The sequence below is a fragment of the Natator depressus genome, chromosome 3 (assembly GCF_965152275.1).
Source record: "Natator depressus isolate rNatDep1 chromosome 3, rNatDep2.hap1, whole genome shotgun sequence".
In the NCBI taxonomy this organism is placed as follows: domain Eukaryota; kingdom Metazoa; phylum Chordata; order Testudines; family Cheloniidae; genus Natator; species Natator depressus.
In genome coordinates, this window is record NC_134236.1 from 101,099,711 (window position 1) to 101,243,889 (window position 144,179).

Below are 144,179 nucleotides of genomic sequence, written 5' to 3' on the forward strand. Positions count from 1 at the left end.
TCCCGCGTCTATTTGGAGCCACGTTATCTCACCCCCAGCAGGCGCGACGCGTTTAGCCATTTGGGACGGGGGCTAGGGGTCGGAAGGGCGCGGGGAGAGGCGAGCAGAAAGCGGGGCCGCGTAAAGAGGCGCGGAGGGAAGCGCCGCCTCATACCACCACCCACAATGCAGGACAGCCGCGGGCCAGGAAGCTGCACTGGCTTCTCCCCGCGCTCCAGCTCCAGCCCTGAGCCGCCGAGGAAGGCGCCAGGCGTGTGCCTGGCCAGCAGGGAGGCGGGGCCGCCGGGCCCGGGGCTGCTCTGTCACCCTATTAATAGCGGCGGCCGGGGACAGCGCCGCAGGCTAGAGGCGCGGGGACCATGGAGGGAGACGGGAACGTCACGGGGAGCCTGCCCGGGCAGCGCAGCCTCAGCCATGGAGCGGAGCAGGCGGCGGCGGCGCCCATGATCCCAGCCATGGAGCTCGCCCAGGAGCCGGAGAAAGCAGCGCCTAGAGGCAAAAGCAAGAACCCCAACACCTATACAGTGCTCTCCCTGGTAAGAGGCGAGCGAGGTGCTAGGGGCTCAGGGCCAGGTGCCTCTAGGGCCGGGTCCAGCTGCTCTGCAGAGGGGGCCATGAATAGCCGCCGGTAGGACCTTAGTCCCCAGCAGTGTTCCCTCTAATTTGTGACGGGCCCTGGGCGCAAAAAATGTCTTCTGTGCAAAATTTTGACAGGCCGCGTGGGCAAAAAAATTTCTTCTGTGCAAATTGTTGTGGTTGTGTGCACATTTTTGTGCGGGCGGTGTTCCACCCTGCGCGCGGGGTTTCGGATCTGTGTGCGCGCACACAGGTGCTCAGCTTAGAGGGAACAGTGGTCCCCAGCTCCCTGGGGCTGCCCTGCTCCGCTGGCCGTAAGGAGCAGGGCAGCCCCGTTGACTGGTTCCAAAGGCACCCGGGTGAGTGCTGAAATGCTGCAGAGGAATGAAAAAGCCTGCTGCGGAGCAACCTCCGCTCCTCTGTCTTTGGCTCTGCACTTTTTTTTCCCCTTAAGAGGGAGTGTGAGGAACTAGCAATTGTACCATAACATTAAATAAAGCCTAACGAGGTGGCGCTTTAATGTGCATGGCTGATGTAGCCGGTGTGGGTACGTGAGATATACCCAGGCAGAAATGCCAAGTGCCTCACTTTATCTTGCATTAATTTAACTCTGGATTTAAAAACATCCTGTGCGAAGGGCTTTGCCATGTGCTTCAACAGGGCATTTAAAAAAATACCTTCTGTGACACGTTGAGATCCTTGTAGTCGGAGAACAGGAGAGTGAGCCATGCACTGGCGTTCCACTCATTACTCTGCGCATTGCCTGGCTGTAGGCGAGCCAGTCACAGCTCTCCAGGTCCAACCAGGAAATTGACCCATTTTTTACCATGGCAGGTTTCAGAGTAGCAGCAGTGTTAGTCTGTATTCGCAAAAAAAAAAAGGAAAAAAAAAAGGAGTACTTGTGGCACCTTAGAGACTAACCAATTTATTTGAGCATAAGCTTTCATCGGATGAAGTGAGCCGTAGCTCGTGAAAGCTTATGCTCAAATAAATTGGTTAGTCTCTAAGGTGCCACTAGTACTCCATTTTTTTACCATGGTTGTCTGCGGTGGGTCATCCTGTTAGGGAGGCACAGAACAGTTTTTAGCACTACCGACTCTTGAAGAATTCTCTGAGTGGTAGTGCTGAAAACACTTTCATCCTGCCTCGATTAGCAGCTCAGAGAGAGTGCTCCACAGTTCTGTCAGAAAGTATTTTATCTTCTACGTTTATAAGTAATATCCTATCTGAAAAAGATTAGAGGAGCGGGGATTCTTTTTTTCACCATCTAGTTTACTTTCTGCATTTAATAGCACTCATTTTCACTGCTTCCTCTCTTTGAAATCAATGGTTGTTTTTTCCCTGTTGTGGGTATTTGGCACTGCAACCTGGGAGAAGAAAATAGACAAAAATGTGACTGAAAAATTTGTAGTGGACCAGAAGGACAGGTGCAGTACCAGAAACTACTTTACATTAATTTTTAAAGTTATGTCAATTAGAAGTTTATGGTGTCCCTTGAAACCATTTTCAGTCCTGTTTCAGGGAGACCCATTGCTGACAGTGGTTGTTAGTAATGGGTCAGTTTCCTAGTACAGCTGCATCTCCTCTGTTCTCATTGTTGCCATCTGTACAATGAAGATAATAATGTTCATATCTCACAGGGATTTATGAGCCTAAAATGATTAATGTATATAAAGAGCTTTGGCATTCTTGGGAAGAAGACACTATAGAAATACAAAATATTGCTTTTGCTTGTGTGTGCATAAGCAGTAATTTTTAAGTACAGTATAGTAAAGCCTACAGCTTTGAGGTACCTTTTCAAATATATATATGAACTTGCAACCTGTTTGATAATTAGGGCTAACACACAAACACTGCTTACACTTTCAAATGAACTGTGCACCACCTCACAATTGCCTTTAAAAATCTTTAGCTGTTAGCTGTAAGTGTGAACTGTACATAATCACTTGTGAGTCTCTTTTAGTCTTGTTGTAGGTAGTGTAATTATATTACATGCTAAATTCACCCCAGAGTTTTTGGCAGATTTTTCTGCTGTAGAACTGACCGGCAGCCCCACTGGTGAAAAGCCTTCTGTGTATGTGTGATGGAGGGGGGAAGGAGGTGTGGTGTTGGAAGGTGGTTACAGCCATACTCTATATGTTATACTTAGCTATAGAACAGGGGTGGGCAAACTTTTTGGCCCAAGGGTCACATCTGAGTATGGAAATTATATGGCGGGCCATGAATGCTCATGAAATTGGGGTTTGCGGTGTGGGAGGGGGTGAAGGCTCCACCTGGGGGTGTGGTGGGGTGGGGCCAGAAATGAGGAGTTCTGGGTGCGGGAGGGGGCTCCGGGCTGGGGCATGGGGTTGGGGTGCAGAGTGAGGGCTCCTGCTGGGGGTGCGGGCTCTGGGGTGGAGCTGAGGATGAGGGGTTGGAGGTGCAGGAGGGTGCTCTGGGCTGGGACCGAGGGGTTTGGCGGGTGGGAGGGGGATCAGGGGTGGGGCAGGGGGTCAGGGTGCAGGCTTTCGGGGGGGTGCTTACCTCAAGTAGCTCCCAGAAACAGCAGCAGCATGTCCCAGCAATGGGAACTGTGGGGGCGGCGCTTGGTGCGGGGGTAGCATGCAGAGTCCACTGACTACCCCTATGCGTAGGAGCTGGAGGGGGGACATGCTGCTGCTTCTGGGAGCCGCGCAGCGTGGGGCAAGCCCCCGACTCCACTCCCTGGTGGGAGCTCGAGGACCCGATTAAAACATCTGGAGAGCCGGCTTTGGCCCCCGGGCCGTAGTTTGCCCACCCCTGCTATATAGGGTCAGCACAGCCCCAAAATTGCTTGGTGCTTGCTGGAAAGGGCTGATGGTGAAAACTTGGCTCACTTTTTCAAGGCACCTGATTTGAAGCAGGGACTTGAACCTAGCTCTCCCACATCCAACGTGCACATGCTAACCACCAGCCTGTCACATATGTTGAGAGGTGTGGGTGTCCTCTCACTCTGTCCTGACTCCTGTTCAATCTATTCCACTTTGCATTAATAATTAAATGAGAACGAGACACTGATTGTGTACTCCAGTGGTTATGACATTCACCTAGGATATGGGAGACCAAGACAAAGACCCTGCTGTCAATCAGGTATCTAACTTGTGTGATACTGGCTATTGTATTATCTATTTTTGTTTTTTTCATAGAAACATTTCATAATGTTTCTGTTCTGTCCTAATGCTGAAGGGAACATTTTTGATATCTCAAAATTTTTCATGGAATGGGAAAACTTTCCCTCCCAGTTCTATGCTTAAGAGCTTTGCTGAACAAGGATGAACCTAAACTTGCTTGAAGGTAACGGTGTGCTTAAGTGGTCTGCTAAATCAGAGCCCTATTTGCTCAACCAGTGTTCTCCCTCAGACTTGTCACAGTATTCGTCCCTCACTGAGGATTACATACACAGAGAGTCTGAAATTTTAAATGAAGCAATTTTTGAGTAATCCAAGCACAAATACAAGTGGTTTTTTTTAAATCTCTTTAAACATATGACTTGCCCTTCACTTTTGCTGTTGTTGCTGACACTCCGATAATTCAGAATGGTCACACAGAATTTACAAAACTTTCCAGAAAATTGCGGTGATGGTAGACTGAGAAAAAGCATGAGTATGTGTAGCCAAAGGGCCCTTAAAAGTGGGGTTAGAAATGAAAGTCTCTCCCTTAAACATGGCTATAATGGAGAGATTGTATCTCTCCAGTGCTTCTAGAGAGAATATTTCTAGTTGTAGATGTAACAATATGTGCAATGGTTTCATACCCAGCTGTGCTAGGATTTTTATAAATACTGAACAATGCATTTGATTCAGGGCTGATGATCAGAGAGCACTTGCATTAAGGTTTTCGCTTCTTCAGAAAGCAACAGGGCTCATTTACATTCTCCTCTCTCTAGCTACAGGTTAGTCCCACAGATGTCAATGGAAGTTGTGCATATATAGGGCATTATGTGGCTTGCCCTCAGTAACAAGGGTGCAAGACCCAAATTACAGAAGAACTTCATAGCTTCTGTGTGAAGGGGAACAGAGTATGGGGGCTCTACCTGTGGGGGTGGGGTTAGGGTGGTGGTTTCACAAGCCCTTATAAGCTGCAGAACAGTATTTAGCAAAGGCACTCCGCACAGGAACGTATAGTGGCTGATGGAGGTTTGTGGGCAGAACAAAAAGTGGTGTGGAGTTACACCTCCTTGCACTGGGACTGTATTTGGTTCATTGAGTATAAATGTGGGGAGTTCTGTGCTTTGGATGAAAAATATCTCACATGGACCATCCATATGAACCTGAGTCAGAAATGGTCTTTAGCATAAACAGAGGGCCAGATCCTTGGCTGGTGTGAATTGATATGTTCTATTGACTTCCATGGATGTATGTCAGTTTTCTCTAGTTGAAGATCTGGCCCAAAGAGTGAAAAAGTTGTTGACTGGTGGCCAGATCATTCTCCCCACTAATGGACTCAGAGGACTCGGATCAGGGTGGAGGGGGAAAAAATGGGGAGAGACACACTTCTGTGGCATTGTTCCCCTTCCCACCCATTGGTAGGAATCAAGTCTCCACGCTGGTTATTGATCTGTCACCTGCATTTGATACCGTTGATCATGAGTTGTTGTTGACTTGCCTGCACACCCTGATAGGGGCTTCTCTTCAGTGGCTTCATTGTTTTCTTTCAGAGAGATCTCCATAAGTAATTGTGGGCAATTGCTCCTCTTCCCAAAAAACTCTCAAGTGTAGTGTGCTACAGGGTACCATTCTGCTGCCCTTCTTCCTGAATCCTGTACAACATGTATATGGGGCCATTAATAAGGTGTGACAGAGTCAGGCCAGATGGCTGCAGGAGAGAGTTAGAAGGCAGATATATTAGTCCCAGATTAAGCAGGTCCATTTTCCCTGGGTAAGGTAACAGGCAGTTCCAGAACAAGAAGGAACTTGCTGGAACAAATTCAGGCAGGCAGGCTAATTAGGACACCTGGAGCTAATTAAGAAGCTGCTAGAATCAGTTAGGGCAGGCAGGCTAATCAGGGCACCTGAGTTTAAAAAGGACCTCACTTCAGTTTGTGGTGCGTGTGTGAGGCGCTTGGGAGCAAGAGGCACTAGGAGCTGAGAGTGAGAACACGGACTGTTGGAGGACTGAGGTGTAGAAGCATTATCAGACACCAGGAGGAAGGTCCTATGGTGAGGATAAAGAAGGTGTTGGGAGGAGGCCATGGGGAAGTAGCCCAGGGAGTTGTAGCTGTCGCACAGCTGTTCCAGGAGGCACTGTAGACACGTGCATTCCACAGGGCCCTGGGCTGGAACCCGGAATAGAGGGCGGGCCCGGGTTCCTCCCAACTCCTGATCAGACACAGGAGGAGTTGACCTGGACTGTGGGTTCCACCAGAGGGGAAGGTCTCCGGGCTGTTCCCCGACCCTCACGGTGGATCAGCAGAGATGGTGGGGATTGTTCTTCTTCCTTTTTCCCATGCTGGCCAGTGATGAGGTTAGCTGAGTGAACGGCAAGCTTGATCCACTAGCAAAAGTGGCCAAACTGAGGGCTGCTGTGAAGCTCCGAGGCGAGCAAATCCGCCAATAAGTGCAGGACCCACCAAGGCAGAGGAGGAACTTTGTCATAAAGGTTAATAAGAAGACATGAGGTTTGTGTCTTCAGTTTGCTGATGACACCCAACTGTATGTCTCAGTCTCCACCAACTCAGATGATGTGCCTCAATCAGTGTCTACCAGAGATCGGTGCATGGATGAGCGTGAGCTGGCTGAGGCTCAATCCTGACAAGAATTAAGTGATAATGGTGCTTTGAGGGAAACCGATTGAAGAGATGGCAGAAATAATAACAGCCTCTTTGAGGGAGTTCATCTGCCACTAGTGTGCAGGGTTGGAAACTTAGTGGACTCTAGACCACTCGCAACTATTGGATGATCATACTGCAGCAGTAACCCAGCCAGCTTTTTGCCACCTTGGTCTGGGTAGGCAGCTGCAGGCTTTCTTTTAGGGTGCCGACCTTGCCATTGTTACCTCAGAATTAAACTCTTGCAATAAAATATTGCTTTACATGGGGCTGTATCTTAAAACCATTTGGCAATTGAAGCTAGTACAGACTCTGGTGGCTTGCTTACTAAGGGCGTCTTGCTGGGAGTACATGGCATCAACTCTCCAAGATCTTTACTAGCTGCCTGTTGATCTCCGTGTCCTAAAACCTGCCAGCCTAAAGGGTTGCCTCTCTTCCAATACCATACTACCACAGCTCCGGTCAGCATAGATGATAAAGTTGGATCTCTCTCATTAAAACAGAGTAGGTGGCAGCATGCTCTCTGTGAAGGATCTGGTACTCAGGAACTTGCTCCCTCCCCCCATGGTCCAAAGTAGCTCAAATCTGGTGACCTTCTGGGCATGCTACAAAACACACCTGTTTGCTGGGGAATTTGGAGAGGGCCAAGGGTGTGCTTCCCAGGACGATGAAGGGTGGAAAGGAAGGGTAGGGTGTGTGTGTGTTGCTGTTGGGGTTTTGTTGGAATACCAAATGTGTTAGGTTGCTTAGAATCTTGTATAGGCATCTTTTTATTATTATTTAAATCAAATTAAATAAACATCACACAGAAGACCCTCCATGAGAGCCCTATGGGGAAGGGAAGGAGTTGGGGATTGCTAGGTCTTCCTTTAGAAACCCATGAAAAAACATATATAACCCAGTATTAAGATTATGTTGTCAGGTTGATTATTTTCTTTCCCCCACTGCAATTGGGGATCCACTGGGAGTCACAACCAATGGAGGTGTACATGGGAGGTTCCTGGGACTGTTTGGGCCAGGAAGCAGTGCAGAGGCACAGGGGCTCCAAAGAAATGTCCCTGGCCTCCCACAGAGCACCTGAGATTAGGTAGATTTTTGGACTGAGTTCTAGTTCTGTGGGGAAGCAACGCTGACCTTGCCTCTCTAAGGAGGATGATCACACGGAAACCGAAGTCCAAACTATGGATTTTCCAGTCCTGCACCTAAACCGACCCATACAATGTGTCTTGGTACTTAAAAATTTAGAAGTAAGAAAAAACACGATTGCGAGGATGTGATGTTCCCCTCTGGTGTTATCTGGACCAGTGATCTGCTAGGTCACTCCAATCCTTGACTCTGGGAGCCAGCTGTACCCTGCTCTGCTCTGAGAACCCCCCACTCCTGGGCTGTTCACACACAGCCTCTGGCATGTAAGCTGCTCCCAGCTACTTGCAACCGCATGATACTAGCCAGTATCTCCGGTCCCAGACACAACCCTAGGAACCTCCGTCTTGCAGTGTCCAGTTATGCCCACTGGATGCTGCAAGCATATATGAGTTCATCAATTTAACAAAGAAATCGATATGTACCAGGCTTGTTCTCCCAAGGGGAGCCTCTGACATGCTTCAAACCAAACGCATTGCTTCAGGTAGAATAAACAAACTTATTAACTATAAAGATATAATCACTTAGATTCTAAGTCAAAGCATAACAAGTCAGATTTGGTCAAATGAAATAAAAGCAAAATGCATTCTAAGCTGATTTTAACACTTTCAATGTCCTTACAAACTTAGATGCTTCTCACCACAGGAAGAAAAGGAGTACTTGTGGCACCTTAGAGACTGACCAATTTATTTGAGCATAAGCTTTCGTGAGCTACAGCTCACTTCATGGATGCTTATGAAAGCTTATGCTCAAATAAATTGGTTAGTCTCTAAGGTGCCACAAGTACTCCTTTTCTTTTCACGAATACAGACTAACGCGGCTGCTACTCTGAAACCTCTCACCACAGGCTGGCTGCTCTTCAGCCAGTTCTCCCCTTTGATCAGTGCTTCAGTCGTGTGGTGGTGGTGGTGTCTGTAGATGTAGGTGGAAGAGAGAGAGAGCATGGCAAATGTCTCTCCCTTTTATCATGTCCTTTCTTCCCTCTTGGCTTTGTTCCCCCTCCCCCCCCACTTCAGAGTCAGGTGAGCATTACTGAGTCTCTCCAAGCAAGGTTGAGCAATTCCCCTAGTGTGGCCTCATACAGGTGAGTCATTGCATTGTAGCTCCTTTGCTGGACAATGGCTGTTGATGGTTGTTTGAGACCCCGCCCTGGCATTGGTTACTTTCCTTGCTGTTGCCTCTGGGGAGCTAATTTCTGGCTGATTCCCCCAATTTACAGAATGTTTTAGTGACAACAATACTACACAATGCTCATAATGCATTAATGATATATACATATATGGATAGAGAAATGACTTTCAGCAGATCATAACCTTTCCCCTGATACCTTAAGCATGCTTTATATGTAAGAGCACGATGATATGACAATGAGGAATATGGGGGTTACAGCATGCTCCCCCAAGGTATAGAATATCACAGAGGAGTCACATTGGGTTTGAGCCAAAAGTTTACTGAAATCATTGGGAATACTGCCATTGATTTCAGTGGGCTTTGAATTATGTCCATGTGGTATAATTATCAATTCTGCTCCAGTAGCTCTGATTAGAAGATTCAACAAAAGCAATCCAGAGGCAGTGTGATACAATGTTTAGAGGACAGGGCTGGGACTCAGAAGACCTGGATTCTATTCTTGGCTCTGCCACTGATGACCTGTGTGATCTGAGGAATGGAAAACCTACCTTATGAAAGGAGACTCGCATTACTTGGCTTGTTTAGCCTAACAAAAAGAAGACTGAGGGGAGATACAATTGCTCTATAAATACATCAGAGGGATAAATACCAGGGAGGGAGAGGAGTTATTTAAGTTCAATATGGACACAAGAATAAATGGATATAAACTGGCCATCAACAAGTTTAGGCTCCAGAGTAACAGCCGTGTTAGTCTGTATTTGCAAAAAGAAAAGGAGTACTTGTGGCATCTTAGAGACTACTCAATTTATTTGAGCATAAGCTTTCGTGAGCTACAGCTCACTTAATCGGATGCATTCTGTATAAAGTACAGAAGACGTTTTTATACACACAAACCATGAAAAAATGGGTGATTATCACTACAAAAGGTTTTCTCTACCCCCACCCCACTCTCCTGCAGGTAATAGCTTATGTAAAGTGATGACTCTCCTTACGATGTGTATGATAATCCAGGTGGGCCATTTCCAGCACAAATCCAGGGTTTAACAAGAACGTCTGGGGGGGGTGGGTAGGAAAAAACAAGGGGAAATAGGTTACCTTGCATAATGACTTAGCCACTCCCAGTCTCTATTCAAGCCTAAGTTAATTGTATCCAATTTGCAAATGAATTCCAATTCAGCGGTCTCCCGCTGGAGTCTGGATTGGAAGTTTTTCTGTTGTAATATCGCAACTTTCATGTCTGTAATCGCGTGACCAGAGAGATTGAAGTGTTCTCCGACTGGTTTATGAATGTTATAATTCTTGACATTTGATTTGTGTCCATTTATTCTTTTACGTAGAGACTGTCCAGTTTGACCATGTACATGGCAGAGGGGCATTGCTGGCACATGATGGCATATATCACATTGGTAGATGTGCAGGTGAACAAGCCTCTGATAGTGTAGCTGATTTGATTAGGCCCTATGATGGTGTCCCCTGAATAGATATGTGGGCACAGTTGGCAACGGGCTTTGTTGCAAGGATAGGTTCCTGGGTTAGTGGTTCTGTTGTGTGGTATGTGGTTGCTGGTGAGTATTCGCTTCAGGTTGGGGGGCTGTCTGTAGGCAAGGACTGGCCTGTCTCCCAAGATTTGTGAGAGTGTTGGGTCATCCTTCAGGATAGGTTGTAGATCCTTGATAATGCGTTGGAGGGGTTTTAGTTGGGGGCTGAAGGTGACGGCTAGTGGCGTTCTGTTATTTTCTTTGTTAGGCCTGTCCTGTAGTTGGTGACTTCTGGGAACTCTTCTGGCTCTATTAATCTGTTTCTTCACTTCAGCAGGTGGGTATTGTAGTTGTAAGAATGCTTGATAGAGATCTTGTAGGTGTTTGTCTCTGTCTGAGGGGTTGGAGCAAATGCAGAGCTTGGCTGTAGACAATGGATCGTGTGGTGTGATCAGGGTGAAAGCTGGAGGCACGAAATTAGATGAAGGTTTCTAACCATCAGAGGAGTGAAGTTCTGGAACAGCCTTCCAAGGGGAGCAGTGTGGGCAAAAAACCTAATGGGCTTTAAGACTGAGCGTAATAAGTTTATGGAGGTGATGGTACGATGGGACTGCCTACGATGGCATGTGGCCCATCAGCGACTGCCAAGAGCAAAAATTCCCAATTGCTGGAGACTGGATACTAGATGGGGAGAGCTCTGAGTTACTACAGAGAATTCTTTCCCAGGTATATACCTGATGGGTCTTGCCCACATGCTTAGAATCTAACTGATTGCCCTATTTGGTGTTGAGAAGGAATTTTCCCCAAGGTCAGATTGGCTGAAACCCTGGGGATTTTTTGCCTTCTTCTACAGCAAGAGTCACGGGTCACTTGCAAATTTAAACTAATGTAAATAGTGAATTCTAACTTGAAGTCTTTAAACCATGATTTGAAGACTTCAGTAACTCAGACACCTAATCTCTGGCTATTACAGGAGTGGATGAAGTTCTGTGGCCTGCAGTGTACAGGAGGTCACAATGATCCCTTCTGACTTTAAAGTCTATGAATCTTAGGCAAGTCACTTCCCCTCTGAGAATCTGTTTCCACTCCTGTCCTTTGTCTGTCTTGTCGTTTTTTTTTTTTTTTTTTACTATAAGTTCTTTGGGGCAAGGACACTCATACTATGGGTTTGTACAGTGCTTAGCACAATGGACCCTTGCTTTCCGGTGGGGCTTTCAGCTGCTACCTCAATACAATACATAATAATAATAATTAATAATAGTAATGTGGTTGATCGCCACAAAATTTCTAATGGATGCCCCTGAAAAGTAATAAGTAGGCAAAACAAAAGATCAGAGTAACTAATGCTGGGATACCAAATGGAGGTTTAATGGGTAGTCTGAAATAGCAATTTTAAACTCCATGATATGCTGAATTTTGAAATTCTATGTGCTCTTATTGGGGGGTCTCGGTTTAAAAAATATTGCTGGTCTTCCTGAAGTATTCTTTTATTTTGCAAGTAAGGTGAATAGCAATATGGGGGAACAAGGACATTATGTAATATTTTTTTTTGTCTTTGTTTTTGCAACATTACAACTTTCCTGCTTCATCAGTTTCATGTTTGAGTTTTAAAGGTGTTCATTTTAATTGTTAAATAAATAAAAAGGACTAGTTTCAAATTGAATGGGTCCTCCGATTCCTTTTTTTTTTTTTCTTATATTCCCCCAACATGTCTACATACAGTGTTACCCACTCTATTTCATGAAAATGAGATAATCTTAACTTTTAGGAGTTTTAAGAACACAGTCACTTTTGATTTTGTTTTTCTGGTAATCTCATATTCCAAAGATGGCTTTGAATGTAACACAGCCTATAGAATTTGTTTTATCTCCTCATTAAGCTTATAGAAATCATGTGTGTGGTGTACAATTTCTATACCTTTGGATAAGAAGAAGGTGTGTGTGTGTGTGTGGTTGGAGACACAAGAAGTTAAAAAGGAATAATCTTTCTCCTTCAGAGCAGGGAAAATCTAGGAAAGCTAATTGTTCCTCTAAGTTATGACCCTTTTGTAGCGCTCTGTTTTTCAGTTTTTACTTGCTCAAATGAAATAGCTATCCCGCATATCTGATGGTAGAGGGCAAGTGCTGATGCAAAGTTGAAACTTTATTTGAAGGAATACTGCTTGGAGCTGAGGCTTTGTTTATATTCAGAAAGTTGACTGGTTCATTGGATAGGGTATTAGTCTGGGTTCAGTTTCTTGCTCTGCCACAGCCTTCATGTATGACTCTGGGAAAATTATGTCTTCACTGCAATAAAAGATTCATGGCACAGCGATGGCTGGCCCAGGTCAGCTGACCCAGGCTCATAGGGCTTTAAAATTGCAGTGTAGACATTCAGGCTTGGGCTGGAGCCCGGGCTCTGACACCCTGTGAGGTAGGAGGGTCTCAGACGCCAGGCTCCAGCCCAAGCCTGAACGTTTACACTGTTTTGCCTATTTTTGGCCCTGCAGCTGGAGCCCTGTGAGCCCAAGTCAGCTGACCTGGGCTCTGAGACTTGGTGCCACTGTTTTTTTTTTTTTGACTCGGTATAGACCTATCCACTGTGTCTCAGTTCCTTATCTGTAAAATGGGGGCAATAGACATTTTCTACCTCAAAGGGGTGTTGTGAGGCTCTCAGATAACCAGAGTAATGGGGTCCATATAACTATTTTGTTTTTGCTATACCTGCATTAGGGGTTATAATTAGATATAGATGAGGTCTGAAAGAGATAAATATCTAGTTCATGCAAGGCTTACTTCTGATTTATTGCTGAGTCAAATTCTTCCTTGGAGTAACTCTACTGACATCCATGGAAACACACAAGGGGTGAATTGTTCCAGTTTCTTTTACCATGGAAGCTGGATATCTGCTGAATTAGGTAAAAATTACAGAGAATGACAATATAGTTGTGGGAGCAGACTCAAAATTCTTCCAGGTTTTTCAAAACTTTACTGTTGACTGGCTACTAGCCATCAGTATGTGCTCCAAATAAACAATATGGGTGAATTAAATGGGAGTATTAGCATTAACTTCAGTGGGGCTAGGACTTCTCTCCATATTTTTACAGAGGCTTTCCTAGCTAGATATAATGAATTAGGACATGAGGCTAATTCTAAGTTAGTGTGTTTAACATTTTGAACATATAAAGCACTACATACGCATTATTATTATGGTTCCAAATAGGCTGGGTGAATCTTACAAAGTAACTTTTGTGAACATTAGTTCAAATAAAGAATGCAAAATTCAATGGCATTTCCAATCTCTCTGTGAACATTCAGATGAGCTGCCAGATAAAATGTCACAAATATTAATGCAAATACATATTTACAGTAACTCCTCGCTTAATATTGTAGTTACGTTCCTGAAAAATGCTACTTTAAGTGAAACAATGTTCAGCAAATCCAATTTCCCCACAAGAATTAACATAAATAGGCAGGGGTTAGGTTCCAGGGAAACTTTTTTTTCACCAGACAAAAGACTATATTTTATATGTACACAGTATACGTTTTAAACAAACAATTTAATACTTTTTACATAGCAATGATGATTGTGAAGCTTGGTTGAGGTAGTGAATGAAGGGGGTGGGATATTTCCCAGGGAATGCCTTGCTGCTAGATGATGAACTAGCATTCGGCTGAGCCCTCAAGGGTTAACACGTTGTCAATGTAGCCTCACACTCTACAAGGCAGCACCAATGGGGGGAGGGGAGACAGCATGGCAGAGAGAAACAGAGAGAGACACACACACACAACCTGTGTGTGTGAGAGATGTGCATTACCCTTTTAAGTACGCTGACCCCACTCTAAGTACATTGCCTTTTTAAGTAGATCAGCAAGTTGAGATAGCAGCTGCTGCCAGCAAACTCCCTCCGTCCTGAGCCCTGTCCTGTCTTCCTCCTCCCCGGCCCCCCACTCTGTGGAGATCGGGTAAAGGAGCGGGGGGGAGGGCAGGAGGGGAGGGGGACACCCTGACATTAGCACCATTCTTCCCTCCCTGCCCCCCCCACCCTCCCAGCAAGCAGGAGGCTCCCAGGAGCAGCTCCAAGGCAGAGGATAGGAGCAGCACATGGCAGTGGGGGGAAGGACACCTGAACTGCCTGGCAATTGATAGCCTGCTGGGTGGCTGCCTCACAGGGAACTTAAGGGAGTGAGGCACTGATAGGGGGGCTGCCAGCCCACCCTGGTTCCAAACCCCCACCAGCTAGCTCCAACGGGCTGCTCTTTCTGCAAGCAGTGGACAAAGCAGGCGGCTGCCAAATGACATTATAAGGGAGCATTACGCAGCTTTTAAATGAGCATGTTCCCTAATTGATCAGCAACGAAACAACGTTAACCTGGGTGATGTTAAGTGCGGAGTTACTGTAGATAATTTTATGCTGGAAATTCATGTAGCAGTCTTAGAAACTGCTGGTGGATTTGAGTCATCCATTTAAGAAGCATAAGCAATAGTTTTAGATGACCAGTCACACAGCATGAAAAGCTAACTATGTGTAGCGAATACTTGAAATAATAGTCACAGTTAGTTGTTGTTGAACAATCCAGAAGTGGAAGTGTGTTCTCATGCACCATTTGTCTAGATGACAGTGATAAAATCTCCTGTGTGTTGTCCATATTAAAACTCTTTTAATTCTTACTGACAGTGGAGCTGCACTGGTGTTAGAAATGGTGGGAAATTTTAGGAAAAAATGGCTAATGTAGAGAAGACTGTTTTGCCATAGAGCACTGTTCTACCATCTGAGTCATTGGCCTAACTATAAACTCTTTGAGAGAGGCAAAATAGGTGAAGTAAAATTTTTCTTGGACCAGCTTCTGTTGGTGGAAAGTTCGAGCTTTTGAGATACACAGAGCTCTTATTCAGGTCTGGGGAAAGAAGCTGAGTATCTGAGCTAAAAACAAGTTGGGACAGATTCAGGGTGGATTTGATTTAAATCACAAATCAGGAAAACTCGCTTTAATCATGGATTTCTACATAAAAGTGCATTCTTGTTGGTTGTTATAACCTTAATACATCACAACTCAGAGATAGATGTAGGTTTCATTTTTAGAAGGTACACACTATACATTTTTTTAAAGTGATTTATTTTGAATACTTTTCAGATTAGTTTTACAGCTATATCAGAAAATGAATGATTGTTTGGTTATTTCATTTACCAAAGGTAAATGAAGCAGACAGGTTTGCCTCCCAGTGACTTCATAAATAGCTCCAATTCAACAGGTTAATCATTAATATTTGGAGGATTTTCTTGCCATGCTGCATTAGGAGGAGAACATCACCAGACAGACATTTAAATTGTTTTATTTAACTAAAACAACAACGTTATGTATTCTGGATTTCTTTCTTCAACAGCAAACATATAATATTTTAACAAAACAAGCTATGAATTTTTGAATTTAAACATTCAAGTTTTTTAAAATCAGGTTTGTTTTTGTTAAAATTGTTAAATAGTTAAATGAAATACTAAAAAAATTAAATCAACTGTCAGCCAGGTCAACATGAGAAACTTAAAATATTGGCTTCTGCAGCTAACTGTCATCTTCACCTTCATTTTCCTGTTTGTTCATAATCTGGAAAAGAAAAACAAGCTTTCCTGCTTTTTCAGGTCCCAAACGATTTCTTAATTTGGAATGAATTAGTCCAAAAGGAAGAATATTTTCTTTCTACACTGGCAGAAGAAGCTCCTGCTGTTAAAAATGAGATTATCACTTCAACAGTCTCTGAGTCCAAGTAATTAAGTGACTTCCACCAGTTCACTGGTGTGACTTTCTTTAAAACATCATCCGCAAACATAAATTTCTTGAATGGTTCACCCTTAGCTCTGAAGTTTATTGTAGTTGGCATTATGGAGGGATGACTGCTCGATGTCCATGTCATAGCCAACTCCTCTTCTTCAGCAGTTAAGGTTTGACTCTGGTACCGAGTATTGAGAATATTTGCGAGAAAATAAGCTGGAGATAGTGCTTGTCCCATTTGTTTTTTTTTAATGCTTGTAATTTAACTCTGTCATCGCATATTTCTCTTTTTAAGATCTCGCTCGGTTCCTTCCAGATTTCAACAGTGTCAGCAATAAAACAGTTATTTCCCTGCATTTTGTTCACGGCTACAGAAATTGGCTTCAGGGTACTCCTCATGTGTTCAACATTTCTCTTAAGCCCCATGTTGAGAACTTTGGCTGTGACAGTGCCATCTATTTTTTCACAATTTTGTTCACAAACTGTCATCAGATTAGGCCAGTTCTTGATATAGTGCTCAAAACAGTCCACTATTGAGTTCCATCGCACGTCTTGTGGGAGAGTTAGCTTGGTTCCTCCCACTTTTTTCAGAGCAGCTTCTGCAAAGTGGTTGTTATGGAAGTATTTTGCAATTTCAACAACATTAGCCTTTATTTCTGGAACACTGAAGTCTTTGGCTGCATCGTTTGAGCACTGCAACCGTATGTTATTAGCTTGGGACTCTCTTCACTCTCTTCTAAATAATTTCTTCTCGTCTTGGATACATTTGCAGCATTGTCTGTGACCAAGCTGCATACTAGACATTTGAATTTTTTTTCACAGTTTATTATAGCTTTTACTGCTACTTCTTATAAGTATTCTGCTGTGTGTGCATTTCTTGATGTATAAATTGTTTCTGTAAGGAAGACATTCCCTTCTTCTGTTAAAAGAAAAGGAGTACTTGTGGCACCTTAGAGACTAACCAATTTATTTGAGCATAAGCTTTCGTGAGCTACAGCTCACTTCATCGGATGCATACTGTGGAAAGTGTAGAAGATCTTATTATATACACACAAAGCATGAAAAAACACCTCCTCCCGGTAATTACCGGCAGGAGAGTGGGGTGGGAGGAGGTATTTTTTCATGCTTTGTGTGTATATAATAAGATCTTCTACACTTTCCACAGTATGCATCCGATGAAGTGAGCTGTAGCTCACGAAAGCTTATGCTCAAATAAATTGGTTAGTCTCTAAGGTGCCACAAGTACTCCTTTTCTTTTTGCGAATACAGACTAACACGGCTGTTACTTTGAAACCTTCTTCTGTTGTCACACAAGCGCATACAACAGGATCATTGTGGACATTGCTCCACCCATTGAGACTCAGGTTAACAATTTTACCCTCTAGACCAGGGTTTCCCAAACTTGGTTAGCGGTTTGTTCAGGGTAAACCCCTGGCAGGCCGTGAGATGCTTTGTTTACCTAAGCGTCTGCCGGTACTGCCGCTCGCAGCTCCCAGTGGCCATGGTTTGCCGTTGCTGGCCAATGGGAGCTGCGGGAAGCGGTGCGGGCCTCTTTTAGTAATCTGCTGGTTCTTATCACAAACTTATCTATGGTTGTTTCTGGATGATTTTTTTTTCTTTTTCTTTTTGCTACATATACTGTGGCTAGGTGACATATGATGTGACTGAAACACTGTCGTTGGCAGATAATTCTGAAACTATAGAAAATGATGGTGATCTTGAAGGTGGATAGTCTTCAGAATCCTGTATGTTGACTCCTGTATGGAGTCTCCTAAACGAAATAAGTCAATTCAGTTATTTAATTATTATTACCATACTGCTCATTTAGTATTACTCATTGCATTCCCTGACACTCAGTACTACTTTAAAGGTGAAATTGTAAAAGGAAGATCTGCCTATTTCAGCATTTTTTTTATCACAACTGCATCTAAAATGATAGTACCACAGAGTAACAGCTATATTTTTTTTGCTCCAACACGAGGATTCAAGAATAGTCCAGAAGGAAGACAGGCAGTCCTTAAAGAGCATGAAATAAAAAAGTTTACCAACCTGAAGATCCTGCATGTTTAGACATGTTCCCTTCATCATTTTCAACGCAGCTGCCTTCTCATGAAGTTGTATCATTAGGGCAACCAGGCCTTGCATTTCTTTGTTGCACTGTTTGCATTTTGCGTGCATGCATGCCTGTCTTACCCACAGGTAGAGGAACTTCATTCAAATATTCCCAAACGGGGTATCTTTTTACGGCCTGCTGCCATTATAGGTTTTCCCTTCTAGTGAGAGAATGGTATGGTAGATAAGATCTTGGAGAAAACACCCTCCTGAGCCATATAAGTTTTGCCAGCATATGTGGTAAGTGTGCAGAGCGCTATGTCAGCGAGAGAGCTTCTCCCACCAACATAGCACTGCCTGTAGGGGTCTGTTTAATTATGTTGACAGGAGAGCCCTCTCCCATTGGCATAGAGCAGCTACCCAAGAGATCTTCCAGTGACGCAGCTGCATCAGTTCAGCTGTGCTGCTGTAAGGTCTCTAGTGTAGATATAGCCTTAATCAGAGAAATAGCAGGCAGGGGAAATGAGGGGTGGACAAGGTGGGTGAGGTAATACCTTTTATTGGACCAACAATAGAGCTTCAGAGCTCTTCTTCAGCTCTTTAGGGGTACTAGTTTCATGATGTAATCATAAACAAGAGAAAAGCACAATAGTAGCATTTTAGAATACCTCATACATAGGGTTGCCAACAGTCCCTTATTACAAGGGACGTCCCCTATTTTTTCTTCTCTGTGCAACAAGATCAGGAGTTCCTGAGTGCTGCAAAAAGCAGCAAGAAACACCCCTTGTGAGTGTAGGTGAGTACTGCTTATTAGTTATTATTAATAAATATAATTAATTATAATATTGGGAGGAGGGGTGGGGCAGGAGTGCTAAGAGACTAGTCCCATGTTTTTGAAATAGTGTTGGAAAGACTACTTATACATAAGACTATATTTCTAGAACATTTTATTGATGTGCAGTGTAATATATAGGATCAAAATCACTTATATATGCAAAACATGGCAAGGTTCCTCCTTAGTTTGAACATGGTGGGCAGATCTTAGGCCCTGCTCTGGCTGTTTTGCAGTGCTCTGGCAGTGCAAAGTGGCCAACCCCTCCCGCCCCCACCTCAAGGATTCTACCTTTGGCCTCAGTGGGTATAGAGCAGTTGTAGTGGCACCTATGCCATGCTTTTGGCCTCTGGGCAGGGGGCATGGCCAAAGGAATTCCTATGGTTTGCTGATGCCCTGCTACTAGAATGACCCCTGGGGATTATGGGCAGCTGGGTGTACTATAAATCAGAACATCTCCAGGCTTATGCTGGAGGCTGGTTTTAGGACAGGAAGGGAGTAACAGTGGCTTAGGGCCGCATTTCCCATTACTTCCGCCTCCATTCATGCACAGAATGCAGCTTGGCTGGACTAGAGGTGTAAGCTCAGCGTAGGATTGGCAGTACATGAACACATGCTGCTATATATTATGTTATAACCGTTGAAAACAGGTGGTATGCAATGCTCTTTGTTTATTCTTTGGTTATGATTCACTGTTGGTGGGATTTAGGGTGACCAGCTGTGTCCGGTTTTCAATCGGAACACCCGGTCGAAAAGGGACCCTGGCGACTCTGGTCAGCACCACTGATTGGGCCATTAAAAGTTCAGTCGTTGGTACTGCGGAGCTAAGGCAGGCTAGTCCCTAGCTGTCCTGGCTATGTGCTGTACCCCAGAAGCGGCCAGCAGGTCTGGGTCCTAGGTGGGAGGGCCACGGGGCTCGGCACTGCCCCTGCCCAGAGCACCCGCTCTGCACTCCCATTGGCCAGGAATCACAGCCAATGGGAGCTGTGGGAGTGGTGCCTGCAGGCCAGAGCAGCGCGCAGAGCTACCTGCACACCTCCGCCTAGGAGCTGGACTTGCCAGCTGGCAGGAAGCCTGCCTTAGCACCGCCCTCCCCCCGCCACACTGAGCTGCTGACCAGGAGCCGACGGAGGTAAGCCCACGCCCCAACCCCCTGTCCCAGCCCAGAAACCCCTCCCACACCCTGAACCCTTCTGCCGCAGCCTGGAGCCCCCTCCTGTACCTCAAACCCCTCATCCCCAGCCCCAACCCATAGCCTCCACCCCTAGCTGGAGCCCTCACCCTCTACTGTACCCCAATCCCCTGCCCCAGCCTGGAGCCCCCTTCTGTATCATAAACTCCTCATTTCTGGCCCCATTCCAGAGCCCACACCCCCAGTTAGAGACCTCACTCCCTCCCACACCCGAACCCCGTGCCCCAGCCCAGTGAAAGTGAGACAGTGGGGGAGAGCGAGCCACTGAGGGAGGGGGAATGGAGTGAGTTGGGGGCAGAGCCAGGGGGAAGGAGCAGGACAGGGCCTTGGAGAAAGGGGCAGGGTTAGGGTGCTCGGTTTTGTGTGGTTAGAAAGTTGTCAACCCTGCTGGGATTAAGAATAGTCTTTGAAAAGGTCTATTGACCTTTTCTAACACACAAAGATCACTTTTCAGCTCTGTTTTCATTGAAGTTTCAACAGAACTTCCCTCATGATTAAACAACAGCACCATTTGCTTCCTTTCCTTTTAAAAATTAGACAGGAAGTAAATCCTTTACTTTTCTGAATTTCCTCTCCATTTGCTAACAGTCTATATTTTATATTGGCAAGAAGTGAATGGGGAAAAAACCCCAGCAGCTGTAATGGTACTGCAGGATATTATGATCTATGTGGCAAACATTTTAAATCCTAAGTATTTAATCCTTCATTTTACCTTTTTTGTTTCTTTTTCTGCTGAAATCAGTTTGTCATCTCTCTGGCTGCCAAAGCAGTCTGTGATGTATTTGTGTTTAAGTATTTAGAAAGCTTTGTATGTCAGTGTCTCCCACAGGTAAATGTAAAGAAATGCCCCATCATATGAAAAAAGAAAAGGAGGACTTATGGCACCTTAGAGATTAACCAATTTATTTGAGCATAAGCTTTCGTGAGCTACAGCTCACGAAATTTTCCACAGTATGCATCCGATGAAGTGAGCTGTAGCTCACGAAAGCTTATGCTCAAATGAATTGGTTAGTCTCTAAGGTGCCACAAGTCCTCCTTTTCTTTTTGTGAATACAGACTAACACGGCTGTTACTCTGAAACCTATCATATGAAAAGTTATCACTCCGTGGTAAACTCCCCAAAAGGCTGTTCATAATGGCTGACAATGACTTCAGCTACTTTTAAGGGTTCTTCCCCCTTGAATAACCTTAGGTGGAAATAGTGTGCAATAATAGTCTTGGAATGTTCAGTTTAGATGCTATCATAAATATAAGGAAAGGGTAAACCCCTTTAAAATCCCTCCTGGCCAGAGAAAAAATCCTGTCACCTGCAAAGGGTTAAGAAGCTAGGATAACCTTGCTGGCACCTGACCAAAATGACCAATGAGGAGACAAGATACTTTCAAAAGCTGGGGGGAGGAAAAAAACAAAGGGTCTGTCTGTGTGATGCTTTTGCCTGGGACAGAACAGGAATGGAGTCTTAGAACTTAGTAAGTGATCTAGCTAGAGATGCGTTAGATTATGATTTCTTTAAATGGCTGAGAAATTAAGTTGTGCTGAATAGAATGAATATTCCTGTCTGTGTGTCTTTTTGTAACTTAAAGTTTTGCCTAGAGGGATTCTCTATGTTTTGAATCTAATTACCCTGTAAGGTATTTACCATCCTGATTTTACAGAGGTGATTCTTTTTACTGTTTCTTCTATTAAAATGTTTCTTTTCAAGAACTGAATGCTTTTTTCATTGTTCTCAGATCCAAGGGTTTGGGTCTGTGGTCACCTATGCAAATTGGTGAGGATTTTTACCAAACCTTCCCCAGGAAGTGGGGTGCAAGGGTTGGGAGGATTTTGGGGGGAAAGATGTTTCCAAACAACGTTTTCCCAATAAGCCCAGATAAACATTTGGTGATGGCAGTGGAAGTCCAAGGGCAAAGGGTAAAATAATTTGTACCTTGGGGAAGTTTTAACCTAAGCTGGTAAAAGTAAGCTTAGGAGGTTTTCATGCAGGTCCCCACATCTGAACGCTAGAGTTCAGAGTGGGGAAGGAACCCTGACAGATGCTAATAATAGTTTTGGGAGTGTTTTAGTTTAGATGCCACGACTAGTCCTTCTCCATGTTTCTTTTTGAAGCAGAACTAACAACTATGTACATCTGTTAAAAATAACCCTCCCTTTTCAGTTCAAAGGAGGTTGCAGACATGCAAACTTCAGCTTGCGCCTGATATTTTTGCATATAGCTGTAAGGATAATCCAGACACCTCAAATGCATTGCTTTAGGGTAACCAGGATCGCCAGATGTGCAGCTCCCACACTTCAGATTTGCAAGCGCTGTCTTGTGGTCAGACAGAATCAATGTGTTGACTTTAACACTTGACCTCCAACCTCACACTCTCTCCGTTCCCGAGATGATAGATTACAAGTAGACATTTAATATGGGCCAAGAGTGTGAAGTCAGGGAATTTGTCTGAAGATGCATAAGAAAAATACTTAGAAACCTGAAATAAGTATAAAATATTACATTTACATCTGTTTGATACATTAATCCAGGGTTTCTCAAACTTCATTGTACCGCGACCCCCTTCTGACAACAAAAATTATTACAAGACCCCAGGAAAGGGGACCAAAGCCTGAGCCCCTCCTCCCCTGCGCCTTGGGAAGCGCTGAAGCTTGAGGGCTTCAGCCCTGGGCGGTGGGGCTTGGGCTTTGGCTTCAGCCCTGGTTTAACAACAGCCCTGGCAACCCCATTCAAATGGGGTCATGACCCACTTTGGGGTTCCAATCCACAGTTTATCTAAAGACTGGGTATTCAGTGAACTACCCAGCTCTGACACAATATGGGACTGCCCCTCCCTACACATCTCTGTGGCCATGTGCCTTTTCACTTAACTTCAGTTCAAGAAATTTGATTGGTATGATACAGATGTTGCCAAAGGAGAATACAGAACTATCAAGTATCTTCCTGTTTGCGATATAAAACTATTGAGCCATACATCACTGTAACTTCCAAAAAGAGATTGAATGGAAGACAGACAGACTTTGCTCTGTGTTAAACAGGTAACTCCCCAGCTTCCTCTATACAACATGATCATTAAAGGCTACCTCTCTTCTATGGCAGGTTGCAGAACAGGTTTTCCTCTTTGACATGACTTATTTCTTATTCTTATTTGTTTCTTATTCATAATTTCTATTGTGCTATGTTTGTATTTACATTTTACTGAAAAATAAGACATGCTACGTTCCCCCAAAGATCTTACAATATTAAGTTCCACCTGATGTGTGCTACTAGTGGATCTTCCTTTCTCAGGATTTCACAGGTGTTGGGGAATTCTCTAGGTGGTGTAGAGCTGGCATAGGAGAAAGAGTGAGACCCTCAGGACTAGCCCATACATAGAGATGGCATGACATCTGGAGACAGTAAACCATGGAAAACAAGGATTAAATAAATAAAACCATGAGGCTTTAAGGCTTTGTTAACTACGCAGGTGTCTTGGTTGGCATTTTTTTCCAAAATTTACTTAAGAAGTCTTGGGGTTGAACTGGGGAGAGGTTGAGTTTTGCTGGGGACAAAAACACTGTGAAAGAGGAAAGACTAGGGTAGAGAGTGAGAGAAGGACCACTAGGTGCACGGTAGGTACAGGAAGTAAGGAAGGACAATAGAGGGAGAGTGGGGAGTTGGAAGGGGAGGGAAGGAGACATTTATTTCAAAATGATTCTAATTAACTATGATTTTATCAGATTTCTTGGGATTGAAATCGGGATGGGGAATACTAGAGAGCTGTCAGTGCAAAAGAAGGGGTAGACAAGAAAAGTGGAGAGAGAGGAGGAAGGATGGAGGGGTAGCGCTAGGACAGGGCAAGAGAGTGAGATTCTGGATGAACAGGGAAGCAAAGGAAGCATAGCAGGGGGCAAGCAGTGGTGAGAAACTTCTCTGTAAATCACCCAGTAGGACACTGTCTGGAATCGGGACTTGCAGCTGAACCTGAGACCAGCTAGCTGACCTACAGCCAGACTCCCTGAGAGGCATCACCAAGTCTGCTCTTAAGCCCAGCAGCCCAGCCCATAGCTGCAATCACCTCTGTGCCTGCCTTGTTCCTAGCGATACTCCTGCCCTGCCCCAGTCCACTCTAGCCCTGCTTGTTTCCTGACTCTGGCTCTGACCCTCAGCTCTGACTCCTGGTTCCTGACTCTGGCTTTCATCATTAGGCATGAGCACCCACAGCTTGGCCCATGATAGTGGTTCTCTGGTTTGGTATGGCTTAGCTCCTTGGAATTCCAGGGTGTCATAGCTGCAATATTTACATTATCCCTATCTTAGTCTCTGTTCCTGCTTCTTTGGAGTCAATGGTGAAACGCCCATTGACTTCAATTCCACAGGATCAGGTCCTTAGTGAGTGACCTATGCAAACCTGCTGCCTAACCTTGGTGTCACTATGCCATCAGTCAAACTCAAAATAAGGATCTTTCCAAATGTCTTCTGGATTACAGCTTTTGCATCTTTCCAATCATCTGTTGACAACACCCATCATGTTTATAGGCTAAGGTTTTTCCTGTGTCCTCCCACATAGAGGAAGCAGTGAGATGACAGAGATTCATCCTTAGAGGAAATAGTGTCTTGTTTTGTTCCAAAATAAACACACACAAATGTCTTTGTAAGAAAAACAGCATAGTTTTCAAAACAAAACGACAGAAAAATTTCTCAAATACTGTTTATCATAGCAACTCTCTCTGGCATTTCAGCTAAATTATATCTGGAAATTACAGGACATGACAAGGTCAAGGGGCACTTCTACTGATGCCAAGCTCTGTTTTTTTTTTAACTTTATTTACCTTCTGCTTTTGGACTAGATTCATATGATGCTTCTCCCCAACAACCAAGCACCCCCAGCTTTTTTTTTCTTTTTTTAATTTTTCTTTATATTTTTGGCATGTTTACTTCTCATGAAAGGTGCTAATTTGACAACTTCTATACACTGTTTATCCAGAGACCAGGCACAGGGAGCCATAGTGTCCTGGCAGTGAGCTTCAACCCTTGTCTGGAGGCAGCATCTTGATGAGTAAGATGGCTGTTCAGGGGCCTTGCCTATCGGGTCCTTGGCCTCTCTGCTGAGATTGCCCTAATGATGGCAGTTTTATGGGTGTTATGAAACCTTTTCCTTAGGCCATGCAGTGGGGACTAAAACTTGGCCATAAGTGGTATACTGAGTAGCAATTTTAAATGTTGTGGAAATGGGGGCCTGATCCAAACCCCACTGAAGGGAAAGGCTCCTATTGACTTCATAGAATCATAGAATATCAGGGTTGGAAGGGACCTCTGGAGGTCATCTAGTCCAACCCCCTGCTCAAAGCAGGACCAATCCCCAATCAAATCATCCCAGCCAGGGCTTTGTCAAGCCTGACCTTAAAAACTTCCAAGGAAGGAGATTCTACCACCTCCCTAGGTAACGCATTCCAGTGTTTCACCACCCTCCTAGTGAAAAAGTTTTTCCTAATATCCAACCTAAACCTCCCCCACTGCAACTTGAGACCATTACTCCTTGTCCTGTCCTCTTCTACCACTGAGAATAGTCTAGAACCATCCTCTCTGGAACCACCTCTCAGGTAGTTGAAAGCAGCTATCAAATCCCCCCTCATTCTTCTCTTCCGTAGACTAAACATTCCCAGTTCCCTCAGCCTCTCCTCATAAGTCATGTGCTCCAGACCCCTAATCATTTTTGTTGCCCTTCGCTGGACTCTCTCCAATTTATCCACATACTTCTTGTAGTGTGGGGCCCAAAAGTGGACACAGTACTCCAGATGAGGCCTCACCAATGTCGAATAGAGGGGAACGATCACGTCCCTCGATCTGCTCTCTATGCCCCTACTTATACATCCCAAAATGCCATTGGCCTTCTTGGCAACAAGGGCACACTGCTGACTCATATCCAGCTTCTCATCCACTGTAACCCCTAGGTCCTTTTCCGCAGAACTGCTGCCTAGCCATTCGGTCCCTAGTCTGTAGCGGTGCATTGGGTTCTTCCGTCCTAAGTGCAGGACCCTGCACTTATCCTTATTGAACCTCATCATGTTTCTTTTGGCCCAATCCTCCAATTTGTCTAGGTTCCTCTGTATCCTATCCCTGCCCTCCAGCGTATCTACCACTCCTCCTAGTTTAGTATCATCCGCAAATTTGTTGAGAGTGCAATCCACACCATCCTCCAGATCATTTATGAAGATATTGAACAAAACCGGCCCCAGGACCGACCCCTGGGGCACTCCACTTGACACCGGCTGCCAACTAGACATGGAGCCATTGATCACTACCCGTTGAGCCCGACAATCTAGCCAACTTTCTACCCACCTTATAGTGCATTCATCCAGCCCATACTTCTTTAACTTGCTGACAAGAATACTGTGGGAGACCGTGTCAAAAGCTTTGCTAAAGTCAAGAAACAATACATCCACTGCTTTCCCTTCATCCACAGAATCAGTAATCTCATCATAGAAGGCGATTAGATTAGTCAGGCATGACCTTCCCTTGGTGAATCCATGCTGACTATTCCTGATCACTTTCCTCTCGTGTAAGTGCTTCAGGATTGATTCCTTGAGGACCTGCTCCATGATTTTTCCGGGGACTGAGGTGAGGCTGACTGGCCTGTAGTTCCCAGGATCCTCCTTCTTCCCTTTTTTAAAGATTGGCACTACATTAGCCTTTTTCCAGTCATCCGGGACTTCCCCCGTTCGCCACGAGTTTTCAAAGATAATGGCCAATGGCTCTGCAATCACATCCGCCAATTCCTTTAGCACTCTCGGATGCAACTCGTCCGGCCCCATGGACTTGTGCACGTCCAGCTTTTCTAAATAGTCCCTAACCACCTCTTTCTCCACTGAGGGCTGGCCATCTACTCCCCATGTCGTGACGCCCAGCGCAGCAGTCTGGGAGCTGACCTTGTTCGTGAAGACAGAGGCAAAAAAAGCATTGAGTACATTAGCTTTTTCCACATCCTCTGTCACTAGGTTGCCTCCCTCATTCAGTAAGGGGCCCACGCTTTCCTTGGCTTTCTTCTTGTTGCCAACATACCTGAAGAAACCCTTCTTGTTACTCTTGACATCTCTTGCTAGCTGCAGCTCCAGGTGCGATTTGGCCCTCCTGATTTCATTCCTACATGCCCGAGCAATATTTTTATACTCATCCCTGGTCATATGTCTAACCTTCCACTTCTTGTAAGCTTCTTTTTTATGTTTAAGATCCGCTAGGATTTCACCGTTAAGCCAAGCTGGTCGCCTGCCATATTTACTATTCTTTCGACTCATCGGGATGGTTTGTCCCTGTAACCTCAACAGGGATTCCTTGAAATACAGCCAGCTCTCCTGGACTCCTTTCCCCTTCATGTTAGTCCCCCAGGGGATCCTACCCATCAGTTCCCTGAGGGAGTCGAAGTCTGCTTTCCTGAAGTCCAGGGTCCGTATCCTGGTGCGAACCTTTCTTCCCTGCGTCAGGATCCTGAACTCGACCAACTCATGGTCACTGCCCCCCAGATTCCCATCCACTTTTGCTTCCCCCACTAATTCTTCCCGGTTTGTGAGCAGCAGATCAAGAAAAGCTCCCCCCCAGTTGGCTCCTCTAGCACTTGCACCAGGCTCCTATTGACTTCAGTAGGTGCTGGGTCAGACCCTTAATTCAGATCCACATAAATTACTAAATGTTAGGCGGTAACAATTTTCTTTTGCTGTGTTGGAGTTGGTTGGCAGTTTGTGGGTGAAATGTCCCTTTACCAAGCTACTGAGACATCCATCCCTCTTCAGCAAGCCTTACTTTTAAGCTACAGAAATAAAATATGGTAGCCTTCAGATTCTGTAATAGAAACGATTGCTATACAACATCGCAGGAATGAAAAAGTGCTTTTTTTATGATGGTGTAACTTAAAAAGATAATGAGACTAATTAAAAAAAGCCCAGTAAATGAGTATCCAAGATAATGGGTGAATGCAAGTATGCAGATCCTCAGTTAGTATAAATCAGCATAGTTCACCAGCTGAGGATCTGTCCCAAGTTTTTTTTCCATGCTGTGTATTTACTGTGAGTTTCTGGCTTGTCTTAAACAGAAGACTATTTTTGTAATGTGTTTGTGGTTTGTGGTGCTGTGAAGCTGGCATTCATGAGGACCCCAGAATTTGGCATTTGGCATTCATGAGGACCCCAGAACATGAATCAGTGCAACTCAACAGTAACATTACTATTTGAACCATTAAATCATCTAGTCTGACCTTTTGTATATAGAATATCAGGGTTGGAAGGGACCTCAGGAGGTCATCTAGTCCAACCAGCTGCTCAAAGCAGGGCCAATCCCCAATTTTTGCCCCAGATCCCTAAATGACCCCCTCAAGGATTGAACTCACAACACTGGGTTTAGCAGGCCAATGCTCAAACCAGACTTCCTGACCACAGTGAAGGATTCATTTACTCTGGTGACCAGGATCATATTGTGGGTACTGCTTGTTAAGATGAGTTATAGTCCTATTATTTGGAGGTACAAGATGGAGTGGTTAGCTGCCAAAATAACACCAATGATTTATGGATGGTGTTGTGGTAGTTATGTCTCATCTAGGTTTTATCTAAACATCTTCAGGTTGTTTGTTTATGCATTGTAATATTACCACTTTAGAGCTGGTGGTACTGCATTTACATTTGTTTTGTTGTATGGCTTTGATGCCATAGTTAAATGGATTGTTTCTAAATGTTTCTTTTAATTGAATATGAACTTGTATTGTCTGTTAAGTGTCATTAGTCAGGGGCTGTGTAATTCTGACGTGTACTGTACCACATCCACGTATTCTTTTTAATGTTTCTTAATAGATTGGAGATCATAAATCCAGAGTGATCTCTGAATTTTTGTAAAGGGAAATCATGCCTCACCATTAACCTAGAATTCTTTGAGGGGGGTCAACAAGTATGTGGGCCAAGGGGATCCAGTGGATATAGTGTACTTAGATTTTCAGAAATCCTTTGCAAGGTCCCTCACTAAAGGCTCTTTAAGCAAAGTAAGCTGTCAGGAGATAAAAGAGAAAGTCCTCTCATGGATCAGTAACTCGTTAAAAGGTAGGAAACAAAGGGTAGGAATATATGATCAGTTTTCAGAATGGAGAGAGGTAAATAGGGTGTCCCCCCAAGGGTCTATACTGGGGCCAGTACTGTTCAAATATCCATAAATGATTTGGAAAAAGGGGTAAACAGTGAGGTGGCAAAATTTGCAGATGATACAAAACTACTTAAGATAGTTAAGTCCAAAGCAGACTGTGAAGAGCTACAAAGGCATCTCAAAAAACTGGGTGACTGGGCAACAAAATGGCAGATGAAATTCAGGGCTGCTAAATGCAAAGTAATGCACATTGGAAAACAATCCCAACTATACATATAAAATGATGGGGTCTAAATTAGCTGTTACCACTCAAGAAAGAGATCTTGGAGTCATTGTGGATAGTTCTCTTAAAACATCCACTCACTGTGCAGCGGCAGTCAAAAAAGTTAACAGAATGTTGGGAATCATTAGGAAAGGGAATGATAATAAGACAGAAAATATCATATTGCCTCTATTTAAATCCATGGTACACCCACATCTTGAATAGTGCATGCAGATCTGTTCGCCCCATCTCAAAAAAGATATATTGGAATTGGAAAAGGTACAGAAAATGGCAACAAAAATGATTAGGGGTATGGTACAGCTTCTATATGAGGAGAGATTAATAAGACTGGGACTTTTCAGCTTGGAAAAGAGGGGGATATGATAGAGGTCTATATGACTAAGGGGGGATATGATAGAGGTCTATAAAATCATGACTGCTGTGGAGAAAATAAAGAAGTGTTATTTACTCCTCATAACACAAACACTAAGGATCACCAACTGAAATTAATAGGTAGCATGTTTAAAACAAACAAAAGGAAACATTTCTTCACAAAATGCACAGTCAGCCTGTGGAACTTTGTCAGAGGATGTTGTTAAGGTGCAGACTATAACAGGGTTCAAAAAAGAACTAGATAAGTTCATGAAGGCTAGGTCCATCAATGACTATTAGCCAGGATGGGCAGCAATGGTGTCCCTTGCGTCTGTTTACCAGAAGCTGGGAATGGGCGACAGGGGATGGATCACTTGATGGTTACCTGTTCTGTTCATTCCTTCTGGGGCACCTGGCATTGGCCACTGTTGGAAGACAGGATACTGGGCTAGATGGACCTTTGGTGTGACACAGTATGGCCGTTCTTATGCTACAAATTCAAGGGGTTGCCTTCATACTGTCTGTTACCTGTTTTGTGAACTCGAATATCTGTAGCTAACTATAAAAATCTTTTTTCTTTAAAGAGCTCATAGTTAACTGAGCCATGAGCTCGTAAAGTATTGAAAATATTTTCACCACAGCATAATACATAATTAATCCATAACATTACAGTCAAAGGACTAATTCTGCAACTTGTTTCCTTGACGACTCCTCCCTTCCCCCAGAGCACAGTTTCATCAAGTAGATAAAGGCTAGTCTTTCCAGGAAATATTTACCTGAAATCTGAAACTTTGTTTCCTAAAACCGTTTTTCCCCTTCTGTTTTCCACCTGCTCTTGCCACCCCAAAGGGGTGCGGGATGAGGGACATGCTAGCCACTGCTTCCCACAGCTCCCATTGGCCGGGAAAAGTGAACCATGGCCAGTGGGAGCTGCAGGGCTCCATGCCTGCAGTGGCTCCAGATAAACAAACTGGCCCGGCCCACCAGTGGCTTTACCCTGAGTGGCCGGGTGCCAAAGGTTGTGACCCCTGCTCTAACTTGTTTACTTGTATTGATAAGAATCAGAGTAGATACTAAGTGTATTTTTCTGAGGTTACCTACTTCCTTTTAGCATCAACAAGCTAATTTAATTTCTTCTAAATCCCTTTCCTGTCTTAATTGCCTTTATATTATGCATGTGACTGTGTCCAGTTAATCTGAAGATCAAAGATGTGAGACACTGCAGGAAACTCATAATATTACCTATAGTGTCTTCAGTTTATCTATCCCTGTTATAATGAATGGCAGGCAGTTCCCATCTATAAATCAGTGTAACCAGATTACCTGTGTATGCACAGGAACTGGAATGTTAACTTCAAAGGATGGGTCAGTGTGTGCTGACAAAATAGGAGCTGTGGTCACATGCTGTGCTCAAAACACTTGACAGCTTGTTTCAGCTACAAAAGAGAAATCTCTGGCCTGATTCTGCATCTCCAGTATGCTGACCTTTAAAGAGGTAAAGCTTAAGATGTGGGACTAAGATTTTCCAAGAAGTTACTTGGAATACCCTGCAAAATCCATGGAATGACTCTAACAGACTCTACATATAAGCTGCCTTTGGATTCTGACCTGTTGAAAAGATTCCAGAGAGACTGTTGTGCAAACCAGAATATTCACCATCAATGCTACAATTCCGATCTGAGGATTTAGCAATCTCTTGTAACGTATATGATTCTTTAACCATTCAGATTTAGCAATCTCTTGTAACGTATATGATTCTTTAACCATTCAGTAACTTTTTTCTTTTATTAATACATCTTTAGTTAGTTACTAAGGATTGGCTGACAACAGGGGTGAAAGAAAAATTGAACTCTTACCGGTACGGGGGCCAGCTCTGGCCCCACCAGAACAGGGGGAGCCTCAGGTGGAAGGAGTAGGGTGGGGGGTGAGCATCCCCCAGCCAGCCCATCCGTGCTGCCTGGCCCATGCTGCCCGGGGCTCCAGCGGTGATTTAAAGGGCTCAGGGCTCCTGCCGATGCTGCAGCTCTAGGCCCTTTTAAATCGCTGGCCCTGGGGCGGTGGCCCAGGGTATGTGTGTGAAAGGGGCACCGACGTTGAAGTGCTGTTGCGGCTACAGGCTGGTACTGGCGGCCGCTTTTTACTGGTGTGTGGTTCTACAGAACCTCTTTTGTTATTGGCTTGGTGAATCTAATTATAGAATAAATCACCAGTTTTTGGTGTGTTTCTGCCCTGTTTCTTGCAGTCTGTCCTGAGCGTGGCATTCTCGGTGTAGGCCGTTCTAGGCACCAGTCACAGAAGCATTGAAAATCAACTTTTTCATTTTGGGGAAGGAAAAGCGTTGTAAGCAATTGACATAGGACAGTATCTGGTGCTAATATTTTTGTAAGGAATGTGAAAGAAGTAAAGGCCCAGTCCTACAGTCTTGATTTATGTGAATGGTCTCATTGAAATCAACAGGATTACTTGCACAAGTAAAGACTACTTGTGTGATTGGCTATGGGATTGGTCTCCTAATCTGTAAATTTATGCATGGCTTCATATAGACTGGATAACTAGATTTTCATTACCTAAAAGTGGGGTTTCAAAATGATCCTACAGTGACATTTAACTCAGTTTTTATTTTCTTTCCCATATTACAGGTACTGTCTGCCTGTGTGCTAACCATAATCCTAGGATGTATATTTGGACTGAAGCCTAGCTGTTCAAGAGATGGTAATTAATGCAATTCTCCAATATAAATAGTCTGAGCAATTCCTTTTTAAAATTCATCATGAAGTTATCAGAGTACCATCCTTATGTTGCAGGGAAAGACAGTTGTGTGCCTTACCTGAAGTAGTTTCAATTGCTAGCACATTCATCCGAGGACTTGCCTGTGGGAGGTTGTATTCTAGGAACTGGAATAAATGAGGAAACAATTTGACTAGTGAAATGAGTAAATCCTCCATCAAAGAAATCCAAGAGGGAGTGGATTGTGACAGATTCTGACCAGACTCAGAACACAGAAATGCTATTGAGTTGAGTGTAAGGCCTTTTCAAGCTCAGCCAATAATCCTGTGATGGTATTTACCCTGATACTCCAATTACTGTTAAATCCCCACTGGAATCCATTTGGTATTCTACCATTTTACTCAGGCTTTGCAGAGAGAACCAAGATTTTTTCGTGACCGATGAACTGATCAGCAGCAGGAGATGAGGTGGACTCTTGATTCAGTAGTTGACTTCCATCCTCTATTTGTTTTTCTCTTTTAGTAACTGTGAAATGCTTATATCAGACCTTGTAGATGGGGGCTAGTACATGTGATTTTATTTATCAGGAAATAAACCAGCTGCCTAATATATATTTAATATGCCAATCACCATGATATCTAACTTTAGGCAACCACAGGATATTAGAAAACTAGAATAAACACATCTGTCTAAATAGTGGTACAATATAGCTGTATCATTCCCTACAATGATCTTATTGATGTTCTAGGCATATTGACCAATTCAGTATTAATGTTTAGCCATTGACCTCTAAATTCTCACCTCGTATTCCCCAACAGCATCCTAATAGCTACACACTGCTCGTTTGAAAGAAACAATAGAAAAGACATGAAGCAATGTTAATCATAATACTTTTAGTCTTTAATCATACCTCTAGCTGGAATAATTATAATGATACAAAGTCTGTGTCTAGAGCGGGTGCTAGTTTTCTGTCCTTTGCAGATATTTAGATCTTGTTACCACTGTTGTTTGAGTTCTGCCCTACTTTTTGCTAATAGCTGCTAAATTCCTAATACTGAGATTACTGAAAGTAATGACACTGTCCAATATTTCAGTCAAAACTTGCAAAGGCCGTTGCTTTGAAAGGACATTTGGAAACTGCCGTTGTGATAGAGATTGCGTCAAACTTGGAAATTGCTGCTTAGATTTCCAGGAAGCATGTATACAGCCAGGTAAGGGTGAAAACATTGGGGAGACAAAGGGAAACAGTTACATCATCTACCTTATAAGTTAGCACCACCGGCGGGAGTGCTAGTGAAGACAGGTCATCAGCAGCTACTGACGGTTTAAACACCGTGTTGCTTAGACCTGCTTTAAGAACATTGTGGTTAAAATGCCATTGATCTGTCTATGCTAGTGATTCCACTATTGCTTTAATTGATGAAGCTACAGTGGTTACTGTTATTAAGTCTAGATCAAATAGACTTGATTTGTTCCATTTTAGGCAATATGTATCACTGTTGCATTGTATTAATCCATAGTCAATGACTTAGCATAAACACAAAAGGAGACAGGATGCACCCCTGCCTTACACCTGTCTTAATCCTGAATGGCTTACTCAATCCATTTTAATGCAGCATTTTGAGTTGGCATAGAATGCCTTCATAATGTTAATTAATTTTTGTTGGAATTCCACATTGTTCCACAATTTCCACAGTTTCTGTTTACACTATCAAATGCCTTTTGAGAGTCCACAAAATTGATGGCAAGACTACCTTGGGAATTCAATTGTGTTCTCAATAGTCCATCTCAGGGTGAAATTAGCATCTGTGCACAATCTCCCTTGTCTAAATCCAGATTGTTCATATTGGATGGTTCCGGTCCCAAGCCCGGATCAAAAAGGAGGAGGGTTGGTCGATAGGGCGGCTTTCTGTCAACATTAAAAAAAAAAAAAAAAATTCTAGCTACAGAAACTACTCATATAAATCTGCATGTAGACAAGAACTAAAAATTGTACTTTTTGCATTTGATTTTTGATTGTAGCTCATATATGGACCTGCAATAAGTTCCGGTGTGGAGAGAAGAGGCGGCCAGAGAATCGTTGCTCCTGTTCAGACGATTGTGTGGAAAACAAAGATTGTTGTGTCAATTATTATATAGTTTGCCAAGGTAAATTCCCATTTTACCTTTCCAACCTCACCCTGCTTGTTTGAAAGGAACAATAGAAAAGTTACGAAGCAGGAATAATGATAACAGTACAAAACTTGTGTCTAGAGCATGCCCTAGTTTTCTCACTTTTTCAAATCTTTAGATCTTGTTACCATTGTTGTTTGATTTCTGGCCAACTTTTTGCTAATGGCTGCCAAGTTCTCACTATTAAGATTACTACAAGTAATGATGCTACCTGAGAACTCCTGGCCTTGCTTCCTAACGGTGTGAAAACTGAAAGAAAAGTTTTATGCCCTTTTTTGTTTTGTTTTTGTCTTTTTGTTTTGAGATATTGTGATGGACATTTAGCAGATCAGTTTTATTTAATTTAATATGAGAACTGTACAATATTTCTTAATGTGACTATACCTATTTTAGGAGCGAAAAGTTGGATTGAAGAAAAATGTGAGGACATAAATGAACCCCAGTGCCCAGCTGGGTAAGGATAGTCTCTCTTTATTTGGAAGTTTGCATTTAGAACAATATTTTTAAGAGTAATGTTCTCTCAGTTTACAATCAAATAAACCACTCCTCAGCTCAGCAGTCTCTGAATAGTAATTATATTCCATTATTCTTTATAGTGTATCAGTAACATTACAAATATAGGTGTTCTTATCCTGGTAAAAGGTTCAATATACAAGCACCATTTTACAACAATCTCCAATAAATGTCCAATCCTGCAAGGTGCTGGGTGCTCACTTCTTCCATCTCAGAATCATGCAGCATTGGGTCTTTTAAGGTAACAAATTTTTGCTGTGGTATAAATGGTAGATATTCCAGACTTATGAACTAAAAATAATTGTGCTCTGTGCAACCAGCTAGAGAGGCGTGGGAGTCAACTGAAGTATTATTCAGGGCTATGAAGTGTCATGCATCTTGCATGCCTTGTCATCCCTACCTGCAGCTCAGCCCAAATCTTACCTCTGGCTGACCTGTAAGCTGGAGCAGCAGTGGGCCCTTTTGGTTGCTAGAGGCCACTGTGAAGCATGGGGACAAGAAGCCACGTGGCCCATAGGACTCTCCTGTGGCTGCTTCCCCAGTGGGAGTTGAGCATGGAAGAGTCCAGCAGCAGTGAGAGGAAATTAAGGGGTTGCAGCAGCAGCTAGTATCCCACTGGCAGGGCCAGAAGTTAAGGGGGCTCAGTACTGACCCCAGCCAGACACAGCTGCCCTCCCAGTCAGCACAACATTCAACTCCTTCAACTCCTACTACACACCTACCCCAGTGCCCCCTGAGCAGTACTCAGGCAACTTCCCAACTACCCTATACATGCTCCAGCCCCAGCACCCTAGAATCCACCCACCTAATCCAGCAACCCCAGATGACGTCCTGATAAGCATTAGGTTTTGGGCAGCTCCATGGCCTACGTACCACCACTGCTAGGTGGAAGGTGTATTGACCGTACATGGAATTTTATGATCATATGCAAATTATCTACAGTATGCAAATTAGTTCCTTAAAAATGTGTATAAAATGTCACCTATGGAACTGCCAAGATTTGTGTAGCTCCTATAGTTAGTCTACTTTGTAGATTAAATCAGTTCCAGCTCTCGGAATTTTTGTTTGTTTTTTTTGGTTTGGTTTTTATCTTGGAGGACCAAGCCTCATCTAGCAATTTAGTAAAACTGGCTTTGAAACATAAGGATAGTTACACTAGCCAACAGAAAATTATTTACTTGAGGTTTGGGGAATTTTGCCATTCAAGCCTTGTTTGGGATTCAGTCTGGGCTGTGAGCACTGGCTTCTGAAACCAAAATAGCTGTGTTATATTTACTATGGATATGTCACATGCATGGGTGTTTGGGACCACTGTGCAGATGTCTTCACAGTCCCTACTTAACTCCAAATGAAATAATTTTAAAAATATTTTTTGCCCATCTCTTCCTAATTTGTTCCCATTATGTGGATCAGTTGGGTTATTACATATGAAATACTTAAATGAGCTAATAGAATTGCTCTCGGGTCTCTACAACAACTGGACTTTTTTGTATTTTGAGTGTATGTCAAAGTGTTTCCTAATGTAGCCTTACTTAAGAAACAACAATTGGTGTTTCCTTGTCATACTTGCATATATTGTGCTTTTAAATCACTCTTAATTCTTTGTTTTGGGTTGCATTGGGTGGGTTCTGATGATCCAGAGTAGAATAAGGCTGTGATCCTATAAATACTTACGCTTAATTGTGCTTAACTTTATTCACCTGAGTAATCCCACAGACTTCAATGGGAATGTCACATGCTTGCACGGAAGTCTCTGCAGGATCAGGATCTACACAATTTATGCAAAGGGATAAATTTATTTTCTTTTGAAAAGAAAAATCCTTGTCTTTTCCTGTGGTGGTGGAGAAAGAATGTGTCAGACATCCTTAAGTTTCAGGGTAGGCTTGCTCAAGGGGGCAAGATATGTAGATTCCAATCATTTCTCTGGCTGATTCAGTGGAGGACTTTGAATCCACATCTCTTACCTCCAAGGTGAGTGCCTTAATCACCAGGCTATCGAGTTATTCTTGCTATTTGGCTCAATTGACTTTTAAGCATTTATACAAAGTTGACCAGCTCCAACAGGAGTGAGAATGATCAATTAACTGTAGAACGACCTATAGCCTGGCTGTTAGAGTGCTGGTCTGGAAGAGGGAAGATCTGAGTTCAAGTCTCTGCCCCAGAGTGGAGCTTCAAACCCCATCTCTCATGGCCCAGGCAAGTATGTTACCCATTGGGCTAAACCTTATAAAAGGGCTGAAAGACAAACTTTGCTGACCTTGAAAAACTTTTCTCCAGCAGAAACTATCAGGTCAAATTTATGAATAGTTTCTGGTTGACTGAAACTGCATTTTTCAGCAAACAAACTTTGAAAAATTTCTGCCCGGCTCTAATTGTGAACATTAATGAGCATCTGTTTAGTTCTTTACACTGAAAAAACACTGTACAGATATTAAATTCCATGGTTTTTTTTTTAACTCTCATTTCTAATTGCTCAGGTTTACGAAACCCCCAGTTTTGTTGTTTTCTTTGGATGGCTTCAGAGCAGAGTATTTGCACACATGGGGTGAACTTCTTCCTGTTGTTAGCAAATTACGTGAGTAAATTCTCTGTCTAGACAATAACATGACGCTTAATTAGAAAAATCTAAGCTGTCCATTGTTTTAAGAGTACAAGGAGAACTCTTTTAAACACTTCACCAGGAGCTGGCCAAGTATTCTTTGGGCTCTCAGTGAGAGACTGAAAATGGTTGAGCAGCCCTTTCTGTGGTTAAGCAGTGCTAATTTTGCAATGAATTTACATTGTTGTGAAAAATAAACTAGTTAATGTGATGTTTTGACTCCATACCAATTCTAAAGTATGATTCAGCCTGCAGAGTGACTTGTATTTTGGTGCGGAGGTGACAAAATAATGGAAAGAGGGGTAGAAAGCATTTCAATATTTTGAAAAGGAAATCGAGGTGGAGAAAATATGAGAAATGAGTACTAAAATGTAAGACCTGATGCATGGAGTAGGAAAGTGATAACATTTGAGGGAGGAGTTTCATTTTGTTAAATGAATGAGTGACCAGAACCGGCTGTAGTCTTAGTGCATTTTTCCACAGGTTTTGGGGTGTTTTACAGAATATGAACTTTGTTGTTTTCTTTTTTAAAAAAAGCCCAAAGTTTTTATCCCTTATAACTATAAGGATAGTTTAAACATAAGGCATACAACCAAACTCTTGGCCGCTTGTAAAAATCCCATGGTACTTCTTGCCTGAGTAGCAATGTCAGGCTTGCTGTGCTGTCCAAATTACAATCTGGAGGGACTACATTCTGTTTACCTAAAAATAACAATGAAAACATTCTCTCCTTATATATTAAAAATGTGTACACTTGGATTGAGATGGAAATAGGAGACAGACTTGTTGAAAGTCTCTGGGTAAGGATAAAAGGGGTAAAAAGCAAGGGTGATGTCACGCTAGGAGTCTATTACAGGCCACCTAACCAGGAAGAAGAAGTGGATGAGGCTTTTTTAACCAGCTAACAAAATCATCTAAAGCACAGGAGTTGGTGGTGATGGGGGACTTCAGCTACCCAGACTTCTGTTGGGGAAAATAACACAGCAGGGCACAGATTATCCAATAAATTCTTGGAATGTTTTGGAGACAATTTTTTATTTCAGAAGGTGGAGACAGCTACCAGGGGAGAGGCTGTTCTAGATTTGATTTTTGACAAATAGGGAGGAACTGGGAGAGAATTTGAAAGTGGAAAGCAGCTTGGGTGAAAGTGATCATGAAATGATAGAGTTCATGATTCTAAGGAATGGTAGGAGGGAGAACATCAAAATAAAGACAATGGATTTCAAGAAGGCAGACTTTAGCAAACTCAGGGAGTTGGTAGGTAAGGTCCCATGGGAAGCAAGTCTAAGGGGGGAAAAACAATAGAAGACAGTTGACAGTTTTTCAAAGAGACATTATTAAGGGCACAAGAGCAAACTATCCCACTGCGTAGGAAAGATAGGAAGTATGGCAAGAAACACCCTGTCTTAAGCAGGAGTTAGATCTTCAATGATCTAAAAATCAAAAAAGAGTCCTACAAAAAGTGAAAACTACTATGTCAAATTACAAAGGATGAATATAAACAAATAACACAAGTATGTACAGACAAAATTAGAAAGGCCAAGGCATGAAACGAGATCAAACTAGCTAGAGACATAAAGGGTAACAAGAAAACATTGTACAAATACATTAGAAGCAAGAGGAAGACCAAAGACAGTGTAGGCCCATTACTCAATGAAGGGGGACAAATAATAACAGGAAATGTGGAAGGTGCTTCATGACTTCTTTGTTTTGGTTTTCACCAAGAAGGTTGGTGGTGATTGGACGTCTAACGTAGTGAATGCCAGTGAAAATGAGGTAGGATCAGAAGAGGCTAAAATAGGAAAAGAACAAGTTAAAAGTTACTTGGACAAATTAGGTGTCTTCAAGTCACAAGGGCCTGATTAAATGCATCCTAGAATACTCAAGAAGCTGACTGAGGCGATATCTGAGCCATTAGCGATTGTCTTTGAGAAGTCCTGGAAGATGGAAGAGATTCCAGAAGACTGGAAAAGGGTAAATATAGTGCCCATCTATAAAAAGGGAAATAAGAACAACCCAGGGAATTACAGACCAGTCAGCTTAACTTCAGTACCCGGAAAGATAATGGAGCAAATAATTAAGCAATCAGTTTGCAAACATCTAGAAGATAATAATGTGATAAGTAACCATCAACATGGATTTGTCAAAAACAAGTCATGTCAAACCAACCTGATACCTTTCTTTGACAGGGTGACAAGCCTTGTGGATGTTGGGGGGGAGGAAGCGATAGATGTGGAATATCTTGATTTTAGTAAAGCTTTTGATACTGTCCCGCATGACCTTTTCATAAATAAACAAGGGAAATTGAACTGAGATGGAGCTACTAGAAGGTGGGTGCAAAACTGGTTGGAAAACCGTTCCCGGAGCATAGTTATCAGTGGTTCACAGTCAGGCTGGAAGGCTATAATGAGTGGGGTCTCACAGGGATCAGTTCTGGGTCCAGTTCTGTTCAATATCTTCGTCAATGATTTAGATAACGGCATACAGAGTACACTTATAATGTTTGCAGACAATATCAAGCTGGGAGGGGTTGCAAGAGCTTTGGAGGATAGGATTAAAATTCAAAATGATCTGGACAAACTGGAGAAATGGTCTGAAGTACATAGGATGAAATTCAATAAGGACAAATGCAAAGTACTCCACTTAGGAAGGAACAATCAGTTGCACACATACAAAATGGGAGATGACTGCCTAGGAAGGAGTACTGCGGAAAGGGATCTGGGGGTCATAGTGGATCACAAGCTAAATATGAGTCAACAGTGTAACGCTGTTGCGAAAAAGGCGAACATCATTCTGAGATGTATTAGCAGGAGTGTTGTAAGCAAGACACGAGAAGTAATTCTTCTGCTCTACTCCATGCTGATTAGGCCTCAACTGGAGTATTGTGTCCAGTTCTGGGCATCACATTTCAGAAAGGATGTGGACAAATTGGAGAGAGTCCAGAGAAGAGCAACAAAAATGATCAAAGGTCTAGAAAACATGACCTATGAGGGAAGATTGGAAAAAATAGGGTTTGTTTAGTCTGGAAAAGAGAAGACTGAGAGAAGAGTTTTCAAATATGTAAAAGGTTGTTACAAGGAGGAGGAAGAAAAATAGTTTCTTAACTTCTGAGGATAGGACAAAAAGCAATGGGCTTAAATTGCAGAAAGGGAGGTTTATTTAATTAATTATTTTTTAAAATTATTATTTAAATAATTAATTATTTATTAGGAAAAACTTCCTAACTGTCAGGGTGGTTAAGCACTGGAATAAATTGCCTAGGGAGGTTGTGGAATCTTCATCATTTGGAGATTTTTTTTTAAGAGCAGGTTAGAGAAACACCTGTCAGGAATGGTCTAGATAATTAGTCCTGTCATGAGTGCAGGGGACTGGACTAGATGACCTCTCAAGGTGCCTTCCAGTTCTATGATATTCATCACAACTAGAGCTGACCAGAGGATGACAATTCCATATCACAGCAACTTTCAAGGTTTTGAAATTTTGTTTTCATTTTGTACTGAACCAAATCAAAATTTTTCAAACACTTTAAGGAAATAGAATTATGTCAAAAAGTCCATTTTTGATTGAAAGCTGAGCTTTTTCTAAGGTCCAGAGCTTTTTTTAAGGCACTCCTGATGAGAGAGACTAACTTTCACATTCTCTAGTCAGGTGACATGGGTACTGGCCTGAGATGTGGGTGACCCAGGTTTGAACCTGCTCTACCTGACTCGGAGCAGTGCTTTTCATCCCAGATCACTCTGAATCACACAGAGCAGGCTTGAAGTTGGATCTCCCACATCCCAGGCCAGTGCTGTGCCATGCCATCAAGCTAGAGAGTGCAAGAGTTAGTCTCTCTCTGGTCACTTTGAACCAGAGAGCCCTGGACCTAAGAAGCCTTACCAATGAAAACTTAAAACTGATAACAATTTGGCTTTGATGAAACTTCCTTGTGTTAGAAATGTTGTGACCAGCTGAAGTCACATCCTATTATGTAAAATGGTGGGGATATTGTTCAGCGTTTGACACCTTTTACCTTATTGGTGCCTGCATTTCATTTGCAGGTTAAATGATTTATGGTATGTACATGCGAGTATGTGGAATATAGCTCAGTTTTGGCTGTCAATGCATGGGAGCATAAGGAGGGTAGGATATGACGCAAGGAGCCTTAGCCTCTCCTTCGTGCCTTGTGCAGGGGACTGCCACAGTATGGATAGGGGGTGCAAGCCCTGTGCTAGCCTGGAGCCAGCAATAGCACTATCTTACCCAAAGTGAGGTTGGGGTACACAGGCCTCACCTCTGCACTGACCAGCAGAGCTGGGCCAGCATGAGAGAGGAAATACATGATGGACCCTTTCAAAGTTTGGAGCTCCTGATGTAGTGTACACAACCGTGGGCCTTTGGAGGAATTCTGGCAGAGAGTCTTCAGCTACTGCTGTTACAGCACAATGCCGCCGCCTCCTCCTCCCCATGATTTTGTCAAAGGTTTGAAGCCTGATGAAAGCCATTGATGTCAATGGAAAAAATCCTACTGATTTAAGTGGTCTTTGATTTTGGCCTTTAGTTTGTAATGAAACATGCTGGAATGGTAGGTGCTGTATGTAAGTTATTGTCATTTAATATTGTAAATCAATGTGTTGCTAACTTATTTTCATAGCACACTGAATAAATTAATAGTACCACATAGCCTCTGACCTGGCAAATAGTTACACACAGGAGTAACTATGCAGGTCAATAGTACTATTGGAACTACTCATGCATATGTATTTGCAGGACCGGGGCCCAGGGATATAAACTTTCCGTTCATTCCACTTAACGGTTAGGATTTAAGAAGCCAAACTGAGGCAGGCTCCAGGGACAATTTAAAGGGCCTGGAGCGGTAGTGGCGGCCGGAGCCCCGTCCCCAGAGTCCTGCTGCTGGAGCCCTGGGGAAGCGGCGGCGGGGCTCCGGGGACGATATAAAGGGCCCAGGGCCCCGGCCGCTGCTACCACACAGGGCCCCGGCCGCTGCTACCACACAGGGCCCTTTAAACCGCTGCCAGAGCCCCCAGCTGCCGCTGTTACCTCGGGGAGGGGGAAGGAGGCACTTGCCAGTACAGGGTGGCCAGGGCTGGCTCTGACCTCTCCCAGCCCCACCCCTTCCACCCAAGGCCCCACCCCTTCCAGGGGCCAGAGCCGGCCCCGGCCCCGGCCCAGCCCGTACCGGTAAGTCCCTAGACCTACTTTCACCCCTGAACTATACTATACTGAACACAAAACTTTTGGTCTGTGTGTGATATATTTTTTTTTTTTTGTACTTTAGTGAGGGTTATTGTCCTAATTTTCAGAAGAGGAGAACACCTATTTAGGTGCTTGTGTATAGATTTAGGCACCTTGCTTTAGGAAGCCAAATTTGACAATTTTGGCCTAACATGAATGATTTTTCATTCTAATATATATTGGCAGTGATAATTATTTTTTTTTAAGAGACCTGCAATTCTATGGCAAGAACATAAGTTTGAGCTTATGCCTAGAGAACATGATGATATACACATCCCATAAAAAGGAGTGTTTATAAACTGAAAGCAAAGTAAATAGCAATTTGTCAGATGACAGTTCAGAGAACTGGGGCAAGACAGCATTTATAGCCCTCAGTCAAAAGCTACTTTGCTTCTGGGAACTCCCAGACTGAAATCATTACTAGTGCTCACCCTGCACAGCACTCTCACTAGCTGCCGGGTCTGTGTTCTAACTGGAACAGCGTGACTTCTTTGATCATTCCTACATACATCTGCACCAGGTATTGTTTGTTTAAAAGGCTTGATTCTGTGACCACTGACTTCAGTGGTCAAAGATTGGCCCCATAAGGAGTATCTAGAATGTGTTTCTACCACTAGCTATTAAGTCAAATGTGACATGTTCATTTCTGACATAAGTATGAATTCTAGAATGTTATAGAGTGCAACTCGACAGGGGTGTGATTTTTGAAACTGAATGTATACATAGTTGAGTCTTGTGAAATTTTTTTTACTTTTGTAACTTTACATTTTTCCTCCCTAGAAAAATGTGGAACATACACTCCCAACATGAGACCAGTGTATCCAACAAAAACGTTCCCCAATCACTACACCATTGTCACAGTAAGAACTTCTGTGTTTTTCTCTCTAGAAGATACATTGTTCTGAATTTAATCAATTCCAGGGGAAACGGGATTTGTGGATTATTAAATCCAACAAGAACAATACTTAAGATTTCCCACAGGACCATGAAAATGTAGATTCCACACTTTTCTTCTTTTCTTTTCCTGCTAAGATCTGGCTTAATGTGTGACAATCACTATATAAAGACTACTTATGCCTGGTTAGATTAACTTGATCCAGATAATTCATAAAAACTATCCAATACCAGGTGTAGGAATTCCTGTGGCATTATAAATTGGTATCCTTCTTCACTTTGTGCATTGGTATGAATCTGGCATAATTTGCTGAATCACAGTTTTGGCCAGTGGAGTAGAAGCAAGCTAGGTTCTTCTCATTCCTTTTCTTTGGGAAGATATGTGCCTTATGCCCTGCCCATGGAACAGAAAGTGGTGACATTATATAGGTATAGATGAGGGCTGAAATGGAACCAGCAATCTGAATATCTCATGAGTTTTGAAGGTGTGAGGAGATCTAAGGCTGGCTGAGATTCAAATCTGGTTTAGAGGCAGCCCAAGGGTGGAAGGTGTCACAAACAACTGATCTCTAAGGTTTCTCCCATCTTGAATATATACAGGAGAAAATAAACCAATTTAAAAAAAAAAAAGCTTCCAAAACTGGATTGTGTCTTACTGCCTTCTAGGGTATATCAGCTTGAGCTTGATGGTCAAAGAGTTTAGAACTCAAATTAAGACTGATGGAATCACAGCCTCACTGCCCTCTGCTCCTGACTCATCAGTGCTGTTGCCTCTTTGGGTGGCGTGGCAGTGGATGCTGTTATGTGCACAGTCTCTGGATCTCTACTTATTTTTTTTTTTAAAGTTGTTTAATGCCCCCCTCCCCTCAAGACACACACTCCCAAATTTGAAGAGTTGGCCTGGTAGAGAGAGTTTTGCTCTGCCACCATGTAATGGGGTTTCCCCTAACCTGGCATCAGACCCTCCTCTGCCTCAGTTCTCCCACTCTTATGAAAGTTGGGGGACTAACTGTCCAGATAGTGTAAATAAAGCTCCCCACGGTCACTATTCCATTCCTTTTTCTGAGGCATATGTTTATTCAATCACAAACACAGTTCAACATCAATCAAAATAGGTAAACCAGGCACACAGCAGGTATCCCCAGCCTGGCCTTTCACCTAGCTGGAGTAGTAAGCACCCTTCTGGCTCCTTTCCCTGTCACGTGGTCTCCTGAGGAGCCTCCCTACTCTTGCCACTCCCCACTCCCCACCAGTGAGCTATTTGTTGGTCTGTTATCTTACGGAGGCATCTAGTCACAGGTGGGGATCCGCCCAACTGCTTCAAGAAGGCCATCCCGTTCTGTGACAAACCAGCTGTGCTACCCTTAAGATGTCAGAAAGGCTAAAGTTATTCCATCCATTTAGGCTCTGTTTTGCCTAAATGTCTCTAAAAGAGCATAAGCGAAAACTATAGCAAGTAGGCTGTAAACTCAGCCTGAAGAGGTCAAGCCAAATTCAGACTTTGTAAGTCAATAGACTTGCATCCACTTACACACAGTCTGAAAAATGCTGCGTTACTTTTGAGAAGCATCAATATGTATTTGATCTTTGTAGCAGTGAAATGTGACACTGTTGTGACATGTACATAAGGATTTATATAAAAAAGGATTTTCTTTTTTATACAATGGCACAATCTTCATTGTAGGGGCTGTATCCAGAATCCCATGGTATAATTGATAACAAGATCTACGACCCCCATAGAAATGCTTCCTTCTCACTTAAAAATGCAGAGAAGTTTAATCCACAGTGGTACCAAGGACAGCCGGTAAGTATTAATAACTAATATACTGCTATGAGTCACACAAGAGAGAGTGGTTATGTTGTTTAGTTATTTCTCAGGAAAATGGTGATACTGAGAAACAATGTTACAGAGAGCATTTCCAAGGCAGCCAAGAAGCTGTCACTCAGCATAACTACATGATTACATTGTTGCAGCTGTAAAATAGATTTTGAAATAGCTTACATGTAAACTGCAATAATGAAAAAATTAGGTGGCAGGATTTGTTAATGATCTTATTTATATTACCCCCGTTTGGAACATTTTCATTATTCATTTTCAGCCTCCTCTCCAGCCCCACTCCAAAAAGTATAATTCTGTAGAATGGTTCTAGTCCAAGGTCCCTGCAGATGCTAATTGGGAAAGGCATCTTGGTACAGTCCCAACTCCTTGGATACCCAGAGCTCAAAGTCATCTAACTCTCTCCATGCTCCAGCTGCAGTGACCCAAAGATTCCCAGCCTTCCGCCTCCTCTCTTTTCTGCCTGGAAATAATGCCTTAGAAAGAACTAAAACTAAAAGTTTGTGTGTGTTTTTTGCCTTTCTTTTTTCCATTTCTCTGGCTTTTAGGTCTCTCACTCCCCATCCTCTGTCTCTTGCCATTTCTTCCTCCCCTCCAGCCTATGCTACTCATCTTCCCTTCACTAGGTCTCCCACTTATCCTCTCCCAACTTGCCATATTATTGCCAACCTGACCATTCAAAAATCATGTTAGGCCTCAAAAAATCATGATCTTGGCTAAAAATCATGAGATTTTTTCAAAAAATACATTTTTGGTTCTTATTTGCCTTTTGGGTTTTGAACCTTTAGGCTATTCTCAAGTCACCTTTTCAAGCTTTTCTCCACAAACATGAATGCTAGAACTTGTTTTTTAAAATGAAAGTGGAAATTCTCATGAAATAACAGGACTCCAGGAGCTGGGACTTTATGACAAACACTAAGGGCATGGCTACACTTGTGAGTTCGAGCGCATTAAAGCAGCCCCGGGCGCCCTAACTCACGACCCGACCACACTGGCAAGGCACTTAGAGCACCTGGACTCTGCAGCTGGAGCGCTCCTGGTAATCCACCTCCACGAGAAGCATAACGCTTGCTGCGCCTCGGCTGAAACGAACACCCAAGCGTCAGTGTGAACGAGGTGTTGCATTGCTGCACTCTGATCGGCCTCTGGAAACATCTCATAATCCCCTTAAGTCAAGTGGCCACTCTTGTCATTGTTTTGGAACTGGCTGCAGGAATGCAGACATGCCCTTTCAAAGCTCCGTTTCTGACAGCCGGCTGCTTATCTGCTCTGGGACAAAGCAACCATTAGTATAGAATGTTGCTTGCTGTGTGTGTGTGTGTGTGTGAGAGAGAGAGGGGCAGGGGGATGGAGGTCTGCTGCTGTCTGAACTTAAAAGACAGCATGCTGACATGCTCTCAGCCCCCACAAACCCACTCTTTCTCCCCCTACATACACACAACACATTCCCTGTCACACTCCACTCCACTCCACCCCACCCCACCCCATCTGAAAAGCATGTTGCAGCCACTTGCATGCTGGGATAGTTACCACAATGCATTGCTCTCTGTGGCCTTTGGAAGAGTTGCTAATGTGGCCACGCCAGTGCACTTGAATCTGACAGTGTGGACACACTGCAGCGCTTTCCATACTGCACTTTCCGAGGGTGGTTTAACTCACTGCGCTCTATATCTGCAAGTGTAGCCATGCCTTAAATAATTATACTTGTCCTCATCCCACAGATCTGGCTGACAGCTATGCATCAAGGTCTAAAAGCTGGTACATTCTTCTGGCCTGGATCAGATGTGAGAATTAATGGAACTTTTCCAGACTTATATAAAACATACAATCGGTATGTAAACATCATGTGGTGTGTGTGTGTTTTCCTTTGGTAGAGCAATAAATTAGAGGAGAGGTAGTCAGTTATTTTTTTGTCAAGGTCCAAATGTCTTGGTCACGGTCTAGTCATGGTCTAGACTCCAGAGAAAATAATACAAAAATAATAACGATAATGATAATAAGTAAATAAAAAGATTTTGCAGTCTGTTCAAAAGCATCTGATGGTCCGGATTTGGCTCGTGGTCTGCCCATTGACTACCCTTGAATTAGGGTGTGTGTGTGAGAGAGAGAAAATGATATGTAGGCTTTGTTCTGCTTCCTTTCCTGGTTTGGATCAGCTTTCACAAAATGATAGATGACAGAAGATAAATATCTTCCTGCTTACTAATATAGTCCTGCTGTGACGGTGCTGCCTGTGGGAGCCAGCAGAGGTCACTCAATCAGGGTGAACTGCAAACAGAACGGAGCAAACAAACACCAAATGCTGGTGGATATTCCAATACTTAGATTTACCAAGCCAGCACAAAACAGCTTCTATAGTACCTCACTGGTTACTCAGAAGTCCAAATAATGCAGTTCCCTTAAAGTACCCAGCCTCAGGCCTCCATCCAGCCACACATGTCAAACATGTGATGATAAATTCTGAAAATCTTATCTCGTCATATAAAAGAAAAGGTTCTCCTGATCCCAAGCCCCAGACCCAGGTCAAATGATGGGGGGAGGAGGGCAGGGATAGCTCAGTGGTTTGAGCACTGGCCTCAGGGTTGTGAGCTCAATCCTTGAGGGGGCCATTTAGGGATCTGGGGAAAAAATTGGGGATTGGTCCTGCTTTGAGCAGGGGGTGGGACTAGATGACCTCCTGAGGTCCCTTCCAACCCTGATATTCTATGATAACTCGGATCTTACCCAAAATACACGCTTACAGTCAATTAACTAAACTAAAATTTATGAAAAAAGAAAAGAGTTGGTTAAAAGGTCAACATACAGACAGACTTGAATTCAATTCTTGAGGTTCAGATACATAACAGAGATGTGTTGTAGTTGCCAAAAGTCCTTTAGAAATCGTCCATAGGTTATAGTCCAATGTCCATATTCAGGGTGACTCCAGTCAGTGACTGGGGATCTCAATCCTTATGGCTTCAGGTTTCCCCCTCTTGAAACCCAAAGCAGATCTGAGATGAAGAAAGATCCGTGTCCCAAGGTTTTCATACATTTCCTGCAGTCTTTTGGCGTGAGAAAACAATAGGCTTAACTTTCCTTCTTCCAAACATCATGGCAATTACACAGGATAATGTATCCATTAAACAGTTCAGATACAGGTTATATCAACCTTCAAAGAGACATAGACAATAATACTATTTCACTCAAGTATATGTTAATATTCCTTTTTTGATCTTTGAATCAAAGCTATAGCCATAGACAGGACTGGTTTGATTACATCACAAGACCTGAGCAAACATCTACTCTTCTATCCCTAACAACACAGGCTTGCATTTCAAAGCTCTATTCATTTACATATCTTCCTAACCAGTCTCTAAAGTTCGGCAATGGGTCAGGTCAGTCTGTGAGTTAATTAACTCTTTCTGGCCCTGTCACCTTTCAATGAGATATTCTATACACTCATAACATCACACCTGCACATTGTGAAAAAGCAGAATCCCACTAGCCAGAGCCTGCATTTTCCATTATGCATGTTGTGTAACTGACTGAAGAACCTATTATGCTATAACATGCTTAGGAGAGGTATGCAAAAGATTTGCCATCTGAATCTGGTGATGCGTTGCTGTCTTATATTTACACTTGGTGCAAATATTTCACAAATACCTACATTCTAACACTGATCACTCAATCTGAGCTCTTCCCTTACATGAAGTGGGAAAATCTTTACATGATATTGTCTATGTAGTTGAAAAACTCTATGTAATGAGGTAGTTATGGGAAACGTTTCACTATCAAATTGACCTTATTGCAAGTTTTCAAGGTATTTCACAGTAAGGCAGTAGCCTTTATGGTCAACTGTTGTTGTCTTATGAATAAACATTTCTCTGCAGTGGAAAAAGTATGTGCATTTGAGGATCATCATTAATAATATAAAAATCTTCCCTGAGGTCCTCAATCTTCTTCTCAGGTCCTATTTTTCTTGTCACTTAGATTCTGACTGTTGGTTGCTTGTGGGACATTCTACACTTTTCTCCAGTTAGTTGAACAGGGTCACTTGGAATTGCATTGTGTCGTTCAAGCTACAGCTGTCATCAGCAACAAATGGTGCTGTCTCAGTAACATATAGGCTGTTTTTAGTGAGTGTATACTAATCTATGATTGCCAGTCTACTTCAGAGTTTTGATCCCAGATTTTATCCGTGTGTGGTCATTAGAAACTTGGCAACTGGGCTCACATTATAAACACCAGAATGGTGTTAAAAATACAGTATATGGAACAAATCCTTCTCACCTTATGTGAGCATGCCTGGTGAAATCAGTTGGACTGCTTGTATGAGGAAGGCAAGCAAGATTTAGGGCTTTATCCAAAGCCCATGGAAGCTAGAGACTCCTGTTGACTTCAGTGGGCTTTAGATCAGGCCCTTAGCTTTTTATTTGTAAAATTTCCCATCATTGTAGTACTCCAAAATATTGATCTAGATATATTTAATGAACAGGAGTACTTGTGGCACCTTAGAGACTAATTTGTTAGTCTCTAAGGTGCCACAAGTACTCCTGTTCTTTTTGCGGATACAGACTAACACGGCTGCTACTCTGAAACCTGTCATATATTTAATGGATATCCAACCTTATTGTTGCCAAGTGATTTCAATGATCTTGAAATGAAGACAGGTTTCGTAACTCATGTGAACATAATTTTCAGTTCTTTGAAATACAGTTGCTATTGTATTGTTCTGATACAGTTCAATCCCATTTGAAGAAAGGGTGATAGCTATTCTTCATTGGCTGCAGTTACCTCAAGATGAAAGGTAGGTATTAAATTTCAAATGTAAAGCTTCTGTTTACAGTGTTAGAATAATGAAATAATAATGATTAATAAATACATTGCATTGTAAATGTTGTTTATATTTAATACCCTATGTGCATTATTTCAATAACTTCATAAAAACATAAGAGTGGCCATACTAGGTCAGACCAATGGTTCATCTAGCCCAGAATCCTGTTTTCTGACAGTGGCCAATGCCAGATGCTTCTGAGGGAATGAACAGAACAGGGCAATTATTAAGTGATCCATCCCCTCTCGTCCAGTCCCAGAATCTGAAAGTCCCTGGTTTATGGGATTGCATCCTGGACTATTTTGGCTAATAGCCATTGATGGATCTATCTAATTCTAATGATCTAATTCTTTTCTGAACCCAGTTATACTTTTTGTCTTCACAACATCCCTGGCTATGATTTCCATAGATTGACTGTGCATTGTGTGAAGAAATAGTTCCTTTTTATTTGCTTTAAACCTGTTGCTTATTAATTTCATTGTGTTGTGTGAGGGGGTAAATAACACTTCCTTATTCACTTTCTCCACATCAGTCATGATTTTATAGACCTCTATCATATCCCCCCTTAGTCATCTCTTTTCCAAGCTGAAGAGTCCCAGTGTTTTTAATCTCACCTCATATGGAAGCTGATCCATACCCTTAATCATTTTTAGTGCCCTTCTTGGTACTTTTCCCATTTCTAACATATCCTTTTTGAAAGGGGATGACCAGAACCGCACACAGTGTTCAAAGTGTGGGCGTACCATGAATTTATGTAGTGGCATTGTGATATTTTCTGTCTTACTATCTATCCCTTGCCTAATGGTTCCGAACATTCTGTTAACTGTTTGGACTGCCACTGCACAGTGCGGATGTTTTCAGAGATCTGTCTACGATGACTCCAAGGTCTTTCTAGTGTGGTAACAGCAAATTTAGATCCCATCATTTTTGTATAAATAATTGGGATTATGTTTTCCCATGTGCATTAATTCGCATTTATCAACACTGAATTTCATCTGCCATTTTGTTGCCTAGTCACCCAGTTTTGAGATCCCTCTGTAACTCTCAGCAGTCTACTTTGGACTTAACTGTCTTGAGTAATTTTGTATTGTTGGCCAATTTTACCACCTTTTCCCAGATCATTTATGATCAACAAATTAGTTGTTTCAAGCCTGTTTCTAAGCAAATTGTCTATACCTTTCTCTTCTTTTAAAATGTTTCCTCACTAAGTGATGCACAGTTGTTTCTATTACTTGATATCCATTGTTGAATTATAATTTTTTCCAGACTGTTTTTCAATGTGTATGTAAAATATTACATTTTTGGTGCTGTTTGATACAGACCACACTTTTACACTCTGTATTTAGAAGAACCAGATTCCTCAGGCCATAACTTTGGACCAGTCAGCAGTGGAGTAAGTAGGTGGTTTTTTGTTTTGTTTTGTTTTCAGACTATGTACTGAGTTAGTGATGAATCTTTGTAAAGCATGTTAATTTAACAGCCATAAACTGGAGCACTCATCTGCAGTATTTATTAGAACAACGACTTTGTGGGAGGGTGAACATGACCTAACATACCTAGTAAAAGGGCATTTAATAAATGTGCTGTTTTCAATGCTAACAAATTAGGTACTAACTTTAATTATAATTTAAAATTGCAAATGCAGATGAGGTTGTAAATGGTGTATATTTAGTCTCCCTCTCCCCTTCCCCCCACTCATCATACACTAGTTCTCCCTTTTGACACAAAATACTAGAAATTTTTGGAAAGAAAAAATTGTTTTCATGAACATTATCAGTTGAGGGGGGGGGAAAAAACTTTTCACTTAAAAAAGGTGGGTCGGAAGAGGTGGGGTGAATGAAACCTTTTAACCAGCTCTAATCCCAGTCCACTTCTGTGGATGGCTGTTCACGTTGTAACTGGCATGGTTGCTGGCTGTCTCAGACCACAGTTAGGTGGATATGAATCATATCTCCTTCCATGTCATACTTTGGCATAGGGCTGGGGTTCTCAACCTATTTCTTTCTGAGGCCCCGCCCCCAACATGCTGTAAAAACTCCATGGCTCCACCTGTGCCACAACAACTGTTTTTCTGCATATAAAAGCCAAAGTTGGCACTAGGGGATACCAAGCAGGGCAACTGCCTGTGGGACCATGCCACAGGGTGCACCACAAAGCTACATTGCTCAAGCTTTGGCTTCCGCCCTGGGTGGTGGAGCTCAGGGCCCTGGGCTTCAGCTCCATGCAGTGGGGCTTTGACTTTCTGCCCTGGGCCCCAGCGAGTTTAATGCTGGCCCTGCTTGGCGGACCCTCTGAAGCATGCTCACAGCCTGCAACGGGCCCTGGACCTCTGGTTGAGAACCACTGGCATAGGGGAAGCAGATACTACCACTGTCTATGCTGTAAATAAAGAGAAGCCTTCATTTTCCACCACGGGTCAATGTTACATCCTTCAGTAAATGCACTTACAAAAACAGGAAGAGGTGGAAGGGGGAAAAACTATTCAGTGATTTGGGAATATTAGAGAATGCTACTATCTTGAACTCAGGAAAAGTTTTGACATCTATAACTGACTTTTCCAAATTTCACTGGAGCCATCAACAGCAAGAAGCTTTCAATTTCTCTTGTGGAGCGCTTTCACAAACTGAACACTGTTTCTGTGATAATACTGAAAGATCAATGTAGTTCTTTAGTTGATTAACTGCCAATGAGAGCTTGACAGTGGTGTCTCTGTCTCCCTCCTCCCCTTCCCCACGTCTTAGGTAATATAAAATTCAGTTATTCTTATCTTTGGTTAGTAAATAAAATGTAGGTTACGTCTGTCAGAAACACTTTGAAGAATAGAAACCACTGTAAAGACATCTGACTAGCTCTGTAAGAGCATGATTCTGCAACCCTTACTCACACTGAGTAGAATTACTTATGCAAGTAGTCCCATCAAATGTAACTAGCTTATTATAAATATTAATTGCTTGTATTGATTACTTATGCATCTAAATTATTCTTGCAAGTAGTCCCACAGAGTCCACTGTCACTAAGTACTAAACATGAAAAAGGGTGAAGAATTGAAGCTATAGGATGGCATTTCTTTTGGTTTAAAATTAAATTTTCAACCAATGATTAAGACCCCAAGTCACTAGTCCATTCCTATGTTCCCAGTTAAAATGACCCAAATGACAGAAGTGTATAATAGATGTGAAGATGAAACTGATTGGACTATCTTTTTTTGTAAGAATTTCTCCTTTTAAACAAATAGCTCATACTTAACCTGAAGGGAAAACTTGGGTCTGACCATGCAATTCTTATTCACATGAATAGTTCAACTGAAACCCCTGGGAATACTTATGTGAATAGAGTCTGCAGGAAGAGGTCTTTTATTTGAATATGGGCCACACTGTGTCTTACATTTTACATTCACCAAATACAGATATATGAATTAGTTTCTAAATGCTTAACATCTATTTTACATCACCACATTTCTATTCTGCAGGTCATTCTTGCACTACAGAGAGTGGACAGCATAGTTGGGATGCTGATGGATGGTCTCAAACAAATGAACTTGCACAAATGCCTAAACATTATTCTTCTATCTGATCATGGTAAATTGATATGTAAACAGTGGCAAAATGAGGACAGACACATGCATGGAATTAAGTGGCAGGCTGCAACTTTTATTAACCTTTAGCACAGGGAAGGGACAGTACCTGCCCATCACCCACACTCTTCTATACCAGATATTTAATTGGTTCCAGTTTGGGGGTTACAGGGCTCGTTACCAATAGAAACTCAGTGTGGGGTAGGCTCTCCTCAGCCTACCCCCCAGGAATCAGTCTTAGCACCCCCCCTGCTGCAAGAGGAACAGAGCATGCAGAAGGGCACGGACCAAAGGTGTGAAGGCCACTAAATCTGACCTTGGCCCACAGAGGCCGCAAAGTCTCACTCGATTCCCATGAGCCCAAGGCCCATCACCAAAATGCCATTTTTTAAATTTATTTATTTTTACCTCTGGGAACCATTCATTTTATCCTCTTAACTGCACTGGAAACCTGCCACAAATTGTGATGAATTAACAACTCAACCCAAGTACCTCAGTTATGTATTAATCACATTCCTACCTAACCCACTGTGGTTTGAAGGTGCCTCTAGGAAGGTGAAAAATTCCCTGGTCCTCTGCCAACTGGCCCATGGGAGAGAAGATTCCTTCCTGACCCCTGAATGATCAATAAGTTGGAACCACAGACTCTGTAAGTCTGGGTTCCCATTCCTAGTTTAAGGAGAGTAGGCTGGGGCTGATGGAATGGAGCCAAAAGAGGGTCCACATGGTCCCCATTCCAGGTTAAATCCTGCAAGCTAGGGAATGCTGGCCAGTCAGCACCCCAACCTTCCCAGCTGGCCAGTGGCTGCAAGAGACAAATATGCGGAGAAGCTACTTGGTGTCCTTCAGCAAGCGTTTCCCTCTCTCCCTGCTGGGACTGTCCATTTTCACCACTGGCCTCCTCAAGTTCCCTCACCCATTGAAGCAGGTGGTGGCATTTTGTTTTCATAGTAGACATGCTTAAAGTCAGATGTCAGCTTTTGTACAGAAGAATATTCTGGAGCTGACACACCGCAGCCCCTTTACAGCTCTCTGGTGTAAGTGGGCCTTAGTGTAAATTACATTTTACAGTGCCAGAGCGGTGTAAATGGTCCGCATTGTACCTGAGAATCAGTCCTTTTATTGTTAATTTGTAGTGTTGGTGGGGGGAATGATAGTTCATTTCTTTTCACATGCTGCACCCAGCTCTCTCTTTCCCCCCATTCCACCTTAAGTGACTTCAAAGCAATAGATTCAATTTTTAAGACTATAATTAGTTTTTATTTATTATAATATCCTGTTTTTGTTTTTCTTAAGTAGTCACTGTGGTGTGCGTATACACACTGCACAAATGAAGCTGAAAGCCACAGCCATGACCTGTTGTTTCCACTAGCTTTCTTTGACCTGTCATTTACTGCAGGGCTGTGTGTATAAAACTTAGATTTCTGACCACAGTCCAGAATTGAAACGTTATCCACTCTACCAGTCCAACTCCCACAGTATCCTTTATTTTTCTCCTTCAGTGGTGAAAATCTATTTCCGTTTTCTTGTGAGAACTGTCATGAGGGAGTGTTACTGGGCTGCTGAAAGGGTAGATGTTTATGTACGGGATGAGTTTACAGTTCCTTTCTGCTGTTCAGATTATATTGTGCTTGGTGATAATTTAACCAGGAAAGCTACATTTCCCCTTTGTACAAAACAGCTATATATTCTGTTATCAGGAGTACTGCAGATTTGTACTACCTCTTTTAAAAATAACATTTTTTCCGTTTTGCAGGCATGGAAACAGCTAGCTGTAGTAAAACAGCATATCTGAGCACATATATGGAGAATGTTCAAGATATCACAATAATTCCTGGCCCTGCAGCTCGCTTAAGACCCCAAAACGTTCCAGATGAGTATTTCTCTTGTATGTAGTTGCTAATTTGTGTTACTTGATTATCTATTTCTAAACTTTTTAAAATTAAGTGAGGATTAATATGTACAGAATATACTGATATTCCTCAGATTCAGTACAAATTTACGGAGAAATGAACCATAAGGGTTGGGGAAACTGTTATGACCTAGAAGCATAAATCTTCTGCTCTTAAAGGCATTTAAAAACATGGTTCACTTACATGTGTAGCTGGGGCCCTTAATCTCTATATGGTTTAGCCAAACACAGGTTATTGGATTCAGTACAGGGGTAACTAGGAGAAATTTAATGACCTGTGATATACAGGAGGTGAAACTAGATAACTTAGTCCCTTCTGGCCTTAAGCTCTATGAAGGAAGGTTGCTGGATTAAATTTATTTTGTTTCTTTTGGTGGGATTTTTCCTTGGAAGTTTATTAGAAACATGTTTATAAACACTGTACGAAGGTTAAGTTATATCAAGAAAGCTCCAAGTTATTAGACTAGCAGAACAGTTACTGCTTGTTATGTGCACATTGCAATAAAATCTGGAATGTCAGATTCTAGTTGGCAACATCCATTTTTGTCAACACCATTTAAACTATAAATATCTGAACATTACAAGTAAATAACCAAAGTGACTGGAGAGAAGAAAATGTGAAGGGAAACCTCTCCTAAAAAGGCTCGTTAAAAAGTATAGCTTGAAGATTTTCTTACTGATTTTGTTTTTACTATTGGTTGCTTGGTTTTCATGCAGGAAAAACAAGTTGATTACATTTAGAAATTTATTTTTAACCTAGATGACTGCTTTATATGGTATTGAATCAACATTTCATAGTTGGACGCCTTTTATTTTGCATCTTTTTGTTTAAACTTTAGGTGACTAATTTTTACATCTGACTCTTCCAGTTGATTACCAGCACATTACCAGACAACTTACAGTAAGTGTAGTCTTTAATGTCGCTCATGCTTCTTGATTCATTTTGACATTTATTATTTTACAGCAGCAGTATGCTAGGTTCCTTACATAACATATAAAAAGAGAAGGACGCTGCCCCAAACAGGTTGCTGCCCCAAACAGGTTACTACCCAAGTCTAGATATGACACAATGACAGGTAGAGAAACAACAGGGAGAAAAGTGGACAAGGGTTATAGTAATAAGGGTTATAAGAAATAGCCAGCAGGATTTGTCAGGAACAAATCATGCCAAACCTACCTAATTTCCTTCTTTGACGGGGGTCTAGTGGGTAGGGGGAAAAGAGTAGCCATGATGTGTCTTGATTTCAGTAAGGCTTTTGATACAGTCCCACCTGACATTCTCATAAGCAAACTAGGGAAATGTGGTCTAGATTAAATTACAACAAGGTGTGTGCACAACTGGTTGAAAAACTGTACTCAAAGAGAAGCAGTGGTTTGCTATGAAAGTGGGAGGGCATATCTAGTGGGATGCCACAGAGGTCAGTCCTAGGTCCAGTACTACTCAATAGTCAATATTTTCACTAATGACTTGGAAAATGGAGTGGAGAGTATTCTTATAAAATTAGTGGATGACACCAAGCTGGGAAGGGTCACAAGCAAATTGGAGGGTAGGATTAGACTTCAGAATGACCTTGACAAATTAGAGAATTGAAATCAACAAGATTAAATTCATTAAAGACAAGTGCGAAGTATTACACTTGAAGAAAAAATCAAATGCACAACTACAAAATAGGGAATAACTGGCTAGGTGGTAGTACTGCTGAAAAGGATTTGGGGGTTATAATAGTCAACAATGTTATGCGGTTGAGGAAAAAGGAAAATATGATTCTGAGATGCATTAATGGTAATGGTGTATGTAAGACATGGGATGTAATGGTCCTGCTCTACTCAGCAATGGTGAGGCCTCAGCTGGGGTACTGTGTCTAATTCTTGGTGCCACACTTCAGGAAAGATGTGGACAAATTGAAGATATTCCAGAGGAGAGCAACAAACATGATAAAAAGGTTTCAAAAACCTGACCTATGAGGAAGGTTAAAAAAACTGGGCATGTCTAGTCTTGAGAAAAGAAAACTGAAGGGGGACCTGGTAACAGTCTTCAAATATGTTAAGGGCCCTTCTAAAGAGGATGCTGATCCATTGTTCTCCATGTCCACTGAAGGTAGGACAAGAAGTAATGGGTTTAATCTGCAGCAAAAGGTGATTTTTGGGTAGATATTAGGGAAAGGTTTCTAAATATAAGGATAGTTAGGGACTGGAATAAGCTTCCAAGGGAGGTTGTGAAACCCTGGAGGCTTTTAAGAACAGGTTGGAGAAACATTTGTCAGGGATGATCTAGGTTTACTTGGGTCTGCCTCAGTGGAGGGGGCCAAAGTTTATGACCCTTTGAATTCCCTTCCAGCTCTACATTTCTACATTGTGACCTCAGTGACTCACTTTTGGCTGATACATGACTTAAGTTTTGTTTGTCATTCATTAGACTTTTCTATTTTTAACTCCTCTCTCAGCTGACATTGCATCAGACTCACTGTCCAGATCACCCCATGCAGAAACCTCCTTATTGGCCTCATCAGGATTTTCTAGCCCCTTCTGTTCCCACCTCTGACTCCAAGCGTGGTCGGAAATGGTGTCGGCAGGCTCTGGTAGCTATTCTTGTTGTAGTTTGTAGGGTAGGACCCCCTAAGTGGCTCAGTCTAGTATTCCAGGAGCTGGCAAACTCCAAGTAGGGATTACATAAAGGAAAAGGGAATGTTGGTGGGTGAGAATATTAAATATCCATGGGTGACCAATATATTAAAACCTTTGTATGTGTCTGATTTTCCATAATAGAGTGTTGCAGCATTCTCAAACTGGACAATTCAACACCACTAGACTTTGACATCCTGTTCATGTGATGTCTCTTACCTAAGAGAGACCTCAATTAATAAAGGTCTTAATACCAGCCAGTGTTCTTAAGTCCAGTGTGATCAGAACCTTATCAGAAAAAGGAGCAAAAAATTAGATAATTAAAAAAAATTAGTTGACCGCATCCCTTAAATATAAGTGTTAAAATACAGATTGACCGATTCTCAAATGTAAGTAACTGATATTTATGCACCATCCAATAGGTCTTTGAGGGTGATGGAAAGACTCCCATTGACTTTAACAGGAGTTGAACAAGACCCTTTGTCGTTTAAAGCACTATTAAGCACTTAGTTTCTGATGTTCATAAGAATTTATGCATGATGGTCATGACTAGTTTTTTCACACATTATTAAATGTATATCTTAATTTAAAAATTTCAGTGCATAGACCCAGATCAGCATTTCAAAGCATTTATGAAAGAGTTCTTACCCAAGCGTTTTCACTACGTCAGCAACGACCGAATTGAACAAGTACATTTTTACTTAGACCCCCAGTGGCAACTCGCTCGGTAAGTTACCATTCATCAGTACTTGATTGTACAGTAAAGAGTTTCTTGACTTGTTCTTTTGCTTTGGAGGAGAAAAATTGACAGCCATTGGAGACTGAGGTCTCCGTTTATCCACAGAATAGGTGTAGCACAAAGTAAGCTTTTTCCTACACTGCCCTTGTCCCTGACTTTGTGGGATCACCTTAGTCTATATGAATTTCTCCTTGCTAAATATGCCTAAGGTGTTGGTGGGTTTTGTGATGTGGACACTTGTCAATTAAGAACCCATTTCTGGAAAGCACTTAAGTACCTGCTTAATTCCCAAAGCATGTGCTTAAAGTTAAGCATATAAGTGCTTTGCTGAATCAGTGTCCACCTGTGAACTGCAGTGACTCAACTCACTTCTCACAAGCTATTGAACAACCCTGTTGTACTTCTAGCTACTAGCAGCCCAGGCAGAAACTTCGCTGGGGACCGAGAGGTGAAATTTCCTGAGCCATCCCCCATTATGTCTTGGTTTTTCTTATTTCACTGTCAGAAATTGCATTGTTTCTTCTGACCTATACATTTTCCATTGCTAGAATAGTAGTGTATATTGTGTAGTGTTAATAAGGGTTTAATTTAGGAGTGGGACAGTGGTCCATATATAGCAAGTTGACATTTGATGAGAGAACCTGTCTGGTGTATGTTTTACGACTTTTAAAATAAACAAGCAAATGTAAAGCTAACTAATTTTACTAAATTCCCTAAAACACTAAACAGTAAAATAATTGAACTGAGGTTACAATGGAGATCACAGGAATTAATCAAGGAATTAACAATAGTATAATTGGAATCAATAAATCAACAAGAATATAGATTGAGATAAACAACTGATCAAATTATTGCATGAACACAATCGGAATCAAATCATGAAACCAACACTTACCCATGACACTTACTTCTCTGTTGCTGCTGGCAGCAAAAACTGCCTTCAGAGCTGGGCACCTGGCCAGCGGCAGTTGCCACTTTCTGGCCACCCACCTCTGAAGGCAGCGCAGCCGCCAGCAGCCGCACAGAAGTAAGCCCGGGCGGGGTGCTAGGATGCCTGAGAGCAGCCGCTGGCATGTGTCCCCGCCCACCAGGGAATGCTTCCCAGGACAGGTGGAGGATCTGGGACTCCCCACAGTGGCCTGGACTGACCTGCTACAGCCACGCTCCTGGGCACAACCCCTTGCAGTCACTGCTCCCAGAAGACTCTGCCGGCCCCAGAGGCAGGTCCCCCCACATAGGCTGCGAGCATCGAAGCGTGGTGGGGAGCTGAGGAGCAGCCGCAGCCCCAGGGTCCTGAGTAGCAGCAGGAGTAGACGGGGGAGCTCCGTGGCTCCCCGCACCATGGCACCAGCCAGTGCAGCAGCCACCCCACGCTGCCCAGCTCTGGCTTTCAGCCTCCGACTGGGTCAGGGCCTCGGGGGAAGAGGCGGGGCTGGCACTTAACTGAGGAGGAGCAGGGGGCAAGACTAAGGAGAGGGGTGGGGCCTCATGGCAAGGGAGGGCACAGCCACCCCCTATCTTCTGTGTAGCCCACCTCAGCCCACCCACTGGGAAGAGGCTGGTGCTGCCCATGACTTGCAGAGATTATAACTGGAGATGGCAGCCTCTATTCTTCAAAATTTAAAGGTTTTACTCCTCCAGAGCTTACAGACTCTGTAGGCCCCTGGGGTATAGATTTCTCTTTAGTTAATGTCCCCTTTTATATGCAGACAAACCTACTGAATATATTTTTACATAAATACATTTTGTAAAGTAAGTATTATTGGTTACATACCCTGTGACTTCTTTTAAATAGGAAACCATCTGAAGTCAAATATTGCAGTGGTGGATTCCATGGCTCAGACAATCGCTTCATGAGTATGCAGGTAAGATTCAGAAGATGGTAACGCTTATGATAGCGTAATTTACCTTATTCACAGCTTGCAAAGGATGATTTTCATGCATATGTTTGTTTAATTCAGGACACACCCTGTGACGGGGTATACCAGGGCCCTGGGCTGCAGGCCATGCTGTTCTGCTATACCCTGCCCCAGGAAGCAGTGAGGTGGGAGAAAAAGAGAAGCAAAGATGGGTGGTTTTTGCCTGCTTAGAGAGGCCTCAATGGAGCAGCCATCTTGGAATCCATAGCCAATCTGAGCCCAGCAGACTGAGAGAAAAGGATCTATAGGGCCTTAGCGGGTCAGTTCCTGGCTGGGATGAGAGGAGTGAAGAAGGGGGATGGAGCTAGAAAACCTGTGGATGTTGGCCCTGAGATAAGGATAGAGATAAAGGGCCTGGTAGGAAGAGGCCCGGGGAAGTAGCAACTATGGATTAGAGTAAATAGTACAGTATGTGGTTGCAGTTTATAGGGTCCCTGGGTTGGAACCCAGAATTCCCCTACTAGCCATAGGTGAAGTGTTATAAACCCCAAGAAGGGGACAGGTCTTATTTGGGAGCCCAAATAAAGGGCCCAGAGCTAGGACTGATGACTCTAGCAAGGGCAAATATGCTATATAGTTATTGGACTCTTTGAACCCCATCTGGGGTATTATTTGGACTTTGTGTCTTGGCTGGAGGGCCAAGTTGGTGAAGACTCATCAAGGTCAGCTGGTAGCTTAGAGTAGTCAGGAGGGCATTAAACTTATAACAAAAGGGGAGGGTAAAACGATGAAAGATATGAGCACTCAGCACAAAATCAAGATGCTGAGAATAAAATTAATCAAGGATAAAGTTTGCAGATGACACAAATATTAGGGGAACGGTAAATAATGAAGAGGACAGGTCACTAATATAGAGCAATCTGGTTTACTTGGTGTAAACTTGGCACAAGCAAACAATATACATTTTAATACAGCTAGGTACAAAGAATGTAGACCATTCTCAAATGATAGGGGCTCTATTCTGGGAGCAGTGATTCTGAAAAAGATTTGGGGATCGTAATAGATAATCAGTTGAACATGAGCTCCCGATGTTGTGGCCAAAAGAGCTAATGCAATTCTTGAATGTATAACCAGGTCTCTTGAATAGAAATAGACAGGTTATTTTACATCAATGTTTGGCACTGGTGTGACCACTGCTGGAATACTGTGTCCAGTTCTGGTGCCTACAGTTCAAGAAGGATGTTGATGATAAATTGGAGAGGGTTCAGAGAATGATTAGAGGATTAGAAAACATGTCCTATAGTGAAGAGAAGGTTAATGGGTGACTTCATTAGTTTATAAGTATGGGAAAGAAATATTTAATAATTGAAATATTTATTTGTAACTTGAAGCTAGACAAATTCAGATGGAAAACAAGGTGTAAATATGTAATGGTGAAAGTAATTAACCACTGGAACATTGTGTCAGGGTTTGTGGTGAATTCTCCATCACAGACAATTTTTAAATCAAGATCAGCTATTTTTCTAAAAGCTATGCTCTAGGAATTACTTGAGGAAGTTCTATGGCCAGTGTTATACAGGAGGTCAGACTAGATGATCACAATTGTCCCTTCTGCCTTGGAATGTATGAATATTGCTGTTCATTTATGTGCTCCTTCTATAGAGCTGGAGTTAGTAAATACAATGGAAATTTGACTCTTACTACAGAAACCTGTACATGTCTTCAACAATTATGTATTGTTGAGATCAAACAGTCTTAAAAGTCATAGTTAAACACATGTAATTGACTTTACCCCATATTTGTATTATTCACCTAATCTAGCCAATTAGCCTTTCCAACCCTCCCTTCCCCCAAGAGGAAGGATTGTTTTATGGTTAATTCAAAGGGACTGAAAGCTACACCTGGGGTCTTTTCTCAGCTCTGCCACCAAGCTTGTGTGACCTTGAGAAAGTGACTGAATCTGAGATTGTGATCATTGTTTGCAAAGAGCTTTTAGATCTTGCCAAGGAAGGTGATATAGAAGGGAAACAGTATTATATCGCTTCTGGAAAAATAGGTGTGATCTACTGGGTGTGCAGTTTTCATCCAGAAAGGGAAAACCAATGAGTGCCTCAGACTAAAGTCTTGCAAAGAAGCTGTTCAGGTGACGTATGCCAGTCATGTTGGGACAACCGTTATACTAAGTTCCTTTTAAGTGATTTTATTTAAGTAAGCATATGGAAGCCGAAATAATTTGCTCAAAAGGAGGGAAGAGAGCAGGACTTTCATACATCACAAGGTTTACATTTGCTGAAGATAACTTTTAAAGCCAGCTGTGAATCAAACTGTCCACCTCTCCCATCTTCTGGAAATGCTTCTTCTACCTCTTCAAATTTCTTCCATGATTAGCCCTATGTTGTCATGTGAAAATATATATCTATCTTTAAAAAAAAAAAAAGAATAAGAAAGAAAGAAATCTGCACCTAGTTCAGTCCGTGGCACACTGTATATGTTTATCGTCAAAGATGCGGTGATAAACTGAAACCACTTTTATCCATTTACATTTTAATGTAATAATATGTACACTTTTTTACTGTAATGTTCCTTAAAGACAAAAGTAAATTGGAGTTTTGTTTAAACTGTAGGCTCTCTTTATTGGCTTTGGACCTGGATTCAAGTTCAAGACTCAAGTTGACCCATTTGAAAATATTGAAATCTATAATTTGATATGTGGTAAGAATAAGCAATCTTTTTTTTTTTTTTTTAACCTCATAAGCCTGTGAAAACCTTTTGGGCATAAAAATAAAAATCTTAATAAACACGTGCTTAAATCTCTGATGAAGCTTCTCCTTTAGAGCCTAATGCATTTCATAAATTTGAAGCCATGTTTATTCCTGAGAAAAATCAGACCCCTAGAGTAAAAGATTAATATGAACTGTCTGATTGGAACAATTTGACTTTTGACATAAAAGAATTAAACTAATCCGTCTTGCCCCTGCCAAAAAGTAGCCTGTCTAGATTACTTGATTTATGTGTTTCCTGCTTTCCTTGCGTGCCTGTGTGCTCACTGACAGCACATCCTCATACAATTTATTCAGGACCCTTGTCACTTTATTTCCTGTAACATTACCATTTATTGCAACAGCAACATCAACCTAAGATCTCTTTCTGAAAACTGAATGCCTCGTTGGCTCCTTTGCTCTCCCCTCATATTATGTTGTCTCTTCTTCCCTTTTACTTTTCTCTGTTCTTGGTTTTCTTAGCTCACCACTGTCTTCCATTGTCTGTCTATAATCCTCCATATCTCTCTCTCCACCTGCTAGTTCCCTCTGTGTCCCTGGGGGTCTCCACCTGTCTTTCCACCCTCTGAAGCACATTTGCCAACTTTCACACAGTAAATAAGCACCCCAACTTTCACAATAAGCCAAAAATCAAGCTAATCCCATTTCAAAATAAGGCCAAAACAGGCCAATCCCTAAGAACCGCATCACTCTGTGACTAGATCCCCTTGGCGTGCAGTCTGGGACTGGGGTGGGCCTGCTGTGCACCCCCGACTCTCTGCCCCCTTTGCCCCTTCTTGCCAGGAGTTGATTCCCCCCCCCCCCCAAAAAAAAAAAAAAAGCAACAAGCTACAAGCCAAAAACTAGCCAACAAGCAACTCACAAGCCAATTAAGCCAAAAACAAGCCCAATTTCTTCATTTCTCCCACACACACACACACGGATTTGGCTTGTCTGCTCTAAAGCCTCCCCTGGAAACTCCTCCTTCCCCTTTTTTCACTTGAATTCACCCTTGCACTAGGTCCTCCTCAAGGGAGATTCTATTACCAAAGGCCTTGATCCATAAAAACACGTAAGCCTGTGAATAGGCATACTGAAGTCAGTGGGAAAGCTCTGGTGCCTAAATGTTTTAGTGGATCAGGGCCATCAGCAGGAAGCAGTGCCCTTTTTTCTCTTACTTGCACATACATTGTTGCTTCCTTCTGGGACTGTTGCTACTATCATTGATGAAGGATATAGTAGACTAGTCACCAGTTAATCTCCACAGGCAAGCTTCTCCCTTGAGCTATCACTTCTTATGGGGAGAGGCAAGAGTGGAGGTCTGTATTGGCAGCTCAGAGGAGCCAGTTCAGCTGTAGGCCCTAGTGCCTTCAACAGGTACCCATGCCAGCATCTCAACTTTCAGAAGATAACAATTGATCAGGAGTTCCCCCAAAACTGGGTGCTCAATAGCCACCAACTTTGTGCACCAATTATTAGAGTTCTAGCCACTATTTCAGATTTGGAAGCTACAAGTTCAACTCCCACAAGGTACAAGTGTGTGTGTGTTTTTTTGCATAGGGGAGCGTTGTCCCTTCCCTCTGCACTATCAGGAGGCAGGTGGATGAGAAATGGTGTCTCCCTCCTTCACTACAAGTGACAGTCACAAGTGGTAGCTGGCTGTGAAAGCAGCTACATTAATCTGCCACCTGACTTAGTTTGACTGTAAGGAATACTAAAACAGAAACAGGCAATGCTGCAGTCATGGCACCCGCATGAGTATAGTCACAGCCAAACTGCCATGTATTTTTTTCAATCCCCCTTAATGTTCAGTTTGAACTGTTTGTAGATTTGCTTGGTATAACACCAGCCTACAACAATGGAACTCATGGAAGCCTAAACCACCTTTTAAAGAATCCTGTTTACGTTCCAAGACATCCAGAGGAAGAAAGTCATCCTTCTGTTTATCCACTCTTGAAAACCACCTCTTCATTGGACATTGGTTGCTCATGTGATTTGGCAGTAAGTAATTCAGATGGATAAAACTGCTGAGCCAAAATAATATGTTTTGTATTTGTGTCTGAAACTGTATACTCCTGAGTGTGATCACTACATTCATAATTTTGCCATCTATAGGCCTGATAGAGTGCCCATTGACATCAATGGAAAGATTTCTGTTGATTTTAATGAGCAATAGGTATAGAGGGCCTGATCTATCTTTTCGCGTAGGACCAAATGCTGCCATTGGAAGGCAAGGTTTGACAGAGAAGCATTGAACTCTTGCCTTCTTGACTTTATCATATGGGAATTTTCCTCCCGTGGACTATAGTTGTACATAAAATTGAAGACTTTATTTTCTTAATTTTAAACCTTGATCATGCACACTGTCAATGGGCAGCCCTCCAGTTGACTTCACTGGGAGTTCCTGTGTGGAAGGCTTGTGGAACAGAGGGCTTGAATTTGTTAACAAAGCGGTTTGTATATTTATTGTTGAGAACTGTTGGCAGGGAATTGTGCTCTGTATAACAAATAGTAGCATCCCTGTGTTTTGTTTTATAGGGCTTGCCCATAAGGGATTTTCAGCAACAGTTAAATCACACTGCATCAGAAGGTAAGCATTTTATTTTATAGGAGAAAATGGTGTTTTTGTTTTGTTTTAAATAAAATAAAAAGGTTTTACTTTAAAAAAAGTTTGACCAATGCCTAGATGTATCCTGAGTCCTACTCAAGTACCTGGGCTGAACAAAGAATCTCATCTTTTACCGGTATTCACCTGAACTATTCATCTTTACAAATAGATCCCTCTGTCTTGTAAACTGCCATTCTTTAAAATTCTATTACTATGCAGTATATTTTTATAGAAATGTAGTCTATGTTTGGGGCCATTACCTCATGGTTGCTCTGTTAAATACAGAACTGATATGGCATATATGCCATCTATTTCTTGATTATCTAGATATACTTGAATTCTCCTATAGTAGGTTTTGAATTTTACAACATCGGATACATAAGAATTTAATGAGGAAAAATTAGCTAGGAAAACCCCGCAAATGTTAATGCCTTGAAGCCTGCATATATGATGAAACATAGAAGATCTTTACTTTAGACAGTCTAGAGTATTAGTCATAAGAATAAAATAGGTTTATTTACATGGTCAACAGTATATCTGCATCACTGTGATTTGTAATAGAATGTATTCTGTTATGACCACACTGAAGCTGTTCTTTTCCTCTTAAATGAGCCTTTGACCAATAGCCAGTGACTAAGTCATCATAACTAAAACCTAACTAATGGTCATGTGAACTGTATCTGCTGGCATTAATAATATCAAAAAAGGATTCAGGTTGATTAGAGTGTCAGAAAGATCAATAAGTTGGTATGGACCTTCTTCTGTGTTTGTATTCAAGACAGAGGTGACATCACCACCTCTCATGAAAATAAATTCTGTACCCATGAGGAACTCCCATTAATATCTGTAAGGTTATGTCCCCATTGAAGGCAGGATTAGACATTTTTTGTCCACTCATGAATAACCTGATGCTTTGGCAGGTATGTGTAGACTGATGTGGTGTAGGCAGTGGGATAAGAGTTTTTCATGAGTCTACTCAACAATAACAGCAGATACTTTAAAAACATACCTCAGAACCTCTTAAAATTCTTGCTTTCTGTACTTTGTAGCACCCATGCAGATGATCAATAAAATGAGATCCACTTAGTAACTTTTTAGGCCTGATCCTGGGAATTTTGCTTGAGTTCCCAATTCAGCAAGATACTCAGTGGGTAGTCCCATTGAAGTTAGTGGGACTACTGACTTGCTTAAAGTTAAGCACATACTTAAGTACCTTGCTGAATCAGGGCCTAAGTAAAGACTGTAGGATCAGGCCCATAATTCCAATTAACTCACTTTTGTAAAGATGTAAGTCTAAGGGCCTGGTCCTGCATCCAATGATGTTAATGTCATTGTCTTCCAGTGGAAGCAGGATCGTTCTGCACGTTTAACAGTTTAGATAACAATACTCCAGTAATTCAGATCTTGATATTAAAATTTATAGTGACTACACTTACCAAATACAGTAGAACCTCAGAGTTACGAACACCAGAATTACAAACTGACAGGTCAACCTCTCATTTGGAATCAGAAGTACACAGAGCAGAGACCAAAGAGAAGGCAAATACAGTATAGTACTATGTTAAATGTAAACTACTAAAAAATAAAGGGAAAGTTTTAAAAAAATAATTAAAAAGGTAAGGAAACCTTTTCTGTGCTTGTTTCATTTAAATTAAGATTGTTAAAAGCAGCATTTTTCTTCTGCATACTAAAGGTTCAAGGCTGTATTAAGTCAATGTTCAGTTGTAAACTTTTAAAAGAACAACCATAATGTTTTGTTCTGAGTTACGAACATTTCAGAGTTGCAAATAACCTCCAATCCCGAGGTGTTCAGAACTCTGGGATTCTACGGCACAAGTGAAAGGAGTCACTACAGATTTAAAAAGAAAAACCAGTGACTATCCTGTAATACTTTTGAGGGGGTGGGGATATTAAATCCCTTCTGGATTCAAAGAAAAGAATAGTTCATAGCCACACAGGGAAAGGAGCCACACACAATTACAGTGGTGCAAAAACATTAAAATGTTTCCTGTCCTGAATTATTCTGCATTGTATGGAGAAATTAGGCACACTTTTTATTAGAGTGACTGTAATTACACTGTCATGTAGTTGCATTCCAATAGTGTAATTATATTGTAATGGCATTTTTTTTTTCTTGCTTTCTCAGGTCAGTTGGTAGAAAAAGGGGTGTAAGGCACAGTCTCTGGCTATGACAGTAATTCATTGTGGAACTAAGTGCACACCCTTATGAAGGACTAACCAACATTTCACTAAGTCATTGATTAATTAAAGGACTTCAAAGAAATACATTGAAATCAAAGTCAATTATATGACTTACTATTTAGTTGCGTTGCTTCAGTAAAACTGAAGTCTGTCCCAAACCTATCAACTAGTCATGGTCTCTCCCTGAGCACTAAGAGTGGTGGGTTCCAGAAGAAACACTTGAACTGAAACACCCACCCAGATTTTTGGGAAATTTAGAACCATCTCTAATTTTAAATGATTACTCTGTACTGGCAAAATGCATTACTTCCTCTTTGAGTTTAATTCTACTATATATTTAAATGTCTGATACTGGTTATTTACCAATCTGTTGCATGATCATGGAGGTGCTCTGCAGGCTAGTACCTTTCTCTTACTCTTGTCTTAATCATAATTTTCTGTGTGGTAGTTGGAAATTGTGGCAAGTTCTTGCCATCACAAGAAATATGAGGGTGCACTGCAGAAAATCTCAACAAATATGCAAAGTGTATAGAACTTGTAATAAACCCTGTTTCTGCTCTAGTAAAGAAGATCGAGAAATACAGTTTGCCTTATGGGAGGCCCAGGGTTCTACAGAAGAGAAGCACATATTACCTCCTTTACCATCACCAGTATGTGAATGGATACAGCCAGGATCTCAATATGACTTTGTGGAGTGCCTACACTGTTAGCAAATACGTAAGTATTTGCTGGCTTCTGTAATGCTTTGTTCTTCCTACTGTTACCCTTTTTGGTCAGAGGTTGTTTTTTTTGTTGTTGTTGTTTTTTGTAAACTGGAATTTCAGGGCTGGAAGCAGCTCTGCTTTTGAATATTTGTTGCCCCAAAATTCACATAATAGCTGCCCATAGCATCTGTCCCATGAAAACACCCACAGGAGAGGGAATGTAGGGAGGGAAAACATACAGTGGATGGATTGTGGCTCCTCTTCCTTCCCTGAAGTGAGCTCCAGTTCTGCCTCCAGAAACCAGCAGATCCCCAGGAACTGTGGCAATCTCCAGTAGGCAAAAGCCATTGGTGGAGAGGCCCTGTGAATCCACTCTGGCTTTGGGTCTCTGGATAGGCCCACTCCTTTGCAGTCTGGGTCCATAGCCTCTATGGTAGTGGCTGCATCTGGAACCCCCACGTTAAGAATGGTTTCATAGTACGAGGGGGCCCTTTTCTAAAGGGCATCCTATGTAGTTTCTGTGTGGCTAGTGTATGATGAGAAACCAGGCAGGTCCTTGACCTGTGCCTTCCCTTTCTCAAGGCAGGAAGCCCATCTGTGTAGTCTGAGGAAGGGAGAAATGGAGGTGAAGTGAAGGCTGACAACCAGTGTTCGCTATTCATACATGAACATGCTTTCCATGCAGAACAGGGGAGGTCTGCTTGGGAATCTTGTGGGTGCAACTAGCCCAGGCTTTTCAGAATTGTCCAATTTTGTTTCTGAGAATATTTAAAAATCAAAAATACCCACCTTCTATCCTGTATGCCACCTGGTAAATGGATAGATTCATATTCATAGACTAAAAGGCTAGAAGGGGCCATTAGATCACCTAGTCTGACCTCCACTATAAAACAGGCCATTAAATTTCACCCCATTACCTCTGCATTGAGCCCAATAACCTATGTTTGACTTGAGATATTGACAGTAAACTGACAAGAACCAAATCCAGTTCTTAAATATTGGAAGAGGCTAGCAATAACTTGTTGCCAAATACACTGATCCCCGATGTCACCTTCTAAATACTCATCACTGAAATTATAATCAATATTCACATGATTCCAGGGCAAGTATCTTTAAAGTAAAATAGAGTGAAACACACATGATGGTATAGAAAATAAATATTTCTATGAAATAAAGTATTCTTAGAGTGGCCTTAGATTAAAAACACTTTAGGATCAGCAGAGAATGTTATTCAGTCTGATTACTTGGCGAAATTGCAGGATTTTCAATAAATGTGTGTGTTTGTTTGTTTTTGTTTTTTAAATAACCCATCATACAAAACTATACTTCAGAATAAGCTACAGGCAAACAAATACTTCACAAAAAATAAAATCCAGGACTGCTAAATCACTTCACCGCCACAACACCTCCCGAAGGCTCTCAGGCACCTCTAACGTGCACATCTAGGTTTTCTTTTTGATAAAGGAATTTCTTCCCATAGCACATGGAATGCCTAAGTTCCGTTGTTTTATTTATAAGATACTCATGAAGCAATTTTTGCCTCATCAAAATAAGGATGCAAGAACATTTAATCCTTCTGAAACTTAGTCTCCTCATACAACTAAGAGCAATTGCAGATAATTTTTTAGGGTTTTGTAAACCCAAGTATTAAAGTGAACCATAATGGTGACTCAGCTGTTTGTACAGCAAATTATTATTCTGTTTCTGTTCAATAGGATAACTGGACTGCCTCTGTGGAAAACGTGTCCAACTGTTTACATGTGGACATTCGTATCCCTTCTAGTTCTAGCAAGACTTGTTCATTTTACAAAAGTCACCATCAACTGAACTACGGATTCCTTTTCCCTCCAAGTAAATTCACTGTCTTTTCACACAACTTGTCTGAGTTCTGTCATCCCTTTGTTTTGTTCATGCAATAGTGGAAGGGGGCACCCTTTGTAATAAAACACTCCAGGGAATTAACTGAAGGCATCAGGTTGCTACTCCTAAACCATTTGCAGTGTAGTCCATTTCAATCTGCAATTTATGCTAATATGCAAGAAGTAGGAATCTCCAAACTTTACTTTGGTGGTTGGCAGGATGCCCAAGATGTTCTTACTCCCTCTGTCACCAAAGACAATTCAGGGTGTCTTGAATAAAGCAGAGGAGGAAAATCACTTGCAAAAATTTTACAGCTAGACCAATACTGGGTGAAATCATCGCTCCACTGAAGTCAATGGAAATTTTGCCATTGACTTTAGTGAGGCCAGGATTTCACCAGCTGTGAAAAGTGTAACTGGCTAGGCCTGCCCTCTTAGTTACAGTGTATTGGTTCACTAGATGGAAAAACCTTGCATCAGAACATTCTTCATCCCTTTAAACAGCATGGAATTATTTCCACCGTCCCTCTGGAAGTTTGCGAGGTAGTCAAGTTTCTAACATGGCACCTCACACAGGAAGGGGGGAAAGAGTTTATGAACTCTGAATCAAGTCTTGTGAACTGGGAAAATACAAGTAGTTCAAATTTCAACCTTTCTTCCTAAGTGGTTGTTACTGTTTCAAAAAGCCCACATGTCTTGTGGACAAGAATGCTCATGTCAAATACTGGGGTGTAGCGTTCAGTGGGAAACTTCCTTCAATCAACTAGGATGGAACTCATTTTATAGCTGAAATACAGTATTATCCCACATCAGGTCTTCAGTAAAATAATTAATTGTTTGCACTTAAATATTTTGGGCCTGATTCTCTAACACTTTGTGTAGCTATTTATACCTGTGCAAAGTGAATGTGAAACACTGCTATTCTGCTCCAGTAGCATTTTACCCCTACTTTGCACAGATGTAAATGGCTATACAAGGTGCTGGGCAGTGGAGAATCAGGTATTATTGGTATTATTTGGTATTATTTCTTTTTGATTATTTGAGCATCCACACTAAGTTTTTGGGTGCTAGGGCAGAATCTTCTAGGGTTAGATAGTGCTGGGCCCTTCTACTTTTTTTCATCTATTCTGCAGGCAGAATGAGTTGGTAGCAGTCCCTAAAACTCATGCAGTGATCCAGAGGTGACCAGTGAAATCTAAAAGTGTGCACAGATTTTTATATTTTCAGGAATGTGTCCACTTTATATTTGACAACTGCACTTACTGGAGCTGCTGCCTAGATTGCTTCATTCTCTATGCACCTGATCTAACACCCGTTTAAGAGAATGAACAGATCTCCCCATTGACTTCAGTGAGAGCAGAATCAGGCTCCAAGTGCATTTACTCTTTTGAAATAGGTCAGACCCACAGTAACGTTTTTAAGTTGATCTATTTAACCTCCATGTAGCTGGCATCTCATGGCTTTCCAAGTGACCCTACAAAGTAATGAATAATTCATCATTCATTTCTTTTAGATCTAAGAAAAGATACAAAGAGTTCCTATGAAGCACTATTTAACAGCAACATTGTGCCAATGTATCATGAGTTTAAAGGTAATTATGTACATCTATTTACATGCAAAAACATTGCTGATTTGCTTGTTTCCAAATCATTGCAAAAGTTCCCTGGCTCAGCTGCCTCTGTAAATTAAGTCCCAGCCAAGATAATTGGTAACAATTGGGCCAGACTGAACTCCTTGCTTACATAGACAAGGAGTTACTCATTGGAGTAGTTTTACGAAAGTCAGTAGAATTGATCATGTGAATAACTGCTCACCACAATGATTTTGGGGTTCCCAGTCTCTGGTCCTATGTAAACAAAGGCCCAGAACTCATTTCTTAATTTGACATTTTACAATGTTTTGTTGCTTATTTTTCCTCCTGTCTGAATTTCACCTGCGTGTATTTTGGGCAGAGTGTCTTTAATGGACTCAGATGCAGTTAAATAATCAACACCAGTTCCCAGTTTAGGAGTGCTTTCTAGGCTCAAAGATGGTCTTGTACCTGAGTTTCTTATCTGAAATCTGGTCTGCTGTAGTAATAAGGGCAACAATCTCACATCTAGCAGAGAAGGGATGTGCAAGCTAGACATGCATGAGTGCATGTAGGACACGGGGATTGAGTTGGTATCTGAGAAACTAGGTACAGAACTACGCCCCCTGCTAAGCAGGTCTGCATCAGCCTAATACAGTTATATTTCACATGGGGAACATAAGGTGGCTCACTCTTAACTGGGACATCAGTCTCTCAGAGGCATGAGGAGAACCTTGGAGACTAACAATAAACATCTCTCTTCTTCTGTCTTCATCATAGCTGTCTGTATACTGATAAATACACAGTGCAATTATTTTCAAAAATTCTCCCCCGACATAACATTTTCCACTACCATATTGTATTCCAGTGTTATGGAACTATTTCTATGATGTCCTGCTGCCAAAATACAGTCTGGCAAGAAATGGTGTCAATGTAGTCAGTGGCCCTGTGTTCGATTATGACTCCAATGGGCTGTACGATACTCCAGAAAAAGTGAAGAGGTGGGAATTTTCTCCTTTCTAATGCTGATTTTTTTTCTTTCCTTTTTTTTTTTTATCATTTCATAATAACTATGACACTAGTTGCCAAAAAAATTATCTCCCAAGAGGGGTTCCTGGCAGGATACATCAGCTAATGTGTAGCCAGTCACATAGCTTTAAAGTGATGTGTTTGGAGCTAATAGCCCAGCAAAAGAGAAGGTAAAAAGAAAAAAACACCCCAGAAGTATGGAATCACAAACCCTGTATGTTAGGTCCAGCTGGGAACTGTGGCAGCTGTAAGAATGGGGTTATACCTAAAACTCCACGAGGCTGCTTCCAGTACTGGAGGAAACAGGAGCAATGGAAGGAGCCCATCGTCCTTGGTAGTGTGATTCCTTCCTGATACAGAGTAACGGGCTAAGTTCTATTGATAGACTTCTCTGTAAAGATTTGCTATTTTCTTATAGTTGGCAAGATTGGTTCAAAACAACAGATGAGCTGGGCGTTCCTTTAACTGAGCCAGAGTTCTGAACTCTGCCAGTAATCTACTTTAGATTCTCGCCTATTTTTATGATGAATCATGGTTTTCCCTTTTTGAGACCATCACTAGACCTACTCTTCAGACCATCAAGCCAGCCAAACTCTGCTTGTGTGACAGCAATCTAGAATGCCCCTCAAAGCTCAAAGTATTCTACTGGCATATTCTAGTGCTAAGCTTCTGAAGGTTTCTCTTGGGCCAAGGAGGTTAATAAAACCGTTTGCTAAAGTACACCAGGTGTCATTGTGCCATGTGTCCTTTGCGCTACTTTAATTTGATAGTTTTAGAGGAAGTAGATCTAAAACGCCACCTCTTTGCATTTCAGATTAACCCGTGACCCAGAAGTTCTGGTTCCAACTCACTACTTCATTGTGCTGACAAGTTGTAAAAATATTTCCCAGACCCCCTTGCAGTGTGAAGGGGCTTTAGATGCCTTATCTTTCATTGTACCTCACAGGCCCGACAACAGTGAAAGCTGTGCAGTAAGTAACCTTTGTTCAGCTCCATGTATATATCTGAAGCCAGGCCTGGCTCGCACTGCAGACAGAGCAGTGGGGAATTAGTTAATGGCTGTAAAGTCTTTTGAAGTATTTTATCATGGTGTCCTAGAGTGAGATTAAACAGTTTAATTTACGTAGAAGTGTGGTATATCCATTTACGTGTGAAAGTAGCTATGTTGTGTGCTTTGCTCTTTTGAACTGTAAAGAGTGGTTGGGTTAGAGCTGGTGGGTTTGAAACACAATAAAGTGAGAGAATCTTATTATGACACTTAAACAGAGACAGCTATAGTATCAACACCAAATCACAATAGTTGACACACAAATCCATTGCTGTTGACATGATTACCTCCCCTGCCACTGGATTCCACATTTTTATAACTCAGTAGGTTAAAATCAGTTGCATTTTGAGTTTACAGGATCACTTTGCTAAATTAATATTGCCTTTTATATAAGACAGCCAATTTTAACTTTTATATTTTTAATATTTGATAATGGGCTCTTTAATCTGGCTGAGAAAGGTATAGCATGATCCAATGGCTGGAAGTTGAAGCTAGACAAATACAGACTGGAAATAAGGCATACATTTTTAACTGGTGGATTCTCTGTGATTGACAACTTTTAAATCAAGATTGGATGTTCTTCTAAAAGATCTGCTCTAGGAATTACTTTGGGGAAGTCCTATGGCCTTAGTTATTCAGGAGGTCAGACCAGATGATCACAATGGTCCCTTCTGGCCTTGGAATCTATGAAATTGTGAAAACAAGATCAGGTGCTATGTTTAGTTATATTTGTAAATGCTTAACATCCACTGATCTCTTCAACTTCTTGGTTATGTTTTGTGAAAATTTGTTGCCTTAACGTCTACAAAACAGCTTTCCACTAGCATATTGTATGTGTAAACCTTGAAACAGAATTCTTCAGAATATCCCTAATTTTTCTCTCGTTTCCCTACCCCAACAGAGACACAAACGTGACTTTCTGTGGGTTGAAGAGCGAATGAGGTTTCATACAGCCCGGGTCAGAGATGTAGAACTTCTCACTGGACTCAGCTTCTACCAAGACAGAAAACAGCCAGTGTCTGATATTTTACAGTTAAAAACATATTTACCAACTTTTCCCATGGAGTGAAATTTGTCTATTTCACAAATAATTTTGTAAATACACTATTTTATCTACAGGAAAAAAGTCTTTAAATGAGCTGGAACACTTACTGAGAGCATTTGACCATACTGAGAATTGGAAAGAATCTGTGCCACATTCGTATCTCAGGGATATTTGATGGACTAAGTATAACACAGGAAGACAGCTTCTGTTGGTCTTACTCCCACTTGAATGTGGTAGAATTGTGTCTGTTATTAAAGCTGATCTGCTGGCATTTGAACTTTATATACAGAAACACTGAGGAGAAAATGAATGGAACCTTCTAAATCTTTTTAATTACGTTGGAATGGAAGAAGTTTATAAGGGAGGGATAATTATCAATATTTTGATCAAAAATAGAGATAATTGGCAAGTATGTAAACGTCCTGGAAAGCCATTAAAATCCTGATTAATGTAACATACACAATGGTTCCTTTTAATTCTGGCTTCTTGGGGGAGGCAGTGAAATAGTGAGTGAATTAGACATTCACATCTAGTGAATTAAACTTTGAGCATTGTGCTATTAAAATATCATGCAATATGCCGCATAAAGCTATATTGCATGGGTAATGGCATCCACCCCCAAATGGGTCATCAGTAGGGGAAGAGCGTAAGACTTTCAGCACCATGGCACAGGCCTCTAGCTAAAACAATATCTTTTATAACTGGTTGCAGTAGTAGGTTATTATCCTGTAGTGGACCAGGAACTAAAGAGAAATGTGCATGTTACACACGTGTTCTGTGACTGTGCAGGGATGTGGTGCTTCAGAGTACATGTATAATAAGAAATTAATCAAATAATATCTTAGGACAATTTTGGAGAATTATCTCACTCCAGATGAACTTAGATTTGATTAATACATTTTGCTTTCTTAAAGGTTCAAGGTGGTTTTTAGATTTGGTGGAATGAATTTGTCCTTTTGAAGAAAACTGACATTTTTGGGGGGGGAAATACCATTGCTCAGAAGACCATTGCTTTCATTTTCATTAATAATGAAAGATGATCTTCCCCCACACTAACATTCAAGGCTGATTTTTTTTTCCTGAACCCCTTTTCAGCATGGCATAGCTATGTTTAGCCTAGAAATGTAGCGGGGCTTGAGCCAAAGCCCATTGAAGTCAATGAAAGCTTTTCCAGTGACTTCAGTAGAACTGGATCAGGCCCCTAGACTGTTTCTCCTTTCACTGTGTGTATTTTCTTGATCTCTTCTGTCACAAGCATAACATTCTCCTAAAGTAGTTTCACTGTGTGAAGTGCAAGTGTGTTGCAGCAACATTGCATCATGACCATGATAGCATTATTTAGTGTAACATCAACTTCGACAAATAAAAACCATAGGCTGTTGCAGTTTGTTTCCTTTTTTTATGCCAGATACCTTGGGCAGTCAAATAGAAACTCCAATATATGGATCTACTTCTTAACAGGGTCAGATTACAGCAGAGTCTGAGTCCATTTTAAAAAATGGTATCTAGCCTTTATGGGGCATAGCCACACTAGGATAAAAGGTATATTTTTAGTATTGTCTAGTATAGACAATTTTATGACCAAGAATTTCTCTATAAACATATAACCAGAGTATAAACAAGCCTGTTTCTCTTCAGCTTCTATCTGTAGTTTATCAACTTCTGTCCTCTCCTCTTTATTAGAACGTAGCAAATCCCTATTAATAGATCTTCCCCTAAGGGCTGTCTCTGAACCGTGGGCAACTCCACACCTGTCAGCTTTCCTGCAGCTCTGGGAGAGGAGATGGGAGAGGAGGCTGGGCTGGGAAGCTGAGGAAGGAGAGGAGATTGGAACTGGTTGGGCAAGGAACCTGAACCAGAGTGGAGGGTGGGAGAAATGTGTGGGAGGAATACTGAGATCAGACAAGGAGCTGTGTGGAGTGGGAGAGATTGGGACTAGGTGTAGGAGGGGAAAGAAACTGGGAGTGGGTAGGGAACTGGGACTCAGCAAGCCTCTTGGGGGAGTCCTAGAACTGGCTGGGGAAAGAGACAGGGACTAGGATGAGAAGCCTGAGGAATGGAAACTGGGACTAGGGCAAGTAGCTAGGCTGGGGAAGAGACAGGACTGGGACAGGTTGGAGTGGCAAATGGGGGTCAAGTTTGGGGGGAGGGGGAAATGGATAGGAGAATCCGTCCACTAGACTGGGGTTCTCAACCTTTTCCTTTCGGAGGCCCTTCCCCACCCCAACCTGCAATAAAAACTCCACGGCCCACCTGTGCCACAACTGTTTTTCTGCATGTAAAAGCCAGGGCTGACGTTAGGGGATAGCAAGCAGGGTAACTGGGGCCCTACCCCACAGGGGGCACTGCAAAGCTAAGTTACTCAGGCTTTGGCTTCGATCCTGGGTGGTGGGGCTCAGGGCTCTGGGCTGCAGTCCCGTGCAGTGGGGTTTGGCTTTCTGTCTTGGGCCCTGGAGAGTAGAATGCTAGCCATTCTCGGTGGCCCCCCTGAAACCTGCTCGTGGCCTTGCAAGAGACCCTGAACTCCTGGTTGAGAACCACTGCACTAGAGGACACACTCCTTTAGAGCCTGGAATGGAACCTAGGATTTCTGAATCTCACCATGCCTCTGACATCAGCAAATGTGTGACATCAGGTGAAACGTGTGTCATCCCTTTGCAGTGCAGGTTCACACAGAGCAGTGGTGGGCAACCTGCGGCCCAATAGGGCAGGCCATCGGTGGGCCACCAGACCATTTGTTTACATTTGCACGGCTGCCCGCAGCTCCCAGTGGCCGCGGTTCACCATTCCTGGCCAATGGGAGTTGTGGGAAGTGGCATGGACCTGGCCCCTGCTCTACCTCAGCCCTCCAGCTATAAAATGGGGATAATGACACCCCTAAGCTTCCAAGGGAGGTGTGAAAATAAATTCCTTAATGACCATGAAGCACTTGAATATTGTAGTAATGAGTGCTGTAGAAAAACACATGGGGAAATGAATAATTCTGTCTTCAGAGCAGGGTTTAGAAGTACACTGGATAAAACATAGGACCATGCACTGACCCAGGAGAAAACAAAATCTTGAACAGCTGTCTTCATTAAATGAGCACTGTCCATTCTGTGCTCTGAATGGTTCTGTGGAAAATAGTTGTATGTGATCATGTAATAAAAGAGTGCATCGTACTGCAGACACACAAGGGAGCTGAATTAACGTTGAGAATTTGAGTGCTTGACGTGGCAACTTTTAACAATATTCTTTTAATTTAGGTTTTTGTGTGAAATATTTTACAGCAGGGGTGGGCCTCCATTCCTGTAACCAGGAAAATGGAAATGAGACAATGTGTGCAACTTGCCAAATTAGTATTTACTTGAACTATGCAAACGTAACTGCATAAATACAGGGTTTTTTGCACTGAGAAGTTTCCTACAGCTGCTGAATTCTGAAATAGGAATTCGATGCAACAGTCAGTGCTCCTCTAGTACTCCCTAACCTAAATTTTCCTCAGCAACTTTCTAGTTTTATCATCTTAGGTTTTGCACTTAAATAGCAGAACATTTCATGGGTTCTTGGAATTATGACAGGACAAGAATAACTATAGTGAGCATCATCAAAACTTCCATTTGTCTACACGAGACTAATAAAATTAGTTTTGTTGCTGCAAAGGATGGTGGGGAACGAAAAAGCCTCCATGAAGACTTTGCCAATAAACTCAAAATAAAACCAGTTTCAGTTCTTCTCTTGCTACTCAAAGTGTTAAATAAAACATGACTATTGCCTTAATACCATACTACCACAAACTGAATTTTTTAAAGATAGCCTGCAAGAGGGGAAAAATTGCTTCTTTACAAAGTATGAGAAGACCTGAAAGTCTGCTTGTTTTTAAGTTGCTTAGTATTAGCAAATTAAGTCTGGTTGCTGTCAGATGCAATTCTTTAGACACACCATCTTCCTTCTCTTTTCTGTACAAGAGATTTAGCTTTGGGGCATGGGGTAAATCAAGGGTCTTCTGGGAGTGGATCACTGTCCCCTACCCACTCTTTCAAGTCATGCACCAAATTTCTGTGGAGGAGTAGTGTGAAAATGTGAACTACCTATCAGACCCCTTAACTCTCTCCATGACATCCCAGAATTCCCCTTCAGGGGCAGATGTGGGGATATGGATCAAGGACTGGGAAAGTCCCTTTCTAAATAGAATTTTTCACAGGTAGTAAAAAAAAAATTGAATTATAAAGGAAAAATTCATCTAAATAAACACATTGGGTGAGATTTTCAAAGATGCCTAGTGGATTTGGACACCAAGCTTCAATGGATTTGTCAACCCAGCCCCTCCAGGTGGCTTTGAAAGTCTCACCTGTAAAACAAAGCAGACATTAGCAAGAGGTTGCTTCCTAAAATGGTCATATTACCCAAGGGCTGTTTAGCCTCAGACCCCTCAACTTCATACAGGAGATATGAGCTAACGAGGGAATACAAATGATCAGTACAGGGAATTGTTTTATTTGACAATTTAATATGGCAACTTTAGTGGCTAACTTTTCTAATGTGGTTGTTTTAATAATATGTATCACGTTGGACCCTGAGGAAAAAATATATGATAAAACTTTAAAACTAAACAGCTCCCAACAGAATGTGAGCATCCTACTTTTGGATGTCAATGGCAAGTGCTTTAGCAACCAGACTGAAATATGTTGGCTAACAGACTTGATAATCCTGAGTAACAGAGATACACTTTTCATCTGGGAATGTCACTTGTCAGTAGTATGGAAAAATACAAATTGTATTAAAATTCTTTAAAATTCAAATGAATAAATGTAATGGATTGTCAAGATCAACATGGATCTAACATTTCATTACAACAAAATTTGGATGACAAAGTTTTAAAAGAAAAGAAAATTCCCTACAGTTTGTCTGTAAATTTCTCCCTCAACAGGGCACAAATTACAATAAATGTAACCCCCTTTTGTGACTGTGAAGTTGGCCCACAGGAGCTACAGAACTGTGCTCCAGAATTGTAGCTTTCTTTTAAAAAAGAGTTTCAAGTCCTTCTGATTGTGAAGAGAACCTTCCCAATGTGATCTGAATGTAAACAACACAGCAATATTGTCCGTAGTCTGCAAATAGCCAGAAACATTAGCCCTTTTATCTTAGTGGGCCATTAACCCTGAAATCTAAAGATGACAGTTTAAAATGCCATTGACTTTTTCACTGGTGATCATTTTAGCAGAACCTAGCATAACTGGCTTCCTGAGGATTCCTCGGACCTAAGGGGGAATCCCTAGGGACCTCACCAGACTGCTAAAATAATGCACTACGTTTCCCGTCATGCTTTAATGCCTGGGTCAAAGTTCAAGGATCACAGAGTCCTTCTCCAGATATATAAAGCTCAGTTTGCTGTTGTTTTTCCTTCTATGTAGGATGCTCTAAGGGCAAAGATACCCAAGTGAGTAAAATGGTTCCTAGATTTAGCTTGTGATGTAAAATATAAACAGTTTAAAATTAACAGAATAAGAAAAGTGCCTTCTTGAAACAGAGGGCATTCATGGTGTGCTTACACAGTACTGGTAACCCCAAGGTTTTTTTAAATCTCCTTTTTGAATCTACATATCTATGTCCTCATCCACTACCATCAAACAGCATGTTAGCATTTCAGGGCTTAAGCTCTACCTTAAATGCATGCAGACAAATGTGGTCCACTCCACTAAGCGTTAGTAGTGGAGCTTCGCTTATCATGTAACTAGAACTGGGCTAACAATGGATTTTTTTTGGTTCGGTGGCTAAACCAAAAAACAAACAAACAAAATGGGGTCAAATGAAACATTTAATTTGACTAGAAACAAAACAACTTTGTTTCACTGTGAGTGGTTATTTTACCTTTTTCATTTTTACCTAAATCTAGTTAATTTCCAAATGTCATTTTTGAAACAAAAAACTGAAACACATTGTTTTGAAAATATCAAAACAAAATGTTTTGACTTTTTCCATCCCCCCTTCTTTTGAGCAAAACTATTGGCCAAATAGCTACTCACCCCCCAACCCATCAATTAATTATGGATCTCCTAAACCCCACAAAAATTCTTTCCTCCAGCCCCACATCCAATCTGCTCCTTCTGCAACTTCCCAGAGTAGGGAACAGGACACCAAGCTTCGGGGGCTCTTCCATTTATAGCTTGGTAATTCAAAACAAGGTTTTAAATATAGTGAGCCTCCTTTTGTTCTTTCCTCCTTTCTTTCCCTTCAGTTTCTCCTCCTTTTTCACTCTCCTGTTTTTTCTTTCCGTATTTATAGGCTACTAGTGAATTACTCTGACCTTTATAAATGTGAGTTTTGTATATCTGTGCTGGCACCTCATAACTCAATAGCTCTCCTGTAGTATTCCCTCTGAAAGAGATACGTAACTCTAAAATTATACAACTTACAATTAAATACACTTTGTTCGACTTTGACATCCTTCTCATTTTAACTACAATCCACTTGCCCAGTTTGAACTCTGACATGTATGACTTGAAATAAGAAAAGTGTAGGGTTTTTTCCTCTGCTCCCATAATTGAAAAATCTCTGGCTTGGTTCTTGTGAAAATACCCCAGAAATTTCTCACCTCTGGTTTCACCATTTCTTTTGTGCTCCATGTAAATTATTGTGCCATTCTTGTGCCATCTCTCAAATTTTTCTCACTGCCAGAGATACTGTACCCCAGGCAACAGAGAGAATGATGCTGATTAAGGCACTGTGCAAGTGCATGGTAGCAGTCATCTTTGGGCACTGATGTGTCATTTAATAGGTAAAATCCTGCCCTCTCCTCCCCAAACAAACAGTATTTTTGCCACTGACTTCAGTCTGGCCAGGATTTAATTGAAAGGTACCATCATTGCTTTTGACCAGAAGGGCCAGCAACCTCTCTAGAAGCATATAGCAACTGGAAGCAGAAAAGGAAAAGACTGGAAGAGGTTATGTTGGTATGGTGTTATTTACTCCTTCTCATAACACAAGAACTAGAGGTCACCAAATGAAATGTATAGGCAGCAGGTTTAAAACAAATAAAAGGAAGCATTTCTTCACACAACACAAAGTCAGTCTGTGGAACTCTTTGTCAGAGGATGTTGTGAAGGCCCAGACTATAATAGGGTTCAAAAAAGAACTAGATAAATTCACAGAGGGTAGGTCCATCGATGGCTATTAGCCAGGGTGGGCAGAGATGGTGTCTCTAGCCTCTATTTGCCAGAAGCTGGGAATGGGCGACAGGGGATGGATCACTTGATGGTTATCTGTTCTGTTCATTCCTTCTGGGGCACCTGGCATTGGCCACTGTTGGAAGACAGGATACTGGGCTGGATGGACCTTTGGTCTGACCCGGTATGGCCGTTCTTATGTACTTATGTTCTAAGCCTTTTTCAGATGAGAGATGTGCTTTGAGAGACAGAGGAGCCTCATTTTTTTTTAAAAAAAGTAACACTGTATATAACATTACATACTCCATGGTACTAGGCATATCCAAGGAACAGCATTACAATCCATTTATTAGCAATTCTGTGTTGTAGTATAGAGGATCTAAGCGTGTCCCTAATTTATGTTATAGGCTTGAACAGATCAGGGATATCGTATGATTTAAGAACACTCAACAAAGGAATATTTTTAATCATTGGATCATAACTGTTCTGTAACCTAGTCTCCCAGCACTGATGCTATGCTAGTGCAGATGTGTCCTCAGTGTCAAAGTTTAGGCAATGTAAACTGGAGCACAAATGTCCTTAGTTTTCAGCCACAATGACTGTAAGAGGTGTGAACTCCTCACATATCATAACAGGAGACAAATTCTAGCCAGAATAGTTGGCTTTAAATTTAAAGAATTAATAATTTTGACTGTTAACACTTCTGGCTACCAAGGAAGCTGAGATAATATTGCAGGCAGACAGGCATGTTTTGAATAGGATGGGCCTCTGTCAAGAAGTCTGGATGGGGATCTAAATAAAAGTTCAAGGTGGGGAGGGGTGTTGGATTGGGGTGTAACCCATATGCAAGAAAGGGAGAGAAGCAGTGGGGCGGAGATAGGAATTTTAGTTAACTCTTGCATCTCTGTACAGCGCACACCTGCAAAGACCAGGGTAGGTAATTGAGGGCAGGTCTACACTATGGGGTAAGTTGACCTAAGTTATGCAAATCCAGCTATGTAAATAATGTAACTAGAGTTGATGTAGCTTAGGTCCACTTATTGTGGTGTCTACACCATGCTGGATCGACAGGAGAAACTCTCCTGTTGACTTGCCTTATGCTTCTCATTCCAGTAGAGTACCGGAGTTGACGGGAGAGTGATCTGCGGTCGATTTAGCGGGTCTTCGCTAGACCCATTAAAACGACCCCTGGTAGATCGATCGCCGCAATGTGGATCCATGATAAGTGTAGATATATCCTTAGTTAGAAGGATTGAGAGACATCTAGGGGAGGGGTGTAGTAATTATTACTATACATGCTCAGGTTTCAGAGTAACAGCCGTGTTAGTCTGTATTCGCAAAAAGAAAAAGAGTACTTGTGTGCTGTAGCTCACGAAAGCTTATGCTCAGATAAATTGGTTAGTCTCTAAGGTGCCACAAGTACTCCTTTTCTTTTTGCGTATACATGCTTACTAGCTGTTGGAGTCTTTTTCACTGAAAGGTTCTATTAAAAGCAAGCAGACTTGCAGACTCAATACCTTCACTCTCTGACAGCTGAGACAATCTGAGCTCAGGGGGAAAAGGTTACAAATATGGAAGCTGGAGACAGACCTGTGGACTCAGCAGCTGATTGATGGCAAGATCAAGAGATGTGCTCTGTGAAGGTTATGCCACAGCGCTTGGACTACCTGAGCCTGAGAAGGAGCCAGAATTTACCAATGTACATAGCCAAAGAGCCACAGTAATATGTCAGCAGCTCCCCATTAGCTCCCCCCCAGCTCCCAGGACCTCCTGCCCACTGGCAGCCCCGCCGATCAGCGCTTCCCATACCTCCCAATCACCTGTTTTGTGGCATGCAGGAGACTCTGGTGGGGGGGAGGGGGAGGACCGAGGGCACTGCAGGTCAGGGGAGGGTGTGGCGTGTGGGCAGGGCCTGTGGCAGAGCCAGGGGTTCAGCAGTGAGCACCCCCCTGGCACATTGGAAAGTTGGCACCTGTAGCTCCAGCCCTGGAGTTGGTGCCTATACAAGGAGCCGCATATTAACATCTGAAGAGCTGCATGTGGCTCTGGAGCCACAGGTTGGCCACCCCTGATTTAGGGAATCTGTAGCCTGTCACCAGTCTCGCTAGTGAGACAGTCAACTATTCGCTCAGGTCCTGGAATTGCTGCTGGCTGTCAGGATGTTCAGACTCTTTTGCTCAGGCAATTCTAATGTGTTTGGAGGGGAGCTGAGGCTGATGTTCTCCTCAGGATCTCACCACAGAGACTGAGAAATCATCTGTGGAGGTCTGTGTGTACTAAAAATTGCAATAGCAACAAAGTGGGGGAGACTATAGAGAACACACAGGTCTACCGTCTTGTAGTTTTTTAAAGAAGTTATTCAAAAATATGCCAAATACTGTTTGTGTAAGAATTAAATGTTTGTTCAATAAGAAATTGTATGAATATGACTAGCAGCTTACTAACACCTGTATTTAGGGTTTTGCATACTGTAGCCTTGAGGAATCTTAAAAAAACAACCCCAAACCCTGCAAAGATAGAACTCTGGCCTGTGCTGCCTCAGAAGTAAACTGAGGTGCAGGAACATAATGGTTATGTATTTTCTCAGCACCTGTCTTTGCCCATTACAGATGCATAAGTTCATACTCATTTCAGAGAGATGGACCTATGCAAGAAGTTGGTATCTTAATTTTCCCAAAGTTAGAGAGGATTTTGGAACTGGTGCCCAGTGTCAGGAGTAGCTCTGGTTTTAAGGCAATAAATACATACATACATACATAAAAAAAGTAAGGGCTATACAAAGGAGACATGAATCATGATCTATGTATCTAGAGGAAACCCAGAGAGAAATAAATTTCCCAGTAAGCGGCTTACTCAGAAGTTCATTTGAAGTTGTAAACTAGCCAATAAGAAAGAGGTGCGACTTACATTAATCGAGGACACTGTTGCAATGCCCGATGCTGAGGTATCAAACCCATGGAGGGGACAGTGTCCAAACGTGTATCTTCTCTCTTGCAGAAAGTTGGGGGAAGAACTGTTTGCAGAGATGTTGAAGGTACTGTTTAAAGCTTTTATTTCAGACCTTTCTTAGCCTTAGCATTGCCAACTTTGGTTGGAAAAATTCCTGGAGATTTCCTCACATTACATAATCTAATTAAAGATTAATCTTTAATTCCTGGAGACTCCAGGACAATCCTGGAGGCTTGGCAACCCTAAAGTCTGGTGAGCTAAACTCTCGCAAAACTTGCAGACACAGCCAGGCTGCCTCTCTTTAAATTCTCTTTACTCTGGTTGTCTCTTTATTTTCTTTGGTAAACACTACTTTATTTAAGATGAGTTTTATGCATATTCACGGGGGGGAAATTGCTGCGAGCTGTTGCCAAAGAAGAAAAGGGGTGTGTGTGTGTGTGTGTGTGCATTCAAAGATATGGGACACAGGGGAGGGCCTAAGAGGTGCAACTGCTGCTATTTATGCTGTAGGGAGCTTGGAACACCAGAGAAGTCTAGAAAATAGGGGATCTGATGTAGCAACCTCTATTAATGACCAACAATTGGTTTCTGAAGATTCCTTAAGTGGACAATTTTTTGAAATTTGCAGGTTCTGTATTTTCTGCAGCTCTAAAATAGATACGGCAGTGAAATATAAAGTATATGTCACAAAACAATGCATTCTGGTTTATCAAAACCAATGCAGCTAGCACTCATAATAAATAGTATGTGATAACTCCATTAGAAAGTATTTTCTAATAACTATACATTTAATTTATGCCATTCGTGTAATTCTCATATATTTCAGTCCACAATTTTCCACCAGTGGTTGCACCTTGAAGAATAAGCAACGTATTACACTTAGATGTCTTTTAAAAAACCCAAGAAACAGCAACTTAGAAATGCGTTTTGGAACACAATAGCTCAAGTGTAACTGAAGACAACAGAAATAGTCTTGAGCTGTTTTCAGCTACCTTAGTGCAACCATTGCACTAAACATGGTTCAGCCCTTTTGCAAATATGCCATAGTGACCACAAGGTGTCAGTGTAATCTAAGGTTTCAGAGTAGCAGCCGTGTTAGTCTGTATCCGCAAAAAGAACAGGAGGACTTGTGGCACCTTAGAGACTAACCAATTTATTTGGGCATAAGCTTGTAGTCTCTAAGGTGCCACGAGTCCTCCTGTTCTTTGTGCGTAATCTAAGAAGACAAGCTGCTGTTGTAGTATTTGAAAAATACAGTTGCTGAACTGTAACCTCTTGAATCATAGGAAGAGATTTGAATGAGAGGTCACTGAAAAGAGATATATAGCACGTGATAGCTACCTAGTATGTGTTAGTTTAAGGCTTTGGGGAGTTATTGCTTTAATCTTGAATCAAGGTGCTAATATGAAAATAAGTAAAAACTAGGTTAGAGTATAGTGTACTTCTATTACCCAGGATATAGAACAACATCGTATATCAGAAGTGCTCAAATATTGACCCACCAAGGGCTGCAGTAAGCTACCTAAATACTCACATCAGATAAAACAGAGCAGATTGCACTTGCCCTCATCTTTAACAGGGAAGGGCAGCCAAGTGACACTACAGGTTCCAGCATGTAACTCTTCATTCTCTTGGGCGGAGCTGGATCCTCTTGTAGTAATATGCAGTTGTGCTAGTCCCACAGGTCAGACTTTGGCTGCCTCCGGTGAACAAAACACAAATTCCAGAATCTGTATAATGGGTTCTGATGAATCTAAGGTATATTTTAAAAAACTTTGTGGAGAACAAACAGTGAGTGAGGTAATATCTTTTATTGGACCAAATTCAGCTAGTGAGAGAGACAAGCTTTGGAGCTACACTGAGCTCTTCAGGTCTGTTTAAGCCTGAAAGCTTGTCTCTCACCAACTGAAGTTGGTCCAACAAAAGATATTACCTCACCAACCTTGTCTCTGTAATATTCAGTGACCAGCACAGCTGCAACACTGCCTCCATTAGCTCTTGGCATATCAGATGTCACAAATATAGGTGCAGATAGCTATTTCACCTTGGCACAAATCTAGCCTTAGAAGAATGTGTGCAAATGAACAAAGGGCAGATGCTATTTCCCCCCCCTGTAAATGGCTCACATTTCCATTGCGCTGTGTCTTCTCACATATATGGTACCCAGGAGAATATACATTTGGGAGAGAAGTCAAAACAATGGTACTTTGCCACTGAAAACAAGGCACTGCATGGCTGAAATAGCTTTTGGGGGAAATTCAAGAGTAGAATGTTTAGTGAGATGAAAATAAAGCAACAAAGGCTTTGGTTGTGCTGCGTATGTGCAGAGCATCATAAAGGGAGGCATGGAACTGCATTGTGCCAGAGGAGCCTTAGCTGTACCCTATTCTGGGGTGCAGCTCCTATCTCCACACTATGAGGATGACTGTCAGAGGGGTAGACCTATGGGGCTGCCTCTTCCACTGTCCTATCTTACCCTCATTGGGATGCTGTGGATGGAGACCTAGGAGAGCAGAGACAGAACAGTCCATGTGTTCTCTCAAAAAAAGGGGCTGCAATTCTATCTGGCTTTAACGCGGTGGGTTGGGGGAGGCTGTTCATGATCTTATTTGCCCTCCTTTCTGTCCTCCTCTGCCCTGCACGTAAGGCCATGCACAATCTGTCCCAAAGTTCTCAGGGTGTTTAATGCTGGCTTAAAATGCTATGGCTCTTCAGTAAAAAAAAACTACACCACTCCACTCAGCAGTACCTGGTAACACATTTGGAAGAAAGGCCAAGAAATGACCTGTCATGTAGATTGAACTACCCTCTCACTCCTAGCCTCTCTCGCTCAGCAAGGCACCCTGGTGAGCAGAGTGAGGAAGCTTGCTCCATGCATGGCTGTGACCTGCCTGTTCTCTGTTAATAAGCAAAGGACTTCCATCTCTGTGGTGGTCAGTCTGGAACCCATCACCAACACTAAACTAACTAATAAATCACTGAGCATAGAATCTATCAGGGTTCAAAAAAAGACTGGCCATTTATATAGATATCAGAAACAGCCGCAGTTGTAATATAAGGGATTTAAACAGAAAAACCCAAAACAAACTGTAAGAGTTCTGAAAGGCATCTGAACTACTTGTGCTTCAAGGCATGAACCAAAGTTATAACTTATTCTCATAACTTATAACTAAAACCCTGTCTCTGTCTGAAACAGCTGGTACTGGCCACTGTCAGACAGGATTTTGGACTAGATGGACCACCGGGCTGGTCTAGGCTGGCAATTCCTATGTTCCTAAATGAAAAATAAATACAGGGTTTGGTTTGGGGAGAACAAATGACTTTATCCTAGTTCATCTTCTAGTACATTATATTGGGCCAAAACCTGAAGTCCTTACTCAGTTAAAAGTGAAGCCATTGGGTGCCTTGTCTAATGAAGGATTGAGTAAAGACTTCAGGATTTTTCACACTGTAACTTGAGAAATAAAGGGATATCTAGCACTGTAGTATATTACAGTATCATTCTTTAATAATATGTCTAACATCTTTCTGGATATCACATATCTCTAGGGTTAAAGCTTGAGTAGCATATTCATATTTCAAAGGCTTATTTTCTGAATTCTATACAACTACCTTTTGCTTATCAGCCACAACAACTTCTCAGTTGCCTAGTAGGTTATAATTTTAGCCATTCACAATGTGTTTTGCTATGTAATTCAGCTAAATCTCCAAATTCTTGTGTTCATCTCAATAATTTATTACCCTGCTTGTCCACTAGATGCCAGTCTCTGTCTTTTCCTGCTCTGGAAGTACAGTATTAGATGATGCGGAGAAGAATATCTCTGTTATAGTCAAATAAAAACAGGACCTTGGGCCAGCTGGTGTGAACTGATGAAGCTCAACTGACTCCATGGGAACTATGATAGTCTAATCCATCTGAGGATCTGGCCCCTGTTGTATAAATCAGTTACGCTTTTTTTCTGAAAAGGAAAAAGTTCGTGTTAGGTGCTGAAAACTAGTAAAAATCTTTCTATACCTTTCATAGGATTAACTTTAAAAGACAAGCAAATGTCTGGAGTGCCTTTCTCTCTCTGACCCAGCCAGTTTTGCCTGAGTGACAAATGCAGGCACATCTAAATCTAAAATCTTGTCTACACCAGAGAAATGCACAGTGCTATGAATCTTTTGGTTCTTCTAGCATGATTATAAAATGCCTTGCATCCCTACACACAAGTGTTTCCAGTAGCATATATACCATACCAGATTAGACTTGCTTTTGGCAAATCTAAATACCGTTTCAGTGCTAATGGAGATAGCACAAACAGTTAAATATTCCTCTTCCTTCTGTCTTGCAGTGCACCTGAAGCTATTCAAAATCTTCCAGAATTCACTGCCTCTGGCATATATTCTGGGAACTAAGGAGGAAGTACCCAGAGGGCACTGTGACTGAAATGGCTTAGAACACACCAGTGTTGATGAGGGACAAAACTGCAACAATGCAGAACAAAAGTCAGCATGATGAGTGTGAGCATACTCCAACTATGTTTCAATTTGGGAATGGTTTGACTTCGTATTGTAGACATGGCCAAAGTGTAATTAGCATCTGAAAGGCCAGATCCTATAATTTCACTCCTAAATTCCTACAATCTGCTTCTGCTCACCTAATGGGCAATCCACAATACAATTACAGCTGTATCGAAATCCAATTGCCAAGAGTTATCTTCTGACACAGGAAAAATACAGTTTCATTCTTTTAGTGCAGATGTAACATTAATCATGTTCCTGAATTCTGTTAAAGCTTTGAATGTGTGAAGAGCTTTAGCACACTTTGGGACCAGGTTCTCTAAAGAAATTTCTGGTATTTCCTGGTTCCGGTCAGACTGAAAATACTGTAAGAATGCGGTAGGTTTTGGTACTTCCATCTATGGGCATATGTGAATTAGAAGGAGGGGAAAAAGTGGAAAATTGGATAAAAAAAAGTTAACTGAGCTATTTTTCTCAGATTCTCCTTGGTTTTGGGGCAAAGCCTTGCATTGGTATTTCATCCTAACTGGCTGGACATTTTTGGGGGGGTAACTATATGCCTCCATATGGAAGTAAAATATAGTACCTTATGAATGAGTTAAAACCACATTTTAGCTTTGTTTCTAAAGAAGCTGGGGATTCAGGGATAGAGTACAAAGTCAGGAAGGTGGGATCAAGTTACATGGTGGGATGGAATATTCCTGTTCTTTGACTTGTTTTGTGACCTTAATATTTAGCATAACAGCTAGGGTGCTTTCTTACAGCACAGTGTTTGGTAAAGACGTTACACTACAAGAAGGAATGCAAATGATCTAACTGCTGTTTGCTATTTCTAGTTGCCTGTCCAAAAACCAGTTTTCTGAATTGACTCCCTTTCTTTGTGATTCAAACAACTGGATTCTGTTCAAAAAGCTTATTTGTTCCTATGTGGTTACAGATCATTAAAAGTGGCTCATTCTTAAAGAGTTTCTTAATGGGTGTCTTTTTTATGTTTGTTAGTTATGAGGAATCTGACAAAATTCCATCTGGAGAACAATGCTTGCCTCATATGATGGGGATGTAATCCATGTCTGTAGTTCGCATCTGTATTGTGTTAGAATGCTGAGCTGCAAACCGTGCAAATGCATCGTGGTTGCCCATGGTACAAAATACTGAAATGGGGAAAGTAGCTCATGCTTTTTGACAAGTCAGTTGACACTCTGGTCTGCAGCCAGGTAGATTGCTTCTTCTAATGGCTAACTGAGTAGTGTTCATTAAATCAGTGTCAGATATGTGGTGGTGTTCTAATTACTATAGTATTAATGTAGCAGAACATTCATTTGAATGAATATACTTAAATACAGTAAACAAGTTTTTTAAAAATGCTGTCACAGCAAATCCGTGTGGTAGAGCTTTCTGAAGAAGCAAAGAAGATGGAAACTGATTTTTTTTAAATTAACTTATTTCCTTTTTACTGCCCCATTCCTAGAACATGATTCCTGTTATGGTCACTTTCTGCTTTTACTGATCTCTAAATCATAAGCATGAGGGCAGAAAGCAGGGAACAATATTAAGGTTGAGAGGCCTACATTTTTACCTATGTGTACTCTTATGATTCCATATCATTTAAACATGGACTTCTTGAAACCAGAAAATGTGTGTCTTTGGAAGGAAGTGCTACAACCATACAATGCATAATTACATTCCCATGAGGCCCTTCAACAACGTATTCAGGATACTGGGTTTCTCTACTAATGTGGCTGCACCCATCTATGTTACAAAATGACAGTCATGACTGGTCTTGGGGTGAGAGAAATGAAGATCTTAGTGTATTACAGTTACACATGAAGTTGTTGACTTTTTACATAATACTTCAAAGAAGAGCCACAACTTGTCAAGCAACTTATAAGCAGCATCACTTTTGGCAGTTATGACCTCGAGTGACAATATTAAGTGTTCATTAGAAATGTAACAACATAGGGAATTTTCATCCAGGTACAGTATTTTGTATCAATTTTTACCTAATTTGAACTTTTTTTATTAGGAACACGAACAATGTCAAACACCAAACCTCTGTGGTCACTACTTCCATCACCCTGCCTGTTAGACAGTGATTATCTTTTCAAGTGTCTAATTCATAGAGCATTTACAGTGATAACTGTGGCTGAAGTCCAGGTATGTTTTTGTTTTTCAGGTAGAAATGACAGTTCTGCTATTATTGGGGGAGGTGGGGTGGAGCTAAGGTAGTGGTTGCCTAAATAGTCCTTCTGGTTATGTGAATAGAGTGTTTCCAGAGTGAGCAGAGAGCTGCTACACCATATTCATAACCTGCAAGGAAAATACTGGAGAACGAGAGGAACTATTAGAGGCAGAGGATACCTAAAATATTTCAGATGGGGACAGAAAACAACTTCCTCAAGCCAGCTGAATTCCTCACATTTTGGGGAGGAAGTGGAAATGCTTCGGGGGCCCTATCCAGTGTCTACTGACTCACTGGAAAGAGGCTCATTGACTTCAACAGGCTTTAGATAACCCCAGTTAGACTGTCATTAATGCAGACTTGGTGCAGTGTCCGTTGACCCAAGTTCCAACTGAAATCAGTGGGCATTTGAAGGTGCTCAGCATGGTGCAGGCTCAAACTTTTTTTCAGCTGACAGTCTTGTCTAACTTCCCCAGGGAAATGCTGGGCTAAACTTGGCTTCCTGAAAGTGATTCTTGTTGGAGAATACCTGGATATCTGAAACACAAGAAAATACTTCAAATGCTGAAGTTGGTTTTAAAGTTCCTACTCTTAATAGACAAGAGTATAAATGTATGTTACTTTGATGAAGGAATTAATACAGGGTTGAAGTTCCTAGCTAGTATTTGGGGTACAGATGGCCCAACTCTTGACTTACTCTGTTTTGCTTACCTAAGATGGGTTTTAAGATATTATCATGCACCTTTTAATACCTGGCTCCCTTCATCAGTTGATCTCAGAGTGCTTTACCGAGGAGATCAGTATCACCATTTTACCAATGGGGAAAATGGAGGCACAACAGTGAAGTAACTTGCCCAAGGCCACCCAGCAGACCAGAGGTAGGACCAGGAATAGAATCAAGGTCTCCTGAATCTCAGTGCAGGGCTCTATCCATTAAGCCACATTATAGTCCTCACAAACAGAAATCCCACTGGTTCAACAGAAGTTTTACCAGAGTAAAGACTTCTCGATTTGACCCCAAAATTAGACAGTTTCAATTTAATGATGCTTTTAAAAATATTTGCTATAATTTAGCTCAGAAGGAATCTAGGTGCTTAACTATTAAAAAGTCCAGTAACACTGAACAGCTTACATAGATGGTATCTCAGCACCTGCTATGCAATATCATGACAAGCATGGCATAAAAACCTAGAGAGCTGAAGTCTAAAGCTACTTAGTGCTATATACATGCCCTAGTTACTGATGAACCAGCTGTGCCTTAACAGTGTTGGGTTCAACACTCCAGGACCCCTATTTAAAGTTTGAAAGACTAAATCGCCTCCCATCTTTCACTGACCTACCAATGATTATGAGCTGGCAAGTTTGTGTTGGAATAGATATGAAGTTTTAAGTCTCAGTGTATTGATTTCTGGGGAACAAAAAACCCCCACTAACAAAACATTGATTTTTTTATATATCACAAAATAAACCCTTGTTTTGATGAATAGGTAGGAAGAGAGTAGGGCTAGTGTCGGGCAAATGAAATTCCAAGTCATTTATATAAAAAATATAATACTTTATTTTCAACTAGAAAGGTGCAAACATGTAACTTTTGGTCACACTTCTCAACAAATAACAAACTGTTCAAACAGCCACGGTCAAAGAAAGAAACAAATGCTCCCAGGTGGAAAAACTGATCAGCTACAGAAGAGCCATTCATTTTACTTAAAGCCATTTGTTCACTAAAGCCGAGGCAACCATATTTTTACCACACAAATGGATGCTTCCCAAGGATGCAGGCACCTCATCTTTCGCAAACAATCTCTGTCTTGAGTTTGATTCACTGGTCACCCTAACTGAACAATTTCCATTAGAGGATCTATTTCATGCTTTGAATGCATTGTCAGACAAGCTTTACGTCCTACCTATTTCTTTCAAAACAGACAAAAAAGCTAACATTAAAGTATCAAAGCATTAACAAAGGCACAAAACTTTAAATTAATTTAGATAACTGTACATATATATACACACACACAGTATTTACAATATTAATAAAATCTAGCTTGTTACAGGCAAGTTAACTGCCACAAGCTGTCCAGTCAAATAGACATGATTCTGATTCTTCTTGAACAAGTCATCTGAATCAGTGTCAAAGCTGAAACATTACAGTCCTGACCAACAGAACACATTTTACTTAGCACCTTGCTGGGTAATTTACATTCCAGCCATCGCTGTCACTCAACCAGTGTCAGCAAACATGCTAAGGGTCTCTTCTTCAATTGCACTACTAGGTGGAACACACGTTACCATACTAAGGGAACATTGATCTTCCTGCATATGCCCCCTAGTACTCCCTAAACACCACTCCATGAACAGTGTCCTCTGAAGCTGTGCTTTGCTGTGGTCCCATGAGCCATTTTACTTTCTTCTTCAAACCAATGTTTGGGGTTGGAAGACAATTTGTCTTAGTCACATGGAGCAGTTTGAACTTTTTGGAAACAGATTTAAATACTTTGTGCTATCGAATCATGGTTACAAAATGAGATGCCAATCAGGTCAAGTTGAGAGCCTAGTGTCTCCTGCTTTATGCCATGTCTCCATACATCTTTCTGTAGTACAGAGACTCAAAGATGTCATTGTCTCCAGGGCAGTTGTAGTGGCATGCACAGGTCTTGATGAACATCATTCTCCTCTTCATGACCTCACCATCGGGGCATTTGAACTCCACAGGAAGAGTTGCTGTTCTGTGGGGGGTGCAGCAACGTCCATCAGTGCAGACCCCACAGAATTTAGCTCGATAGGTCTTCACACTGGTGCAGCCGGAGAGCTCAAACTTGATGGGCTTGGAGATTCTGGGGGTGCGAATACACTTTTTGCCTTTCTGTGGGGCAACAAATGAAAGAAGTTTAGAAGCCTTTTTTTAAAGATTGTACAATTCCCATTCATATTTCTATCCATTAATTTCATCCTGTCGTATGCAAAGAGGTTAATGCTCTGATCCTCATGAAGGTTTCACATGCAAACAAGATAGTTTAAATAGCGTTCAAATGACATTATATTTATCGAATGGCTAAAATAGGTGCATTTATTTATAACTTAATTCTTAAATATTCACTACTGGGATAAGGCCTTATATAATATTTACTTGGTTCTGAAAGTGGCTAAGTTAGAGCTATACATCTTCTGTAAAACTGGATCTATGCTGAAACATCCTTAGAAGTGTATATTAGATGGGATATTTACCTTGATGTTTTCCTCCAGGTCAGCCTCACAAGGTCTGACCATGCAGAGTCTGCTTTGCTTCTCCAGTCTGCAGAAGGCATTGTCATTGGTGACTCTGGTGGAGATGCCCATTCCACAGGTCTTTGAGCAAGCACTCCATTCTGTGGTCTGGACCAGGCAGTTGGCACGCATCATCATTGCCTGATCTGGTCCATAAGTGTCTTCCGGTCTGTAAGCTGTGGAGCACAGGTCAACAGGATGAGATTGTGGCAGACAGCAATAGTGCAGCTGCTATCCTCTTAGTGTATTAATGCTGCATAAAGGTAGGTCATATTTGTCCTTGGTGTGATTCCACTGAAGGCACTGGAGTCACATCAGGGCTGAATCTGGTCCATTAGGATCATCATCACTGCACTGTGTATTTCAATCTATTGCAATGGAAGGCCAACAAAATTCATTAAGATCTCAACTCACCAGCTAGAGCGGGTCCAACCGCCGTCTGTTCTCGGAGCTCATTGCACACCCATTCCTCGCAGCACTTCCCGGGGAGCTTGACTCTTCGGGGGGAAGGGCAGTCTGGGCTGGGCAGCCGGACATCCATGCTGCACAGGGGCACGCACCCCACTGCCCCGTCCAGGCAAGTGCACTGGTACTTGCAGCTGCTCTGGAAGGACTCCCCGCTCCTGTACACCATCCCTCCGAACACACAAGGGGCGCCGTCCCGAGCTGCAGGCAGGGAGAGAGGGACAGCCGGGCATAAGCACTCCAGAATAGGCAGCAGCCCAGCGACTCAAGCTGCCACTGTGGCGAGGGCATGCAGCAGGACCTGGGGGAACCAGTAGTCTCCATGGCTCCTGCTTGGGGGGGGGGGGGGGGAAGGAGGCTGGACGACAAGATCACCCGAGTGCAATGGAGCTGGGCCCTGTAGAGAGGGCCCACTCTCCTGTGGAAGGCAGCCAAGGGGTGGAGGGGTGGGCATGAACTGGGCTCTTAAACTGGGCAACATGAGGGGACTCTCGCACCCCAGATCTCGGCTTGCCCGTGCTGCGCCCCCTCCCCGCTCAGTGCCGCCCCCCCCCCCCCCCGCAGGGAGAAGCCGGGGCCCCCCGGACTCCACTTACCGGTGCACACGCCGATCTTGCGGTTGGCCGGCGAGCCGAAGTCGCAGAAGAGCCCCTTGTGGTGGTCGCAGGGGTCCCGCTCGGTGCACAGCTCGCCCAGCTGCTTGGCGCACACCCTGCAGCAGCCGCAGCCGTCCTGCACCAGGCTCACCCCGGCCGGGCAGGCGGGGGGCGGCCCCGCCCCGCACTGGCACTGCCCGCTGCAGTCCTGGCCGGACACCTCCTGCAGGGAGAAGGGGGAGGGGGGGTCGGTCAGGGGAGCCCCCGGCTGGCAGCGCTTCGGCTCCCTGCGTCCCCAGCCTGAACCTCCCTCCAGTCCTGCCCTCGGGAGCCGGCCCCCGGCGGGGGGGGGGCACTTACCCAGCAGAGGAGCGCGACGAGCAGCGCCACGGCGAAGCTGCTGGGTCCCATCCGTGCGGCCAAGCTCGGCAATAGGCGGTGCAAAGGCTCCTCAGCTGCTCTGTGCTGCGGGCGGAGGGAGTCCGAGCCAGCGGGCCGCGGTGTGGCGCTGGGTTTCCTGCCTGCTGGCCAAGGCCGCCTGCTGTCCGAGAGCCTCGGCTGCGCGCCTCGCCACGGTCCCGTCTCTCTGGCAGGCGAGTTGTTCTATGGGTCTGAAGCAGGGAGCCTGGCTGCTTTTATACCCTCCAGGCGCCCCGGGCTCGCCAATCGGCTGAATGGAGTCCTACACAAACAGCGACATTCCTGACATTCCTCCCCACCTTCCTGCCTCATCAGCTCGCACCGGATTGATCCTGACCCCTTGACACGCAGCATTCCTCCTGTCTGCAAAAGCTGGCACACTTCAGCACACAAAAAAGGCGCTGTATTTCCATCCCCAAATGGCATTTCCCCCCCTTCCAGCCTCCTACTCCTGATTTTATGTGATGTAAAATACTGTTTAAAATGATTTTTTTAGATGACAAACCTCTGTTTCAAACGGCTTTTGCTTTGCCCACCCTACCTCCAAATTACATACATCATATTAACAGGCACTTCACTACAAGATACAAACTCCTGGGAATTCTGAACCAGCTGAGACGTCTTAAATATCTATATCTAGGATACATTTGAACCACCACCAGCAGCCCTGGTAACAAGAAAGGAGCTGTTTTAAAACCCACAGGCATTCAAAAGAAACTGCATGTAAAATCTGTTATGAACTCAGCATTCTTCATTAGGGAAGGAGAAACTTTTTCATACTAACTTTTGCTGCTGCTGCTTATAATATTATCAGAGAGGGTGTAATTTAGAGGGAAAGGAATTAATGGATACTGTTAATCAAGTTTATTGGCCTATAATAGCTGAGACTAATTTGCTATAATTAAAAATTAACCTTTTACTTGGAGGGGAGGTTCCATTATTCTGTCTTTCAAGGAAGCACATTCTTTGATATTAAATTATTCCAGAGAAAAATACTCATCAATAGTAGATAAGAACCTGTTGTTCCATTCAACACAAGCGATTAATGCTGTGACAGGCAGCTAGTTCAAGGGGGGGGGGGGAGCAGGGAGAAAGGTTGTGGGGATGGTTGCTAGGAACAACCATGGGAATTCTTTTTCTTTCTTTTTTTTTTTTTTTTCTTGGCTAGAAAATACAAGACACTACTAATTTTAAAAAGTGGATTGCTCTCTACTGACTTGTTTGGAGAGTGGGTGACTAGCCTTCCCTAGATACACACTTTTTCAATTTTGGCAACCAGTTTTGGAGCACTGAACACTCTGGGCATTTTGTTACTACCAAAAAAAGTCATAATTATATCATGAGGACTGGTTATAAATTGAGTCTGTGTGCTACTGAATCATACTGAATATTTGAAATGTGTTCCTTCCCCAATAGATGTTCTCTATGAATAGAGAGAGTGCCTATTTACCCTGAAATACTTGGCACAATGAAGTGCGGCTGAAGCGTGGAAGAAGTGTCTCTTATTTCCCACTGCCTGCTTGCAGCTGTCATTTGTGAGTAACACATTCCTAGGGCATCTCTGCTTCCCTCTTGCTGATTATGCCTCATAAGATTAAAAATCAGTTTGGCTTGTCACCAAAATCTGTGGCTCCTAAGTATCTTGGTCCTTATTAAATAATCATGGACCACGTCTGTTCTTATTTATTTCAGCAGGAAGGATGGCTTCCCAATTCTGCATCATTTGTCTGCGCTGTGCTGTCATGTTGATTGACCCCAGCTTTAACACAATGAATGCCAGCATGTTGACTTTTGACCTGTTTAAGTATGCTTGTGTTTAATGAGACAGACAGAGTTAATGCACTTTGTTAGTCAAATTGAAGTCTAGATGATGGATATTTTTAAAAAGATGTTTGCAGATAACCACTCCCTCCTCCCACGCTTTCACACTTGTGATACAACAACATGGATTTAGGCAGTTTTGCAGCCTGTCTAAGTGAACTAAATTCAGAAAGTGATCTAATCTCTTCTACTGAATTTTAACAAACTGAATCAGTCCAATTCCATTATAAATAATATCACTTGCAAATGGTTATTTATGTTATCAACAGTTCACACGCTTAATTTTCAAATATGTGGCCTTTATGAGAAACCGAAATCCTACTTTTGGATGCTCAGATTGGTACCTGTGCTAAATTCTGTCCTCAGATAAATACATCACTGGCTTGTTGCTTTTCTGAGGGCAACATTTGACCTTTAGGCATGTTAATGGCCATTCTATACACCCTATCCAGCTTTTATGGAAACTAATGGTAATCTTTCATTCAACTTTAGTGGGAGTTAGACTGGGCTGTAGTACTGAGGTGCTGATCTGAATGCCCAAATGCAAGATTTGATTGGCCTGTTTAGACATTTGCATATGAAATTTGGGTCAGTTATATGGTAGCTGATCTGTGAAGATGATAAACATAATCTCTCCTCTGTGTGTGTGTGTGTGTAACTTCCATTAATGTCATTGGGGAGACTGAGTATGTGTGGAGTGGAGAATGTACCTCAAAATCTCTCTCATTTAAAAACCCAATATTCTATATTGTACTGCAAAAGTGTATTTATCTTCTTGGCACTCCTCTTTGCCTTCAAGTTAAGGGTCTTCTTGGCATTCCTCTTTGCCTTCAAGTTAAGATTCTTGACTCACTTCTGCTAAAAATCCCAATTTTTCATAAAAAAATGATATCTTTGCTGTTTAAAAAAATCTGGAGGAACAGTTATGGTAAATAATACATTTCCAAACTTCTGAAGCTTTCCAAAATCCATATTTACCTAAAGACTGTGATGACCCCAGTACTGGGTAAATAATATGCATACCAAACTATGTATAACATGCATACCAAAATGCAAATGTAACCAGGTAAACAGACTGCCTTTTAAAAATGCCTAAATATGGTAGGAGATCATCAGAGAGAGGCTCTAGACATGTTTCATAGCTTTCTGTGTAAGAATTTTTTTCAGAGAAATAATTTTTTTATTAAACAAAAACCTAAGAAGTTCATTGACAGAAAAAGTATGTTTAAAAGTAACAAACCACCAGAAAGCCAGGAAATCCAAAGTGAAGGGCCAAGTCTGTCCTTAACTCAAATTGCATAATGGGCCAAATACAGCAGTCCTCATCCATCATTGTCTTCAGTAAGAGTTTGTCTGCAGGACTAATTCTGTGCTCGCTTACCCTGGTGTAAATTGGGAGTAACCTCACTGGAATCTAAGGTGTTTCACCAGTGTAAATATGCCCAGAATCCAACCCTGGAGAATTTGGCTTCATGTTGTTTTATTTCTTTCACTGTTTATAAATGACTCATCAAGTCTTCTCTAGCCTATCCTTATTGATGAGCAGTATGTCATGGTTTGAAGAAATACATCTTAGGGTTGATTCATAAAAGGTTAAAATGCACTAATATTGAGTTATATACAGGTGATTATACAGCAAATGCTTTTTAGCCAGTATATTTTTTCTGGTGAAATTAAGAATTCACTATGTTGGCAGCACAGCCCTATTGACACAGCTATACCCGGTATGTGTGTGCCTGCATCAGCTTCAGTTGGTACAGTTCCTTTGGTTAAGTCTTGTAAAATGTACAGGTGTGGATATGCTTCATTCCTTCCCTTATGTTTTTCCTTCTTTTTTTTTTTTTCCTTCTCCCCAAAAAGTTCACTTGATCAAGTATCAGACGTACTGAAAACCTGGCAGAACTACAGGAAAGTGGCTAGACTTGGAGTGTTTGTGTACTTAAAGAAGGAATCTTGCACATTTTCAACTTTCAGTCTCAGATATTTTCTTATAAGAGCAATTGGAAGTCTGAGCCAGCCCTCAAAGCGGAAATCAAAAGCTCCCAGAGAAACATACTCAAGGAATGTGAATCTGATCCAGGAGCCATACGCAATGCACATACAGTCCTGTCTTCCTTATAGGAAGTCTGGCCGTATATGGACATGTGTACCCTGAGCTATTTTTCATCATGATGGTCTTGTAGTGGGCTACAGACATTTCTAGTTTGCCTCAGGTTTAACGATGTACATTAATTTCCCTCCCCAAAAGCTCTCCAGAATATTTCTTAAATTGTAATAAATATTATCCTAAAATCCTAAGGGATCCAGTTAAACTTACATCAACATGTATTTGTTTAAAATAGAGACTCCAAGCAAGATTTGCTGTGCTAGCGCAGAAATGGAAATAAAGTAAAAATAAAAAGCTGTACTCTGTCTTGAATTTGCTGCCTTTCTGTTTGTCTTTCTTAGAATTCATGTGATGACTCATTCAGTATATCCATAGGTATAGAAAGTGCTCAGGTACAATAGCTGCTACAGATTCACTAACTTTTTGGGGTGGGGGGGTTCATGAGCTAGTGAATCTGCGAAGGCAGAGAAAAATGGAGAGAAAACACTTCTTTTTCCTAAGAACTGTCAAGCAGCTTTTCCATGTTTTCCATCTAGTTTATTCGATCTGTATAACTATAATACTGTGGGCTAGATCCTCAGCTGGTGTACATTTTCTTAAATGAAACTTCACCAATTTATACCCGCTAATCCTGCCAATGAGATTTTACTTGTTAATGTCATTAACTCTTCTTAGAAGCATACAGGCAAAGAGAGACTGGGTGGTGTGAGGGATGGCTTCTGACCTACAAAGCTGTTTATTACTAGATTGCTGGTTCAAATCCAATACTAAAGACACAGAGGTAGATTCTATGTTGGTGGAGCTTCTTTTGGAAATCAAAATCACCAGCAGAGAATTTGGCCTCAAATTGTTACCCTGGAGACCACTTGTGGAATTAAGTACTGTTCAGCAGCATGAGTAAGGCTATGTCATAATATGTAACTCCCTATTCATAGTCCTGAGTTCATTCTTATTCCTTAATCATAGATATTGTCACTTAAATATGTGATATTTTATTACTTGAAAATGTCACTAGAAGGGTTGCTTTAAACTTCTGGCTTAATTCTCTGAAAAGTCACCATAGTTTTTCATGGACATGTGTGGTCTTAAAGTGGTAAAGTGATTACTGGAAATAAAATAATCTTAATCATGAGAGTATTCCAAACATATATAAAACTGTCTACATTAAGTCAAGATTACCTTTAAAGTGAACTGAAAGGCATTTTACCTGCCAAGACCCAGGTCCAGAGCATCTGGATTTCCCCTGAACCATCTGATGGCACCATTAACAGTGCAGGGAGCTGCGTTCATTGCACTAATGTAGATGTCAGCAATGTCATCAGTATTTGCCAGGAAAAACAGAGCCCGTAACACAGGTCATGGCATGTGAGTGAAGAGGGAATTGACTCTCAATTATCAGGCTCTGTTTATTCCCAGGTTTTGCTAGAGGGCATAGGATTTCCAGCCATGGTAAGACCAACTAGTGTGGGATTGGAATGACTCAAAACAATCACTCCTCACCCTGCTTTGACAACGGCTTGAACAGTCCAAAAAAGTGAGTGGAGGTGGCTGGAGATGGGACATGCTATACCTGGTATGTGTGTGCCTGCATCAGCTTCAGTTGATACAGTTCCTTTGGTTAAGCCTCTGGATTCAGTTCATTCCCCTAGGCAACCTTTGATGCCCTCTCCTGGAGGAACCCCTTGGGAGAGTGGTGATGGAAACATTGCCTGCCCTCTCCTGAAGGCTAATGTCCCTTGGTGGCACAGCAGGAGGGTGCCCCTCCCTCCTGATCTCCTACATCAGCAAATCAATCCCATTTTGTTTTAAAATGCATTTGGTCAGATTTTCTAAAGTTTGCACATAAATTCTATTGGGGTCAAATCAAGGGTACTTTGCTGAGTTAGGAGAGTAGGATGGTCCCCTTGTTGATGTAAGATCTTAGAAATACTTATTTCATGTACAATATTATTTTTAGTTCATTTTTAAACTTTAATGTTGTCTTCCATTTGTAATATAAAGGATGTCGTGGTATGCATGAATTTCTCCTGCCTCTGTACTTGTATGCTTCTTCCTGGTCCTGAATCACCCATTCTGGTATTACTGGAAGTCCTAGCATGTTCTCATAAAAATAGTGAGACTTGGTCACATCCCAAGGGAGGTCTGAAATCCACTGTGATCGTTTTACTGCTCTGCATGCCAAAGCCATTATGAATTTCTCTCTCTTACCCTTGCTGCAGGAGTGCAATTAGGGCCATCCCATACATATTTGAGCAATATGGTCATCTGACAGAATGTTGAAAATAAAGGCCAAAATGTTTGAATGTGTGTCTACACCTGGGCACCTCAGTCCCTACTTAGACACTTACGGAAAAGTGGCTAAACTTCCAGAAAATTTTGCCCAATCAATCAACTTTTTGGGGTGTCCCATTTGTATTGAGCCACAGAATGACAGAAAGTCATTGAGTCACCCAGCAGGTCTCTGTCATTGAAAAAGAACAAGAAAAAGAAGAAAAAGTGTTGCAAGAACGGATGGTTTGACAGTTTGATGCACAACGACAGTTCTGTTGCATCAGTCAGACAGGGATGTCTGTTTTCAGGAGCTCTATCTGTGAGTATCAAATTAACATACAGTAGTAACTTCTGTTGTAACTATAGAATGTATGAGCATATGTAAAGGCGGGAAAGTCTCATATGGACAATATTCTTATTTCTAGTGTTTGAACAATTTTGTGGATTGAAAACGATTGTCCCACACCCTCATCACTCTGGATCCTTTTTTTTCTTTCTCTGTCTTTATGATAGAGACAAAATAAAAGTATATGGTGTCCCTTTAGGTCAAGTGATAGAAGCCTGTCCCTTTGGAGGAAGGACACTTGAACTCCATCCATAGAGTCATAGATTCCAAGGCCAGCCCAGAAGGGACCATTGGGATGATCTATTTTGTGTAACTAGACTTGGAAGGATTAGGATATTTTTATTTGTAAATATCAGTAAACATCAATTTCACTATACACACACAAACCCACGGAAACATATGTCCATCACTATTAACAGAAATTTACAGATAGGCAAAGTAAGAAAAATGCTTCTTGAGAACTTATTAGAATTTGATTTAAGGATATTTACTTTGTATATTTTGACATGTGATGTTGACAGTTTATATTAGTAGATCCCTGTAGACTGCTGCAGTTTTAATCCTGGTCATAAAGCTTTTAACTTTTTGAAAACAATGTCTACTGTCGTTAAAAACATATTTTTTGCTGTGTTGTTGTAGCCGTAGTGGTCCCAGGATATTAGAGAGAGAACATGGACGAGGTTATCTTTTATTGGACCAAATGGTGATAGAGACAAGCTTTTGAGTATAAACAGAAGAACAACTCCGTGTAAGCTTGAAAGCTGGTCTCTTTTTACCAACAGAAGTTGGTCCAATAAAAGATACTACCTCACCTACCTTGTCTCTCTTGTTAAATAATTTGTTGACCCGCCCTGGTGTCTGATCCTCCTCCCCATCCCCCATAATTTCCTGTAACTGTGAAATTTAAATTGGTAAAAATTGAAGATAATGCTTAAAAATAAACATCTATATTTTCCATCAAAATTATAAAAAAATAAAAATAGAATTCTGCCAAGCCTATTTATAACACAGGCCATAGAACTCCTCCAGAATAATTCCTGTTGCAACTAGAGCATATCTTTTGGAAAAATATCCAGTCTTGACTTAAACATTGTCAGTGATGGAGAGTCCGCCACAAGCTTTAGTAAATTGTTCCAATAGTTAATTACCCACACTGTTACAAAAGTGTGCCTTATATCCAGTCTGAATTTACCTAGCTTCAACTTCCAACCCTACTTGCTCTATGCAGTTCAGAGTGGCCAGAAGAGTAACAAATAATAAGTCCTGGAGTCCTCAGTTTGTTTACTCTGTCTCCCCTAGCTATTACTAGCATACTCACTGACTCCGTGGGAGCTCTGGGGCTGAGGCACCCACCAGCCACCTGCTGATCAGCTGTTCAGTGGCCCCTGCTGATCAGCTCTTCTGTGGCAGGCAGGAGGTGCTGGGGGGAGGGGGCAGTGTGGGGGGGAAAAGGTGGAGTGAGGTGGGGCACTGGGGGAGGGGGTGGAGCAAGGGCGGGAAGAGTCAGAGTGAGGGTGGTGCACACTCGGGAAGGGGAGGAGCAGAGCAGGGGAGGGAAGAGGCAGAGCAAGGGCGGGGCATGCTTGGGGGGGCGGAGCAGGGGAGGTAAGTGGTGGAGCAAGGGTGGGGCATGGGGAGAATGGGGAGAGCGGGGTGGGAAGAGACGGAGTGAAGGTGGGGCCTTGGGGGAAGGGGTGGAGTGGGGGCGGGGCCTTGGGGCAGATTGGGGATGGAGCACCCATCCAGAAAAATGAAAGTCAGCACCTGTGATTAGTAGTTTAGGGTTTATGACTCACAGCTGAATAGTTCTGATTTTGTCTAGCAGAGGGGCAGTAGTGCATCCACACTATTACCAAACTTTGTAATGTTACAGCCAAGGCTAGATTACAGCAATGTGCGCTACTTGGGGCTATGTCTGAGACACTCTCAGAAACAGAGGCTTCAGCTAGTGAAAAATACAGCAGCTTGCCGCTTTTGGAAAGGAGCGGCTCTGCTCGGGTGTTGTATGTTGGTGTATTGTTTGCTTCTGAGTGCAGTTTAAAGTATTGATACCTATTAAGAACTGATGTTGTGCTCAGGGCTGTATAAGACACAACACTTCCTGCCCTGAAGATCTTAAAGAAAATGCAGATTGGCTGGGATTGCATTCAGACAGTCCTAAAATGTTCTGGTACCAAGTAATCAGATGCTCTACCTTTTTTTGTTCCTGACTCTTCCTGGTAACTTCAGTCTGAATCCCTCTTACTGTTTGATTACTTAAACTGAGCTCTCTGAAACTGGCTTGGTCTCTTCACTGCAGGGCCCACAGTTTTGCAATCTGTTTGCTCCCTCTGGTAATCCACAGAGACCAAATTTGAGAGCTTCAGGGTATACTTAGGGCATGGCCAAATTATCTTTCAATTAACAAATGGAATTAAAACTGCAACAGTCTATGAGGATATTAATTTATGTTGTTGTGAAGTGGGGAGATGCCAAGGAAAATGGCAGTGTCTATGATCTGTGTGTGTAATATATATTACTTGTATATGAGTATATTTTCTTAAAATTTCTTGTTCATTTGGTTTTAAAAAAACAACTGCTTATGGTGATCCTTGTGAATGACAGCTATATTAGTACTCAGTATATTAGTGGCATCCAAATTGGTTGTCCACCATCACATAGAACCTTATGAAACTCATTGACACTGCATTATTTTCAATGCCTTTGTAGTGTGCCTCAGCAATAGTGTAGATGAATTGTTTTCATGAATCTTTTATAACTAGGAATGTCTTGGTTGGGAAAGCCCTCTGTGGTCTGGGTCCTGGTTTTCTTTGAGATTCCTTCTCTCCTTGTGCTCTTCCCTGACAGCTGAGGTGCTTGAGCTGGCATTTCCCTGATTTATACATTTGGGGTCTGGGTGTCTTCAGTGATGGGTCCTTGTCTCAGGAATTCACTTCCCTCCTTGGTCTGACACAGCCTGAGCGAGTTGACCTTGTTGTAACATGACAGGGCTGTTGTGTTTACTCAGGCCTTACTGAGGTGGTGGTGGAGTTGGATTATTGTATGTGCCTTTAAATTGTACTTGCATGTAGAGACATTGATAGGAAAACTATATAAATTGACAAAAGAACATAGTGACTGCAACGCACTAGCTTCTTATTAGAATTGTTTAATTTTGGGAGAATGATTCCAGATGATTTAGCTGCCAGCATGGTTGGCTAGTTTTGCAGCTAGTGTTCTGTGATATGCACACTATGTAAATAGATCTCTGCAAGTGACGCAGATGGGGAACCTAGGATGTAGCTTAGGACATCCAAGGTTATGTTGATGGGGCTTCCTTGTTGACCTGCGGATGTATGGGAAATTTAACAACTAAAGGATCAGGTCTCAAAACCATCTTATAACCATAATCTCACCAGTGTCTGTGGGGAATTCATTCTCAGACAGTTTGTCACATACAGACGAGGAAAGTAGAGTGTGGGAGAAATATGCAGGGGGAGGAGGGGAAACATGAGGTACATTTCTAAGAGATCTTGATTTCCTACTGGAACTCAACCAGAAAAAAGAGTTGTCTTCGATACCCATTGGGTTTCCCCTCCAATTGTATTTTACAGTAATGGTGCAGAAGACTACAGTTTACACTAGTGTTACTACAGACACCATGGTGATGGCTGTCCTTTAATTAATAAACATAGAATATTTAGAAATAATGTAACAATAACACCAAAGTGTTTTTGACCAGTATTGCTACTTTTTTTAAAAAAAAGTTGTATAAGAAATATAAATATAAATTCCAACTTCACAGGTTAGAATCTAGACTTTCACAATAGTTGGAGTTGTTTGTATTTGGCATTTTGGTTTAACCTGTATGGAAAGTGGATTCAGTTGTGAAGTTCAAGTTTGCTTGGGCTTTTATTTGAGGTCAATTTCTAGTGAAGAGGTGCCCTCTGATGAAAGAGCATGTTGAATACAGTACAGAAAAAAAACATGTTAATTCAATGGTGCAGTTAATATTTGTGATTATTTTGGATTAAATTGTGGTTGCTCTGGGATTTTCATTTATTGCCTTCTGTTGTTTTATTACCTTGCACTTACATAGTTCTTGAATTCTTCAGATCAAGACAGACACTAATTAATTCTCACAATATTCCTCTGAGCTAGGGACACAATGACACAAACTGCTTTTACAAATTTCAAGTGAGTTTTAAAATCCTCTGTAAACTAACTGCCTCTGTGTTAAGATCATTCTTAAGGAAAAGGTGTCATGTAGGTGTGGAATTCTTGGGAACAGCTATTTTCTCATTTCTCTGGCCCACACTTCCTGAGACTCTGTACAGGCATTTGTCTAATTCTTTCCTTGTAAATAGTGATGATGCTGTACGTGACTCACTAAGTGTGCCTTGGATTTCTTTTCCTTTTTCTTCTTCTTCTTTTTTCTTTTTTTGCCATCAAGCTGCCACAGGGGGGAGTATAAGTTTGGAAAGGGCCATGCTAGTGTGTTCCAATCTGGTATTTCACCAACTGTAATGCATTCCACTTTAATATTATGCACCAGAGAATGAGTTATATTGAGGAAATTAGATATAACTCTGACAGTAATGCAGGATGATTGGTCTAACATGAGAAATGACCAACAATGCCTGCTACAAGCACCAGTACAGAATGTGTCCAAGTTGCTGAAGATGCCTGTCAAGAATACAAAAAAATTATGGTAAGGAAGTCCTTGCCCTTAACTTGGACACCGAAAATAAACTCGGAAAAATGAGTGAACTCTTCAGATACAATCTGTCTTATGGTGGAGGGGTGTGCAGCACGCTATTCAAATGTTTTTGAGAAAGTAGCAACACATTCATAAAGCACATTGAGAAATTTAAAAACTCTTTCACAGCCACCATCAACCTAATGGTTGACTTTAAAAGAGAATTGAGGGTTTGGCTTCCAAAGGACACTTGAAAGACTTTTCAGAAGATAGTGTTTCCATGTTTGAATTTAGCCAGTATATTGAAATTCTCATGGAGCGCAAGGATATCTTTGATCAAATCATGGCAAACATTTTACACAGCAAGGAAATCTAGAGAGGCAGCAACTTTACAAAAAAAATGAAGGCATTTTTACAGGGACTTGACACTATTTCAGAGTCTCACTGCAAGTCTGGCTTGAGCTAATTCAAGTTAAAACTGGAAGCACAAAGACAAAATAAAAAAATAATTCAGAGCAGCTATGTAATCTTTCCACTACCCAACACAGTTGATACCAAATACAAAGATCTTCGAGTGAACTCAGAACTGAAAGAGAATGAAATGCATCTAATAGAATATTGTCCTCTGTTCTTCCCTTTTCTCATAGAATTTCAAATTGAAGATCCTATTTCTTCCCTGAATCTTTATTTGCAAAAGAGATTGTGTCACAATCTGTTGCACCAAAGTGGTAGAAAACAACAGAAATAAAAACTTGGAAGACAAGATAGTTTAGTTCAGAGTTTTCAAGATTCTTGTGCTCCTGTCCAGCTAGCTCATTATCATGCATGTACTTTTTAAAAGCACATTTCAATTTAGTTTATCCAGAAGTTCACAATTGGCCAGGTGCTGAAAAGGCAAATAAGTTAGTAACAAGGAGGTAACGTCTTTTATTGGACCAAGTTCTGCTGGTGAAAGAGACAATCTTTAGAGCTTCACAGAACTCTTCTTCAGGTTTGTGAAACTCGAAAGCTTGTCTCTTTCACCAACAGAAGTTGGCCCAAAAAAAGATGTTACCTCACCCATCTTGTCTCTCTCATATCCTGGGACTAACACAGCTAGAACAACTCCGTATGTAAGGGCAGATATTAAAGCGTGATGGCTCTAACTAGTTAGGAGCCTCGAGACCTGATTATTCTGTTGTCGTGTCTTACAAAATTGCAAGTTTTTTTCCATTCTGGACAATGTGTGGCTCTTGAATGTTTGAGGAATAAATATGCTTACAAAGTGAACAAATTCTGTGTTTTGGGTTTCATTTCATAAACTTTTCATGAGTATTTCAAGTTTCATCACTTTATTTTTTTCAGAAAAAAAGGTGTTCATTGTTGGGCAGTTAGTTGGTTGTTTGATGGAGAAAATCACAGTAATCCTATTTCTGGGTTTTGCTTCTGAGAAAGTATTGTATAGTAGAGCACAAGAATGGAATCAGGATTTCTGGTTCTGTCACTGACTTATTGCTTAACCTTGAGCAAAGCATTTAGCCTTCCGTATCTCAGTTTTCTCCATCTGTAAAATGGGGATAAATAAGGCCTACGTAACATTCTGGCTAAATATGTTTATGCCCCCACTGCCGCTAGTCCACATAGAAGAGAAGAGTCTACTACTTCTATAATATAATAGATACTCTTTTAGCTCAAGTGGTGGCGATATGTGCTTCTGGTTCTCAAAGTCACAGGCTCAATTTCTTCAGAGAGTCTATCGTATACCTCTTTCATGGAGGAGAGTCATAATTTTGGTAACATATTAAAATGTGTTATTCATTTTATTATGATAAATTCCAGTAATAAAAACATATGCACTGTATTTGGAGTCTGAACTCGTTGATGAATGGATGAGGTGTCTGATTTTCTTCCTGGAAGGCCTGTTGATGCAAATCCTGTCAAAGCTGTGTTTTTTGTTCAAAATTCATTTCGGAGCCCGGCTTTTCTCTAGGAATAACATGTAGTCCTAAATTCTCACTATTTAGTTATTAAAAATATTTTAATATGCACAAATAAAAAGCCAAGTTAACAAAAAGGTCTGTCATATACAGGCATGGTATTGCCAAGAGCCCAAGTTACAACAAGGTTAGCCCTTTAAATAGCCAAGTTAAACAAGACTCACAGCATACCCAACACTCCCAGAATTAATGAACTCATGCTTGGGAGCTGTTGGGGGAACCAGGATGGGAATAGCAAGGAAGAAGAAGAGGCAAATTAATTCTGAAAAGTTAGAGTAGTATTACTCCTTGCTATATTTGCACAGTATGGTGCTGAACTGACACCACTGAAGCTAATGGGACCTTTTCCATTTGACTTACATGAGAGTAGGGCCAGGCACATTGAGGCACTCAAATAATGATTTCTCTTCCTTGTGACAAAGATTTTTAATGAGAAAAGGAAAGGTGTACATAGTGGAATCAATTTTGTGTTATGATTATTCAACTTATGATGTTGCGACTTTAAGTTGTTGTTTTTTTAAAGTCTCACTGTCGGCCATAATTTCAAGAAAATTGGTTTAGTATTTCTTGGTTCTGGACTGTAACAAAGGGTCCTAAACAGGGATGATAACAAAACTTCTCTAAAAAAGGACAGACATTTTTTACTGTTGATATATGAAAATGGCAACTTTAAACAGTCTATTTTTAGCTATTTTAGCTAGTTAGCTATTTTTGAGTTGTGAGTATAAACTTTGCAGTAAAAACATTTGGTAAAGAGTGTTTTATTTATCACCCTTGCATAGTTACAGAAATAACTGAATATATTTTGCTCAAAGATTCTAAACAAATTCAATTTTGAGCTGAGACTAAGCACAAAGATACTTCAGCCCTAAAGAAATGTTTTTATGGAAGTGAGGAGCAGCTGAAGAAAGTGGGTGTAGGGGTTTATACAATCAGAAATACATAAACTAAATCTAGATATAACTAATCAATCGGATTGAACCCAAAAAAACCAAATTACAGGACAATAAATTCCCCTTTGCCTAATACATAACCCTCAGCCCAGCTTCTTACCAGAAGTATGAGAAAATAGGTGCACCTTAAAATATGGCACTGCAATAATACAAATGCCCTGAACGTCCACTGATTCTACCAGAACAAGTGGAGGAATTTGTTCCATGGCTGAAAATCCCTCACAGAAAAACACCCTGCCACCAGGGAGTAGTTAACTTGAGCGCCTTTTCTCGTCACTATTGCGATGGCATAGTTAAAGACTCAGAAGCAGTCTCTGAGCCAGTGGTGTGCTGCCAAAATTTCAATTAATCAATGATCCATGCAACATTTTTGGACAGAATATTCTTCCTCTCACCCCTGCCAAAACATTCAGTTCACTCCATATGATTTCTGTCCCACCCCCATTAATTTTACAAACTCTCCTCTGACTATTAATTTTTCTACCCCTGCCACCACAACCAGCCTTCTGGGCCAGTATCTCTCCACACACTGTGCTTCCCCCTCCCCAGTACCTTCCTGAGGTTCCTCTAAGCTGCTCCTGCCGTTCCTTGTGGTTATAACAGATACATCTGCATTTAAGGAAAGGAAGGAAGGAAAGAGTTGCACCTTTCTCACCATGCGGAAAGGTAAAAATAGCAGATGTTCCCCAGGGTTCGGTCACCCTGGTTTCTGATGAGTCTCCTTTTTTGTCTCCGGAGCAGCATCCCTTTCTTTTAAGGTATTAAACCTAAAGAGATGCTCCCCCGGGCTGCCTCTGATCCCTGGCTGACAATTAACTCCTGAAATTCTAGGTCATTTTTTGGCCCTACACAGCTACTTCCAAAGGACGCCACTGGGGCGGGGTGCAGCAGGGCTCTGGGTCCACCTCCTTGAAGCACTGCAGACCTGTTCCTCCTGTCACAGGAAGGTACAGTAACTGAGGAAACTGTGCTTGCCAAGCTGGAGAACCAGGATGGGAATAGCAAATCTTTTTTTTTTTTAATAATCTTTGGAGACTTTTGTGGTCTGTCAAGTTGGCCAAAGTAGTGATATCTTAAAACAGAAGTGAAAATTATGAGGGGAGATTTTCAAAGGCACAAAGGGCAATTAATTGCCCAACTCTCACTGACAGCCAATAAGGAGTTGGGTGCCTAAATGCCCTTTGTGTATCTGAATATCTCCCGCTCACAATAATCTTTTTAAAAATTGAATTTAGGGATCATATAAACATGATTTTTCTCACTGACAGAAGCAGGCCTATAGAAGCCATTATGGTCTGTCAAGTTAATATTTCTTTTACAGGTTATACCCCTAGATTAATAATTTGTTCTGAGCCAGTAAAGGCTGTTATGTAAAAACATACTTGGAAAAACATTTTTATTGCTTTCCATTACTGTGGGTGTTTGCAACCTTAAGCCTATTATTATGAATGATTTACTCTGTGAAGCCTGGCTGGGTTAAGTAGTGTAAAAATCCAATTCCTGGATACAAGGGCTGGGAGTCCAGAAATCTGGGCTTCTATTAATAGAATCATAGGACTAAAAGGGACCTTGAGAGGTCATCTAGTCCAGTCCCCTGCACTCATGGCAGGACTAAGTATTATCTAGACTATCTAGATTATCTAATATTATCTATTACTGACTCTGCCACTAACATGTTTGGCGACTTTGAGCAAATGACTGAGTGGCCAATACTGTGAGGTGCTACCTACCTTCAGCTCCCATTGACTGTTACCTCAACCTAGTACAAGTTTCCCAGACTCCACCTACAGGATTCCATTGCTCTTCATATCAACTGGAGGAGAGCGACATTTGAAAGTGTAATGTATTTTTAAAATTTTTTTTGCTGAAGCTTCCGCATCCCTAGATAATACTTTGCATTATATGTAGCACTTTTTCTTCCTTAGGTTTACAGATGAGTTTACTGAGGTAAAGAGAGCTTAGGACCCAGTCCTACAGGATCTCACAATGAGAGGCTGGGAGTGCTCTGCATTTCTCAGGAGGGGCTTTACATCTTGCAGGGTTGGCATTAACCTGCCTGGGCCTGATTCACCATCTCCAAAATATCAATATAAAGTTGACCTAAGTGGCCCTGTGGAACTTACAAATCATAGGAAGCATCCCCAGTAGTCTGAGCTGGCTATATGTCATGCCTCCTCAGGAGCCCCAAGCCCAGGGGACATAGCAGTGGCATTTCCAGGGAAGTGGGAGTGTGGCTAAAGGTTCTAACACGTCATTTCCTCACAGCTACCAGTACAGCCCATAAAAGGTGTTGATAGCCAGGTAAAAGATAGGGCAGCTCACAGGTGAACCATTCTTGTTCACTCCCTGCCCCTGTGTCAGACTCTGCTTGGGAGTACGGATGAATATGATCCTCTGTGCCTCAGTGATCCCATCTGTGAAATGGGGATATTAATGCTTACCCAGCCTTTGAAATCACTTTGAAACCTTTGGATGGAAAAGTGCTCTGTGTAATGCAAAATATTATCTTGAGATAAGAGAGCTGCTATCAAACACATCACACTACCCATGCTTTCCCGCCTATTGAGAACAAAGGGAAATAGAATCCCACAAGGGAAGGCCTGTGAAGCATGGACAGCATAAGAGTTCAGATCAGCTGCTGTTTCAGAATCACCATAACAGATTCCCACCAAGAAAAGTTGGAGTGGGAGCAACCCATGGCACCTGATCTGCCTAGAATCTTCTTAGTGGTTTATAAATTATTGATTCCCCCCCCACCTTTTCCATTTATGTTTTTAAATGAAGCTTTGGCTATTTGTACTTGTCTTAAATCCCATTTTTGTCAAAAGGACCTTATCTGCAAGCCACAGAAAATACACAGGGTGCTGCGTGACAGCAGGACCTGGTTTCTATTTAGTATTTTTTTTAAAGTGAAACAATAAAAAAAAAATCATGGGAATATGTTTCAGCTTTCTATTTTTTAATTCTTTTTTTTTTATTCCAGTTTTCATTTTCAAAACCATTTGGATCTGAAAAGACATTTTTTTTTAATCTGTTGTTGGAACGCTGTCTTCTCACCCTATTTGGATGTTAAAAATCTCTCTCATTTTCCATTTCTGGAACAGCCATGCAGGGATCAGTGTTTCTTGTTCAAACCTTTGTGATTTAGGGTGTGTTTATTGGTCTTTCACCAACTGGTTGTTTTTTGTTTTGTTTCCGAGATACTTTCCAGGCACTAATATGTAGATGTTGTTCACAGATAAATGGGGGGCGGGGAAGAGGGAGGGAGGGTTAGTGGAGGAATTAGTGACATTGTTAAATCTTTCCAATATATCTAAATAGTCAAACAATTAAAATAAGGTATTTTACACCATTTATTGAGCTAGGGAAGGATTGTGATCCTAGGCCATACTTTCAGGGTGTGTGTGATTTATCTATATTAGGCTAGTGCCTAGAACCTCTGATCAGGATTGGGGCCCTGTTGTGTAAGTTGCTGCAAAAAGCACATAGTAAGATACTGTCCCTGAACTGAAGAGCTTACAGTCAAAGGCTCTGATCCTGCAGGTTGTTCTGCACAGATGAAGGGATCTAAGACAGAATGGCAGGAGAAGGAGGGGCAGGGTGAACAAGAAGGTGCCATGGTTACTAGGTATTAGTCATATACTGAAACATGAGGTTCCTCATTATCCACCTTCAAATCCCTCTTCAACACTCTCCTTTGCCTCGATTCCTACAACAAACCTGACAATGGTTGGGTTGCTGGTGTGCTGTGACTTCTGCCTATCGTCAATGTTGTCTCATTGTTTCCACGTACTCCCAGGTCTGTCTGTATCCAGCTGTTGTTTCTTGTCATATTCTTACACTGTAAACTGTTTGGGATAGTGTTGGACAGTCTTTTTGTTCTATGTTTGTACAGCACCTAGCACAGTGTGGTCTTGGTCGGTGACTAGGGCTCCTAGGGGATATGGTAATTCAACAATAATAATTTTAACATCACAGGTCAGTTATTTTGAGTTTAGGGGAGAAACTGAAGTTGAAATGGAGCAGGAGAATGGGTGGATAGGGTCGAAGACTGTAGGAGGAAGCTAACGGTAAAGGGAGGGAGAGGAGAGAATTATTGGAGGGGTGGCTACAAGGGAGAAAAGGAGAACATGGGTGAAGACGGTTAGTGTAGTAAATAATGTCCCTAATAAATTTATTAAGGTTTACCATGATTTAATTTCCACACAAGCATTCCTTTATTAGTTCAAAGGCCACTTGGTATTGATTATATCCAAAATATCAGGGTATGCACATACATCCTCATATTTTCTATCCTAGTAACAATATAGTTATAGGCATTGGCCAACATACTTACAAGAGGTTCAGGCCTGGGATACATCTTCCCTCCATGGTGTGACTCCAGAGGGGTAAGGAAAAGCTCTGACAATGAACCCCTAGAAGACCTTGCTTTTTATATGCCATAAAAAACAAGTGGTGTTATTGGACTTTAGCCAAAGAGAGAGAGACACACACACACACACAAAGTCTTAGGGCTAAACACTGCACCTGGTCCCCAGTTAACCATGTTTACTTTATTTCCATTACTGCAGCCCAGACCTTCAATAAGATTACACTGGTATTTCCAAGATCACTACAAATTTAACACAAATATCTTTTCTTTCTCATGCACCCATTCTTTTTAGTCACATACTTTTGGCCTATCACACATACTAACATCCAAACTTAATTTAAAATCATAGTTCACTCCGGTCTAGTGTAGGCCTATATTTCTACAGTTGGGGAACTAAGGAGTAGTGGTGGTAGTAGAGAGGGGAATGCTGAGAAGAGGAACAAGCACAATGGTGGAACATAAGGCCAGATTTTCAAATGAACGCTATACCCAGCAACTCCTGTTGTGACACTTGTGACTTAATGTGTGGAGTAAGTAGCTGGACACTTATTTTGGTGCCTAAATGTAAGCTTTTGTAAAGTCTGGTCAATAGCGTCCAAGTTCTAAAGGTCAGTGATTGTAATAATGTCAGGAAGGCTATGGGGTAGAGAGCATGCATGGCCCTGGTGGAGCTGCTGCTGTCTGTGATGGGAGATCTCCTGGGCCAGGGCTTGTTTGTTTCTGTTCCATGGGGGCTCTGTGCATCTAGGTAACTGGCCTTTGTACTAGAGCCCATCACCATAGTTATCTGAATGTCTCACAGGTTAGTTATATTTGCACAGTGAGATTCCCCAATGGATTTCATGGTCTTCAATTCTTCTTTCTACAGGTCTGGTGGTTGAAATATGGACAAAGACTGTAGAAATAGACAGAAAGGAGGTGGAAGGGGATGTGTGTACGTGAAGCGGATTTTTGGCTCAGTGTGAACAGTGAGCAGTGCAACAGTAGCAGATAGAAACTAGTATTGTGATCCCAAGAGGTACCTTGTTGTGGTGCAGTAAAATAAAATAAGCATTTGTAGTAAGATATACTGGCACTTTAAGCCTACAGGGGACATGCAGTGAGGCGGCGTGGTTCCCTCCTGCCCTGGAGGGAGACGAGTCCTTTTGGACACCAGAGTGGGCAGAGCGAGGGAGCTCTGAGCCCACCCCCCAGAGGATCAGGCGTTGCACTGGAAGTATAAAGCCCCGACCCCAGAGCTTACTGGGAGAGCAGCCGCCGGGGAGGCCTGACGCCTCCAGCCTAGCTCGTGATTGGGAAACCCCAGCGGCCTGCGGTAAACCTGAGGACTGGCCCAACCTGCCCCTCGCCAGCTACCCGGAGGAGTTGACAAGTCTGCCCTGCGCCAGCTATCCCGAGGAACCCATGGTACTGGATCCCCCGGAGGAGCCCACCCCGACCCAGGTACCTCAGGAGGGGGAGTCTGGAAGTAGCCCAGGGGCAGCCGACCCTAGTCTGGCTGCAGCACTGCCAGAACCCAAGTCAGTGTGTTGCGGCCAGGATCCCCACTGACACAGCAGCAGGTCTTCTGCCTCTGCTAGGGCCCCGGGCTGGGACGCAGTGGAGTGGGAGGGCCTGCATCCCCCCTGCCACCCAACTCGTGGGTGGCAGTCTCTCCCTCTCCCAGGCCCTTTGGAAGCTAGGGCCTGGGCTTTTGATTATATACTATTAAGGCTCAGCCCCTGCCGACTCACCATTGCCCCACCCTGACCTAGGGCCTCGGCTTACCGTGTTTATTTCTGTCCTCACGAAGGCCGCAGAGGAAGACTTCCACGGCCGAACTAATTCCCCACAAGACAGCTTCCCGAATCTAGTGAGGTGGTGTGGTTCCCCGCCGCCCTGGATAGAGACGAGCCCCGGCTAACCTCTTTACACAGCTAGAAGACCTTGTTCCAGAAATATTGGAATGAACAAAGGTGCAGGAAATGGTGGAATCTGGAAAAGAGAAAGTGATCCCAGAGAATTAGTAGTTGGATGGGAAAAACCCAGGACACTGTCCTTTTAAGGGTCCTTTTGTATAGAGTGGACATGGGTCCCCTCTCTCCCAGCCAATCAGGATGAGCTCTCTGAAGGAGGGCAGTATATACACTGCCTTCTACTTCAGAACAGGAGAGATGCCAAAAAGAGAAGGAAGCCTGAGCCAGAAAGTTGAGCTCCAGATAGAAAGTGCTGGGAATGTTGGCTCCAGGAAGAGCAGACTGGGACAGAAGAAAAGTTCCATGTCTGGCAGAAGAACCAGAACTGAGTGTGAATCTTTGTGTTGTGATAATGGGTTTTATTTGTGGGACTTTGAGAATTATTTTTGAACTGTTTCATGGTTTCCAGCTGAATTTTGCAGGTTTGATTGTTGTGGATCGTTTAAGTGAGCACACAAAATTTGGATGCTTATCTGAACTGATTTCAAACCTCTTGAGGTTGCTCATCACTGATGACCACTGTAACACAACAACAACAAAATGACTAAAACTAATACAAATTCTATTGTTTTTTTGCAGACTATTATTTTGTAAATGGACAAGTTGGCTTTCAGTTCTAAATTGAAAGCATGCATTCCATATTTCAGCCCCAACTTAATACATCTAGTCAAAAGATATTCTTCTTAAAAATGGATTTATAATGAAAATGCTGGCAAACTCTGGACTCTTCTAGTGCTAGTGGGAGCCCAATAACTATCATTAATGGTTTTCTTTAATACTTTTCCATCAAATGGTCCAAGAAGTAGTTCCTCCTTTGGTGCAAACATCAAAAACATGGGCAATTTTACTTTTTTAAGCTTAGACAACATCTGTGTTTCCATAATTTCTGTGGGAATGCAATCCACCCTTTCCCAGTTTTATAAAAACCACCTTCTTGGCTACAGTGCAGGCCATTACAAGCACTTTCATTATGTCCCATATATCTAGTTTAGGGAACCAGGAGTCCACATATTTCATTTCTCAAATGTTACTGTAAGTGAGGAGCATACTTCAGACCTGTGTTTTTGCTTTGATAATGCCTTCAAGTTGATTCCCTTTTCAACCTAGAAATCCTAAGTGTTTCCAGATAATTCATTTACTGTCCAATGATAATGTTTTACTGGTATCTATGCTGTTTATTGTCCCCAAACAGAGCTGATTTAGAGCCGGTTCAGTTGGCCTTGAAAACCATTGTGGCATCTGGAAAAGCTTATGTTGACTACTGGCTGCAGTTTAGTTCTTTACCTATTAGAAATGCATCCTGAATTTGTACTGAGGTGGGAATACCCCAAATAAACTTTGCACTTTATTTGGAATATGTGTGTGTGGAAAATGAGGATGTATTTAAAACGTCATTGTTTCTATTGTTAGCAGAGTCCATAAAATATAAGTTGGAGCTAAGGGACCAATATAATATCATTGTAAAAGCCTGAGAAGGCTTGACTGTGTAAGGTAACTTTTCCATATTAAAACATATTTCCATATTCTATTGGAAAGTAATTTGTGCATAAAGCAATCTCCCTTAGAGGAACACTGAGGAAAGACTTGGATTGACTCATGGAATCTAATACACAGATGGAACCTAAGGACTTAGTTTTCCAAAAGAAGGAACTAGATTTTCCTTGAGTAAGAAGGATGTAAATGCTATTTACACCCCTCTTAGTTCTGCTTGATAGTTTGGAAAAAGGACAGACCAATGTACTTAAGAGCCTGTCTTCACAAATGAGAGCAGGCAGGCCCTCAAAAGGAGCGGCCTTATTTACATGGAAACTCCTGTTTTACACGATGAGAGGAGGCTGGTTCAAGGAAGGGGTGGTATTTTTATTTACAGCTAGTTCTTTCCTTACTGTTAGGAGGATGTTTGGAAGGTGTGGTCTCATTTGCATGGTGCCTCGACTGGCGATTGCACAGCTAACTCCAGTGTTGCCTGCAACTGTAATTTTTTTACCCCTGCTAACAGTAGAAGGAATTGTTGTGAGCAGAATAAAACCAAATGTATGGAAAATGTTACTGTTAATGTTGTCTTGCTCCATTTTTTACAATGTACATTCCTGCTGGTATACACTTGAAAAGAGACAGACAAATTCCTTGTTTTGTGTGTGGGGAGGAAGTTTTATATGCGTGTGTTTGCTGCCAAGACAAACAGAGTGTTTTGTTTGCTACTCAGTCTGAGGCGACTAGAGCTGTTTCTGGGGTAATAAAGAAAAAAAGGAACTAAAAAAACCTTGTAAGTGAATTTACAGCCTGTGAAAGGTGCTGGATTGACAGCTCTGGTTGAAGGCCTCTCTTTATTCATGGTTTCCTGCACCTTGCCGAGTCACTCACACCACTGCAAAATGAGTGTAAAATATTACCTTTCTAACTCGGTAGCAACATTTTTACACTCACTGTTTGAACTAGAGTAAGTGATTCCATAAGATGCAGAGCAATTGTAAATTAGGCCCAGAACAGGTACAGTGCAGGCTGCCCTACCCCATCAACTCTCCCTGCAATCTACATATTCTTGACTTTACAGGCCACCTCTAGGAGTTAGACAGTGATCCAATTTCCAGGCCCTTTCCATCACTGGTTTCTGCCAGTCCTGCAAACCAGGTTACAAACCCCAGTGGTGATGGTTCAGGGATGTGGACACTTCTTGATTAGGAGCTGGACTGAAGGTACCATGCCAAGGTCACCAAAAGTGTGATCAAATAGAAAAGCTTTAGTCACTACTGACTGGGGATGAATTTGAAGCAGTAAACTTAGGGTATGTCTACACTGCAATTAGAAACCTGTGGCTGGCCTCTGCCAGCTGACTTGGGCTCGCAGGGCTCAGGCTAAGGGGCTGTTTAATTGCAGTGTAGGCATTCAGGTTCAGGCTGGAGCCCGGACTCTAGGACCCTTCCACCTTGCAGAGTCCTAGAGCCATGGCTCCAGCCTGAGCCTGAATGTTTGCACCACAATTAAGTAGCCCCTTAGCCTCAGGCTCATGAGCCTGAGTCAGCTGGCATGGGCCAGCCACGGGTGTCCAATTGCAGTGTAGACATAATCTTAGAAAGTCTTATGAAAGGCTCTCTATTCCAATGAGTTCTGTCACTCAGTTCCCCATCACTCCTGACCCAGCCCCTGTCTCTCTTTTATTGGCCATTGTTAATTTGATGCCATCCTGGCATTTCCCAAGCAATGAAAGAGCTGAAGGAGACCTATCCTATCTCTTGTAAATTGTACAGTGCTAGCTTTTTTAAACAGAGGATGGAAATACCTGAGTCTCTCAAGCAGGTTGATGGTTGGTCCAAATGCATGTAAATAAAGATCACCACAATCTCCAGAGAGAACAGACCTAGTTCTACTCTGGCCACCAGTGGCAGATTAAGGTAAACTCCTTTTTAGCATGGGGCTCTGGGCTCTGAGTATAAAGGTAGACTTCATATTTGGGACCGTTGAGCACTGAGGTCCAAGGAATTGCCATCAGCAATGTAGAAGCAGCTGCTCACACCATGGCCTTGATTCTTTGTTACATTCTTCCCCTCCTCAGCATAAGGATAAGAGGATTAGGAGAGAATTATAGTATCATAGAAATGTAGGGCAGGAAGGGACCTTGAGAAATTATCAAGTCCAGCCCCCTATGCTGAGGCAGGACCAGGTAGACCTACACCATTCTTGACAGGTGTTTTTCTAATCTGTTCTTAAAAACTTCCAATAATGGGGATTCCACAGCCTCCTATGGAAACCTATTCCCTTGTAGTTAGAAAGATTTTCTTAACATCTAACCTTGCTGCAGATTCAGCCCATTATTTCCTGCCCTACCTTCAACTGACATGGAGAACAATTGATCACCATCCTCTTTAGAACAGCCCTTAACATATTTGAAGACTGTTACCAGGTGCCTTCTCAGTCCTCTTTTCTCAAGACTAAATATTCCTGATATTTTTTAAACATCCTCCCAGGTCAGCTTTTCTAAACCATTTATCATTTTTGTTGCTCACTTCTGGAATCTCTCTCTCTCCAATTTGTTCACATCTTTCCTAAAGTGTGGCACCCAGTATTGGACACCATACTTCAGCTGAGGCCTCACCAGTGCCGAATAGAGCAGGACAATTACTGCCTGTTCCTTGCGTACAACACTCATGCTAATACACACCAAAGTGGTAGCAACCCCTCCCTGCGTGGTGTCATCCTCTAATTTTATAAGCATACTCTCTGTTATCCAGGTAATTAATGAAAATATTGAATAGTACTGAACCTAGGACTGACTCCTGTGGGACCCCACTAACTACTCCCTCCATTTTAACAGCAAACCATTGATAACCCCTCTCTGAGTACCGTCTTTCAACCAGTTGTGCACCCACCTTATAGTAATTTCATCTAGACCACATTTCCCTAGTTTGTCTACGAGACTGTCAGGTCAGACTGGGTCAAAAGCCTTACTAAAATCAAGATATGTCACATCGACTTCTTTCCCCTCATTCACTAGGCCAGTAAAACCGTAATAGAAGGAAATGATGTTGGTCAGGCATTATTTGTTTTCGACAAATCTGTGCTGGCTATTTCTTATAACCCCTTTATCCTCTAGGTCAGTGGTCTACAAACTGGGGTGCGCGCACTGAGATGATCCCAGGGGGTCCGCGACCACAGTAGCGCCTCTGGACAGCATGCCACCATTTTTTTTCTTCGGCGGCAGCTCTGCACGTCCATGGCTGGTGTTCCCCTTCGGTGGCGCGCCTGCGGCAGGTCTTCCGGTCTTCTTCCGTCGGTGGCACGCCTGCAGCAGGTCACCCTCAGGGTGCGCGAGCCAAAAAGTTTGGAGACCACTGCTCCAGGTGCTTAAAAATTTTATCATTTAACAATTTGTTGTAGTATCTTTCCAGATATCAAAGTTAGGCTGACTGGTCTATAATTCTCTGGGTCCTATTTGTCCTTCCCTTTAAAGATAGGTACTATGTTTGCCCTTCTCCAGTACTCTGGGACCTCACCTTTCTTCCATGACACGTTGAAGATAATTGCTAATGGTTCTGAGATTGCTTTCAGCTAGTTCCTCAAGTACCCTAGGATGAATTTCATAAGGCCCTGCCAACTTGAATATATCTAACATATCTCAATATTCTTTAATCTGTTCTTTCCCTATTTTGGCTTGTGTTCCTTCTCCCTTGTTATTAATATTAAATGTGTTGAGTATCTGGTCACCATTAATCTTTTTAGTGAAGAGTGAAGCAAAATAGGCATTAAACACCTCAGTCTTCTTGATGTCATCAGTTATTAGCTCTCCTTCCCCCTAAATAGAGGATCTGCACTTTCTTTCATCTATCTCTTGCTTCTTATTGCCTTTTATTGCCCTTGTTAGGTGTAACTCATTTTGTACTTTAGCCTTTCTGATTTTGTTCCTACATGCTTGTGCTATTCTTTTGTACTCTTCTTTAGCAATGTGTTCATGTTTCCACTTTTTGTAGGGTTCCTTTCTGACTTTTCAGATCATTAAAGAACTCCTGAAGGAGCATATTGGCTTCCTACTATTCTTCCTATCTCTCTTTTGCATTGGGATAGTTTGTAGTTGTGCCTTTAATATTGTCTCATTGAGAAACTGCCAGCTTTCCTGAACTCCTTAGGATGTTTTTTTTCCACGGGACCTTACTTACCTGTTCTCTGAGTTTGTTAAAATCTGCTTTTTTGAAAATCATTGTTCTTACTCTGCTACTCTTATTCCTTCCTTTTCTTACAATCATGAAATCTATCATTTAAGCCACCTTTGTGCTCACTATATTTTGGACTCATCTGGGAGCTTCCTGGCCTCCTGGGACATGGGAAGCAGAGAAGAGCTGAAGCACTGAGTTTTGGCTATGCACACTTCCTCTCCCAGCCCACCGTCTCATTCCTGCTACACTGGGGACTGGGAGGAGCAAAAAACTACTTTGGCAGCTCTGTGCAAGCCAGTGCATTCCCTTTAAGGCCCCTTTATACCACCAGAATGGCAAAAAGAAGCAGGGCTCAACTGTGACTCTCTCCTATATGTCTGTTTCCTTCATCATTGAGCCTGATCTACACTATGATGTTAGGTCAAAATAAATTGCCTAGTGTCGACCTATTTGTGCCTGTCTACACTCAAATTTGTCTTCTGCTGACATAAGTGCCCTGTTATGGTGACGCTGTAAAACCATCTCCCAAAAAGCTGTGGAATCATGGTCAACCTACTGAAGTCGACGCAGTCCACATGTCGATAACTGCACATGTATTAACCCTAACAGTGCTCTAGCAGCTGTCCCACAATGCCCCATTCCCTGTGACAGTGACTGCTCTGGTCACAGTTGTGAACTTCACTGCCCATACACCACAGAGACTGGAAGCATCTCCCTACCCCCTTACAACCTCTCACATATTTTTGCAATGCCTTTTCCTGATTGCCCACCTTGACAAACACACCTAGCAGCATTCTCTTGTTATGTGCAACTGCCCAACCAGCCATGCTGGCTCCACGCACTAGACACACTCCTGCCTTGATAAACAGGAGGTATTGGATCTCCTGAGCCTGTGGGGAGAAAAGGGTGTGCAGGCAGAGCTACAGACCAGCTGTAGAAATGTGGACATTTACAAAAAGATTGCAGGCAAAGGGCACTATAGGGATCAGCAGCAGTGCCATGGGAAAGAGAAGGAACTGTGGCAGACATACCACAGGATCAGGGAGGCCAACAATTGATCTGGTGCTGAGCTGCAGACTACTCTTAGAATGAGCTGCATGCCATAGCTGGCAGAAATCCTGCAGCATCCTGCAGACCACTCTGGATTCCTTTGAGGAGCCTGAGACAGAGACCCCTGCTGTGGACAGAGAGGAGGAGGAGGCAGAGGAGGGGGGAGATGCGGCTGACAGGGTCCAGCCATGCCACAAGCCAGGACCTGTTCAAGACACCACCACACTCTAGCCAGTCTCAGCAGTTGAGCATGGACAAGCCCAATGAAAGGGAAGGGACCTCAGGTAATGGTGTGCAGGTATTTTCTCTTGCAATGTTTAAATTTAAAGATGGTGCCTGGCCCATCCCCAAGGTATCAGGACGCAGGTATTGACATTTCATTGTTTTACTTGTACAAGAAGAGGTAGCAATACAACAAACAGAGGTAGGGTTATCTGCTTTTCATTCCCCTCTAGGGTTAGGCTGTTTCTGTACATAGGGCTATCCCTTGTATCCTCCTGAGATCTCGATGAAACTTTCATTGAGATATTCTCCAATCCATTCCTGAAGGTTTCTAGGGATGGATGGCTGCCTTATTTCTTCCTCCACAGAAGGACACTTTCCCATGCTACTCCACAACAATCTCACAGGCACCATTGCAGTACACAGGCTAGCGGCATAAGGGCCTGAGCAGCTTCAGGATGCCAGTAGCCTCTGGGATTTCTGTGTCTTTGTTAACCCTCAGGAGTGAGATATCGGCTAAAATCACCACCACACGTGGAAAATACTGCCTATATTCAGTTCCATTGCCCTAAAGCTGTATCCGTGGAATAAGGACCCAAATATTATTTTCTTGTGCAACCAGCATTCCTCCCCATCTAACATTCCTGCTGGGCCATACTCATCATGCTTGGGGCTGGAGAGCTGGGCTGTGCAGAAGTGCTTTAAAGCTGGAGTCTCAATAAACATGTCTTACTGAAAGATATTATGGGAATAAGAGAAGGGAGTTTTGAAACTTATCTTTCCCTTTCTGTTGTGATTGTAAACCCAATGATACATCTGTCTGTTTTATCTGCCATTATAGACTTGAGAGGTAACCCCTCCACACCAACAGAATGCCTGACCCTGATGAGGAGAAAGAAGAGGACGAGGGAGAACGTGTTCAGCAAAATCCTGCAAGCCAATGATGTGTCGGATTGCAAACAAAGGGCCTGGTGGGCCAACATCGCAGACAGCATGGAGAAGGAGAGAACAGACAGGGAAAAAGACTAGGAAAAGGAGAGGGAGATGCACCAGGACATAGTGGGCCTTTTCAGGCAGCAAATACCAATGCTGCAAAAAATGCTGCTTGACCTACAGGTCCAAAAATCTTAGCATCCCCACCCTTTGCAGTTCTTGGAGAATTCCATACCAGCAGCTCCCTACACCCCTCAACATTCCATGTGGCTTCACAGGCCACATCCATACCCTCACCACTCCATGCCCGGGGACAGCGAGGAAAACCACAGCTTCACACACACAGACCTGTGAGAATCACAACTGGTGTATGTGCAACCACCACGGACTCTTTGTGCACTGAAATGGATAGAAATGTTTGCTGCCTCTCCAGTTTTAAAGTTCCATCATGTTAATTTACCTTTATAGATTGCGTCGCATTGTCTGTTGTTTTTTTGCACTGTTTTTGTCACTCAATACATTTCTATTTTTTGAAAATAGAATTACCTTTATTAATTCACAACACATATTGCAGAATGCCTAATGGTCCTCAGCATCCAGTGTAGAGCATCACAGAACTCATAGGTTCAAGAAAACACCTGGTCATATTTATGAATGTATAGTAAACACTGCATGATTCCTAGCTTCAGTAAAATACACGGTCCCAGTTATACATGTAGAGCAAGCACTATACAATTCCCACCAACACCCAAAGCTCCAGGCCCAGAACACTACAGTGATGGCCTGTTAAAGTGCTCTTCCCAAGCCTCCCTCAACCACATAGCTCTACACTGGGCTCTTGTAATGGCCCTTGTGTCTGGCTGTTCAAACTCAGCAAACAGCCACTCCACCTCCACTCTGGTGGCAACTTTTCCCACTCTGCCTCACAGACATGATGCAGGAGTCAAGACCCAGCAGGCAGCGATAACCACTGGGACCGTTTTCTCACTGAGATCCAGTGTAGTGACTAAATACCAGTGCCCCTTCATTCTACCAAAAGCACATTTAACTGTCATTCCACACCTGCTGAGTCGGTAGTTGAATCTTTCCTAGGTGCTGTCAAGAGGACAGTGTATGACTGGCAGAGAAGCAAGGGATAGGCTGGGTCCAGAATCACTCCTGGCATTTCAATATCACCAATGGTAATCTGCCCATCAGGAACAAATGTCCCTGCTTGCAGCTTTCTGAATAGTCCTGTGTTCTTAGAGAGGTTAGTGTCATGCACCTTCCCTCACCAGCCTACACTCATGTCAATGAAGCATCCCTGGTGATCAACCAATGCTTGCATAACCATAGAAAAGTACCCTTTCTGTTGATGTACCAATGGCAAGGTGGGCTGGTGCCCAAATAGGAATGTGTGCACAATCTATCACTCCACTGCAGTTCAGGAACTCCGTTGTTGCAAATCTATCCATTATGTCTTGCATTACCAAAAGTCACAGGCCTGCATAGCAGGAGATGCTTAATGGCCCTACATATTTGCGTGATAATGCCTCCCACTGTGACTTTTCCAACTCCAAAGTGATTTCCCAGTGACCGGTAGCCATCTGGTGTTGAAATCTCCTTCCTTAGAAGTTTTTAAGGTCAGGCTTGACAAAGCCCTGGATGGGATGATTTAATTGGGGATTGGTCCTGCTTTGAGCAGGGGGTTGGACTAGATGACCTCCTTAGGTCCCTTCCAACCCTGATATTCTATGATTCTATGATTCTATGACCTTCCAGAGGGCAATCAACACACACTTCTCCACTGTCAGTGAAGCTTTCATTCTGGTGCCCCTACGCAGGAGGGCTGGGCTGAGCTGGGCACACAGATCCATGAGTGTGGCCTTTTGCATCCAGTCTGCAACTGCTCCATGAATGCCACCGCCAAAACCTTGAATTGTTTTTTGCTATATCCTTCAGCAATCTGTCATCAAAGAAATTGTCATGTTCCATCATTGTTGCAGTTCCTCCTGCGGGCCTGCAAGTACAGAAATATTTTGCATCCTTTATTTGTAAAGTTCATGAGAATAGTGCAGAACTCTACAGGCTCCATGCTTCTGTCAGAGATGGCACACACCAAAAAGTGCCATGTCGGTTGTGGTATTTAAAAGCATAAGTGTGAAAATTATGGGCTATGGATGGCATTATGGGATGGAGACAATTGCATGTTGGGGACTTGACACCCTAGCTCACAGAGATCCCTGAGTAACTCAGTTCTACCCCCACCAGCACCTAGTGAAACTTTACCAAAAGGCATTGCAGCAAATGGTTGCGTGTGGCACATGGGGATACATACCCGTGGGTGCACCACACTTTGCATTGACACGAGCACTCCTGGTGGGTACATGCAGCGCAGATGCAAGCAGCCAAGTATTCATGTGTACAAACGATGTACACACTTTAGTGGCTGTATGATGGCATAACTTGTGTTAATGAAAGTTTATAGTATAGATGTGGCCTGAGTGAATTAGCCAGTATGTAACACTCTCTGCATGAAAACTGGTGGAAGGAGCTGGCACTAATTACTGAGATCAACACATAGACCTGGTGGAATTATGAGCTGCTTTGGCTGCTCCTTCCCATGTAAAATTGCAGGAAGGTGCTATAGAGAACAAGCCGGGGAGAATAAGTGGCTGGGCCCTCCCCACACACTTCCAGAAAGGGGGTTGTGCTGGGGTTAAGAAAGCCCACCTCAGGCCTTGGGCTAAGGGAGAGTATCATTCTATTCTTCTCCCTGCCACTCTGAGGCAAGGAATATGAGGACCTGGGAGGAAAAGCTGGGGGGAAGGAGGAAGGTATTTGGAGGAACACGGAAGTTCTGGTGGATCGATGCTTCTCCTCTAGCCTTAATTCTAGTAGGATTTTCAAAATCACCGTAAGCACCTCTCGGCATCTTTAGGCACTTAAATGCCTTTAACAATTTGGCCCTGAGCCCCTATCACCACATGCACATAGACGTGGTGAAACTAGAATCCTAACAATAACACAACACTCTCTCTCCTCCCCCTGCACTGGTCACTGGAGAAAAGCTAATAAAATAGTTCCTTTCTTTCTCCGTCCTCCTAACCAGCATGTTGCACTGTGCCTTTGTAATCTCTTCCTTAGCTGAGGTATAAAATAATAATTTCAGGCCATTTCACTACAGTGGGAAAGATGCCTGGGATCATGTCTCTGAAATCTTGTTATCTGAAAGCTGCTGCCTGTACTCTGGGATTGCCAGGGTCATGAGACAGTCATCAGGTAAGTGTTTTTCTTTTAAGCAAACCACACTTTTAAAGTTACTAATTGAGATTGCAAAACAATTTAACATCTGGGGTCAGATCCTTCAGCTAGTATAAACTGTGTGACAGTGGAAATCAATGATGTTATGCCCATGCACCCAAAGGTGCCAAAGTCCCATTTTCAAAAGTGACTTAGGGGCCTACTGGGACTTTGGCTCCTCAAACACTTAGGTGCTTTAGAAAATGTTACCGCTGCTCCCTGATCTTAGTTTCCTTCTTAAACATTCTTCCTCAGCTCTGCCCCCTACCCTCTTTCCCTGAGCTCTTTTGCTGTGGCTGGACCCAGGTGGGCAGGTGAAGGTGCCTGCCCTTAATGGTAGCTCCCTTACTGACTTCAAACAGCAATTCAGCATGTTCTTTAACACACCTGACTCCCTCAGCCCAGCTAGCACAGGCATAAATAGCAGTGTAGATGGTGAGGCATGGCTTAGGAGTGTAGAGTGCCCTGCACACCTGAACCCCTAGAATATGTGGCCTACACGGCTCTTTACATACCCAAGGAGTGCCCCCCATGTTGGCATTGCTGCTTTTAGCAGTGTAGTGTCATGCTGCCGGAGCCTTTCCCTGCTGCCTCCTCCTTCCAAAGCCACATGGCGCTACACACCACAGTGACAAGTGTGGTCGCAGCCTGCCTTTCACTGCGGTGTGTAGCTACCCGTATCCTAAATGCCACTGCAAGTGTCAACGAAGCTTTTGTCTGGCTAGCTGTAAAATATTCACCTTCCTCACAGATGAATTATGGTACAGGGGCATGGTTTTAAAAATAGAATTCTGAAGTGAGGCTCCTAAATTCACATGTAGTCACCTAAATAGGTGGCCTGACTTTTCCAAAGCACCGAACGCTCAACCGCTAACTCCTAATGAGGTCAGTGAGAGCCACTGGGTGTTCAACACTTTGGAAAATGAGGCCCTAGAAGTGCAAACCAAACTTCTGCACATGCATGGAGTCCCACTGAATGGTGCTCACTCTGCCGGGCAGCATGCAGGTATAGCGGTCCATCCCCGAACCCCGTACAGTGCAAGATCAGGGCCCAAGTGTGTGATTTGATGGCCTGTTCGATTAATCAGCATATGTCACAGAGCTAGCTAGCTATAGCTATAGATAGCACTGAAACAACATCACAACCAAAAGGAATTTATTTGAAAAAGGTGGAGATAGTAGGATGTTGAAATGGAAACTACATTTAAGTCTTAATTATATTAAACTGCTTTGGTCTGGGGGGAACATTGGTTAAGTTTGATTTTGAAAATTAGGTCCACATAAACATAATTAACTCTTTTCACTGGAGATGTTAGTTTTTCTGCAGAATATTTAATAATAAAATATTTAAAGAGGAAAATTAATTTTCCCATGGGACGCTCAAGCTTTGAATATGACAGCTAAAATGGATCGTTCTTAAGTGCACAGAAAATCCATAGGAGAAATAAAAAAGTTGACATGCTCCCTAAGGAGGACCCATGACAAGCAGACAATTAACCAAATCCCCATGATCATTAGCTTAAAGATCCACATAATGGCTTAATTGCTTTGAGTTGCTGAGACTGTGGCACTGCAGCCAGATTCTTGCTGTGAAGTGTGTGATTCCCAGAGACATCCATCAGGCTTCAGTGAATTGACTTTCCATGCTAATTGACCTAGATGTGCTTGATTTTTAGCTCACTATCTCCACTTCATTCAATCCACTTCATTCAATCAGTGTGGAGGAGGGAATGGGGAACAGGACTGTTTATCTCTCATCCTATATTAAAAAGGAAGCTTTTCCTAAAAGACTATTTTGTGGTGCTGTGTGAACTGCTCAACTTGAACTGCAACAGCAATTATTCTGCCTTGGTTTGTTCTTTATCATCCATCGATCTGTATCACACTCATTCTTCCTGTAAGCAGAACATTATATCTTCTCTGGTGCTCCCACCCTCTGCTCAGCCAACCAGGGAATAGGTCAGATGATGGTGTTTCTATCTCACCAGTCAGAACTAAGAAACACAGCTGGAAGTTCCAATGTTCCAATGTTTTACTCTATAGAGTGTGTGTTATGTACTTCCCCAGGGTGCAACCTGGAACTGGGGTACCGCTGAGCCCTCTATCTTACCAGCCTGGGCTCCCTCTCATATTGTGATGCTGTGACAAGCTGCAGACCTGTCCAGGTTCTGCACTTACACAGCCATTTACAGGCAGGGACACACCCAGCTGAGTTACATGAATGCTTTCGCCAGCCATTCATGAACCAAAAATAGAGGGGCTCAAGCCAATTCCCCACAGCTCCCCAGCCTAGGACCTCAGAATTGTACCATCTTGCCTTGGTCAGAAGCCTGACCAGTGTAAGTTTATTACCCAGTCTTCCCCTCCCTCAATGTGAAGAGGACAATGCACCAGCCCTTGTTCCTGAGCAGATTTCCCTTTGCACTTCAACCAACACACCATTTGAGGTAAAAAAATATAAACCAGATTTATTAACTACAGAAAGATAGATTTTAAGTGATGATAAGTAATAAGTGTATAAATCAAAGTAGATTACCTAAGAAATAAAACAAAATTGCAATCTAAGTTCTATAAACTAGACAGGATTTGAATTAAGCAGTGTCTCACCCTGATGGCACAAACAGTTCACCAATCTTCAATACACAAGCTGGGATTCCTCCTTTCCCACCTGGGATCACCTCCCCAGTTCAGACTTTGTACCTAAGGTGTTTCCAGGTGTTGAGCTGTGAGGGGAAGTGAGGCCAAGTGATGATGTCACTTCCCCCTTTTATAGCTTCTTTTATGTCAAGGAAACGTTTTTGTTCAAAACAAAGTCCCCAGCCCAGTTTGTGGAAAAGTACTGGCACAAGATGGAGTCCAGTATCACATGATCTAGTCACATGCCCTTGCATACTTTGATGAGCCATAGCAGTTATTATTCATATACTGGCTGAAATGTCCATAGGAAAACCCATCAGGTGTGGATAAGCTTCTTCTATGGCCTATAGTGTTTCTTAATTGGCCATCACCTTGAATGGTTCATTCACAATGTGCTAGCTAGATTGGATGTAAACTGCCTTGTGGGTGTCACCCCAGGAGCAGACACATTTGAAATACTGGTACATAGTCAATATTCAGAACTTCAGATACAATGACAGCACATATCATCCAAGAGGATATTAATGTTCAATAGATCAAGACTTTTAGAATGATACCTTTCAAGGCATACTTTGTACAAAACATATCATAATTATATCATCATGGTAAATAGGCGGGTGTTGCTTTAGGGTAAAGAGTGTCAGAGTGTGATAGAGAAAAGAATCTAATAAATTTTAACAATTAATAAATTGAAGGGAATCATGATATGGTAACTGAATAGCCACAAATAGAAAAAAGGGTTACATTGCTGAATAAATTTTTAGGGGAGTGGGAAACTCCATTACGGCGTTAACTACACAGTGTGTGGGTATATGTAAAAATACAATATTTTGGTTTTTTACTATTCATATCTATAAATTCATTGTCAAATTACATATTTTTGTTTTTCAAACATAAGGGACTAAATTCTGCTACATTCCTGCAATCCCAGTGAAGTCTTTCTTTTATTATGACATGTTCTCCCTGGCTGAGTGGAGAATTCCAAAGTCTACCATAAGGAGCACTTTATCATTCCAGAAAAAACACGCAGAAAAGCCGGTATATATATGTACATTAAAGTCACAGTGGAACAAATTCTGCGCTCATTGAAGAAAATGGACTTAGTTTGGATTTACACTGTTGTCACTGAGAGTAGAAATGTTGCCAGTTAGCTGTATTGTGTAGTAACCACCAGAATAATGTCATGTTCAGTGGAGTTCACTGACTTCATTAAGAATCGTATTCCATATATGGTCAGGTTTCATTGTTTTATATAAAGGATCCCTTCCAAATTGCTGATTCATGCTGCTGAAATATGTCTGGTGATTTCTCTGAACTGGAATGACTGTCGAGATCCATGGAGATCAAACTGTGGAGCCACACATGGACTCAGCAATTTGGCAACCGAAGACTAAAACTTTGGCAGTATCATATTCACAGCCCAGATGCTGGAGGGTTCGACCACAGCATGCAACCTATTAGAGTTGAAGACGGGCTAAACGTTATAATTTACTCTTCTGAATTTAGATACTAAAGGCTGGTAATGTCTTTAATGATTTTATCCAATCATTAAGGGCCAGATTATTTGCTATACATACAACCCTGAACTCTACCTGAAGAGGAGATCTGAGAGGTGAAATCCCTCCTTAAACAGCCCACTTAGACACAGTGTGCCACCTTTAGGATACATGCTCCTTTTGCCCTTCCACTTTCCCCCTCACATATGTACATAAGATCCAGTCCCAATTTGTTCTGAAAGGGAATTACATGTACAGATGTGTATAGTATTAACAAAAGTGATACCAGGGACCCTCTTGCTGAGTGCCACCACTGAGCAGTAGGACTTTGTGGAGTCTCATAAACTAGAGATGGAAAGGTCAGTGGTGCCTGGTCTTAAATTGAATTAGTTCATCCTTATATTAAGGTCCTTTTTATAAAGGTTCATAAATTCTTACTAGATGTTTTTAATAAAGAGCTAATCAGTTATTATTGAGGCCCTGCTTAACTTGCATTATTGTGGAAATTGAAGATTCTGCAATATTAAGCTTCCACCGCAATTTTGACAGAAGGAGCCCGCTGTGCGTGGGGCTGAAAGTGGGAACTGCGGCTGCCCCAGGGCTAAGAGCAGAAGTGCCTACTGTCAGTCCTGAGCTGCTTTCAGCTCCAGGCAGCTGACAGAGGGAGCCCCCACTATCAGCCCCAGGCCCATGGTCTGATCCAGGCTTCCCCCACTCTCCACCCTGGGTGGACGACAGTGGAAAATTGCTGAAAAGTAATAGACTTTATGACCGCACATAATAAGATCCATTATTACTTTTCCACAATTTTCCATGGCTTGTCCACAACTCGGCTGCAATTTTTTTTAGAATCATCCTGCCATTCAAGTAAGGCCTTGATTATTATGGGTTGTTATAGAGTCCAGTAGATCAACAGGTTGCTTATAACAATGGCTTATACCCATATATAACCACTGGTACTGATGCGCTCATAAGCATCTATAGCACATATTACTCATGTCTGTAACACACTTATTGCCTCTATTAATCCTTTATTGACCATTTATAAGTAGAAACATGGCCCTTAATTCTCTTGCTTTTTCCTTCCTTCTCAAAGGTCAGGTTGTTGGAGTTCCAGATCACTTCTGCGGATGTATCAGATTAACTCATCTAGGACCAGATTTTCCTCTCAGTTACTCAGTGTAGCCCAGTGAAGTCAGTGGGGCTAGTCTCCTCTCCATGGTCAACTTTGGGGAATTGTCCCACAATTGCATTAGCATAGCTCCACCTCTTCTAGCCATGATGGGAGCACGAGTGTAAACCAGCCCCTGGTACTTTTGCCGCCATGTTGTCTAAGTCTGCTCAAAGTCAAGCTATACAATACTGTGTTACACTTACTGGTACTAGTGCAACAATGAGATGTTTCTCAAAAATTGCTAGCGTAAGCACAATCTTTGAGCGCAAAATTCTGCCCCTTGTGGACACCCTGGGTGCTGCGGTATGACAGTGATTAGTACCTTAGAAATATTTAGAATAGATAGAGACAATTTCCATCAGATCTAGATTCTCATCTTCATTACCATGTCTCAGAATAGCCATGTCCTCAAGTCTGATCAGTTATGCATCCACTACATCCACAATAGCCTGCATCCGCTACCTCTTAAATGACATCCCTTTTGTTCTGTATTCAGAAAATGTTTTGCACAAATAGTATAACTTCCAAAACATGGTACAGAATAAGAGGTAATAGTCTTGAGAGTTCAATTCATGTGTCAACACTTCTTCATGACTATATTATTTAATTAGTCTTTGCAGATTATTTGCTTACATCTACAGAAAATACGATGACCATTTTTGTTTGGAGAATGATAGAATGAGCAACACGGTACTAAACTAATACCTGTAATTGAATTAATCTAATTTATTTAATCTAAATTCCAAGATGAAAACCTGGACAGAAAAAAAAGCAGAATGCACACATAAAAACCATTTGCTAAGTGCCAAGGAGACAAGCTTTCAAACTTCACAGAGCATTGCTTTAGTGCCTAGGAGTTCATTTTGAGAATTTGGACATTGTGGGTTCAACATTTCTGACAGAACTGCTTATTTTCCTGTTCACATTATGTTTAAGGACTATCCCTTTAAACCTATCGGAGGGAAGAGAATTTATGTGATGGTTTCCTTCCTCTGCCAACCAATCAGTCCGAGCAGTTGTGTGTGGAAAAGGAGGAGGGGAAGAAGCAAAGCTGAACAGAAATTACACTGGGAACTTTTATGTGACAAGCTCATTGTCAGGTAGCAAGAAAGGAGCCTGAAAGAGGAATGGGGCTTGGCTAAGACAGAAAGAGAGGACTATAGAAGAAGAAGTTGCCTTCTAAAGGTCCCAGCCTAGAAACAAGAAAGGTTCTGTAGCACTGGAGCAGTTAGAGTGGTCTTGAAGGCAGGAGGGGTGTAGCAAAAGAAGCTTGAAAGAACCAAGGGGGGATGGAGTCTTTTTGTGTCTGTCTCTTTGTGTGGCCTACTGTGTGAGTCTCTGGTTGTGGTATGGTTGAGTTCTTAGTAAGAACAGACTAAACTAACCAGACAGACCAAGCTTTGGAAACAGAATGAGATGACTGGCAGAGGAAAGAGCCACAGACAAAAAACTTCACAAAGGAATTCAACCCTGGCATATTGAATTGGCCAAGGAATCTATAAATATAACTATCTGCTGGGGTTTTTTTCAAGTCACAGATGTGTAGAATGAAATAAGTTTTACGCCATTCAAGATAGGGCTATCTTCCCATGCAGAGGACATATACTTCAGGTTGTACTAGGTTGTTCATAAAGACTGTAATTTCCCTATTGTTATTTGGGGTGAGTTTTAAGGTATTAGTACAAATTAATCCAGCAGAAAGGGAAATAGCTTCCAAACCCCCTTTATATCCAGAGGATATCAATGAGGGACCTGTTGTGTCATAGTAACCAGATCAGAAGAGAGCATGCTTGAATTGCAGTGGTTTTTAGCTCATTTGGGCCTCACTGTTTTCTCTGCACACAGTATTCTCACAGCAGCTCAAATAAAAAGCAGATGTTTTCCTTGCCATGGTCCAGAGTCTGTGAAAAAGAGAGTCCTTGCATAAGAACAGTGCTACAGGACACCAAATACTTATACCAGCTTCTGTTTGAAGCTACAGGGCTGCCGGAAAATCCAGCCACGGGACACCATAGGTAGCAGTTTAATCTTTGTCAGTGAAATTGACCCAGTGTAGGAGCATACTGTTGCAAGGTCATGAGTAAGCCTACATACTGTAATATATGAAAGGATTTCTGTACAATCTTATTGCCAGAAAAAGGGTTTTTCAGGCAGCTAGAAAGATAGACACTGCAAGAGCCTTTCTCCAGCAGAGAGACTTGTAAGTGGGGATGTTTAACAGACCATGGAGAAATTAAAAGGAAGGATTAGGCAGCTGGTGGGGTCAACTGCACTTTAATAGTCACAAGTGGATGGGGTAGTTCTGTAATTAAAAATACTCCTTTACTCAGTCTCCTGGGCTCAGCATCAGAACCATGCCTGGCACAGCTCCATGGCATTCTTCAGTTGGGCAAGTCATAGGAAAGCTTTAAAAATACTTCTACAAATGGTTAAATTTAAAGGGGCTGACCACTGAGGGAAAAAGCCTTAATTATTGAGGCCATTTTGAATAAATATACTTGATAAATATACACTATGAACAGCGAATACCTAGGGCTGGTTGGAAAAAAAATTGCAAATGATTTCAAAATTCTTTCCATTGTATAATGTTAGAAATGGCCTCACTTTCTTTAATGTGTTTTTAATTGACATTTTAGTCTATAATGTTATCAAAACCATGGTTTCAATAATGTTTCCAATCATTCTGATACAAAATGTTAATAATGTGAATATTTAAAAAAAAAACCCACAAGTTTTTTTGTGATTATTTTTAAATAAAAGGCCATTTTTCGGTGGAATTTTTTAAAAATGTTGTCTGTCTCTAGTACAGTGGTGGGCAACCTGTGGCCCATCAGGGTAATCCGCTGGCAGGCCACCAGACAGTTGTTTACATTTTTATGTCTGACCGCAGCTTCCAGTGGCCGCGATTCGCTGTTCCCAGCCAATGGGAGCTGCAGGAAGCAGCGGCCAGCACATCCCTGCAACCCGCACCGCTTCCCACAGCTCCCATTGGCCAGGAACGGCGAACTGCGGTCACTGGAAGCTGTGGGCGGCCGTGGAAATGTAAACAAACTGTCTGGCAATCCGCCAGTGGATTACCCTGATGGGCCACGTGTGGCCCATGGGCTGCAGGCTGCCCACCACTGTTGTACAGGGATCCAGCCAATGGTAGCTGGTCATGAGAGGATGGACAGCAGAGTGACTAATGTTCTTACAGGAAGTACTTGGCTTGGGAAGGAGGGTACTTCCCAACTCCATGATGGAAACCTTGTGGCATTTACTTTTCTCACCTGGCCCACTCCTGTGGATTTTTTCCATAATAGGGCGAGATCTAGCCCTTTAATTTAAGTGCTCTCTTTTTCAATAGAATGAGGTGCAAGAAGGAAGAGTGAAAATGGCCCTTCAAAAGCACTAAATAAAAAGCAGCAGAAGTGAAAGCACCCTATGTTTGGTAATGAAAGTATCCTTCAGAGTTTTATTGTGTTACTACTTTTCTTTCCCTCCTTTGGCATTTATCAGTCCAGCTAGAAGCTCACCACCCTGGCAACTGAAAGACTCATTTTACGTTAGAAAAGCTACTTGCTTTGCCATCTCACAAATTTCCCTTGCGCCCCCGCCCCCCATTCACCTTGCTCTACACAGACCACAACCGCATGGATTGTAATCAGATGGCTCATTCTTCAGGACTGGACAAAAGAACTAGTTTGGGAAACAAAACTCTGGGCCAGATCCTCAGATCACATGTAAACTGCTGTAGCTCCAACTTCACTGGAGTTGTGCCCATTTACACCACCTGAGATTCTGGGCTCCATTCACAATGGAGCAGAGAGTTGCCTATCAAACTGTTAGAGATGAGCAATTAATCTAGCTCTTGTGAGTAATTTAATACAGATTTTATACCTACTACATAATCTAATGCGCAGGGTTTAAACAGCTAGACTCCTCTGAAACCCAAATTTAATGTTTAGTCAGGTGGATTCAGCTCTTCATCCTTCTGAGGTTACTATGTGGAGTTCCAGGCAATTTTATGTGTCAGGCTCTCTCAGATGATTCATTAAAAACCTAAGTCCTGTCTCTATATGGACATTAAACATTTAACCCGGTTTTTGTAAGAATAGGGGCCACAGCCAAAACTTCCCTTCCCCCTACTACTGTGCAGAGTGCTGTGCTCTGGTTGGTTGCCACACTCCACACCAGAGGGGGCTGCATTTTACTGGCACAATGTGTGAATAGGTTGGGGTAAAAAAGGTGCCCCATGTAAAATAGTATTATATAATAATTAGTAAGGGGGCCATGTTTCTGCCTAGTTCTTTCATGAGTCCACAACGTGGTGGTGGGGGCGAAAATATATATTTTTTTTCCATTTCTGCTCTTTCATTTTCTGCTTGTGTTTCACTCAGTCTGGACAATGAAGCTGCTCAAAAGGTAAACAAACAGCATAGATAGGGAAGAGCAAGTTAGATTTCTCAAACCCTTTAATCTTAAAAATCTAAATGGTTAATAATAACACACTTAAAAACATACAATTTTTATCTTTCCAGTATCCCATTAACATAGTTCCTATGAGGATTAGTTATGAAAATGCAAATCCATTCTGTCTCAATGTGATGATGAGAAACTGAAATTATGACAGGTATCAAAACAAGAATAGGTATTGTAGTGTGAACAGGGGTAGAACGGTAGATCTCAAGCTAGAGAGTCTTTGTGAAGGATGGATTGTACTTTATTTGCTATCTTATGGGGGTTTTGTCTCAGCAGGTTTCCTGTTTATTCTTTGAAACATTCTGTTACTTTCAATATGACAGACATGTTTTGCACGTACAAAATCTTCACTCATGACGTTGTTTGACCAGAGACTCCAGCCCTGTTGATGTGAGGGGAAAAAATATATTACATATAAAGGCATCTTGTGGCTGCTGAATGGATTGTCATAAGAGGGGAAAAGCTTGGGTCAGAGTTGTGGACACTGGAATCTGTCCATAATAAATTAGTGTCCCTGGGAGAAAGACATTTCAATAAAAAGAAGCACTCCAAATTGTTTTTGGACCTAGAAATAAAAAAAAATCCTTTTACTCACACGCAAACTCTCTCTCTCTCTCTAATCTCTGCATACTTCAGCGAGAGAGAGCTTTTTATCTAGTGGCTCAAAAGATTATAGGAAAATAAACTTTTTACAAGTGTAAGTCCAACCCCTGCAAAGCCTGAGGAATTGCCTTCCACCTTGTACCTCTCTGCAGAGCTGCCAGGATCTCATTGGGGAATCCAGCTGGGGAATCACCTTTACATGAAGGTTGGTTGTGGGTGAGGGCAACTACAGCTGCCGACAGAGGTGCTAAAGCTACTGCTCTATCATATGCACCCTGAGAGCCCTCAGAAAACACTGAGGTCAAATTCTGGGGGCTCCAGCTTAGCACCCTGAAGAACACAGGGCAGAATCTTCCCCTTACAAGTTAGTCAGTGGGAGTCTACATTGAGTCACGTAAAGGTAAACAATGAAGCAAAGGTTAAAATGACTGAACAGCTTTGCAATTACCAATCAGGTTTTATGCCACAGTTACGTCTCAGCCTGATGTATTCAATCACTAGTAACTGCAAAGATCCTAAAATGGCATGAGAGGCCTCTTAAATACTAGGCTGCCCAGTGTGCTTGGCAACAAATTCAGACAACTTTGAGAAACAGTTCAGATCTTCTGGGTATTTTTATTTTCTTATTTTGTATTTCTTTCCATAAGAAAGCAGGTCTATTTTTAGGATTTGGCTGAGTTGAACCCAGTGGTTTTATTTTCACTCTTGTTCTTTTTCCTCCCTTACATAAAAGCAGGGGTCCTGGCTGATCCAACTGTATTAAAGCTTTAGTTCTTTTAATGTTATATTCAGAGGGGTTGTGTGTGTGTGTGTGTGTATATGTGTGCATGTGTAAAGCTTCTTTACATGTCCTGGAATAAAAAAGATCCTTACTTTCATTAAATCTCTGGGTTGTGCTTGTAAATTACTCCATTAAGATGGAATTTAAAGGGACATTGTTACAGGAGTAAAACCCAACATTTAACATAATATATTTGAGGTTCATCTCCCCAGTCTTATTCCTTGCTAACACTCACAGATCATACCTTAAATACTTCTCCCCCCCCCCAGCCTTATTGGGGGCGAAAAGAGCTGGATACAACCCCTCACAGAACCAACTAACACCATTCTCTACGTCTGCCAGATAGCTCTAATCAAGGAAATGAATGTGCTGTCTCAGAACGGCTTACCAATCCCCACTGCTGTGCTTTGTTCAGCTACCTGTGCTTTTAAGGTAGGTGCATTATCAGTAATAGATTTGTTATGATGCCGAGTGTTCTGCCCAGGGTAGCTGTTACAGTAGGACTCAGAGGACCCCATCGGGTTTGAGGCCCCGATATGTTAGAAGCTGTGACAGAGACAGGGTCCCTGCCCAAAGTTGATTTCAGTCTATGTTATATAATGCCCCGGTTTAGGTGTGCGCTGTGTCTTGAGGCAGCACATCCACGGCTCATCTAGGATAGAATAGGGATGTTCAATTTCATTTCACAACCAGAAGCCTGAAGTAGAATTATCCGTTAGAGCATTGATAACAGGAACACGCATTCTTGAGGCACCACATTTACTACAAGTATTTATTATTTGCTTTGTGGTAGAACCTAAATGCTCCATTCCTATTATTATGCCACAGGGATGGACAAATACATTCACAACAAAACACCCAGCCTCCACCAAACCTTTGTTTAGAACTCAAACCCAACTTTTAGAGATTTGCAAAAGTTGATAAAAGTTGCTCCCGGTTTCTACAAAAGACCAGAAGCTCAAATGTGCAAAAAATCCACCAGAGTATCATGATAAAGGATGCTCTTGCCAGGTTTTTCACTTCAATGCTAAGGACTTTGCTAATGATTTTATGTGGAAAGACTTAAGACCGATATATTGAAGTCAGAGGGATGTAAAATCACAAGAGAAAACCTTTTCCTGCTAGATTTCCAGATCAGTCTTTGGACATTTGAGTGCTTATCTCAACCACACTGAACCTTTGAAACATGTATGGTTTACTCTTCACTAATAGCAAGAGTGTGAGTGCCTGCAACTCCCATTACAGCCGAGGGTTTGAGAATTTTCAGTGTATTGTAGGTGGGGCTCAGTGCATTAGAGCCGGTCTCACAGAGATTAAAGACTATTCTGAAATGTAATGCTGAGATTCAGTGAAGTGAGCTCCAGGACATTGCCAATGATAATTCAATGAAAATAGTTTTAATGCGCTCTGTTACAAAAGGTAAGGGACAAACCTCACAATGTTCAATGGTTTGATTTTTTTCAAAGTTTATCCAAACCATTGTTCTCAAAATCTGGGTGAAAATCCCAGGAGAATAGGCTTTCTGGTATTTCCTGGGTCACAAATACCTCAGATACCTTCTGGTTTTGGTCATGGGTGAAAGCAGCAAGATATGCAAACATGAAAACAAAACATTCAATTCTTCTGATTCTCTTATTGTTTTCCTCACACACTAACTGTTCACCGAACTTTTTCTGAATCTCAAAAAATCTCTGGTGTAGGATTGGCTTGCATTTAGATTGAAAAACATTCATGTCAGTTCTTACTTTGTTGATGCTAACTTGCCTACCCTTAATTAAAACACAGGGTTTTTCTATTAAAGAAAATCGGAGGAATTATACTTCTGGTATTCATGAATGTACTTTTCAAAGGAGAAGTATTAGACTCAATGTCATAGCCAAATTCCAATAAAAGTAATTCCATTCTGTCTACCTACATTCCCATGACATTTTTATTGGAAATGGTATTCTTCTTCACGTTCTGCTCCAAACTGTTATGTAGCATTGCTGTCTACTGTTAAATATCTGCTGTCCTCTATCCCAGGAGTGGCTGCCTTCTGGTGATAATTAACGTGGCCCCTGTTAATGGATTTTTATAACACTCTGGTGTTTGAGAATGGCACTATATAACCAATGAGTACAAAATAAATAGTAAAATATTTATCACAATATTTGTTAATAAAAAGTTATCGATTAGTCTGAAACTCACAAAATAAGAACTGTTTAATTCTGTGCCCAGCTCCTGCAATAACTAGCCCATATAAGTAGGTAACGTAGAAAGATAATGTGTTTTCAGATGAAGACTATTTGAAGAGGAGATTGACACAGTAACAACAATTCTTACTGTGATTCATTTGTATCACTATATTTAAAGTTTGCGTGCCCTGTGGTAATAAGCATGTGAGGCCTAGATACCATGGTGATGGTTTAATTAGAAATGTGCTAGCGATATGTCATTAGATAAAATATTCAGAAGCCTCTAACCTGGCTGTTATATATTTCTATGTGTTAGTCACATGCATTTGTCAGCCTGAAAGCAACTTATTTTTAAAAACAAGTTTTTCCTTCAATATTTTGAAGATAAATGAATGAAAATAATAATTATAAAGATTTTCCCACTTTTTGATGCTTTTTGCCTCCTGAAATTTAAAAATGATGTGATTTTAGGGAAAAATAGTTGAGAAGAATATTTGGTCACAATGTAGACTGACACCTTTAGGTACCAACTAGCAAATAGTTAACTTGGAAAAGTGGCTTTTCTCCATAGATGCAGGAATGCATTTTTCATTGTTCTCTTGAAACCATGGGCTATAGAAAGATATGTTAGTATGCAGAATAACTTTACAAATGTGGCTTTACTTTGTTGCACAAGTTTTCTTTTCAGAGTACCATCACGCATTCACCCATTTTGGTAAGTACTTAGATGGAGAAATCCTGGTCCTACTGAAGTCCATGGCAAAATACCCACTGACTTCAATGGGTGCCAGATCTCACACAGATACTGTGGTGGTGGATGCCACTATGGGAACCTGGGGACAGAGCGAGATCTATCCATGTTTTTCGCCTTCCTCTGTAGCATGGGGCACGGGTCACTTGCTGGAGGATTCTCTGCTCCTTGAAATCTTTAAACCACGATTTGAGGACTTCAATAGCTCAGACATAGGTGAGAGGTTTTTCGCAGGAGTGGGTGGGTGAAATTCTGTGGCCTGCGTTGTGCAGGAGGTCAGACTAGATGATCATAATGGTCCCTTCTGACCTTAGTATCTATGAATCTATCCTCTATTTTAAGTGAATCTGTATAATGAGAGGGCCCAAGAATTGTCTTCTTTGTGGCTTGCCAGTATAGGACTGTTCTCTCCATTGGCAGTTTCATAGCTATGGAATCTACAGCTGTGGTATTGCCAAAAGTGCTGAGGCTCTGACGGCAGCCCTGCAGGCCTGAGAAATCTCCCTAGAGCCTGTGGTTAGAGAGGCATGTATGTAACTCTTCTGCCAGGTGGAGCGGGTAGCAACCAGGGCTGGGTTCAATATCTGGGGGTTCCTTTTCAACGGTATAACACAGAACTGGCTTGTTCCCCCACCCAGTAACCTGAGAAAATTACACACCATCCCTGGGTGCTTCTGAGAGGCAATACTTCCCCACTCGCAAGCACTGAGTCTGAGTGTAGAAATAAACTTTTAATGAAAGGAGAGAAGTCACCTGACATTAATTATGGCAATGCCACAAGCAGGATTCATACTCATAAAACTGTGAGCAGGACACCCACCCCAGAATGTGTGGGGCAGTGTCTTCTGCCTCATGCTCTTGAGTTCTACAGCCAAAAGTTCCTTTCCTGTGCCCCTCTCTACTCTCTCCTCACACCCCACTCACAGTCCTTGTCCTGGGTCAGTGAGGACCTAGGGTTCAGAGGTGCATCTGTGTGAGTTCACCTTCCA

The 144,179-nt window shown here is 42.1% G+C and overlaps 2 protein-coding genes across 2 annotated transcripts; one reads left to right on the forward strand and one right to left on the reverse strand.

The window, feature by feature from the left end:
* The first annotated feature begins 337 nt into the window (after positions 1–337).
* Positions 338–77,354, forward strand: ENPP1 (ectonucleotide pyrophosphatase/phosphodiesterase 1). Its single transcript, XM_074948444.1, has 25 exons — positions 338–536; positions 32,301–32,373; positions 33,483–33,599; positions 34,411–34,536; positions 34,954–35,014; positions 37,551–37,648; positions 43,688–43,767; positions 45,486–45,605; positions 47,360–47,469; positions 50,359–50,424; positions 51,772–51,844; positions 53,921–54,029; positions 55,782–55,913; positions 56,807–56,838; positions 59,159–59,286; positions 61,094–61,163; positions 63,782–63,869; positions 65,745–65,917; positions 66,455–66,506; positions 69,289–69,443; positions 71,146–71,281; positions 72,803–72,880; positions 73,728–73,860; positions 74,703–74,859; positions 75,838–77,354. Exons 1-25 carry the CDS (start codon positions 360–362, stop codon positions 76,003–76,005), a joined length of 2,712 nt encoding a protein of 903 aa, XP_074804545.1. The 5' UTR covers positions 338–359; the 3' UTR covers positions 76,006–77,354.
* A 16,993-nt stretch (positions 77,355–94,347) lies between these two features.
* On the reverse strand, positions 94,348–97,646 carry CCN2 (cellular communication network factor 2). The gene is made up of 5 exons (XM_074946943.1): positions 97,440–97,646; positions 97,080–97,302; positions 96,433–96,684; positions 95,980–96,194; positions 94,348–95,617 (listed from the first exon to the last, which is right to left on the reverse strand). Exons 1-5 carry the CDS (start codon positions 97,488–97,490, stop codon positions 95,321–95,323), a joined length of 1,038 nt encoding a protein of 345 aa, XP_074803044.1. The 5' UTR covers positions 97,491–97,646; the 3' UTR covers positions 94,348–95,320.
* Between the last annotated feature and the right edge of the window lie 46,533 nt (positions 97,647–144,179).

Bases quoted from the DNA above. Each gene is read 5' to 3' on its own strand.
- CCN2 (XM_074946943.1), bottom strand. From the start codon at position 97,490: ATGGGACCCAGCAGCTTCGCCGTGGCGCTGCTCGTCGCGCTCCTCTGC. The intron at 96,195-96,432 runs GTGAGTTGAGAT...TGTGCTCCACAG, and splicing joins GGTTGGACCCGCTCTAGCTG to CTTACAGACCGGAAGACACT. The intron at 95,618-95,979 runs GTAAATATCCCA...GTTGCCCCACAG, and splicing joins ACCTGGAGGAAAACATCAAG to AAAGGCAAAAAGTGTATTCG.
- ENPP1 (XM_074948444.1), top strand. From the start codon at position 360: ATGGAGGGAGACGGGAACGTCACGGGGAGCCTGCCCGGGCAGCGCAGC. The intron at 56,839-59,158 runs GTAAGTGTAGTC...TAAAAATTTCAG, and splicing joins ACATTACCAGACAACTTACA to TGCATAGACCCAGATCAGCA. The intron at 61,164-63,781 runs GTAAGATTCAGA...TTTAAACTGTAG, and splicing joins ATCGCTTCATGAGTATGCAG to GCTCTCTTTATTGGCTTTGG.